The following is a 109150-nucleotide window of genomic DNA, read 5'->3' as shown; positions in this document are numbered from 1 at the left end:
GGCTCGAGATTGATTCGAACTTTTATCATCATATTTGAGCTCGACTTGTCTTGACATTACTGATCTTGCGAAAATTTTGAGCTCGACTTGATTATCATGCTAATTCAGTCGAGCTCAAGCTTGGTTCATTAATAGCTCGTTTATCGTGTACAACAAGTCTGGCTTGAGCTAGGCTCGTTTTTGAACTCGGAAAGAATACAATTGAGCTTGATTTTAATCTTGATTTGAGCTTGTTAAAAATTAAATAGAAATGATAGCTTGGATGTACCCACCTTGATATAAAACGGGACAGAGACGCAATCCGGCCTGTCAGCTTTGCACATCCTTGATGGTTCTAGGGGAAACCATCTCTAAGATAGCCCTTAGCTTATCTGGATTAACTTGATTCCCTCTCAGTCACTATGAAGCCCAAGAACTTGCCACTCCTGACCCAAAAGTGTATTTTAGTGGATTTAGCTTGACCCCATACTTTTTAAGGGTAGAGAAAGTTTCTTCTAGATCTGATATGAAGTTTGCTTTCTCCTTGAATTTGATCAAAATGTCATCCACATAGACCTCAACATTCCTCCCGACTTTCTTTTCAAAAATCGTATCCATTAATCGTTGGTAAGTGGTCCATGTATTCTGCATACCAAAAGAAATTATTGTATAACAAAATGTTCCACTAGAGGTTATGAAACTAACCTTGTCTTGATCTTCTTGGGCCAGAGATATCTGGTGGTACCCTTGGTAAGCATCCATGAAACACATCAACTCATACCCGGACATGGAATCAACCGGCTGATCAATCCGAGGCAAGGGACAACAGTCTTTGGGGCAAGCTTTGTTCAAGTCCCAAAAATCCACACATATCCTCCACTTCCCTGTAACTTTTTGGACTAGAATCACATTTGACAACCAAGTTGGGAATTGGACTTCCCTGACTTGGCCAGCTCTCAACAAATCTTCCACTTGTTCTGCTATTACCATGTCCTTCTTTTGTTCAAAGTATCTTTTCTTCTGTTTCACTGGCCGGGAGTTTGTTTAATTTATGTTCCACTACTCAGGCCAAGATTCTAGTCAACTCTGCGGGGGACCAAGCAAATATATCCACATTTTGCTGCAAACAAATTATTAATTGAGCTCGGGTGGATGACTCTATATCCCGGGAAATTTTGGTGCTTTTCCTGGGATTCCCGGGGAATAAGGTAATTTCTTCTTGCTCTTCTTCGATCACCACATGTACTTCTTCTACGGAATGCATTTCTCCTCCACTTCGCATCCTGTCTCCATACTCACCTCTTCTTGCCCTCTTTTTCTCCACTCTAACAGTTTCAGCGTAACATCTTCTTGAAGAGGGTTGATCTCCCTGGACTTCCTCTACTTTTTCTTTTACAGGAAACTTGATTTTTTGCTAGTAATTGGAGGCGACAGTCTTAAAGCATTCATGGCCAGTCTCCCCAATATTACGTTGTATGAGGAGGGCGCACTGACCACTGTGAACGTGGCCATCACTGATTTCCTCAAATTTTCGGACCCTTTGGTCAAGGGGAGAACAATCTCCCCTTTGGGATGCACTGTATGACCTGCAAACTCGAATGGAGCAGTCTCCACAAGCTCGAGTTGATAATATTTCAAATTCATTTGGTCCAGTGCTTCTTGGAATATGACATTGACGGAACTGGCCGAGTCTTATATCATAATTTGCAATTTTAGCTCTGATGACCAAGGCGTCATTATGAGGTAGGATGATTCCTTGTAAATCCTGGGGCCCGAATCTGATGGTTGGCTCTTCCTCTCAACCCGGGACATTCGCATTCAATACTTCTCACCGGATCCAAGCTTTCCAAGCCCGATTAGAATCTCCATCGTTTGATCCACCGGAGATCATTTTAATTACCACAGAGTTGGGGATTTTTCCCTGGTCTTCCTTTCCCGGGCGAGCCTTTTCTGATATATGGTGGGTCTAGAGTGATTCCCCTGCAAGAAATCAGAATTCAGGGCTCTGCGGATGGTAATGGCCTCGGATTCTTGGGGACTCACGAGAGTCTTTTTGCTCTCTTCTCCGTCGGGTTTGCTTCAATAGAATATGCCCGTAGATGATTTCTCATTAATTGCTTACATTAACTGGTATCATGATAGCATTCATGATAGAACACAAAACTTCAAAGCTGGTTTCGGGCCTTGGGGAGGCGGTGAGAGCTGGTTACATTATCTTCGCAAAGATCTATAGTTTGGTCCTTTGATCTTTTCAATGGAGCATAACTAGAGAAACGCTCCAGAGGATTCTCCCTTCTCGTTCCTCTACTTTCCCGGGTTGACTGCTTCTCTCTCTCCTGACAACCTTTCTCTTTTGTTTCCGAGCTTCCTCCATATTGATGTATTTCTCTGCCCGAGACAGTATTCTTCAAAATCTCTCGGTAGCTTTTTTACCAAGGACCGGAAAAAGTCCCCCTCCTGAAGCCCTTGGGTGAATGCTATGGTCTTAGTTTCTGGGGCACAAGAAGGTACCTCCAATGCTGCTTTATTAAAATTGCATATGTAAGCTCTCAATGATTCCTCCCTGCCCTGCTTGTTCTCAAACAGGCTAAAAACAGTCTTCTTGTACCGTTTGCTGCTACTAAAGTGATGTAAAAAAAACACTCTTGAAATCCTCGAAAGTTTGTATACTCCGAGGATTCAGCTTCTCGAACCACCGTTGGGTTGAATCCACCAACGAAGTTAAGAAAGTTTTACACTTGATCTCATCGTCATAACAATGCAACATGACCATATTTTCAAAACTAGTTAAGTGCTCTTCAGGGTTCGAGTTCCCATCGTTTTCTCTAATGTTTGAGCTCATTGAGTATATGAGTAGATAAAGGATACCCTCTTGGTTGAACTTGGAAAGTCCGATGGGACCTGGCCTGTCCTTCCAGTTTCTTCACCTTTTGTCTCAAGTCTTCTAATTCTTCAGCCACGGTAATAGCCTTGGAGCCTTCCTGGGAACTTTCCTCTTTTTCCTCCTTCGCTCCATCTCAATAAGGAGATTCTTCTCAGGGCCCTTCCTCACGGGGTGCCCGGCTACTGCTACGAGGTATCTTTTCTACAATGACCTTCTGAACATCTGTTGCTATTCATTGAGTTAATTGTTCCTGATTGACCACAAAAGTTTATTGGGGTGGATAGATATGTCAATGAGGTGTGTATGGAACAGGTATGGCTAAACTCAAGACTCGTCCCATGAATAAAACTTTGACCCATTACCCACCCCACTCTGATTAAATATTCTTCGGACCCGCCCCACCTCGAATACGAATGGGTTCGGATAAACCTGTGAGACCCGTGAAACCTGAATTTTTTAAAAATAAAAACAATAATATTTCTTCTCACATGACTGGATTATGAACAGACAAGCATCTAAATAAAACACAATAGAAAATTAATTCATGTATTCAACCACATTTAATAATAACAAACAAAGTATTTTCACGACATAAAAAATTACATGAAAAAAAAGAGTTACTAGCTCTCCAAAAAAAAATCTCGAGATCCCCAAAAATAAGTCATAGCATAACTTAAACAAATCAATATAAAATTAGCGAGTAGGCAATATTTCAGACACATTCTTCTGGATCATCTTTCTCTTCATCAAGAATGGTGGGACAAGTTGGTAAACTACTTGAAGAATTAATTACAAAATTAAAGAGAGAAAGTAAATTGAAAAAATAAAACTGTAAAAAAATGTAATTTAAAGAGAGAAAGTATAGTAACAAAATTAAAATAAAAGTAACAAAATAAAACTGTGATGATTTACCTTTCACCTCATCTCACCTCACAACCATCTTCGCGAGCACATTCATGCCTCCAAAGTCATTGGATTAATCATACTAAGATGAGGACCAACTATTCTTCCACTATTGTTAAAAGCATATTCAAATGCAACAATTGATATAAGAATAGCTAAAACCGTAATGGTTGAGGTGGCTACTAAAAAAATGAAAATTAATAAAACTAAAACCCTAGAGTATTTATATCCACATATATGGGGCGGGTATTAGAGGACCCATGACCCGCCCCATACCCGGACGGGTCTGAAAAATTGGACTCGAGACCCGCCCTATGACCCATTTAGTATGCTCAAACCCGCCCCATACTTGCGGGTCCATTACGGGTTTCGGTAAAACCCGGACCCATTGACATCCCTAGGGGTGGATTTCCTTGGGGAACCTCTGAGTCTGAGGATTCCTTTCTGGAAGTGTCTCTCCGAGCTATTTTCGAGTGTAAACCATATCTTCGTCTTAGATCTGAGTTCCCACAGACGGCGACAATGATGCGACTGGGTGGATTGAGTGTGAGAGATGTGGACAATTTCATCGTGTCGGGTTATATTTTTTCAGAAAAAGGCTCTCTCCTGGCTTTGGAAATATCTGCATGCTTAAAATAACAGAGATAGCTAGTGGGATGCCGGATGGTTTTTCGGCGTAGCCACTCCGACGCTCAAGTTAATATTTTATGAATATAGTGAATATTTCATTTGAGAGGGAATATTTCTGAACGAATCAATATCAGACAAACCTGATATTTATAGGAGAAAGTCATAAGAACTTTGTTTTCAGTGTCAAACTGCTACTCATGATGAATTTGTTATCTATGTCCTGTTTACTGACATTGTTAAGTCTGACAACCCATGTCTACTCTGATTAAGTCACATCATTCCTACGTGTGGCGAAAGATCTCTCAATGATGATAAATTCATGGTATCCCATACTTGCGACTTTGAACACATCACCTGTACCGGAATGCTCGGGTAAATACCGTGGGGGGCGAAATACTGTTCTGATTTGTATTACCCGAGCCCTATTACCCTGGATCTGGCTTCACAGGCCTTCACCTCCCGAGATCTAAGATAACAGGTAGCTCCACTCTCCTTACTATCATAAATTCATTCTGGAGATTAGTCGGATACAAAGTATTTCCCAAGGTATCATCAGTTAACATACCATGCAAGCACTTTTATTATAGTTGCGAATTAACTTTTTCAATTGTTTATTTTGTGTTGTTCTGTAGGGACCAACTCTTTGTCAAAACAATACGGGCTAATAGCGTGAAAAGTCTTAAAAATATAAATTGACATTATAATATATTTTCTTTTTTAAAAATCAAGCACATTTAACACGTGTTAAAAACAATTCAAACACATTTACCTGATTTTTAAGGTGTTTTATGCCTAATTTTTAAAAAATTTAATAAATTTTTTCGTTTTTTAAAATTTGAGTCCGATGCCAGTTTAACTTGCCGGGAACAATGAGTGAAACAAGTAAAAGAAAAACATTGTCCAATGTTACATCATGTATCATAATATTATAAATTTTTATCGGGACGTACGTGTAAGTTTCCAAAAACAATAAGTGAAACAAATAAAAAAAACATTGTCCAATGTTGCATCATGTACCATAATATCATAAATTTTTATCGAGATGTTCGTGATACTTGACAAAACAATAAGTGAAACAAGTAAAAAAAAAACAATTGTCTAATGTTCTGTCATGTACCATAATATCATAGAAAAATTTTCAGTGTGTTTCGTAACACTTGGTATGAGTTAACAAATCTTTATAAACAGAGAGCACAGGTTAAAGCTATTTCGTTCCTTATTACATATCCAACCAACAACAGAATCAATCTTCACTTTCTTCCCTGTCTCTAGGAACTGCACCAAACTTTTTGACCAACAAATCCACAATCAATGGAACCAAGTCATCACAAGGCACACCCTTCTTATAAACGTCTCCCAAATGCGAGTCACTCCCAATCCTCCCCCCAACAAAAACATCAGCCCCCTCGACCACTTTCCCCTCTCCGTTCCTCGTCATGCATCCCATGAACCCGATATCTGCCACCTGCACTTGGCCACACGTGTTAGGGCAACCAGTCCAATGCATCCTCACCGGTCTCGTGACAGAGACGAGTCTTTGAACCTCCTCGGTTACCTTTAGTGCACGTGCTTTCGTCTCGATTATGGCTTGTCCGCAAAATTGGTTCCCAGTGCAAGCCACCAAGCCTTTCATTAGAAGAGGTGGCTCTGGTAAGAACCGGTCCCTAAGAAGGGGCTCGTTGAGCAGTGCCCTGATTTTCGAGTTCTCTACATTTGGGATTATTATGTTCTGTTCAACCGTGAGGCGGATTTCTCCTGATCCATACAAGTCTGCTAGTCGTGCGAGTTCGTCCATGTCATCAGCTTGGACCCGGCCGACAGGTATGTGAATGCCGATGAAGCTATAGCCTTTTTGCTTTTGAGGGTGGACTCCAAAGTAGTCTCTTCTCTCCCAGTTGCTTTGGACAAGATCTTCCGATGATGCTCTCTCTAAATGCAACTGAGGCATCCTCTGCACAACTTCTTCTCTAAATCCTTCAATCCCCTGTCATCAGGAAAGTGCAAGTTCAATATTAAGAGACTCAATTATCCTAAAAACATGTACTCCGGAAATGACTAAAAATATACATCCCCGGCTGGAGGCCTGATTATGTTGTATCTTGGCTCATGACAAGCAGCTGAAAATTCAATAATTTTAACCAGCCAACTAGCGCAAGTTGCCTCCTTAACTAAAGCTCATTAACAAAATCGTTTCGTATTCAACGTAGGAGAAGCGGAGAAGGGAAATTACAAGAAGAGACAGAATTACTTACTAGTTCATCAATAAGCCACATCATTCTCGTTTTCTGCCTGTTTCCTCTCAAACCGAGATCTCTAAATGTTTCGAGTATAGCTTTGCAGATCGGGAGTATATCATCACCAGGAACCCAAGCATCAAGAGGGATCGCCTCTGCACATCTCTTTGGGCTGAAGAACCCCCCAACGAGAATATTAAATCCAAATCGACCATTTTTCGTGGCTGGCATGTATGCAAGGTCGTTAATGTGCGGATGCTCGTACAGATCGTGTGAGCCTATGACACACACATTCCACTTTCTCGGCCTGCAAAAGTTGCACCAACAGAAACTTTAGCCTAAAAAACCAAATCCCCTGTACATTTTCCATAAAATCTTTACAGATATATTGAATTATGCTTCAAAGTAGAACACACTAACAGGTTGGTAAAAGCTGGATTGCCCCGCGAATTAGCAGTAATGAATTGTGAGAGCAGATTGTTATAAGGCCTCGTATCGATGATTTCATGAGGATCAATACCAGCAAGGGGATTCCCGACTGGATTCCGCACATTGTCCATTCCGCTCTGCAGACTAGTCAATCCAACTGCTTCGAGCCCTTTAAAAATCTCCGGTACATCAGGCAAAACAACGCCACGAATCTGCCAGTTCTGCCTCGTGGTAACATCAGCACAACCATCCTTCCCATATTTCCTGATAACACTCGCCAAATATCGGGCTTGGGCACTTGTTGACACCCCATTTGGGAGCTTAAGTCTCATCATGAACCGGCCATCTGGCCATCGAGAACAGCAAATTTACAGTTCAATAATTAGGAAAATAGTTTCATTGATCAAGATATTTTCAGAAAATAGTAAATGTAGCAGATAACTATAGAGGCAAAAGAAACAAACTTTCGATCTCCTAAATATAAATTAATCAAACGGGATCAAGAAATAACCAAATATTGTCTCAACCATTCATAAGCTCTTATCAAGATCAACTTCATAGCCACATATATTATTGCCAAGAAATTCATGAAACTTCCTATAAAATGGTTTGCTCTTCATCTTATCCACAGATTTGAAAGATGTAGATTTCATCAAAGATTAAAAATTATTAGATGATTGCTGAGAGAAACAAAATTAATTTAAAATCTTAATTATCTAAGTTTTCCAAATAAATTTCTTAGTTGGTCCGGATGGAAACAGTACGGAATCAGAACTTACACTGATGCTTTCTCCTATGAAATAGACCGAGCCACTTGAGCCTGATATCAATATCATCCTTACTAATTTTCGATTTCTCGATTTCTTCAAGTGGGATTTTGGCAAGCTCTTCAATTCCATTCTCCATGAACAATTTCATCGGCTCCTTCTCAATCTTGGCTTTCTCCGGAGGAGATATCCCTTGCCTGAACTTATCCTTCAGCACAAAATACCCATCCATCTCTTCAACTCTAGCCTCCAACCTGTCGGAGCCGATATTCGCCGGCGATTTCGGTGGAACCACAGTCTGCGGGGGGACGGCATGAAGCCTACTGCTCTTGAACCTCGTAGTGCAATTTGGCAGTGAAGTTGCCAAGAATTTGACAGAAAGTGATTCCATATCGCGATGAATATCCAACAAAAGTGAGAATATGAATGCAGATTATAGAGGTGGCAGCTGCGGCGGTGGCGAGTGGTGGAGGGAGGAAGAGGGGAGGTGAGACCATTTTGTGGGATGGGGGGAAATGCACCTTAAGTAGCGGTGTGTGTTGGACTCTTGAACGTTGCTAAAGGCCATTTTTCTATTCATAGCTGACAGTTATTGTTATATGACCAAAATGACCTCTTGATCGTATTGTCTGAGACGATGTGCCACGTGTCAGTACCACAACCGTGGGGCTATTTTGGACCTTCCAAACCTATTATTTCAGGTAATAATTCATGTACGAGAAGATGATTATAGCTCATGTACGAGGTAAAATTTATGTTATAATTTTTTATATATATAAATATTATCATATAATATTATTAATTATATAATATAATAGATTTTAAAAGTTATGAGCATATAGTGGGCAATTTGTCGATTCAGTATTAATGTGAAATAAACCATGTAACAAAGTTGTCAATTCAAATGGTACGCCATTTGAAAGATATTGGCTTGTGGTGATTTACAAAATTAGTGCGTTTCTTTGGTGGTAAATTAGATAATATTTTTGATATAAAAAATAATATTTATTTATGAATCGAATTAAATATATGATCAATATCACAAAATTGATTCGTAAAACAATTACATAAATGTTTTTGTTCTACAAAATTTGTCCTGAAATTTATCTAAAAATAACCCCAGACGTAAGTTTTTCGTCAGACAAAAACTTGTGTGAGACGGTCTCACGGGTTGTATTTTCTGAAACGGATATCTTATTTGAGTCATCCATGAAAAAATATTACATTTTATGCTAAGAGTATTATTTTTTATTGTGAATATCAATAGGATTGATCTGTCTCACAGATAATATTTGTGAGACTATCATACAAAAAGCCTAATACTTTGGTGAAATTCGACATATGATTTGAGCATGACACGAAGAGACAAGAATAAAAATGTTCATTGGAGATTATTAATTTTAAATGACGCGTGGTGTACACTAAGCCATTGTTTGATGTACATGATAAGACATGATTGATTTTTAATCCTTCATTTATCATGTGTTTGGTATGCATGATTAAGATTATGATAGGTCCGTTCAGCCCGCACTGTAGGCATTATTATCCTCTCTTGTTTGTGGTTGTTTATCCTTACCTTTCATTTTATAATCACTCTTATTATATATCATTTACTTATCTTATCACACGAATCAAACGATGCCTAAATAGATCCATTTGGTTGGGGCGGGGTAGTCTCTCGATGGTACGGAAGTACGACAACGTTGTTTATTTTCTTTGAGAAAATATTTAATTTTCGAAATAAAAACAAAACAATATTCGTATTATTTTATAATGATGTCCCAAAAATATGTTAATCCACGATTTTGAGTATAATCAGCATATTGTATTTAATTTTTTATAATTTCAAATATATATTATTATAATATATCCTGACAAAATATATAATTATATTTTGAAATTTCAGAATATTCATATGATATCCAAAAAAGAAAAAAAACCAACATATTTTCATATGAAAAATTTATAAAATAAGAGTAGGTCTCTTGTTGTAATGCCCGAGAATTTGACTATGGTAATCTGAGATGATTTATTGATTATGAACTGAGGTGATTATAGCCGGGCCATTCCGAGACCGGATGGGGCAAAGCATATGATTTAGGTGATATTCGGACAGAATGTCTGGCGTCCGAGCGGTAGAAAATGACCGCCCGAGCGCCAGTGTTTAACCTGATGAGCATTTGGGCAGAAAGTATGGCGCCCGAGCAGTAATCTTTAACCGCCCGAGCGCCAATGTTCAACAATTAGACTTCTTGGACAGAACACGCCGCGTCCGAGCGGTATTATGTGACCGCCCGAGCGCCGCTTGATAAACATGAAGAGCGGCCCACTTGTCTTGACCTCGCAAATTGATATATAAAAGTGATTCCTTCATTTCCTCCGGCAAGAAATCGAGGAGAAGCTTCAGAGAATTCTTAAGAAAAATCCTTACGCCTTTATATTTTGATCCGTCCGTCTGAATTGTAATCCGACTTCAGTACTGTGTTCCTATCAACGCAGGCTACAACTGGACATTTGGGTATGGACAGAGTTGAATTTGGGACTTCGTCTTCGTCAGACCGAGAAGATAAAGGTATAAATTAATGTTGAGTTGGGATTGCACAACTCGAGTGAGGTTTGGCTCGAGTTTCCCTAAATCACATACTTTACCTTATTGTATTGATTGGATTGACGTACTTGTTCTCTTGATTTATAGACAGCAGGTATTAGACGAGTAATCTTGTGACAGAAGTGCCTGATAGTGGTGGGATCGCCACGGACACATTGTACGATGTCACAAGATCGTGTATTGGCGATAGTGCCAAAGTCTGTCACCGGATGTTTGGCTATCGATGTGGATAGAATTGTAGCTTCTTCTATTACTAGTGATCGGTACCGTATCGATGTGGATAGAATTATAACTTCTTCTATTACTGATGATCGATATTATATCGATGTGGATAGAATCAGGAGTTTCTTCTATTACTGGTGATCGATACTATATCGTTGTGGATAGAATAAGAGCTTCTTCTATTACTGGTGATCGATATCAAATCGACGTGGATAGAACTGGAGTCTTTTCTATTACTGTTGGTCGATATGGGAATACCCACATCTGGAAACCGGGATCTCTAGACTAGGATTGAGTCTAGTCTTAAATGTGGAGTCATGAGTCTAATTGACAGTTTATATTGAGTTATGTTGATTATGTTCCTGAATATGGTACATGATGAATTATGTTCCTGATGATGGTACATGTTTAGAATATGATTTATTCTTGATATGGATTTATATTCTAATTTGAATACATGTTAGACATATCTGTTATATGCTTTTATATTGTTTTTATGATTGCATGTATACATGATTTATACTGAGAATGTAATTCTCACCGGAGTTATCCGGCTGTTGTCTTGTTTGTATGTGTGCATGGCAACAGGTGGGATGGGATCAGGGTCAAGAAGAGAACGAGGCTGAATTAGATAGCGTGGAGATCCGGGCTTCGAAGCAACCTAGGATTCAGCACTGATATATAGTTGAACCTAGTTGAATTCTTGTAGATAATACAAGATTTATATGTTTATGTTTAGTATATAATTTGAATTGAATTACATTATGTTTCCGCTTTGTATTTTAAAAAAATTTAGACCCTGTTTATTATAATTGCTTGAATTATTCCTAAAGACGATTAAGGAATGAATTAGCGTCCGGGTCCCCACACTTGTGAAACGGTCTCACGAATTTTTATCTGTTAGACGGGTCAACCCTATCGATATTTACAATAAAAAGTAATACTTTTTTTATGGATGACCTAAATAAGATATATGTCTCACAAAATACGACACTTAAGACCGTCTCACAAATATTTTTGCCATAAAATAAAACATCTCCTCCTAAAGACACGGTAGAACTAGAACATCCTTCGTACTCCTAAATTCATTTTTTAGGAACATTTCTAAAAAATAGACTTGAGAAAATAAAATAAAACATATAATTGAACCAAAAAAAATGATAAATAATAAATCTTCTATGATTTTTTTTTAATTGACGTATTATTACACGCACAAACTTGTAAGCTAAAGTTTAAATTCTGAAAAGCAAACTGTTTAAATACTAAGCTGATTGATTAGTGACAAAACTAGCACCTTTAAATTAAAAGACTATTTTTTTCAAGTATATACGTACAAATTTTTTTTTTTGAAAATTAGGAAAAACAATTTGTTTTTATAATATTGAATAAATTTTTTAATGTTGATGTAACAATCGATGAAGAGTCAACGTGTGAAGCTTAGAGCCTATTTCCTAGGGTGGTATGTAATTAACAATATGAAATGTCAATAACTGGAAGATGAAAATCACACGAATGACCGGACAATTCCAGGATGTGTGATCTTGAAATGTTTTTTAACAGGCAAAAACTTGTATGAGACTGTCTCACGAGTCGTATTTTGTGGAACAGATATCTTATTTGGGTCATCCATGAAAAAATATTACTTTTTATCCTAAGAGTATTACTTTTTATTGTGAATATCGGTAGGGTTGATTTGTCTCACAGATAAAGATTCATGAGACCGTCTCACAAGAGACATACTCTTCTCAATATACGTGTTAGTGATGACATAAGCACGCCAAAAATATTTGTGTTGTCACATTGAAGAAAATCGTCAAATTTAGAACTCATCGATCGAAGAAGAAAGTGGTACAACAAATGTTTATTTTTTAAAAAATTGTATAGAATTTTTTTTTTTCAGTTGGGATATGATTATTATAATTATATGTCAAACCCAATCATTGTCTCGAGACCTTGGTGTCAATTGATGTATAAATCATTAACAAAAAAAATATAGATTTGTAATAAGAAATAATTCAAAGAAGAAATGTGCACGTTAACAATCGGAGAGGTTCGATGCCTTAAAACACAACCAAAGGGGTCCGACCCTCATTGACTTTAAAAATGAATGAAAATTAAAGAAGACGAAGGGGTGGCCTCACATAAAAGTGAAAGGGCAAGAGCAAACAACCCCCAAGCCGCCTCATTTTTGTTTAATTAAAATCAAATTCTAGCAACTCAACAACTTGATTACTCCAAAACATGCGGCGCCTGTGTTTATTTACATTTATCTCTGGTTCGAAATAATTTTATGGGTTTTTTTATTATTAATTTATAAATTAAAAAAAATTTCAAAAATAATCCAAAATAAAATAATTTTGCAAAATTAATTTAATCTGTGTTTCGTAAGCATGGATTAGAGTGAGGTGGAGAATTATCCATACTTTGTAAGCACGGATGCTCCACGTGGACAGGCATCCGTTCCACCTCACTCTATATTTTTATATTGTATTTTATTTTTTTGTATTTTTATGTTGTGATTCAAAATTCAATTAATAATAATAGATTAAATAGAAAATAAACAATTTAAATTTAGGAATAGAATGAAAATATTATAATTCAGCGTAAGTTTTATCGATATTATATGCTAAAGTTAAACCTCTTATTGGTGTATTGGTGAAAGACTATTATTTTTATTCTCCTTAATTTTCTACCTTCAATCCTCTCATATCTCTACTTTTTCAATCACCCAACCAAATAATACAAAATATTTAATAATTACCTTATATTATAAATATTTATATTTTTCATTCGAATTAAATTAATTATTAAAATTATAAATAATAAAAATAATAATAATAATAATAATACTTTCACGCCGTGTGAGTTGGATTGGGTCTTAGTGGAGTGAGGTGGAGCATCAGTGGCGTGTGACGTGGAGAATCCGTGCTTTGTAAGCACGGATGTTCGTACATGTGGAGATCCGTGCTTACAAAACACGGATAATGCTTCACTTCACTCTAATCTGTGCTTGCGAAACATAGATTAAAGTAATTTTGCAAAATTATTTTATTTTGAATTATTTTTGAAATATTTTTTATTTTTAAATTAATTATAAAAAACAAAATTATTTTATTTTTAATTATTTTTGAAATATTTATTTATTTTTAAATTAATTATAAAAAACCCCTAATTCTATGGGTATCATAGTTTGTAATTCATCTGATACAAAAGTCTTAAATTTGAGGTGAAATTCTATGTTCGAGATCTAATTATAACAAATTTCTACTATAATCAAAGAAACGGTTGAAATCATTTTCGAAAAAAATTTAATTTCAAAAAATAATCAAATACTTGTTCAATGTTAAATAAAAATGGTTTAATGTATATCCCTTTTAATGCCTTCTTGGTCACTACTCGGTAGTCGGTACAAAATTGACATTATTAGACAATAATCATGAATTGAAACTCGTTTAATCTATCTCTATTTGTATTCTACATTTTAGATAGTGCTACATTGATCCTCCATGTTTGTTGGAGCACTGTACATTAGGAGTACTAAATAAGATGATGACGTAAATTACAAAAACGACATCCTAGAAAATTGTAAAAGAATTTTTTGTATATTTTTTTATTTTTTGGCCCATTTCGTATTTTTTAATTAATTTTAGTGTTAACTTTTTTTTAAATCTCTTTTTAATTTATTTGAATTGTTTTATTTTTTCTTTAATTAATTGTAATTTTAATATTTATAATAAATATCAAATAAAAATAAGGAACAAGGGCATGACCAAAAAATATACAACTCAATTTATTACAAACATTTATTATTGAATTAATTTAATTTGATAAATATGTGATATTTTTTGACAAAGAAAAATAGGCAATATTAAATGACATATCACTAACAAATTGAAAAAAAAAACACACTCAAACAATAAAATAAACACAATTTTAGTTCATTGCAATCATGACAATACACTGGTACTCTGGAAGTTCGGACGGTGAATTTCCTCCCAAGAACTGTCCAAACGGCGTAAAAGTCCCGTTGGAGGCATCCCTCTTCGCTACTCTTTTCTGTCAATTTTTTTTTTTGCTCTTTGATCAAGTATGCACGGAATGACGCACATGATGTTCATTTTTAGTATTTTATTTTCTTCCTTAAGGCCGTTATCTCATTCATTTGTTTTTCAACATCAATCAGTTGTTGTCGATGGACTTTAACATTCTCATTACATTTGGTCATGGTGAAAAAGTCCTCCAAGTATTCTTCATTAGCTTTTCCTTTGGCTTTGGCCTTTGCCAATTGGACCTGCAATCAAAGTGAGCGATAATCACTAGACATGTAGGAGTGCTGCATGATATCACGACATCTATTATAATGCATAATATGATTATTGAAGATGAAAGGGACGATGATGTGTCAATGACAAATTATCGCGAAACACCCACCCCAGATGTTGAAATGGCACGTGACATGCATACCTGTTTCAAGAGTTTCTTGCATGCCATCATCAAATAAAAGATAATTCTGTGAGACGGGTCAACCCTACCCATATTCACAATAAAAAGTAATACTCTTAGCATAAAAAATAATACTTTTTCGTGGATGACCCAAATAAGAGATCCGTCTCACAAATACGACCTGTGAGACCATCTCACACAAGTTTTTGCCTATTTTAATCAACTAATTATTATGTGTTGGACATTTCAAATTGGATTTTAAAACAACGTAAATGGGGCAGTTTCGTTTACATTCAGGCCGTTATGATGACCAAAAAGATGACCCAAAAAAAAATGTATTCAAAACAATACCATTTGGTACCATGAATTAACAATGACAAAAATTTATGTGAGACAGTCTCACGGATCGTATTTTGTGAGACAGTCTCACGGATCGTATTTTGTGAGACAGATCTCTTATTTGAATCATTAATGAAAAAATTACTTTTTATGCATGAATATCGGTAAGGTTGACCCGTCTGACAGATAAAGATTCGTGAGAATGTCTCACAAGAGACCTACTCATTAACAATTTACTCATCATTGTTAGACATTTGACCCATTTCTACAGTAATTTGTCTTCCATATTCTTATAATTTCAATTTGTTATCTCCAATTTAATCGGTCATATTCAATTACTTGATACTAAAATAATTAAAAAGGAAACACTTAATCCCATTTGATGTTCCTTCAATCCTTCCACATGTTGTGTTTTTTTTTCCCCTATTTCGTATTCGAAATTAAAAAAAAGTACTTGTTTGATTGTAGGGCTTTAAACGAATCGAATCGAATCGAATTTTATGAAATTTTCAGTATTCGAGCTGGAGCTCGAATTCGAATAAACATATTCGAAGCTCGATTCGAAACTCGAACTTTTATTATTTTCGATTCGAACTGAGGCTCGAGTTCGAATTCGATTCGAACTCGAATAATATTATATATATATTATAATATTATATATATATATTTATTATATATATATATACTTAATAATATTTTATATATATATACTTAATAATATTTTATTTATTTTTTAAATATAATGCTAAAGTTCGCGAACAGTTCGCGAACAATCGAACAATATAATTTTAGCTCGAATTCGATTCGAAAAATATTCGAACATGTTCGAGTTCGGCTCGAATTCGATAATTTCGAATTCGAACCAAATATTATTCGAACCGGCTCGAAAAATTTGTGAACGTGTTCAGTTCGTTTACACCCCTATTTGATTGTTATATTCACAAAAACTCCTAATGTTGCACCACTTTTATCATTTTGTTTTAATTTTTTACTTAAAAATATTTAAAAATGAACATTAAAAATAATCCAAGTTAACCGAAGACCTATTTAATTCGGTCCGATTATTACATAGATGAGTATGTCTCTTGTGAGACGGTCTCACGAATCTTTATCTGTGAGACGGGCCAACCCTATTTATATTCACAATAAAAAGTAATAATCTTAGCATAAAAATTAATATTTTCATGGATGATCCAAATAAGATACCCGTCTCACAAAATACGATACGTGTGTATGTCACAAAATGACATGTTGATGTACTTTTCAACTTGTGTGTACCATACGAGTCCACTAGATTCAACGCAACAATCAACATGTAAAGCAACAGTCATATGTGGTTTATTCCTTAAACCCAACTGGAAAGATTCTTTTTTCTCTCTTTACTAAGAATGAGCTGGAAAGATTTTTTATTTATTTTTTCTCTTTACTAATATAATTTAATCAGTCAATCAATATATTTTAGGAGACTCGCAACTTTCATAAAAACTATGTTTTTGGGAATTTTTTGTTTCAACTTGCTTACTGTCCTATTTGCTCTTCCCCTTAATCCATTTGTCACCAGGTTTAGATACAAATATTTTTTTGTCATCATTTACTTTCTTTATAATAAGTTTTCTTTGCAATATTTATACTTTTCTGCATATTGGTGATGTTTCTCGGCTTTTTTTTTTTTTTTTTTTTCATTTTAGTTGTTGTTTGAACAAGTTCTCGGGTTTTTACGTGGTTTTTATGGTAATAATTATCGATTTGCCACTCGTTTTAGTGTGTCATTTTGAAATTTATTATCGATTTTCGACTGGTTTTTAGTGTGTGTAATTGTATAAATGTGAATTATTTTGTTTGAATTTATAATTGTCTCATTGCTGCCTTCTTTCAATTTCCTACATGTTGAAGTTTTAGTTTTTCTTTCAAAATACTTGTGTGACTTAATTAATTCTTGTGGCTAGAATTACGTAAGAGAAACTGTCGTCATCTTGATGCTAACTCATGTGTATTTTTAAAGAGTGAAAGGTAAGAAAATAACTGATTATTATTATTATTTTAATTGCCAAGACAATGTATTATCAACATTAATATTCGCTCGAAATATCATATTTATGTGACAATTTTATTTTACTTCAGTGTATTTCGTGTAAATTAAAGCACGCTACAAGAAAATTTGAGTATATATTTTGATGGAAACTACCAGTGTCTTGATTCTACTTTGTGTGTATTTTGGATGAGTGAAAGTTAATAAAACAACATATGACCATTATTTTTATCGAACAAGTACAAGACACTAGCAATTAAATTATCGGCACAAAATAACTTGCTTCGGGCTCAAAAGAACCATAGTCTGGTACAATGGGTATGCATTTTGGGTATATTTCATAGATTTAAGCATATACACTGAGGAAAACAGTGGTCTTCTATTAAACTCAAATTTCTAATTAATTAATAAGAGTTAAAAAAAACTTTTTACCGTGATTTTTATCTAATAAGCACGAGACACTCGCAACTAAATTACCGGTATAAAATAGCTTACTTCGATAATGAAAAACCCAAGTCCGGTACAATGGGTATTCAATTGGTTACATAACGTGAAAATTTAAGCACATATTCTGAGAGAACCATCGTGGTATTCATTTAAACTCATTGCCTACTTAATGAATAAGAGTTAAAGAAAAGGCCTTCTTACCATGATTTTTATCCAACAAATACAAGACACGAGCAACTAAATTAACGGCACAAAATAACTTATTTCGGGCACAAAAGAACCCATGTCCGATACAAATGATATGCAATTGGATACATAAGGTGGAAATTTAAGCATATATTTGGAGGGAACAATCATGATATTCTTTTACCATGAATTTTTGTCTAACAAGCACAATCAACTGAATTACCGGCACAAAATTGCTTACTTCGGGCACAAAAGAACCCAAGTCGGTAAAGTGCGTATGTAATTGGTTACATAACATGGCAATTAAGCATACATTCCGAGGAACCATCGTGGTATTATTTTAAACTCATATGTCTAATTAAATAATAAGAGTTAGGGAAAATAACTTTTTACCATGATTTTTATCTGATAAGCTCAATAAACTAGCAATTAAATTAACAGCACAAAATAACTTATTTCGGGCACAAAAGAATCCAAGTCTTGTACAATGGGTATACAATTGGGTACATTAACATGTAAAGTTAAGTATAATTCTGAGAGAACCATCACGATCTTCTTTTAACTCAAATATCTAATTAATGAATAAGGATTTGGAAAAAGAAATTCTTACGTTATTTTTTTCTAACAAGAACAAGACACTAGCAACTAAATTACCGATACAAAATAGCTTATTTCGAGCACAAAATCCGGTACAATTGGTATGAAATTGGGTGCATAACGTGGAAATTTATTCATATATTTTGAGGTAACCATCTTGATATTCTTTTAAACTCATATGTCTAACTAATGTATAAGAGTTAGGAAAAAATAACTTCTTATCATGATTTTTATTTAATAAACACAAGACACTATCAACTAAATTATCGACACAAAATAGCTTATTTCGGGTACTAAAGAATCCAAGTCAAATACAATGGGTATGCAATTGGGTAAAATAACATGAAAAATGTAATAATGGGAAGAATTTTTTTTCCTATTTCTTACTGATTAAATAAGCCGACAAGCCTAATCAAAACGAATTTAGCCACAATATGAAAATTATTTCTTGTGGTACTTACTTGAGTGACACAAAAGTTATTAAGAACTTGTTTAACTACCTTTTTTTAAGAATCGTTTGACTAATTTTACTTATTAAATATGTGTGAGATTTATTTAACACCATCTCGACGATTCCTTTTCTCTTTTTTTTTTTTTTTTTTTAACTTAAATTTCAATGATTTATACTCCATTCAAGACATCCTAATTTGATTTACTTAAATTTCGTTAATTTGTACTCCATTTAAGGCACACGGTACCTGAAATGACACGAGTCCACCATACGACTTTACCAGATTCAACGCAACAATCGACATGTAAAGCAATAGGCATATGTGGTTTATTCCATAAACCCAGCTGGAAAGATTCCTTTTTCTCTTTTTACCAAGAAGATAAAAACTTGTGTGAGACGATCTCACGGATCGTATTTTGTGAGACGGATCTCTTATTTGGATTATCCATGAAAAAATATTATTTTTTATGCTAAAAGTATTACTTTTTATTGTGAATATCGGTAGGATTGACCTGTCTCAAAGATAAAGATTCGTGAGACCATCTCAAAAAAGACTTACTCTACTAAAAAAGAGCCGGCACCCAGCCTCCTTCCCATTGATAGCTAATAGCTATTGCCCACATGCCATTATTTTTTTAATAAAAAAATATCAATGGATTTTTTATAAATAAATAAAATTATATAAATATGTTCAAGCTTAAAATTTTATGGGCTAATTTTATTGGTTGGTTGAATTATTATGTGGGATAAAACATGAGAACCCTACAAAATACGAATTATAATCAGCATTTGTTTTGTCTCCCACATTATTGAAAGTGACAGGTCAGATTTCGATTATATATGTTATTAGATATTTTGATATGTAGGAATGTGACGGATAGACAGAGAAAAATAGATTCGATATAAATTTGATATTTGAAAAGAAATATACATGAAATTTTATTTTATATTGAGAAAAAAAACATTCATCGTTTTATTCCGGTTTGGTCCTCCGCTCTTCTCAATGGAGTGAATTGGTTCACCAGCTTGTTTTTAATTTAGATTTAAATATCCAAATCCATGGATTTATTCTTAGGAATTTTAAATTTGTATCATTATATTTTAAAGAATGGATGATTATAGCTAATTACTAATAGTAAAATGGCAAAAATTTGTGTGATACGATTTCACGGGTCGTATTTTGTGAGAAAAATCTCTTATTTGGGTCATCCATGAAAAAAATATTACTTTTTATGCTAAAAGTATTATTTTTTTTATTGCGAATATTGGTAAGGTTGATCCGTCTCATAAATAAAGATTCGTGAGACCGTCTCAAAAGAGACCCACTTTAATAAAATTAGTAAGTTTCGTGTAAGACGATATATTCATTTTTACTTTATTTATTTTTACCATCAAAACAAAACTTTTGTCAGAAAACATAATATTTGTTCATGATTCGTTTCTCAAACTTATTACTAGAATCATTTTTGTAAGATTGGAATCATCATTCCACCATCTTTTGTATTACAATTAAATTAAGCAAAAGATAAGACAAAATCTGAATTTGAGAAATACACAAAAAAAGATTTTTTTAAACTGTAATTCAATAATTATTTTTTAAGTGATCGCAAACACCTCCTAAATAACTAACTTGGATTTCAAAACTGTTTATTTTTAAATTTCGAATCTGATCAATAAAATTCATACCAAAATACAAAGTTAGAACTTTAAATAGCATTTAAGTTCATCAAATAATACAAAAGGTCAAAATAATGGCATCACATTTCAAAATTGTAGCACTTTAATGCATAAGCACTAAATTATATCTCGTAATCCTTCCGAATTTGGGAGAGAAGTTCTAAACTTGAAATTTTAGGGTTCCAGAAAAAAAGGAAAAATTGTGATCACATCAGCAACCCTAATTTTGGCAAAACAATTCAACTGATGTTGAAATAAGCCCAAAATTCCAGCAGCTAGCTAGCTATATACAATCGAAGCAAGAATTATCCAACGAAAAAGCTAGGGGAAGAAGAAAATTGAGAAATTAATTTACAAAATTGGACGAACATTACGAAGTTTTTTCACAATATCCCGATTGATCAACGATTAGATTCGGTGAATATTGACGCACCGAACACGCCACCACCTGCGCCCACTGCCTCAATCTGTTCTTCACTGTCTCCGGGCTATCACCTATTTTTAGATAAGAATCTTCAGTTTTGCCAACAGAAATCGAATGATTAACTCAGTAAATACGGCCATTGATTGAATTTTACCTCGATCTATAAAACTAGAGGTGCCTCCGACGGACGACAGCATCGAATCAGAGTCGGAAAACGAGGCTGAAGAAGACCGAGACAGAGAATTGCTGTACTGCCTGTTCACGGCGTGGTAAAACCCAAGCGCCGGAAAGGTAGACGAGAGCTTCGGATCCAAATCCGGAGAATCGAAGTTAAATCCCAACTCGAAGCAGGCGCGGAGCTCGTCCAAGTCATCGTCCGTGACGCTGCGGCCGCGACGGTGTCGATGATTCCTGCGGCGATTGTTCCAAACCTCGTCGCGGATGATATCCGGGGACCACGAATTCTGCTTGTGCAACGGAGGAGGATCTCCGAGGCTGAGGCGTGGCGGCTCTGACTGCGACATTTGGTGGGGGGGGGGGGGGGGGGGGGGAGGGAGCGCCGCCGTGCGGAGCGGAGAAGGGGTCGGGGGAATTTAGATGGGAATTATTTGTTTTATTTGGGGCGGAGCGGGATTGGTGGGGATAGGGGATTTGTGGTTTATATAATGGGGAAAGGGTTATCAGTCTTGCTGAGTTGTACTCTTGTTAGATCCTACGACGATAGTGGGTCCCATATTATGAAACATTTTTATTATAAAATTAAAATAAAATAATAATATTTAATTTCTGATCATTAGTTTGCAAATTAATCTTTTGTTTTAAAGTTTTTAGAAGAATAATAATTTTTTCTTTTCTAAAAAGTTTCATCGAATACATGTTTTAATAAGCATAGTCTTTACGACTTAAATATGACAAAAATTATTATGAGATGGTCACATGGGTCGTACTTTTTATTGTAAATATCGGTAGGATTAACCCGTCTCACAGATAAATATTCATGAGACCGTTTCACAAAAGACCTACTCCTAGAACATACAACAACAACAAAATATGCTTCAAATAAAAAATTTCGAAATAAAACTAAATTTGATGTCATCGTAACTCGCTTATATATAATATATTCATGAGTTCATATATATTGTAAGCTCTACGCATTTTGAGATTAATTAACTTAAAAGATTTGGTAAAACCTCTTAAATTCGAGACAAATAAGTAAAATCTACATCAAATCTAAAATTAAAAATAATTAATATTGCTGACTACAAATTTTTCAAGGTTTTGAGGTTTGAAATCTTAATTCATCGGTTAACATATCCAAGAAATAATTCCAGACATTTTGATAACTGTTTAACTTTCAAATTCAAATTTGAAGTGTAATTTATTAATTTCAAACTTTGGTGCATTTACAATTCAGGAAAATTCCCAAGTGTAATTAAATTTTGTTGGCTCCCTCTCCAATAATATTAATTAATTAACGATGACGAATTAGAAATTATAATACTTAATAGAATATTTGCTAATCTGTCGCCTTCGATTGGGCTTTATTTTTAATACCTTGGATTATATATTTATTGGTTTCAATAAAATAAAATAACCTCCGTACCCATAAAACCAGTGCACTACTGCCTATTAATTGTACATTTTAATCAAATAAATTATGATTTTGAATCCGTGCCACATAAAATGGGATATCTATTGATTGTATGTATAATTTTTTATGTTAAAATTAGTTTTCCTTGTCACGCGATGCAATTTAGATCACACAAAGCTCGTTGTGTTAAAAATATTAGAATTTGGAGAAGTAAATTTTTTTCAAGGTTTTGAGCTTTGAATCTGAATTTAGAGTGTCGCAAGTCATAAATTCTTCATATATCTGTTTTATTAAAGCTGATGACATGAGAGTAACCACCTAGAAAAACACCAACTTTTTCTTTCAACTTTACTCTTATATGATACTAATATTACATTTTTGTTTTTTTTTTAAAAATAAATTTCAACACACATTTTTATTTTTATTTTTTTTATTTCAACAATTCAAATATTAATTTAGTCCCTTCATAATTTCTCAAATTTCACTTTAATTTATCGATAATGATAAAAAAATCGTATACAGACGCATCGCGTGTGCAGAGTAACTAGTTCAAGTTGATTTTGAGTGGAGTTTATTACCTAATATCCGCTCAACGTGCACACCTCTCGTTCATCGTTCGCCGTCGACCGTCGCTCCTAGCCTTGAGTTCTTAACTAGAGTAGTTCGACCTTTTTCCTTTTGGGCTGATTCGGCGCAAGAGCTTCTTTAAATTAATTTTGGACCGCTTAAATAACAACTTTTTGAGTAAAGCTTCTTACACGGCCCAACTTTTAACTTGACAAATCTAAATGGCAAATCTCAAAATCTTCAAGATAATGTAAAATAAATCACACACAATAAAAATATATATTTAGAGGTAAAAACTTGTGTGAGACGGTTTTACGGATCGTATTTTGTGAGACAGATCTCTTATTTGGGTCATCCATGAAAAAATATTATTTTTTATTCTAAGAGTATTACTTTTTATTGTGAATATCGGTAGGGTTGATCCGTCTCACAGATAAAGATTCGTGAGACCGTCTCACAAGAGAACTACTCATATTTAAATTACAACATAGAATCAACTTTTTGTTAAAAAAAAAGGGAAGAAAAATTAATAAAATAATATGCAAGAATGCACAAGGCTCAATGTTGAAAATTTAAAAGTCCGTGGATAACATGTGAAACCTGCAGCAAACTCAATTTAACACAGATAATTGCTTCCTTAATTGAGTCAAAATCATAGATTAACTTCATAGGATAGATAATAATTGGTGGGAACCAATTTATACATGATAAAGTGGACTTCGGATATTGATAAACTAGTAAATAATATCTTTTAATTTTTTATTATAAATTATAAAACCAATGAAAAAGATCACATAATGAAAATTCGGTGAAAGTAATAAGTAATAGGCAAAAATTTGTGTGTGACGGTTTTACGGGTCGTATTTTGTGAGACGAATATTTTATTTGGGTTATCCATGAAAAAATATTATTTTTTATGCTAAGAGCATTATTTTTTTATTGTGAATATCGGTAGAGTTGACCCGTCTCACAGATAAAGATTCGTGAGACCGTCTCATAAGAGACATACTCTAAGTAATAATATCTTGAATAACTAACTTTACATTATGACAAAAACTTGTGTGAGACTGTTTCACAGGTCGTATTTTGTGAGACGGATCTCTTATTTGGGTCCTCAATGAAAAAATATTAATTTTTATGATAAAAATATTAATTTTTATTGTAAATATCGGTAAGGTTGACCCGTCTCACATATAAAGATTCGTGAGACCATCTCACAATGATACTCTTACTTTATAAGACATTAAAAAATTATTATATATATTTATTTCATCCAGCAACATTTGATTCCTGTTATCGATATGGTTTATTTTATCATTTCTGTAAGAACCAAACAATGTCTAAATAGACTGAGGGAGTGTTTGGTTGGCAGGATTAGGGGGTATTATTTTTTTTATCCTGCCTAGTCAGCTGTTTGGTACGCGTGATTATTTAACCAAGTCAATCACTCCTATGAATAATTAGGTTATATTAGGTAGGTTAACCTCATCCCCTAGGATTATTTATCCAACTCTTAATACCTCATATTTTTCCAATTTTACCCCTCTATTATATTCAAACTCACCACCACTTCCCGCCACCGACCGTCGTCGCCGCCACGACCGCCGCCGGCCTACCACCGGCCGTCGGCCGATTTTTCCGGCTGGCCGTTTCCGGCCGCCGGCCCCCGCCGCCATTGTCGCAGTCGTCGCCGCCGCGAAGGGGAAAGGCAATTTTGTCTTTTCATCAAAAAATTCAAAATTATCCTACACTTAAAAATCTTACCAAATATAATATTATTTTACACCATATGTTACAATCATACCACAATCATTTTTTTCATCATTTACATACTAATGATTAGTTTATCATATCCTTCTAACCAAACGTAGCCTGAGAATATATATATATATATATTAGTACTCGTTTGTTTGAAAACTCCCTTAAAGTCTTTTAAATGCAATGGCCTAGGCTTCACGTGGACAGTGAACTCAATAATTTTGTCGAGTGGATCCTAATTAAATAGATATTTAGATTTCCATGCACAACCAAAAAGCTTTAGTCCCCCGATCTTTTAACAATTGGGATTCATTAAAATAATCAAAAGAATATCATTATTGTGACACAAAGGAAAGCAAAAGTTGGACAAGTTTTATATTTTTTTACCTTACACTATCCCTTATGTTGAAGCATGTGCTTGGGTTATATTGAATCCGATTCAATGGGAGTAAAAGTAGCTAATGCTCCCACTCTGTCTTAAATATAAGGGTTTTTTTTTTTAAAAAAAAATATCCATATTTTCTATAAAATCCCAAACTATTTATTATTATTATTGTTATTTTTTTTAACATTGATAACACGCCACCATTACTTATTGTGCATTCTAAGTAAACTTAAAATGTCAACACAGTAGTTTACAAATTACGCTGATCAATTAAACCACACTAGATTAGTCTTATATGACATACTCAAATTAAGATGATAGATTAAAAAATTGAACATGTGAATTTTTAGTAGGTGTCCAATAAACCTTTAACATCCCAACAACTCACTTCTGAATCATATTCCAACCTAATTATTGAACTAAAGCGGTTTAATTTCTTTTCACCTAAAACGTTTCCGAAAGAATGTTCAATTATTTGTGTGTTTGGAGACAAGACAGCATGAAATCTCTTGTCTGATTTCTTTGTTCGGAATTGGAATATATACACAAACAAATGCCTATGAATAAATGAGATGGTCCCTCCCACGTACCGCAACTAAGGCAATTTTATGCACGCCACAAATATTATAATGTATCAGACAAATATATTACTACTTAGCATAATCAATATCATTTCATTTTAATATAATCTCATCCAAATTTACATAAGAGACTATTTGAGGGAAAGATGGTTCCTCCTAGTTACAAATAAATAATAAAATTTCCTAAAATTGATGTTGCCTAGCTGGAGAGCACGTGCGAAGGAGAAGTGACTTCACGTGCGCCGTTGGGAACCAAAAGAAAGGCTAGTAAGCTGTGGTGGCAATATCTTGCCCGGTTGACCAAAGACAAAACAGTGTCCTTCCGCCTACCCTACAGCCACGGAAATTGAAAGGCTATAGTCCTTTTGCATTCAAACCAATTAATATCAGTCCTCTTTTTCTTTTTCTTTTTTTTTTTAAGATTAAAAGATTATCATCTATTCAAGTTGGTTAGGTTTTGTATTCAACTAATTAATGGCGTTGGTCATACCATATTACTGTAAATGTACAGTGGTTGAATAGTCGTACACCCAACTTACAGGTCAAAGAACAGTCCTAATTACATCAGAAGTTGGGTCATTTTAAGCCTCACGAGTCACAATCTTCAACATTATTGGGATATATTTTATCTTAGCACATTCAATAATTGTGTGGTGCCTGAGTTTAATGGTTGTCTGCATGCATGACATTAGGTTAGTTCAATGTTAGGTGGAGTGGGTACCCAAATCTAAGCAGATATCTTTTAATCACCAATTTAGATTATTTTTAGGGGGTCGTGTGTGTAAATATCGAGTTAGTGCATTTAGATTATTTTTTCAAAAGAACAAAATCACATTTTCATATGACATCATTTAAGGGTTCTTTCCTATATCATCTGAGGTGATCAATCCATATAGTGTGACAAAACTCCAACAATTGGATTGTCGAAAATACGTATGGATCTCTCGTATGATATAAGATTTTCACATGGTCTAATGATGTTAAAGTATGGAATAACCTCGTTTAAAATAGGATGGTTCATAGGTAAAATATGGGACAACAGATAAAAGACATTTCCAATTTTTAACATTTTGCATGATTTTGGAAAGTTATGTTTGGTATCCTAAAATTTAACTACTTCGCTTCCATTTCCGTGAATTGAAATGTGTAAACAAGAAGTTGGAACAAGAATAGAGCAGCAAAATGGACCAACCAAACTAGCCAAGAACAGAAGAGGTAACATAATCAAGCTCAAAACAAAAAAAAATCATTTATTTATTTATAATCATTTCCATTCCCGGTGATGTAAACAGGAGATAGGAGGTGGAGGCCACACACCCACACACATTCCCTTTGACCAGCCTACCCCACCCGACCTTAAACTAACCATGGCAGAGTAAATAACCACACGTGTGGTGGATGGATACATGTAGTACGAGTTGGTCAGAACAAAAAACTGAGAAAATGTCCCTTTGTTCCCAAATTCTTTATATATAATCAAAATCCCACGACCCAACAAAGAAGAAAGAGAATTCGGAGCCCCCACTGCATTTTTGGCATTAATTGTTCTCTCGCTGCCTCTACTTCTTGTCCCTCTTTATATTTTCTTGATTCTTGATTTTTTCCTCCGAAAAAAATTTGTTTGTTGTTTAGAAAACATGCCTGTTGGTTTGGAGCCGTTGGATGTAGGCGTGCAGATTCCGTCTTACTTCAGGTGCCCGATTTCTTTAGAGCTGATGAGTGACCCGGTTACCGTTTGTACAGGTCAGACGTACGACCGTTCAAGCATTGAATCATGGGTGGCAACCGGGAATACGACGTGTCCGGTTACCCGGGTTCTGCTAACGGATTTCACGCTTATTCCGAATCATACTCTCCGGCGGTTGATTCAGGATTGGTGTGTGGCGAACCGGTCCTTTGGAGTGGAGCGGATACCCACTCCGAAGCAGCCTGCGGACCCGGATTTGGTTCGGTCTTTGCTGAACCAGGCGTCGTCCGGATCGGCGGCGTTTGGAGTGAGGGTTTCTGCTTTGAGGAAGCTCGGAGGACTCGCTCGTGACTCGGAGAAGAATCGGGTGGTTATTGCTGCTAGTAATGCTCGGGAGGTTTTGCTTTATATGGTGTTTGCCAATGTTCGGTCGGATTTATCGGAATTGAGTCACGAATCGCTCGCGGTTCTGTCGATGTTCACATTATCGGAGGCGGAGTGTACGTACGTGGCAGCGGATTCGAGTCAGTTTGGATACCTGGTGAATCTACTGTTCCATTCATCGATTGAAGTTCGAGTAAACTCGGCGGCCATTGTAGAGAATGTCGTGGCAAGGATAAGATCGCCGGAGCTCCGATCTCAAATCAGCAGCTCAGGAGAGGTGTTTGAAGGCATTATCGCTATTTTAACTCATCCACGAGCGTATCCCAGGGCGCTTAAGATCGGAATCAAAGCATTGTTCGCTTTGTGCCTGGTGAAGCAGCACCGCCACAAGGCGGTGGCAGCTGGTGCAGTGGACGTTCTGGTAGACAAGCTGGCGGTGTTCGAGAAATGCGACGCGGAGAGAGCGCTGGCTACGGTCGAGCTCCTCTGCCGTGTCCCGTCCGGCTGTGCCGCGTTTGCGTCGCATGAGATGGCGGTGCAGTTTCTGGTGAAGATTATACTGAAGATCTCCGTCCGCGCCACAGAGTACGCCACCGGGGCCCTACTGTCGCTGTGCTCGGCGTCGGAGAGAGCTCAAAACGACGCCGTGGCTTCCGGCGTGTTGACCCAGCTGGTGATGTTGGTCCAGAGCGATTGCACGGCGAGGGCGAAGCGTAAAGCTCAGATGCTGCTCAAGTTACTGCGCGACTCATGGCCCGATGATTCCATCGCCAACTCGGATACTTTTCCCGGAAGCGACGTCGCACAGCTATGAGTCCACTATATCAATTTTTAAATATGATTATGCCTATTTTTTTTTATTGTAAATATTTTTCAACGGACAATTGATAATATATACTCTTTTATTGAAAAATTCAAAGAAAAACACTTTTACGTATATAAAAACTAAATTAGAGAAAATTCAATCTGTATAATTCTTTATATTCCAATTTTAAAATTATAACATAAGCTGAAAATCAACAAAAAAAAAAAACATAAACACAATCGTTAATATTATTATGTTTCGTCAATGTTCGCGAATTCGATCATCCGATTTATTTTAAAAAAAAACCTTATAACGTATTGATGAAAATAAATTATAGGCTGGTTGTGTGTTGTTTGGCCATTGTTGAGAAAGGAGACAATATGTGGTGTGAAGTAGATAAAGATAAGGGACATAATATAATGTTAGGCTGTGAAATTATTGTCACATCATTTTATAAATTATGTTACCTAAATATATATTAATGTTTGTATGTGTGGTGTAATAATTAGAAGATGTATGCATGTCAAATAAGATGATTGATTGGGCTAAAATTTTATGGTTGAGCTTGCTTTGACGGGAATGATATTGCATACAAACCGGTCTATTAGGTGTATAACTTGCTCTCGACCAAGTGTGGCCCTTGTGTCATATATTTAAATACAAACATATTATACGTATGCCATATATATTTATTAGAGTAAGTCTTTTGTGAGACGGTCTCACGAATATTTATCTGTGAGATGGGTCAACCTTACCGATATTCACAATAAAAAGTAATAATATTAGCATAAAAAGTAATATGTTTTCATGGATGACCCAAATAAGATATTCGTCTCCCAAAATACGACCCGTGAGACGGTCTCACACAAGTTTTTGCAATATTATTAAATGATGATATTTTGTGACGGGCTAACTTAGTGTATATATGACAATAAACAGAGACATTTTTTGACTTGTGATGAATGATATATGTTATAAATATAATATTGGATGAATAAAGATGTGGAATTAGTTAACGTCTCATGTATGTTACCAAAATTTAAAATATTATTAATCAAATTTTACAAAACTAGATTAGGAGTACAATTAATTATCCTAATTTCATTTAGGATATTCTTGTCAATTTGTTTGCGCGTATAAACTTGAAAAATTTAAAAATCTTTAAACAAAACAAGAGTCCTAGTGGGACAAATATACATTGCCTACTTATGCATATGTGTGTATAAACTTTCCAGGTTGTAAAATCTTGTCGGAGTACAAGGAATTTCGGAGTGGTGCAGACTTCCGGCAACCTCCATCCGCAGGTTTAAAGTCGTTTCCAAACAATGGCTTTATTTGATTTCAAGCCCTTGTTTTCTACGTATGTATGCTTCCTGGGCATAATCGTTGTCTATGCACACTACAAGAATTCCACATTCAATCACACTCAAAAGACAACGGTTTTATCAGAAACCATTGTCTTTTTCCTTTTAACAACGGTTTTAACGAAAACCGTTGTCTTTGTGAATTTTTTCCTTGTCAAAGTGAATTTTTTCCTTGCCAAAGAAAAACTGTTGTCTTTGATGATTCAACGACAACGGTTTTAGCAAACCGTTGTCTATGGGCGTGCTTTTTGGCTGCTAAGGTTGTCTTTGTGCTGGTTTTTTATTTAGCTAAGACAACGATTTTAGTTAAAACCGTTATCTTTTATGGGTTACGACAGCAGTTTTTATATCGTTGTCTATGAGCGGGTTTTTTTAGTAGCTACGACAACGGTTATTAATACCGTTGTCTATGAGCGCGTTTTTATGTAGCTAAAACAACAGTTTTAAAAACCGTTGTCTGTTAATAAAACCGTTTTATGTCTCTGTTCGTTCAACAACTCACCTACAACAACAGTTTTAATAAAGCCTTTGTTAAATTTAGTGACAATTTTGCTTAAACCGTCGCTAAATTTAACAAAACCGTCGGACTTTTTAAATTATAAAAGCAATTTTTTTATTCTAATGAAAATATTAGCAACGGATTAAGTTTGTTTTAGCGTCGGCTTAAAAAACTGTCGTCAATTTTAGCGACGGCATACAAACCTTTCCTAATTAGCAACGGTTTTCGAAAATCCGTCGCAAATAAAACCTACGACAACGGTGAAAAATCGTTGTCTTCGAGCGCACTCTTTAACCACATGACCTTTAACAACGGTTTTACAATACCTACGACAACGATTTTTCATCCGTCGTCTTTAGACGTCTACAACAACGATTTTTCACCATTGTCTTTGAGCTCACCCTTTAACCACAGGGCCTTTAACAACGGTTTTTCACCGTTGTCTTTAGCATTTTTTTGTAGTGTATGAAGTTTGCACACAAGTTTTTGGGATGACTTTTTGTTTGGAACTTATCCGGTGTATCCAAGAGGTAAATTCATATAGACTTCCTCCGACGGGTCACCATTGAGAAAAGCATTGTTCACGTCCAATTGAACAAGATTCCAATTTTGACTGGCCGTTAGTGCTAACAATACTTTGACAGTGGCTAATTTGGCCACGGGTGAAAATGTTTCAAAGAAATCAACACCCTCCTATTGAGTGAATCCTTTGGCTACAAGGCGAGCCTTGTTTCTTTCCACCAAACCATTTGAAGCATATTTAATCTTGTAAACCCATCGAAATCCGATGGAATGCTTTCCAAGGGGTAATGGAACAACTGATCACGTTTGGTTAGCTTTCATGGCGTCTAGCTCATCCCTCATTGCTTCTTGCCATTGAGGAAGATTGACGGCTTGATCAAAAAATTGTGGTTCAAACTGTGAAGATACATTGAGCACCACATGGCGATATGGATGAGATAATGAGTCATGAGAAATGTAAGAGCTTAAGGGATATGAGGATTCAGAGTGCAAAGACGTGTTCAGCGTCATCAAGTTGCAATGATAATCACGGAGATATGAGGGAGGTTGTGTATATCTGGATGATGTTTGATGAGGTATTGTCACCGATTGATCAGGAGCTCGAATTTGTGAAGGAGAGTTAGAGGCGGAATCAGTTAAGTGTGGAGCCTAAATTGATATTGGAATGGTGGTGTCGATGTTTGGTGTATCCAGTGGCAATGGCAGAACCACACTAGGAAATGGATCAGTGTTGACAGTTGAAGTAACTGACAGATATGAAAATGTGTTTTCATGAAATATAACATCCCGACACACAAAGACTTCTTGACTCTTGATATCAAGTAGTTTGTAACCTTTAATACCTGGAGGGTAACCTAAGAAAACACAAGCACGACCCGGGGTGACAGTTTGTCACGATGAGCAGCTAGAGCAGAGGCAAATGCGAGGCAACCAAAGTTGTGCAATGTTGAGCAGTCAAAAGGTTTCTGTATAAGAGTTCATAAGATGACTTATTTTGAGTTGTGGGGAATGCTATCTGATTGATCAAGTTGGTTGCTGTCAATATACATTCTCCCCAAAGTTTAGAATGTACATGGGATTGAAAGAACAGAGCTCGAGCAACATTAAGAAGATGCTAATGCTTCCTTTTGACTACTGAGTTTTGTTGTGGTGTTTGCACACACGAGAACTGATGTAAGTTGCCTTTTTCAAGGAATAAATCGGTGAACGCAAGCTCTTTTGCGTTATCAATGTGAAAGGTTTTGATCTTCTTAAGGAATTGAGTTTCAACCATAAAAGCCATAAACATATCATGCATATTGAGATTTCCACCCATATCCAGTTAAATCATCATATAGCCCAAAACATAAAAGATGCGATAATCATATCAAAAAGGGGTAGAAACAGAATAACGGTGCTCGATCGAAACTTTCAAAAACGAAATGATTCATACGCAATATATTTTAAAACAAGCCCACTTACGAAAGACAAGTGTGCAAATTATGATATAACAATAATCCACTTACCTTAGACCGGAGGAAAACGAGAAGAACTCGGAAACCATAGAATAATCATTCAACCGACACATCGAAAACGCATCAGCACATCTACCAAAAAGTCAGCCGCATTATAAAATTCCTTGCGCCTTATTGAACCGTTGAATCGGGCTTAAACGTTTACAATATGTTCACAAGTACGTCAAACAAATTATGAACACTAGATATCGGGTTTTGAAGTCGTTTTAACATGTTGATGCACGAAAAACCGTATGTATGATGTTTCCGTCTAGAATCTGAGCAGTGTTTTTATGAAGGCTATAAACAAAACACCAACCGTTGGATTTTGCTGCAATTTGGATATGTTATTCAAAACATATGAAAGCATATTTTGAATGGTGGAGATCGGAGTCCCAGTACCCGAGCGAGAGAAACGAAATTTTTAACTTGGAAAGAGTTTTGATCATTCGTGCAGAATTTTTTTGGGTTTGCACAAAAATTGTATTAAATGCAACAACACTAACAGTGCTCTGCAAAAAGCAAAACTAGCAGTGCCATAATTAACAATTTTTGGAGTAGCCCTGTCAAGGTGGTTTAACCATAAACATAATTTTGACTAAGACATTGAGATTCATCTAATTTCCATGGTTTACTGATATCAGTATTTAGTTTTTATTCCCTCTAAGGGGCTGATGCTATATAACGGTTACAATCCAACCACGTGAGGGCCATAAACATATCATGCATATTGGGATTCCCACTCATATCCAATTGAATCATCACAGAGCCCAAAACATAAAAGATACGATAATCATATCACGAAGGGGTATAAACAGAATAACGGTGCTCGACCGAAACTTTCAAAAATGAAATGATTCGTACGCATCATATTTTAAAACAAGCCCACTTACGAAAGACAAGTGTGCAAATTATGATATAACAAAAATCTACTTACCTTAGACTGGAAGAAAACGTGAAGAGCTTGGAAACCATAGAATAATCATTCAACCGACACTTTGAATTTCCAGAAGCCATAGATCATTCAGCTTAAAATTGCTGAAGAAAAAAAAATAGAGATCAACGCGAAAGTATCAGAAATCAATGCGCCAACTTCGATCGAAAAATTCTATGCGGAAGCTTCTACTCTGATACCATATTACGTGAAGATGTGAAGCGCATATGAATCCATTCTCATTGACCATAATTGAGAAGATTAATCCATACGGTTTACAAAAGTCCTTATTTATCTAATATGATAACTATCAGTTAACTGTCATCTAACTAGCTAACTAACTATTAACTTAATATATTTGATAGCTTCTGCCATATCTCATCTTCATAAGGATTTTTCTTGGAACCGCCATAGCTAGCAAATACTTTCACCCTCGCCTTTCTTGTGATGAGTCGTGGAAAGGTAGGGACTGTATATATAGTCCCTATCCTGTCGAAGGGACATTTGAGATTTTCCATTAACATTTGGGTCTTCTTTTCTTTGAGAGAAATATGAGAGTTGGTGAGGAAAATGACAGATATTCTCCTTGTTCAATAGAGCGTTCTGTTTTCGATAGAATGTTTTGTGAGGAGTGTGTGTGTTTAATTTGTACTTTACTATATTACAATAACAATAAATCCAAATTTAATATCAATATTTTTTATTACATTTAAGAGATCAATATTTGTGAACCACAAAAATGCATGTACCAAATGTTAAATTTTTTCTTCATAAATTAGTTAGCATTTGAATAAAATAATTTTTTTAAAAAGAAATATTACTGTATATCAAAATTTTAGATGGTTATAAAACTTTATTATCCTAAAATTATTATAATTTTCATTTCGAAACATTGGTCTTTATATAATTTATATATATATATATATATATATATATATAACATTTAAAAATAAAAAGATGCATAAAAATCATAATATAATTATTATCAAAATAAAAATGAAATATTATATAATCATTACTCATGTTAACATCCATGCTTTTGCAGGCACTCTTGATAGGTTTGTTTTTGCAGTAAGCTCCGGTAGGTTGTGCCTTTTCTGTTGCAGTAAGCACCGGTAGGTTGTGGTACAAATTATCCAACTGTGCATTTAATATGATTCTCCTATACTCTAATATAATCAATCCATGACATATGTCTAAGGGGTTGAGATTACTCTACTTTCCATGGTTTACTGATATCAGTATTTAATTTTGATTCCTCTAAGAGCCGATGGCATATAACGGTTATAATCCCACCACGTAAGGGCCATAAACATATCGTGTATATTGGGATTATCACCCATATCCAGTTGAATCATCATAGAGCCCAAAACATAAAAGATACGATAATCATATCAAGAAAGGGTAAAAATAGAACAACGGCGCTCGACCGAAACTTTCAAAAACGAAATGATTTATACGCAAAATATTTTAAAACAAGCCCACCTACGAAAGACAAGTGTGCAAATTATAATATAACAATAATCCACTTACGTTAGACTGGAAGAAAACGAGAAGAACTCGGAAACCATAGAATAATCATTCAACCGACACTTCGAAAACATACCAGCACATCTACCAAAAAGTCAGCCGCATTATAAAATTCCTTGCGCCTTATTGAACAGTTGAATCTGGCTTAAACTTTTACAGTACGTTCACAAGTACGTCAAACAAATTATGAACGGTGGAGATCGGGTTTAGAAGTCGTTTTAACCTGTTCATACACGAAAAACCGTATGTATGCTGTTTTCGTCTAGAAGCTGAGCAGTTTTTGTACGAAGGCTATAAAAGAAACATGAACCCTTGGATTTGGCTGCAATTTGGATAAGTTATTCAAGACATATGAAAGCATATTTTGAACGGTGGAGATCGGAGTCCCAGTACCCGAGCGAGAGAAACGAAATTTTTAACTTGGAAATAGTTTTGATCATTCACTGCAGAATTTTTTTGGGTTCGCACAAAAATTGTATTAAATACAACAACACTAACAGTGCTCTGCAAAAAGAAAAACTAGCAGTGTCATAATTAACAATTTTTGGAGTAGCCCTGTCAAAGGGGGGTTAACCATAAACATAATTTTGGCTAAGACACTAAGATTACTCTAATTTCCATGGTTTAATGATATCAGTATTTAATTTTTATTCCTCTAAGGGGCCGATGCTATATAACGGTTACAATCCCATCCCGTAAGGGCCATAAACATATCGTGCATATTGGGATTCCCACACATATCCAGTTGAATCATCACAGAGCCCAAAACATAGAAGATACGATAATCATATCAAGAAGGGGTAGAAACAGAATAACGGTGCTCAACCGAAACTTTCAAAAACGAAATGATTCATACGCAACATATTTTAAAACAAGTCCACTTACAAAAGACAAGTGTCCAAATTATGATATAACAAAAATCCACTTACCTTTGACTAGAAGAAAACGTGAAGAACTCGTAAACCATAGAATAATAATTCAACTGACACTTCGAAAACGCAGCAGCACATCTACCAAAAATTCAGCCGCACTATAAAATTCCTAGAGCCTTATTGAACCGTTGGATCGGGATTAAACATTTACAATATGTTCACAAGTACGTCAAACAAATTATGAACGGTGAAGATCGGGTTTAGAAGTCGTTTTAACATGTTCATGCATGGAAAAACAATATGTATGATGTTTTCGTCTAGAATATGAGCAGTGTTTTTACGAAGGCTATAAAAGAAACACCAACTGTTGGATTTGGCTGCAATTTGAATATGTTATTCAAATCATATGAAAACATATTTTGAACTGTGGAGATCGGAGTCCGAGTTCCCAAACGAGTGAAACAAAATTTTGAACTTGAAAAGAGTTTTGATGATCCGTGCAGAATTTTTTTGGGTTCTCACAAAAATTGTATTTAATGCAACAACACTAACAATGCTCTGCAAAAAGCAAAACTAGCAGTGCCATAATTAACAATTTTTGGAGTAGCCCTGTCAATGTGGTTTAGCCAATAATGCTAAATCTGAAAAATAAATTTCGAAATAATATATAAATTATATCTAATTAAACTCGTATATTGCTAATCCTTAAAAATTAGGATTAGAAGTTTTAAAAACGCGGTGGGTTAAGCTATATATACTTTTCCTGATGAGCATTGATATATTAGACCATCTAGCCTCGATCGAATATGTCGAATTGAGCTCAATACTAAGCTTTCAATCATTCAATTTTCCATGTTAATTTGATTATTACTTGTATATTGGATGGGAAATTTCGGAGAAAGCCTTGGGCAACTTAATATTTTTGTAAAAGGCATGTGCTCGACTTAATCTACATTTAATTTTGTGCCCTGTATATATTTTGGACATATCAAGAATATAACACATTCTTTATTGAATTTGATTATTATCGACCTAGAATACAAGAAACATTTTGTGTCTGTTTCATATATAATTTAACAAATAGAAATCATTAATGTATGGTTATATTAAATTTGATTTCAAATTTTGTTTTCTTAGAAAGCTCAATCCATGAAAGTTAAATTATTTATTGTAATTTACCAGTAAATTGTAATCTTCAAAAGAATTCGATCAAGGAATTTTTTATTGTACAATCGTAATTTGAATTTAAATTTAGTTTGCTTTCGAGTCGAGGTGACATACATGGAGAAACGGCATGGCCTGAGTTTAATTTATATTGGAAAGATCAAGAATAAGTTTTTTGATTCCAGGAAATTAAAGGAAAAAACATATTTTTCAATATCGATATAGCAAGGGGTACATTAATAATAATAGATAGATGATCTCAATTTAATATACATTCATGATCACAAATCGCTTGCGAGCCGAAAAGTACGCAAATCTGACTTTTAATCGGATGTTGTGAGTCTCAATTCGTCCGTCTCTTCAAAGGTTAAATAATCACGTATTAATTCAATCATCTCCACAACTTGATCGTATGTGCTTAAATAATTAAAACAAGAGTGAGTTTCATGCATATCTCTTCTAATGTTAAAAAAATGGTGTTATTTCTTGTATGACAATTTTTTATTTCCTAACTGTCATATAGTTTTTTTAATTTATAAGTTGAGCACCATTATATATTAATCAAAATTCAAAAGCTCTAGAAATTTAGGCAAATTTTAATATGTGTGATATCAGCTTTATTTTGTCAATTATATGTGCAAATAGTGAAGTACTTCAAATGAATTTATTCAAAGATTTAAAATTTTTAGGTTCAAATTCATCTATTGATCTATATAAATTCAAACTAAAGAATATTATGAAATGGTTGAGGAGTCTATTCAAGGATTGCTAGTATCACTAAATCACAGGTAAAATTTTAGGCAATATCTTGCATTTTATATAATCATCCAAACACAATATTTTTTTAGGGTTTGTGAACCGATGTTTATATTTTTCTTTATAGTATAAATTATTTTGGAAAAATTTAATTTTCTTCTGGCTCTATATTTACTTCTATATTTGATTGATCATTCGTGTATATTTGGATTTCTACAACACGTTACTACCACATCAAAAGAATATTATATATTGTGTATGAATAATTGAATAAAACTAAAATAGTAGGTCTCTTGTGAGACGATCTCACGAATCTTTATCTGTGAAAAGGATCAATCATACCAATATTCACAATCAAAAGTAATACTCTTAGCATAAAAAAGAATACTTTTTCATGGATGACTCAAATAAGAGATCTGCCTCACAAAATACGACCCGTGAGACCGTCTCACACAATTTTTTGTCAAATTAAAACTACTCAATTAACGCAAGCATTTGTAAACTAATGTATATATTGTATATGAATAATTGAATTGAAGTGTTTTTCTTTTGGTGTTATTGCATAAAATCGTTTCATAACTATCACGTGGATTCAACCATTTCCACAATTAAGATAAGATCCATGCCTCTTAGTAACAATTTGAAATTTTCATCAACCAATTCTATATAGCCAGATAGAAAGAGACGGAGCTTTTAACAACGGTTTTATAAGACCTATGACAACGGTTTTTCACAGTTGTCTTTAGCCTTTTTTCTGTGGTGGCACTTGCCTGCTTGGACTTTCCTTTCTCAGTCAGAATATGATGCTTCTAAAAGTCATCCTTTTTCCCGAGCAGCAGTTTTGCATTCTGGTGGTCTTAAATGCCCAATTTCTAATCAAATACAAGATCGGAAGATACGTATGATGATTATAAGGTATTCACCGTGAGTAGTGGACTAATTCTCTATAGGTGTATGGTGATGAAGAATTCGAGAGATAATCTAGTAATAATATATCCAAACGCAAATCACATCACAAAGCAATGTATTTTCCTCCCTCCGTGCATTAGTGGGCATTGCAATGTCAATAATTGGGGATTTCTAACAGAAATTGAAGGTGGGGTTCTTAAAAGTTACACAGTAGTGGTGTCCTTCCTGCAACAGTGTAGATTTGAAGTAGTGTTTTCTAAAACTGGCAAGTGGGAGGCCTACACAGTGTCGACATGCTCACAAATTGACCACATATTCTTGTGATATCCAAGGAAATACCCGGATCATCCTGAAGCTAGGACTATGGTCAGAAAGATAAGGGAAGCTAAGATAAGAACCAGCTCGGGTACATCCCAGATTTGCAGCGACCAAAGACGCTGATCAGACTAGCATATGCTTAAGTGAGACGGGCTCTCGGCTTAGCCCGAGTGGTGTAATAAGACTTGGAAGAGAGGGCCTCGCACCACAATTATCTGCCCGAACACCTCGGTACATGTGTCATTTCTGACTCCTCTGTCGAATCATGAGAATTTCAGGGTAAATGCTCTTAGTAGAGATTATCCAACATACTTCAAGATGAGAGTATCCGAGGTTAGAATTTCAATTAAAGTCCTCTTCGAGATTCTTAGTAGGGCAGGTTTGATTCGATGGATCTATGGATCCTATCATGGTAGCTACAAGCACCAACTCTTCTTAACAGTGCTTGTCCATAGATATGAGATACCATTCTCGAAATCATTAGCTTGACAATCAGTGTCTAAGACAAGACCATAGCAGTATGGGTCGTCATGCCTGCTAACAAGGGACATGCTATGGGCAGTAGTCAAAGGACAGGGCGTGAGCAGATGTCTAATCAAGAACAGTGTTTAGACACCACAATCAAGGTCATCTTCTCCCATATAAGTACCCAGTTTTGTTCATTCTTTTGAGAGAATGAGACATTGCATTCTACTGCATTCAATAAATTCTCTCTCTATTTAGTGAACTCTGTACTAACTTGAGCGTCGGAGTGACTACGTTGAAAACCTTCTAGCGCCCTGCTGAAATTTTCTTGTTTAGCATGTGCAGATAGTCTGACTCGAGCTCATCCTAACCAATCAAGGGTACTCGCAGGCCAGACCCATCCCACCAGGCCAGACCATCTAGGTTCATCTCACTAAGCCAAGCCACCTAAACTCATCCCATCAGACCAGGCCAGGCCGCCCGAGCTCGTTTCATCAGGCCAGGAGTGGCTCATCCCATCACGTCAAAAATCATTACAGGGAAATCACAGTTCTTGGCTTTGTAGATTTCCAACTCAGCTCACCCAATCTACTCGAGGATCTTCATCTTGCATTGGACATCTATTGATATCGATGAAATTCTGCATTAGGTATCTCCAATAGAACAGATAATTGCATATGATCATCACATAAACCCCAATTCGTTGCACGCCATTGGTTTGCCTATCGACATAGATAATCGGCAGTAGCAAAAAGACAAGATGAAAATGTGTAGCAATACTTACCAAAGATGTCTAAGATATTTGGAATCTACTGCACTGATTCTGAATGTTTGGATCCTTAAAGATTAGGGTTGTTGTGATAATATGTGTTTGCAGCATATGGTAGAGTACATATATGTTCTTAGCACTAAAAGAGTTGATTTAGAGCCAATTTCTTTCCATCCAATTGATTCTGACATTGTTTACCTTGGACGTGATACCACATGTATGTCCTACGACACGAGATCAAAGATGATGCAAGTTCTAAAGACTTTGAAGACTTCTAAAAAGAAACCCAATATTATCCATGGTGTATGTCATTTACCCTCATGATTCTGCCGCTGCCTGTCTCCATCCCCTTGTCTCTTCAGTTAAACTATTCTCATCCTCGTTCATCTTAATTCCAAGCTAGTTCATTTGGATTTAGCCCTTGCATACTATTATAAACACGTGTATGTGTGTATATATAGACACACACACACACACACTTTTTTGTTATCAAAAATTGAAACAGAGAATGTACCAAATTATTATTAATTTTTACAAAACTTTTTATGAGAACTTTTTGAAATGTGGACGCTGTGCTCGTGTGAGGTTCCAAAAATCCTTAAATGTTGGTAGTGCTTATGTATTTTACATCATAATCTTCGTTGAAATTGAGATATTACCATTGGCATGTTTTGGGTATTTTGCCATTAGTTTTATTTATGAGAAAGGATTCTATGAGAGTGTTTTCAGACAACCTCAGTTCGTAGTTTCTAATGAAGATAATATTGGGCAATTCAGCTTATCTTGTTTGCCTTATTTCCTTGTTTATGTTAAATGTGTATTTTGATGTTAGTTTTGTTAGAATATGTGCTCAGCAAGTCAACTTGTGGCTTGAGCTTTATTAAATTTTATGTAAAAAATCTTTATTTTAATAATATTTTACTATTTTATCCAATTGTGTCATTTAATTTATCTGTATACACATGCAATCTGCATAGATAAAGCACTTGAATATACAAAAGGTAACATGTGGTCTGTCTTGCAATGTAAGATCATGAAACTCATTAGGAAGTGTATCATATATTCTAAACAGGTTCTGATACGAATCTGACCGGGTGTTACGTGCTAATGGTTGAAAAAAGTTTAAAGATGCACTTCAAGGACTCATGATGAGCTATCAAGGAAGTCCTACAAGTTGGATGTCTAAAGTAGAGGAGGTTGAGAATCATGGGAATAATATTGGAGGTTTTTGGAATGTTATTCAAGTGCAATTGCCGAAGGTACAGCGCACTCGCGCCAGTTCAGGAACTGCACCCGCGATCCATAATAATCAAATTTAAGAGAATATTGCCGAAGCTATACCGCACCCGCGGTCAGAAGGCGAGCGCACCCGCGGAAGGCGAGCGCACCCGCGCTCCTAAAAGGACCACACCCGCGGTCCTTTGCATCCGAACTTCGCCGAAGCGGCATCGCACCCGCGGTCCAGTCTGCAGCGCACCCTGCGGTCTTTTGTCAACTTCTGTGTCAAATTTACTTGTTATCATATATAAGCCTTTTTACACTACTTTTTCATACTTTATTGAATATATATTCAGTGTATCAAACCATGAACGAATAATGATGAATGATAGATAAAAGTTCTTGAGATTTCTCTCAATTTGCAAAGCTTGTGCTTTGTGTTTATCAAAATCAAACTTATCAAAGATTGCATCTTTGTGGCGTTTGTCGATTGTTCTTCGCACGGATTGTCAAAACAAGTTCTTTGAAGGTTCGTTTGAAATTCAATTGTTTTATCGTTGATATTTGTTGCTAAGTTATAATCGCTTAGGAGGTAAATATCACAAAATCGTTACTTGTTTCAAAATATCGGGACAAAATAATCGTTCCTTGTTTGTTATTGAATTGAGGGTGCGATTTATATATTCGTGCTTGCCTTTCATTCGTACGAGGATTCGTATCATTTGGTATCAGAGCTTTGGCTCATTGAATTCGAGTAAGTATCGTTGTTGTTATTTTTCAGATCTGTCTCAAATTTCATTCTGTTTTCAGATCTGTGGTATCCTTTTGTTTCTATTGTCATATCTACCAAAAACAAAAACAAAAATTTGTTCTGTTTCAAGTTTTGTGTTATCCTTTGTTCTATTTTAAGATCTGCGTTTTTTCTATCATCTTTTGATAATCCAGAATTCCCGAAAAATTTGTTCTGTGTTATTCCTTCGTTTCTATTTTCAGATCTTTATAAAATTTCGTTGTGTTTTCAAATCAGTGTTACCCTTTCGTTTCTGTTTTCAGATCCGTGTTATCCTTTGTTCTGTTTTCAGATCTGTGTTATCCTTTCGTTTCTGTTTTCAGATCTGCGTTATTCTATCGTTCTTAGTTTTTGTGGATCTGTGAATTTTCGAAAATTCTGTGTTTGTTCCTTGGAATTTTCGAGTGCACCATATATTTTCGAGTACAATAAAAAAAAATATCAAATTTCTTGGCTTTGCACAGTCTAAGTGAGACAGTTGCGAGTGTCCACGAGTTGAGTCTGATTGGTTTGATATACAAGTACAAAGCTTGAGCACATCTTAGAAAGAACTATCAAATTTGAGTGAAAACACTTGAGTGCGAGCGTTATTTCTTTGGAGTGACCGGTGAGTATTTTGTAGTGAGAAAAAAGAGAAAAAAAAAAGAGAGTCGAGTGAATTTTCATTGGAGTGACCAGTGAGGATTCGTGGTGAGGAAACTTATCTTTTATTGTTTTATACTAACCTTTTCTTGCAGGTATAATGATTGACGATCGTCAATTTCAATCAGTGTTAGGAAGGTTGGATAAAATGTGGGAGAAGGAGTTTAAGCCTCTATGAAAAAAATATAGGAGGTGTGAAGAAGAGGAGATGTATGATAGGCATGTTGATGGGAATAGACGAGGTAGTAGATTTGGGGGGGGATAGAGCGTCGGCATTTGGATAGGGATGACGATATGCGATGTGAGGAAGATAGAGGATTTGGCATAAGAGGTGAACGTGGTTTGCATGGGGAGTCGTTGATATCCACCTGGAGGACAAGCTTGGAAGAAAAACTCATTGCTAGGCCAAAGAATGAGTCGAGAGTTGAAGCTAGCAAATATGAATATCAAGGTACAAGTAAAAACTCAAATTCTAGTACTTGTGATATTATATGTTGTTGGTGTTTAGAAATTGGTCATGATATCAATCAATGTCCACGTGATAAGGTGGCTATAGTAGAATCATCTGTTGAACCTGAATATGAAGTTGAGGTTGGGGAGATTGAGGATGATAATACTACGCTGGTTCTTGACACGAGTGTTGAGCAGTATGTGGTGGAAGGTGAATTGATAGATGATGGTACTTCACTGGTTGATGATACGAGTACTGTTAAACAAAACCTTGTGGACAGTGAATCATTGAGTGGTGAAGAAGTTTCTATTTTGTCTACCATGGGAGAGGAGAGTAGGCAAGAAAAAATTATTATACATAAATTCGTTGAGCAGCGAAATACTTCATTTGTTCAATTAAATCCAATTGTTGTTCTTGAGAATCAATTGAAATTCCTTGAATTGTGCGAAAAAGAAATTAAAATGACCGAAAGAAAGAGAGAACAAAAGAGTGAGATGACCATAGAAAAGAAAGAAGAGAGAAAAGAACAAGAAAAAGATGCCAAAGAAAATAAAAAGAAAAAGAACTTTATGGCCCAAAAGAGTGAGATGGAAAGATGCTTATTCTTGCATAAACCATTTCATGTACCTTTGTACAAATTGGTTTATTGTTATGGTGATGATATAGCCAGTTCAATTCCGAGCATTGCTATTTCTTATTTGCAGGTTCTTGGGGTTGTCATACCAAGGAGACAAGTGAGTTTTACTAAAGGGAGAACCCAAGGGTCTGAGTCTCGAGAATACAAGTACCATCGCGATGAGGTAAGTTTAGTTGCCAACTGAACAACTATGAGGTATGACTTTCTTCCTTACTTTAAAGTTGTATTGCTTTGTTTTCAAGAATTTGTAGAACAGGTTGCAAGTTTGGTGGTTAGAGGACCGGGTGTCAGTTTGTCTTTATTCCTTGGTTGTTATGGATGTGAGACTATTGATAAAATGCATGTACTTTTTATGAACTTTGATTTTCCCACGAGTTACTAAGTTAGTAGGATTTGTTTGCTACAAGGGTTTATATGCATTAGACTTAAATTTTTGTGATGAGATAAGATATTGCATTGATAGTACACGTGACGTGTCTTATTTCCATGATTTATACTTGATTAGTGATGATTGTGAAGATTACATGGATAGTATATTTAGGGTGTTCTATTTGCATGATTTATGCTTGTTTGATGATGGTTTTGAGGGGGCAAGGATGAACATGACTGTTTCTTTGTTCATGATGAAAACATGTTTAACAAGAATAAGAATATATAGGCACATGATATTTGTTTGAGTGGTAGCTATGAAGTAATTAGAGCCATAGATAGGATGCATGAATTTTTACTATGGTTGCATATGAAGAAGTATGTTAAGTGGTGTAGTCAAGGGTGCATTGGATATAGGGAAAGGGCATCTAAGCTAGATTCTTATATGTTGCATCAATTATATCTTATTTCTAGTGAGCTATGGTCGTACACGTGTATGGATTTCACTTGTGTGTTAACTAGGTCTAAGAAGGGGAGAAATCTGATCTTTGTGATAGTTAATGATATCTTATCATTTGGTGTCACTCGTCAATTGGTGTATGTCGAGGTTGTTATATTGACAGTGAAGGCAACCATGGAGTTAGGGCTCAAAGCATTGAAGGAGCACGTGGGCAATAGCACCTACAATCTTGAGCTTAATGGTAAGCATGTTGATAATATACTTCTTGTTATTACTAACTTGCTTCGTTTTTGTGTAGGTAGACAAGATTTGAGGACAAATCTTTTTGAAGAAGGGGAGTATGATACAAATCTGACCGGGTGTTACGTGCTAATGGTTGAAAGAAGTTTAAAGATGCACTTCAAGGACTCATGATGAGCTATCAAGGAAGTCCTACAAGTTGGATGTCTAAAGTAGAGGAGGTTGAGAATCATGGGAATAATATTGGAGGTTTTTGGAATGTTATTCAAGTGCAATTGCTGAAGGTACAGCGCACCCGCGCCAGTTCAGGGACTGCACCCGCGGTCCTAATAATCAAATTTAAGAGAATATTGCCGAAGCTATACCGCACCTGCGGTCAGAAGGCGAGCGCACCCGCGGAAGGCGAGTGCACCCGCTCTCCTAAAAGGACCGCACCCGCGGTCCTTTGCATCCGAACTTCGCCGAAGCGGCACCGCACCCGTGGTCCAGTCTGCAGCGCACCCACGGTCTTTTGTCAACTTCCGTGTCAAATTTGCTTGTTATCATAATTAAGCCTTTTTACATTACTTTTTCATACTTTATTGAATATATATTCAGTGTATCAGACCATGAACGAATAATGATGAATGATAGATAAAAGTTCTTGAGATTTCTCTCAATTTGCAAAGCTTGTGCTTTGTGTTTATCAAAATCAAACTTATCAAAGATTGCATCTTTGTGGCGTTTGTCGATTGTTCTTCGCACGAATTGTCAAAACAAGTTCTTTGAAGGTTCGTTTGAAATTCAGTTGTTTTATCGTTGATATTTGTTGCTAAGTTATAATCGCTTAGAGGTGAATATCACAAAATCGTTACTTGTTTCAAAAGATCGGGACAAAATAATCGTTCCTTGTTTGCTATTGAATTGAGGATGCGATTTATATATTCGTGCTTGCCTTTCATTCGTACGAGGATTCGTATCAGGTTCCTAGTCGAATCAATCCCCTAAACTAAGGATAAAGATCGCTTGAGCTTAAGACTAGCATATGTGATGTGATCATCATGTTTCATTGGTAAGAGCATGGAGATGTTCATTCATACATATGAATGATCATTTAATGATCACCTGAATAACCTTCCATCGGACTTTCTAACTGGTTATCATTTATCAAGTGGAAAAGTCCGCGTTTATGGTTAACATCATTAGTCCTTTGACCCGAGACAACATGGAGGCTCCGCGTACTAGCAATGCACTTCAACTCATTTGCCGACTCCATTGAGGGTCATTAGGTTGTGAGGTTTGGTGTAATTTCAAAATATGTAGGAGTCAATGCATTGTAGTCAGTGATTAATTGTTTGCCTATGGATGAAAATATCATATGTGATCTGATGAGTTAATAGAGCAAGAAGTATCGGTCCAGAACAAGACATATGTTTTAGGAAAATGTGTTTTCCGAGTTGCAGAGCATCAGATTGTTATCGAATTCGTTTGCAACTCTCGATATACCAATGATTGCAGATTCTATCGGGATATATGAGTTACAGTACTGTACGCTAATCATAACTTAAAATTCTTGCAGGCACTATCAGTGATACCTAAAAGATAATGGGGCGATGCTACTAAACGCTCTTACCATGATCCGATATGTGTTATGATATTCTTGATCAAGGAGTTGATGAAAAGAATGTGACTAATTAAGGTTAGTCCAGATAAGAATAAATGTTATTCTGAATCATAATGTAACTGTGCACTCACAACTAGTTGTATGCCTGGATTATTGAGAGTCACACACAAGTATTGAGTTCTATGTTCTAGTTGAGATAGTCAAATTCAAGGAGTTGAATTTGGCGGCTGTAGTTTTATGAAGATCAAACGAATTGCCTATAAATGAGTTTATAAGTAGCTACCATGTAATAGAGGTTATGAAAATTAGCTTAATTGCAAATTTAATGATAATAATGGAACTACTAGTTTTAGTAAAGTAGTTTACAAAACTAGCAACTGCTAAAAATGTATTAAGTGAAAATTTTAATTTTTATTATATGAACGAGATTTGTACCTTCGATAAATCGACACAGTCTGATCGTCGATCGAAATTATAACGAGTTCACAATTATTTATTTAATAATAATTTAGAATTTATTAATTAAATAATAATGTTATTTGTGGTTACTACTAAATATACGTGTTCTCATGAAATATTGTAGAGGGGTCTAGAATTTATTAATAAATTGAAAATTAATTAAGAAAGTAAATGATGTTATTTAATTTTACATATATCTATACATATATCTTTATAGATGTATAGATGTATATATGTATAGATGTATTAATATCAAGAGTTGACTTGAGATGATATATACTACATGAGAATTTTAATTAACAAAAATAAATTAATCATATTGGGATTATGATTATGAATCCTAGTTTGGTTGATGTATTTTTATTAATATGTTATTAAATGTTGATAACATGAAACATAATCGAAAAATACACAAAATCTCCTCCTCTCCTAGAAGCAAAATTTCGGCGACCTCTTTAATTTCACAAGGAAATTTTGGCCAAGGTGGCAGACTTCAATGCCCCGCCTCGACGTCGCTTCAACACTGCCGAATTTGTAAAATTCCGGCGATCACGCAAAATTATTTAGATCTCTGGTGCGATCTATATGAATAATCCAATATCTAATTGTGAACCTTATTTGACGATCGAATAAGGAGAAAGATCCATTTGTAGGGATTTACAAGAAGTACCAACTCCGCTAATTCCGGACAGGTCTGATGTTCAACGTTAAATACGCAAAGGTAAACAGATGTAAACGTCTTATGAATATTTTAAAACATATGATGTCAAAGAACGTTTTGGACGTCAAAATGAGAAATTTTAAACTCGACCACGGTGTTTCTGTATGTTTTGGGATTTGATGCTGCAATATCGAAATCATTGGACAATGTGGAACTGGTATTGATTACCTTGATGCTAAAGGATTCGATGAAGCCAAAGATATGCAAACGTTGGGTGGTGTTGTAGTATATTGTTCTGCCTAATATTCTCTGTCATAGTATCGAATCCAATTATCTGCATTTATGCGTTTTGTGGTCACTTAACATTGTAACTATACTCGGTTGGTTTGAATTACAATCTTATTACTTGAGATGTAAAGCAATGATTAGAACTTCATTTCATTTGTGATAATATTTTATAAGGTTTTAAACTCCTAGGGGGTTTCTCATATCTTTAGAACCATTGAGAAAATGAAATGCTTTACTTCTCATATGCCTAAAACATTTTCAAATTTCAAACTTGAATTTGATTAGCTCATCCCCTCTTAATCCCTGGTTCCTTTAATCTGTCATAGTCTTTCACAGTATGGAGAATGTGCTGCCCACTTTCTTGATTCAGTTTTTTTTTAAATTATTATTATTATTATCTTTTGTACCTTTCTGTATACTGGCTTACCAAATTTTTGTACATAATTGAGAGTTTATCAAAGATGGTTTCTATTGTTCAATGTGTTTGTTCATGAGCTAAATTTGGTCATAATATATATAAGGGATAACTGAAATAACGTCCATGAACAGAGCATCATGAGACAGTTTTCTTTTGGGTCGAATTCTTGATTTGTTGGTTGTATATACATGTTTGTATACAGAACCGCCCATGTCTATATGATCTCTTCTTCTTTGACAGTGAGAAATTCGAGAGAGGGAATAAATATGGCATTCCTGGAACAAATACAATTAAAGTGTTCACAAAAACTTTTGTTTATTTGCATACCCATGAAAAGTAATATTTTATATATCAAAAATATTGCTTATTATTGTAAATATAGGCAGAGTTGACCCACTTATTCGTGAGACTGTCTCAAAAGTCACATACTGTAAAATGTCACAGAGAGGATTACGTGTTGGTTTCGTAAATCGTATTTAAAAAAAAAAGATAATATAGAATATAACTTTGTTGAATGAGATTGAAATGCTTTGAGTTATATGACACCAGTAATCCTTCCACACCTACTCTCTTGAACCAACAAACTGACGTGTGGACGTCGTCGAACTTTTCTCAGTATTTTTCTGATATGTTTATATTAGAACTTTTTGTGTTCCCACCCGTGCACGCTAATATATCTCCCTTTATGTCATTCTCAAATGTGATCTTCCATAAATATTATATATAACTTTTGTTTCAAATTTGACCGCCACCTCCTCTTTATTGAGGGAAGTGATTGACGCGTAGATTGATGTGGAGGAGGCATGATCTACTCCACGACTCAATGTTTTATTATATATAGTTTTGTTACGTTAAACATCATTTATAATAATCAATGAGGTGACTGTCAACTATGGATGTGATGAATTATATCAGATTTGTATATTTAATAGGTGGGTGTTATCTTATCAGTGGACACCAAAATGAACACATAATTAAAATTTTCTCGAGCTTGCCATATTCTATTTCTTATTTTTCTTGAGATATAACAACAACAACAACAACAATAATAAAAATGCATGCCACCAAATTTTAAAATATTAATTTTAAACTTAATCATCTCAAGGTAGATTAATCAAAGCTTACTTCAATTGTGCTTAGTTTGAGGGTAATCGAGTGGTTGAAGAATAAGAAAGAGATTGGTTATGATACAAAAACTACATATGCAATGCAATCTTTTGAAGACTATAGCATATATTCTTAAGCTATGCAATTAATTTTTTTCATGAAAAAATTGTATATTAAATTTGAGGTAGCAATGTCAAAAATTAATAAACAACGATTTAATGTTGTCATTTTATTTGAGTTTTAATTATAATGATCTGCACATAATACACAGGAAAATAGTTAGATATTAATTAAATAAGCCAAGATAATATTTCTGCCGCAGCTTGCTTGCATATTTCTTCCCCTGGAAATTGGTCATACCCCACAATATTGTTTATCTATAAAACACACAACATTAATCAATTATATTATTCAAAAGAATGTGAAAATTTTCTATATTTAGTTATATCATGAATGGCAAAAAAAAAAATCTAAATTAAAATTCTCATTTGATTTTTTAATAAAATTCTTGATTGATTTCTTAACATTCACATTATATATGTTTGCTTCATTTAACAGGTTGAATATCTAACAAATTAATATAGGGAAATTGCAATTTTGATCTTATGTTGGTCTTGTTGCCAGTTTGGTAATTTAAATAGTGAAATTTCAATTTTAATTATCCATTGTTTTTGTTTTTGTCTTTTTTGTTGTTGCAATTTTAGTTAGTTTTCCCGGAAGTTCTGACAAGACAATGGTCATTGTTAACATGTTCGACACCATGTGAGTGGTTGTGCGGGAAAAAATAGACTGAAACTACAAATAAATGACTAAAATAACAAAAAATTAAGGTATTAAAAGAAGAGCCAAAATCATAAAAAGAGAACAAGTTAGAAAACTTACTTGGGCATGAAACATGTACATGCATCTATTGGCATCAGACGAAATCAGAGCAGCAACCACTTCCATTCCATACTTCTCCATCACAAAACAAATGGCAGTCAGCAGGCCGGGCTTCCTCGGCCCGCACAGGCTGATATGTGCATCCTCACCACACACACTTAGTGCCACATTTGGCGAGGTCCATGTCTTGAAAAAGGCTGGGAACTGAGAGCCTGAAAGCAACATGGGGCTTCGAATATTAGGGTTTGATAGAGTGATGGCCGAGTTTCTTGTTGCTGAGCCCTGCCCCTGATCTGCTAGAAATGCCTCTCTTGATTGGATGAATCCTAGATTTTGTCGATTGATTTTGAAGGGATCGTAGGTTGTGGGATTAGTTATCCCATGTTGAAGCTTTTGAACCTTCTGCTTCTCAAGATTTTGTAGGGTTCTCTGCATTTTTCTGATGTAGTTGATTCCTTCATCAACAATGGTGGATTTATCCGCCTGGATTAATCACCCTCTTTGCCACATTAATTAGTCCACCAATTTTATGCATGCAAATCATGAGACCAGCAATACTTATAAAACTATTTACTTGATTTCTTATCTAATTTAGTTCAAAATAAAGCATTTTTTTTCTCCTGTAAAAAATATATGTGTAACATATATATCTTTGATTAGCAAACATCTATCGGCTTTTTAATTATAATTTATAACTGAGTAATTATTTGAAAAAACAAAATTTGATACCTTGGCAGAAAGTTGAGGAAGCAAGGCATGAAGATTAGCAAACATGTTCCTCATCTTCTTTCTTCTCTCTCTTTCCGTCCATATATGCAACTCATGCTCAGATTCTCGGCAGCCATTTTCATGATCAACCTCCTCATCACCACCACCGGTGCCACCCTTACTCGAGGTGGAACTTCTCTTCCTCCCCTTTGCAGTTGGTGGTGCTTCCTCACTATGTGTCGCCGGCTTCTGCCCATCTGAGTTGTTGCTAGTTTCAACGGACTTCTTCTCACAATTCTGTGCATCGTTTGTGCCTAAATTCGGAAATGACCACTTCCTGTTCATCGTCCCACGAGAGGCTATCGTCATGGCTGCCATGTACTTTAGCCATTGCTAACATGGCAATGAAAGCTGTATTATGCATGTATTTATACATGTATGATTCAAAATTGTTTTCTATACGTTGAAAGGATTAGACTGCATGCGCATGGCAATTATATTAGTTTTCTCCCACCCTAGGGTCTGTGGGGGGCTTTTTCGATATGTTTTTTGCAAATAAAATTCATGTTGGGTTTATTATTAAAAAAAAGATATATTATTTTAGCTATACTTATCTTTATCTGTGAGACGGGTCAATCCTATCGATATTCACAATAAAAAATAATACTCTTAGCATAAAAAGTAATACTTTTTCATGGATGACTCAAATAAGAGATCTGTCTCACAAAATACGACTTGTGAGACCGCCTCACCCAAGTTTTTGTCATAGAATATATATTATATAATTACGGAAAAATAAAATAAATGAATAAAAATAAACATGATCATATCGAGTATGTCAAAAAAATTTGTAAAAAGATAAAAATAATTTATTTACCAAATTTGTTGATTAAATATTAGTTTATATGTGTGTGTGTGTGTGTGTGTGTGTGTGTGTATATAACCATCATTAATTTTAAATACGACCAATTTAAAACAAAGTGTGCGCCTAAGCTGTGGTCCAACTTGAGAACAAAAGCATTGCTAAAGAGTTATTTATTTTATTAGCTAATTTGGTAACAAGTGAATAGGCACACTATGTTTTTTTTTACTTAGCCAACCATATATATTGATTATTGTGCTCCAACTGATAATGAATAAAATATAATACTTACATTTTAAAATCCAAGGACATAAATTACTTATATACAAAAAAAAAACTATAGATTAGAAAAACATTACAATAAAAAGTTTAGATAAATAAAAGTAAACAAGTCGGATCTCGTTCTATCAATGATGAAGTGTGTGAATGTATGAATACCACACCCCATTTATCCCGTGAGAGTGGTAAAAAAAGCACGTAGTTAGGGTGTGGGAGATCCATTTTTTTTATATATTAGTTAGGTTTTTTGTGAGACGATCTCACATATTTTTATTCGTGAGACATGTTAAACATGTTCATATTTACAATAATAAGTAATATTTTTTTTATGGGTGACAAAAATTGAGAACTGTCTCACAATTTTTTTTTATATGTATTTTTAACAATGATGAATTGTTACAACCGCCTTTATCGTGTGTATGTTTACATGTGATGATTGTTTAACTTTGTATAAAACGTGAATACTTACTGTTTTACATGAATTAAATGCACTTTTCACTTTTAACCGAAACCTTTAAGTAGGACGAAAGGAGCGTGAGTTCCAATAATTACATTGTAATATTCGACAAAAGTTACCCAACAAATTGTTCTTGTCATTTATTTCAAATGGAACCTCCAACATCTTATGATACTCCTATATATTAGATTAGATTCAGACAATAAAATGTCTTATTATCTCTGTTTATTACTTAACCAAAGATTTCAAATAAATGAATTTCAAATGTATTTTTGTTATTTAGAGACGTAAGATAATAAATTTTCAAATCTACCTCTTGTATGTTTATATATTATTTCATGTTAGTTAAGATATAAATAATGGAGTAGGTCTCTTGTGAGACGGTCTCATGAATCTTTATCTGTGAGACGGGTCAACCCTACCGATATTCAAAATAAAAAGTAATAATCATAGCATAAAAAGTAATACTTTTTCATGGATGACCCAAATAAGATATATGTCTCACAAAATACGACATGTGAGATCGTCTCACACAATTTTTTGTCCTAAATAATTATGTCATTTGAAATTCATTCTACATTGTATAAATAATATATAAATTAATTAAGATATAAATAATAGAGTAGGTCTCTTGTGAGACGGTCTCACGAATATTTATCTGTGAGACGGGTCAACCTACCGATATTCAAAATAAAAAGTAATAATCATAGCATAAAAAATAATACTTTTTCATGGATGACCCAAATAAGATATATGTCTCACAAAATACGACATGTGAGACCGTCTCACACAAGTTTTTGCCTAAATAATTATGTCATTTGAAATTCATTCTACATTGTATAACTATTATGTAAATTAGTAAGATATGAATTTAAGATTTGATCAATTGTAAATTTTAATCGAAATTTATGAATTTGAAATTCATACATAAGTGCAACCTAAATTATTGTACTTCTTTCTTTTATTAAATTTCTTAGTTTAATTCTAATATATGTAGCATACTTTGTACCATAATTTGAATTAGAGGATTTCAAATGTAAACATCCTATAAAGACCAAACTAGAGGTTTGTTAATGAGGACTGTGCTGAGAATGGGGGCCCAATTTAATATTATCAATGGGCCTTGATATTTGATCCTCGATCTAAGGCCCAAGAGTAAGTATTTCATCCAATGCAATAAACCCTACTGGAGTCCTTCGATCTCTCACCACCTATTAAGGTTACCCTCCGCCGCAGCTAGAGGCCTCGACCATGGCGGCGCCAACCGAATCCGTCCAGTGCTTCGGGCGTAAGAAAACAGCCGTAGCAGTCACACACTGCAAGCGCGGCCGCGGATTGATCAAGATCAACGGTGTTCCGATCGAGCTTGTCCAGCCAGAAATACTCCGCTACAAGGCGTTCGAACCGATCCTGCTACTCGGACGCCAGCGCTTTGCCGGTGTTGACATGCGCATTCGTGTTAAAGGAGGCGGTCACACGTCTCAGATTTACGCAATACGTCAGTCCATCGCGAAAGCGCTTGTGGCCTTCTACCAGAAGTACGTGGACGAGCAGTCAAAGAAGGAGATCAAGGATATTCTCGTGAGGTACGACAGGACTTTGCTCGTGGCTGATCCCAGGCGCTGTGAGCCGAAGAAGTTTGGTGGACGCGGTGCGCGTGCGAGGTTCCAGAAATCCTACCGTTGAAATGTTGGTAGTGCTTATGCATTTTACTTCTTAATCTTATGTTCCTACGTTACTCCTGCGATGAAATTTCTTTTGTCATGTTTTGGATATTTTACCGTTTGTTTTATTTTATGAGAAAGGATTGTATCGTAGTTTTTTCGTAATGTGTAATGAAGAAGATATTGGGTAATTCACCTTATGTTTGTCTCATTTCCTTGTTTATGTTAAATGTGCGTTTTGATGTTTCGTCGATGGCCGCCTTATTTTTGTATGTTTTGGGATTTGGTGCTGCAATAACGAATTATTCGACAGTGTTTTTGTATGTTTTGTGATTTGATGCTGCGATAACAAAATTATTCGACAATGACGAATTGTGGAACTGGTGTGATTGCCTTGAGATTAAAGGATTCGGCCTAATGTGAATAGGCCACTGTGTTCCTGTATGTTTTGGGATTCGATGCTGCAATAACTGAATTATTCAACAATGACGAATTGTGGAACTGGTATTGATTACCTTGAGATTAAAGGATTCGACGTAGCCAAAGATGTGCAAACGTTGGTGTAGTGTTGTAGTATTGTTTTGCATAATATTCCCTCATAGACCATAGTATCGAATCCAATTGCCATCTCAACCTGTTTTGCTCTTTAATCATCTGCGTTTATGCTTCTGGTGGATATTTAACATTGTCACTAGACTCCCCCAATCTATGGGGGGTTGGTTTGAAGTACAATCTTATTACTTGAGATGTGAAGCAATGCTCAGAACTTCTTTTCAGTTGTGAAATAGCCCTTTCTAATATTTGCAAACTTTTAGAAGATAGTATATGGATAGGGTAATTTTAAACTCCTAGGCGATTTCTCCTATCTCGAGAACACGTGAGAAAATGAAATGCTTTTCTTCTCATGTGCCTAAAATATTTTCAAATTTTAAACTTGAAATTTTATTAGCTCACCCATCTTAATCCCTGGTTCTCTTACCCCTTTGGATCTGATTCCGTAAATCTGGCATAGTCTTTCACAGTATGGAGAATGTTTTTCCCACTTTCTTGATTCAATTTTTTCCTTGTGTACCTTTATACTGGCTTACCAAATTTTTGTACATTCTTTTAATTTATTAATCATTGAGAGTTTATCAAAGATGGTTTCTATTGTTCAATTTGTTCATGAGCAAGATCTCCCATGTTTGCTTTCTCCTTTATTTGAGATGATGATCAGAATGATAGATGCCATTGACTAGTTGATTAGAAATACCTCGGATCTTATTCTATGCATGTGTCACGGTGCTGGGACATATTTTCATATGACATGAAGATTTTGGGCTGTTACTTGAGTACTTATTTTTGGATTGGGGTAGGCTTGTGTTTTTCACCATCACTACCGCATCTTTGATGCTTGGAAGTAGGGGATGTAAACGTGTTATAACTCCTGTTTTACTTTTGAATTTCGAGATAAATAACGAACACCTAAATTTTGTAAAATTCTCCTGGAAACAAATAAACTAGCTTAAACTCCATTCGTTATATAGCTGAAATGTTAGGTAAAAAATTGATAGAGTTAAAATCTCATGAGATTTTGTAATAGACAGGAGAAGTTATTAATTTTTATGGGGAATTTCAGCAAATTTCAAAATGTATTGAGATTTTTGTCCCAGTGTCTTTCATTAGCTTGAGATTGATTGAAATAATCTGAGGTGGAATCTTGGCTTCAGCTGGGGATCCACTCGAATATGGTTTTGTGGCTTCGGATGGTTCAAGTTGGATACCCCATATGTCCGGGTAGGTAAGTTTTCTACATGTTATGATGTGTTTTGGGTACACCCAACTATCAAATATCTGGTAAACTTTGGGTGCGATGAGTTGGACTCTCTTTTCTGCGATGAATGGGGCACTGGTTTCTTCTCTTCTACCTGTCATGATGTTTTTTGGTACCTGACTAGCGACTATCAGATACCTGATGAATTTTGGGTGCAATGAGTCGGGCACTCATTTCTTCTCTTCTACCTGTCATGTTGTTTTTGGGTGCGATGAGTTGGGCACTGCTTTCTTCTTTTCTACCTGTCGTAATGTTTTTTGGTACCTGACTAGTGACCATCAGTTACCCAATAAATTTTGTGTGCAATGTGTTGGGCACTCGCTCCTCCTCTTCTCCCTGTCCCGAGACCCTTGTGTTTTTTGGTACTCGCCTATCATATAACCTAATAAATTTTGGTTGCAATGAGCTGGGCACTCGTTTCCCAACATATTTCCTCTTCTACTCTAAATCTCGCGTCAAGCTCTTCAACAACTCAATATCCATGTCTGTAGATCACCGAGGACGACCTTACTGACGTCGTAGGATATTTCCATCCTAAACTTGGGGCTTTTGCCCTAGTGTTGGTAGATCAACGCACAAATGAAAGTTTAAAATTTAGCAGAGCCGAAAAGCATGGGGGAGTTCTTTGATTATATTTTAATACAAATGAATCGTAATTCGATCTTGAAACTTATTTGTAAATTCATGGTAAGGGCATAGAGATGTCCGATAGTTCAGATGAGTAATCATACGATGTGAGGTTTAATTATCAAACAATAATTATTTGATTTAAAGCAGCAGTGAAAAAAGTGTTTAAAATACTTTAAAATAGATCTCAGGGTCTAAAAAAATTTCGGCATGACCTCCCCTGTGAGTATGACATCCCGAAAACTCAAGCAGCAGTTTATATCAAAATATACTCTAACTAGACTCATTAAAACAAAAACCAAAGTCAAACAACTTTATAGTCGCACTGGTCAGGACTAATCAGAAATTAAAACTTACCAAGTACTTATCAGATCATAAAAATCACAGAGTCGACTCAGAACATAACAAAAACAACCAAATATCATTACAAATACACGAGGCATTTCCCCGGCAAATAAACTACAACACAAAGCTGAAATAAACTTCAAGACATACATATAGACTAACTGGGAGACTCACACTGAACAGAACCAAGCAATCCAACCTCAATCCCGAGCTCCACTGGCAGAACCTCGGCCTGATGCTGCAAAACGACTCGGGAGATCTACCATGATGTCCAAAAGCAACCACAACAACCCCCAGTAAACAACTGAGGTTAGGATTCTGATATGAAACAGTTCAACAATAACAATAATAAACATAAATCATGCATATTCATATGATAAAATGTAATATGCAATGCATGAAAGGCTCAACGAATAATTGGATAACATGAGCCAATAAACAGTACGATAACAACTGGAATAATGCTCGAGCAACAACACAGGGGAGCTACATCGGCATGCAGCTAAACCGCCATGCCAAGTATGCGAGGTATGCCAAGCTTTGCTGAATAGCACCCCTGACTTGGACTTCATACAGCTGATATGATATAAAGGATGGCACAATATAACGAACTAGATGACTCAACCCCAACGCTCACCTCAAAAGCTACACTAACCCACGGGGTTGTTCAATCACATCTACGGTCTCATGTGTATAGGCCTATCAGCCACACTCTGATCTCGAGATAAACAACAGTGCCAGATAACAACGGATATCAACAATGGCTAACAAGAACGATAGGGCTCAACATGAATGTCATAACAGTATGTCTTATGCTAAATGCCAATAATATGTCACAATAATAAACATATATCACAACGAAAACATTTAACAATTTACAACAGTCAACAAATCATAGACATGATCAGTGCACACAGAATGACAATTAAAACATAATTTATGTTTTACCCCCGTATGTTACCGAGCTGTAACATATCTATAACAACTTAGCAATCCAATATCGACTTTACTTCAAGACTCTCGGCCTAAAAAAACAACGATAAGCCGATCATGAAAACTGCATTTCATACCAATGTCCGATTTGGCACACAAAAGCATAAAATCCGTATCTCGCTCAATATTAACTCAAATCAATATCCGCCGATTGGAAATGAAAGAAAACTCAATTATCTAAATTTTTCCAGTTGAAACAATATTCAAATTCCCAATCATTTGAACCCAACATTACATTGAACCCGAGATATCAAATATGCTATCGGGTAAAATTCCAGCCAATGAGCAGTTCCAGAAAAACAAGCATAACTTATACAATTCTTACTGGAATTTAGCGATTCAAGTCTCATTTCGAAGACAAGACATAGCTCTACAACTTTCATTTTAACGAAAAATCCAGAATCCAACTGCACAAAGGTCATAATCCCGAATTACAGTAGGTATTGTACACAGCTCAATTCCAGAATTCGGTTTTGACACATTTTGGTAGAAAAATCATATCAAATCCGTTTCTTATTGAAATTCGATGATTACAGCGGCTCTAGAAAGCTAACAAACATCAACGTCGAGATTCTTAACGCACAATACACAAAAACTCGAAATTCCGAAGCACAAAAACTGAAAACTCACCAAAAACTACCGCACTGAAACATGGCATATGAAATGGAGCTTCGATCTGCTCGCTTCCTGGCTCAAAATTTGTGATTATGGCTTGAATCGAAGCTAAGGATGTTAGAAAAATAACCTTTCAAGAAGTTTTGAGTTTCAACTTGGGACGGAGGAGATATGGCGATTCCATCGCAGCCGCTACACAAGTGACGAGAATTCTGTTGGCTTCCTTATTTCTTCTTTCCCCATTTTCCTTCATCTTTCTATAAATGGGTGTGTGTGTGTTGTATGTATAAATATAATAATTGGCCACCAAAAATAATAACTGAAGCCCATTTATCATTGTTTGTATTTATTTTGCTCTCGTATTTTATTTAAAATCTATACATATTTTATATCGTTAAATTCTCTAATATTCTAAAATACATATTTTTAACACACTTTCTAAAATTATTTGACATAAATAATTATTTTAATTTACAACTCAATAATTATTCTAATTACCAAATTATCGGATAATTAATTACATGGTCTTACATACGATGATTGTACCGAAGCAACCCTCCATCGGACTTTCCAAGTGGTTATCATTCATCGAGAGGAAAAGTCTGTGGTTGTGATTGTACATGATTAGTCTTTACAACCCGAGACAACACTGATGTTCTATATACTAGGATTGTGATTTGACTCGTTTACTGAATCCGCGAGGGTCACAAGATGGTGAGGTTGTGTGCAATTGCAACATATGTAGGAGCCAGTGCATTGTAGTCGGGAATTCACCGCTCATCTATGGGTGTGGATATCCTATGTGATCTAACGAAATATAGTGCATAAATTATTTGGCCAGAGTGTGGGATGTACATTAAGGAAAGAGTTCTCTAGTTGTGCATGCAATAACACTATGAATATTTCATGATTGTATCACATAGCTATCGAATCTAATATGCAACATTCGATGAACCAATGGTTACAGATTCGATCGGGATATATGAGATGAAGGGACCGTACTGTACGCTAATCATAACCGATTGGTTCTTGCAGACACTATCAATGATACCTAGGGAATCACGGGACGATGCTACTAGACGCTCTTACCATGATTCGATGAGTTTAATCAGAAAAAAGTTTATGACATTCTCATGATCAAATGTTGGTAGATGGAATGTGGGTAAATTAGGGTAAGCCCGAATAAAGAAAATTGTTTGAATCACAAAGAGTTGTGAACCCAAGGCTAGCTGTATTCCTGAACCATTGAGAGTCACACAAACATTGTATCATTTGTTCCCGTTGAGAGAATAAATTCAATTAGTTGAATTTATATAAAATAATGATATAGTAAATTCAAGAAGTTAAATTTATGATAATTAAATTTTGAGAAAATAAATTCAAGGAGTTGAACTTATGATATAATAAATTCAAGAAGTTGAATTCATGATATTTAAAATTTGAAAATAATAAATTCAAGGAGTTGAATTTATACAATTTGAGAATTTAATTTATTAAACTCAAAAGTTGAGTTCTTAAATATTAAATTAAATATATAATGAGATGTATGTTTGATGGACTTGTAGCAGTACAAGTCCATCATATTAAATAATTAAAGTTTTTAATGGACTTTGATTAATTAATTAAACTATTTGAACTAGTCCAATCAATTAATCAAGCACATTAATGTTAATAATGAAACATAAATCTAATTTTATGAAAATTAGGTCAAACATACACAATTAAGTAAATGAGGTGATTAACTCTATCCTCCATTTCCATCTCAAATTTTCGAAAAATCCTCTTACAATTTTTTCTCAAAATTTCGGCCACCTTGAAAGAAAATTAAGGGTTGAGCCGTCTCTCGAATTTTGATCTCCAACAAAAACTCTTCTAAATTTTCTAATGCAATTTAGAAGAGTAACAATCATTCCAATCGTGGACTTGATAGGATGATTAAAAAAAGGTTCTTGAAGAAAGTTCGTAGAGAAATTCAACAAGAGCTATATCCGTCAATATCGGAATAGTTGGAGCCGAGTGAATTAATTCACTATATATATAACTTCTAACATCCTATGAATGTTTTTTTATTTAAATCATTCAAAAAAAAATTTGAATATCAAAATAAAAATTTTAAATTTTTCCTGCTATTTGGACACAAGAAAACCGATAACGCAACAACATCAGTACTAGGTCGGATTTGGAAAAAAATCTATCATGTTTTGCGCTTAGAAGAATTCGGTTCAATGTGAAAATGAAGTATTCGTAGATATACATTCGATCTTGATATGACCCTCGTGCGATGTCATCTGAAAAAATTAATTCAATGGTACAAAAAAATATAATAGCATTTTAACTAAATTTAATTTTCTAAATGACTTTTATGACATGGTACCATGAAAATCTATTTATAATTGTTTAATTACGATGCTTCAAACAAGATTTCAGGTTCACTACCAAAGTGCTGCAACGACCAAGGAACCAAGTTATTTTCCGATACCGAAAATTCGGGGGTTGTAGTTTTCGGTTCAGGTTTGGGAGATCTCAATCAAACATATTAGAGGTGCATATTGGTGCATTTGTTCTGATTTTGTTCTCATTTAGAGAGTTCAAAATTAAAGCAACCTAAAATTCGTTATTCTTGTGATTTGAAATGTCATTATCATAAGAAGCAGGACCGGTCTTAAACTTTGAAGGGTCCGGTGCAAAAAGAAAAAGAAAAACTATTTGAAATGTAAAGGTTTTTTAAATGTAAGGGTCAACATGGAAATTTGAAGTGTTACATTGATAAGCCCACTATCCATTATTAAATTTTAGAAAATTTGAAAAAAAAAATCCAAAGCCCAAATATCCAACCTCATGTATCCCTAACCCTATTTTAATTGGGGCCCTATCCAGGGCCCTATCCAGCTGGGGCCCTGTGCGGTGGCTCCATATTGACCACCCCAGGGCCGCATCTGATAAGAAGAAAAAATCATTTTATCTTGGGAGACGTTTGTCACATATCATAAACACAGTGTGTGAGACAAATTCGTCGTAAATTCGTCGTAAAAGATGTATAATTTAACAATAGCATAGATTTCAACTGAAATTGTTTATAGATTCTATTGAAATAGAAGTTGAGATGCAGTTCTGTCAAACATAAATACCACACCGAACAATGGTTTGATACATGTTAAACTTATTCATCTGTCAAACAATCATTTAGTTGGTGACTATTATTGTAAACTTAAAGTAATATTCACCAAATGTTAATTGTAATTTGAACGCTAATGTAATGTGAAATCTGATCGATCTACTTACTACTTGTCTTTTTCGTTTTTTATTTGCATGATATCAAAAGTTTGTTGCCTGAATAGTTGTGCTGCTCGTGGCTGAATAGCTGTTGGGATGATAATATATATAAATATTTCTTTAAAAAAATTGGGTCACTTGAATTCATGAATTGAGAAATTGAGAAATTGTGACTGTAAATTTAAGTAGTATAACAGTGATAAATTTTCAAATATTCACTAAATATTAATTGTACGCTAATATTCACAAATATAGGATGTCAACTAAGGATGAAAATGGGGTGGGCGGAGACGGGTTTGTCATCTTCATTTCTGTCGTCGAATTCCAATCACTATCCTCATATCCATCCTGATCCCCGTTAAAACTGCGGGGATCAAATCCACATCCCCATTTAAAAATTATTAATGAGACAAGACGGAGCAAAGTACGAGGATATTGTTAATATTTTGAAAGATTATATTATTATTATTATTATTATTATTATTATTATTATTTTTGGGGCGGATTAGGGGATGAGGATAATAACCACATATCCGATCTGAAATATTTTGGGGATTTTTTGAAATCCACAAGCTCTAATCCAAAACCGAAAAAATCGAATATCTCTGTCTCCGTTTCGGAATTTCCTTCGGATCCCCAAACTCGCGAAGAAGATTGTAATCTCTAATGTCAACGTGACGGGTCTGGAACTGATTTGTCCAATCCCCAAGCCCCGTTTCGCCCAATCAGAGTTGGAGCAGTTGTACCTACAAAATTTTTTAATGTTTTTTTTTAAATTATAATTTTTTAAAGATAGTCCCTACACAATAATAAAACATTGAAAAATTAATAAATCATCAAAGTTATTTCATATTTATATTAATAATATACAGTAACCAAAAAATATTATCACAATTAAAATTTATTAATTCATATTCAACTAATAACAAAAATTTTTTAATAATTATATATTTTCATATTAATCATATCACAATAGCATATAATTATTTCAATAATATATATTAATTATACGCTAGTATTCCACAAAGCATCGGATACTTGAAATACTTGAATGAAGAAATTGAGAATTATGGTTGTAAACTTAAAGTAATATTAACCAAACGCTAAAGTAATGTTAAACTAAATCGATTTACAATCTTCTTCGCTCTTTTTGTGCATGTTATCAAGAATTTGTTATTCTCGATGATATCCAAAATTTGATGTCTGAATAGCTCGTGCTGTTGTCTGATTATGCCACATCTTCTTTTTTCATTTTGACCAGATCATTTACCATTTTTTTGGAAAAAACATTGGTCACTTGAAATACTTAGAATGCGGAAATTGAGAAACTGTGAATCGTGATTGTAAAAACTTGATTAGCACAATAACGATAAACCTTTCACATTTTCATCAAATATTAATTGCGCACTAACTTTTTCCAAAAATCGGTCACTTTGTACAAATTTTGCTTCCTGAATAGCTGGTGGGGACGCCGTATTTTCTTTTGGGAAATGGGCTGTTTAACAATTTCCACAATCAATTTTAATGACGATATACTTACAATATTAACATCTAAATTAAATATGACAAAGACTTTTGTGAAACGATCTTACGAATCATATTTTGTGAGACAGATCTCTTATTTGGGTCATCCATAAAAACATATTATTTTTTATGTTAAGAGTATTACTTTTTATTGTGAATATCAGTAGGATTGGAGGTTCGTGAGACCGTCTCACAAGAGACCTACTCAATAAATATATATATAAATAATTTCATGCAAAACTCAATGTATTTCTTATTAAACAAAACAAATTGGTAATAGAATGTATGCACATTTATTTGTACTAAATAACGTTTATTTTATTTTTTGACACTGTTAACAATATACATAAATTTTCCCTAGACTAGATATTTTTTAATTTATTATTGTATTTAATATGGAACAAAATTCTAACCTTTAAATAGGTCCAAACCAATTTTACCTTAGAAATAGAATAAAACCTATTTTCCCCGTCTCTTCTCCGTAAACCAACCCCCCCAAAGCCTCTGCGACCTCCCTGTAAGGTTAGTCTTTCTCCCATGTTTTTGGTGAATTTATTTGAGTTTTCTTTTCTCCCATGTTTTTGGTGAATTTATTTGAGTTTTTCCTCAATGGAATTTTATGATGTTTGAAATTGATTTTGTTATGGGATACGAGCAAAACTTGGGTTTTGAATAAAAGGTTTCAATTTTGGCTTTTTTTAGCCTATGAAGCTTGATTTTGGTTGTTTAAGATAACGTTAAGGAGTAAATTTTATTTCAACTTTTCGATTTTTCGACCTTCATCACAGAATGGTATTCGGGGAGGACACTGGCGGCTTGTATGATGATGAGCTTAAACCAAAGCTTCTTCTTTCTCTGTTGAGAAAGTATGTCCCCGATGATAAGCACCTTTTTCTCCACCCCTCAGACCTGTTGTACGTTGTGACGACTATCAAGACTCACAAATTGTTGCTTGAGCGGGGTCTAGGCAAACAAGAGGTGATGGATAGCTGGAAAAAGGCAGTGGATTCGTGGGACCATCGAGTGCGTTCTCTTTTGGCTGGCCACATGGTAAGACAAATCGCGTTTTTTCATCATATCCAGTAGAGTATTTGTACGAAAAATATTCAAGGATGGAGCATATGTTAGTTTCATTGTTCCATTTTTATGATTTCTTTTATTAGCGTGTATATTGCTCTTACTTCAAATAGTGCCGATATTACTTCTTTTTTCATTTCTTTCTTTTGGCTAGCCATACGGTAAGATGAATCATGTTTTGTAATCATAGTCCGGTAGAATATTTTTATGAAAAATATTTATTGACAGAAGCATCTATTAGCTTCATTGTTCAATTTTTATGATTTCTTTAATTAGCGTGTACATTGCTCTTAATACAAATAGTAACCATTGGGCGTCTTTTTTCCATTTCGTAACATAGATTTAACTTTTCCTTTCTGTTTTTCATTAGTACGTAAGAAAAGGGAATGGTCAAGGGATGTGTGTGCGCTGGAGGTTGAACTACTAAGAAAGAATTCATTTTCCCACTGTGTAGAAATTTGATGCTAGGTTCATTGCTTTTTTAACTGATGGCTATACTTGGTTCTTAAACTTTTAGAATAGTGGACCTTTTCTTGTTCTACTGAATGTAGAGTAAAAAAAGAAACAAATTTGGCGCGCCAAAATGTTCTAATTTTGTTAATGTGCTTTAGCCAGCAGATAAGCGTTGGGCTGGGATAAGTTTGCTTGCAGTGACATGTCAAGAATGCAGTTCACAACGTTTCTTAGCTTCATATTTTTCATGGTTAAATGAGCTACTCAATCACATCCAGGTATGATTACTGTTGAGCACTGTAAGTTTTGGTAGTATTCCTTATTGGGTTGGGTGGGGACGTGGGGTGGCATTGATCTTTGTATTGCTCTGACAAATTTATCTTGTCATTTCCAAGGTTCAAATAGTTGAAAGGGCTTTTAAGATCTTGTACTCAGTTTCATTTGCTAAAACCCTTTAAAATGAGGGAAATGTACCAATATCCTTAAAAAGGATTGTTGAAGAGTTTTAAATATACCTTATGATCTTCTAATCGGAGTGATGCAGAAGTTCCCTGACAGCTTTTTATGGTGTTTGATTACATGTCATATGCAAAGTTTCATTTTCAACTCAATTAGTTCCTGGGGTTTGTAGAGATTCTTTTGTTATACATTTCCACAGTGGAGGGATCACATATATACACCATTTAATAAGTGTCATTTATTATGCATTTTTTTTCTGTAAATGGTTCAGTTTATAGGCACTCTGTATTGTTTGTTTTAAATCTTACACCTTTTCTTTGGTCATTGTTAGCATCTTTCTGCAGCTTCTCCTTCTGTGAAGGTGGCTGCTTTTGCGGCTCTGTCAGATTTGTTTACCAGGTTCGTCAATAATAATTTTTTAGCGAAATGCTAGATTTTTCTTATTTGTTTCTTCTGCTTAGCTGTGAAAAAGATGTATAGGTGAATTTTTGGTAAAAAGTAAGATGTATAGGTGAATTTGTTTGTCATCATCATTCATGTTTGTTTGTGATAATTTGAGCATTTGAGCGACCAATCTGAATAGTGAAGTTACTTATTTGTCAATATGAGTCACGAGGACTATTTTTGAGAAAAAGTGCACGGCTTCATGCTTTTGTCCTTGTATCATTAAATTTTCATATTTACTGCTCTAAATTGATCTTCACTTTTTGTGGGATCAGAGATGAGAAATAAAAAACTGATCTTTGGCAAAAGGGGTCTTAGTCTTACATCAAGCATGGTGAGGTGACTAGCATTTTTATTTGTGTTTTGGTTAGAGTTCACAAGTCAGCTATATATTTGGCCATAAGATCGAGTGAAAATTATCCTTCTCATTAGCTTGCTCTATACAAATATAGGCTACGTTTGGCTAGGAGGATGATATTATCGAATGATTTGGCTAGGAGGATGAGATTATTGAATGATTAGTACGTAGATGATAAAAAAAATGATTGATGTAGAAATGTAACATATGGTGATAAAATGGTATTGTGTGAGGTATGATTTTTGATTATATGATAAATTAAGAATCTTTTGACTTTTGTAAAAAATTACCCTTGTGCTATATTAAAATTACTTTTTTTGGTGTAGGGAAATGCTAGAATTGGAAACAATGGTGTGATTAAAAAAGTGATAGTACAAGAGTGTGATTTAAAAGTAATAGTTAGTACAAGGGAGTGAGATATGTTTGTTTTCTTTCATTTAATATGACTTAGTCCTTTGCAGAATGGATTGAGTAGAATTATTAAAATTCCAACCAAACACTGGATAAACCGGTTAAACTAACCACAGTCCAAACCAATCCCTTGTACCAAACGGCCCTTAGTATAGCTGTTTGCTTCTATTTAGTGACATGGTAAATATTTTGAATAAAGTTTATGTTAATCCTTTTCTTCTTCAGTTCATTGGTCTTTCTTTTAATTTTACATTTTTACTATTATACTAAGATATGGAGGTGAGTGGTTAATTATTTTGATCTTTTCTCATGACATGAGTTAGATTGAGTAGATTCCCAGAAGCAAAGAAGGATGGTACTTCACTGGCTTTGAAAGTTATTGAGCCAACTTTGAAGATGTTAAATGCGGGTAGCTCTGGTGCTGTATGTACTTATATATATCTCTGCTTTACATTGTTTTATGAATTAAATCAGTTATGTTATTCTGTTGCACATGTGGGTTTCATATGTCTGTAAATTTCTATTTCATTATTTCCGATATTTTTATTTATTTTTGTTAGTCTTCATCTATATAGTGGGAAAAAGGTTCCTTGCTACTTTGTTCATTCACACTCCTCCTCCTCTGGCATATTCACTTTGCAGGAAGAACTACTTAGTCTTTTATGCACCTTGATGAATTTCTTCCCAGTATCTATCCACCAACATTATGATGATGTAAGTTCTCCATTTTTTACTTTATTTGTCAGATATTGAACTTTATTTGGTGGTGGACTTCAATCATTGTTGATTTTTTATTCCATGATGTTAGAAAGTAAACTTTGTTTTCTCTTGGGTGCAGGTTGAAGCTGCTATCGTCTCAAAAATCATGTCTGGAGAATGTAGTGCTAGTGTTCTAAAGGTGAGAAAATTTTCCCATGTTTTGATACAGCATTTTATTAGCCAAACCAGTTGGCTTCATTTGAGGTTTTTCATTTGCAGAAACTTATTCATGGCTTGTCATTGCTTCCGAAATCAAGAGGAGACAAGGATAGCTGGTGGTTCATGATGGTGAAAATTTTGCTGTCAATAGACAGTCATCTGGGTGAAGCCTTTCAAGGTCTAGAAGAAGGTATTAACCAGAGGAGTTATCCCATAGGTTGTTAATTTTGGTTCAAACTTTGTAACTTACAAATTTTCTTTCAGATTCCAGCAGCAGTGAGGCCATGAAGGTATTATTTCTTTCAGGTAAAGAATCCCCACCACCACTAGGAGGATTAGTGGTGCCTGAACAGACCTCTAATTTTTCAACCAGGAGGCCTGAGCGACTGCTGGGGTCTAAAATTTGTGCTCTAATGAGTTGCTGTAGCATGATGCTCACAAGATTTTACCCTGTTCAGGTAGCATATGATTTCTATGCTGATGCTTTTACGTTAGAGAAGCAGATGAGGATTTCAAAACTGATGCATGTTAAATACCATTCGTGTGGAATGGCAGGTTACTGTGCCAATTCATGCTCTAGTAGCTCTTGCCTGGAGAGTTCTGCTGGTTGATGGCTCATTGTCTCAAAGATCATTACCTTTCGGGACTACCCTGAAACAAGAATTGATATGTTTAGAATTTCCACTCTTGCAGTTGCATACTCTTGAGATTATCGCAGCAGTTATTAAGGGTTTAAGAAGGTGAATGCTGTTAGTGTCTTTCATTATTTACAGATGCCAAACTTGTGTTGTAATTCTCTACCAGTATTAAGTTTGTGCAATCTTGCTTGAAGTTTTCCTCTCCACTAAATACTAATATGTTGTTAATAAAGCCATCAAGCCATCTAAATCATGGAGGACTGAAAAGAAGGTTCAAGATTACCAAAGCCCAAAAAAATGAAACCAAAGTTTATGAAAATATAAACATCATTGACGATTTCGAGTCTTCTTGTTAAGGCCTAAGATTCTCGGCAAGAAGTATTATAATTATTCTGTGGGTAAAAGAAAATGCAAAAGCTGGTATTAAATCCATTTGAAAGAGTGAACCTAAGCGTTGGTCCGTGCAGAGTGATGCTGCAGATTTAGTATAAACGTTCAGGATAGCAGTTCGGCATTGCAGTGTGATTTCAGTTCACCTTCTGTATTTGCAACTAGTGCAACAATTCTTTTCCCCTTCTTGGAGTTGAATTGTTAATGATCAATGAAATATTCGTAGGTCGATGGACTGATTTTGTTGCTGCAGTTAAAATCTTAGAAATGGCATAGTCCCTTTTTTTTATTCCTGAAAAAGGTTTTTGAAGTCCTAACTACCTCATTTTGATGTCAATTTTGTCGAGTACCTAAAGGTGTTTAAACCAGGAAATTTTTATTCTTTGTGCAGCAATGTATTACCACATGCTCCAGATATTTTACGACTGCTGACAGAATACATGAGGAGATGCATGTTTCCAGAGCTGAGAGTGAGAGCATACTCGATATTGAAAGTCCTGATATCAATGGAGGGTTGCGGTATGCATCCAAATTATTAGATAGTTCTTTTTATTTTTTGTCTGGTACGCAAAAGCAGTTTCTTTTTATGTTTGAACTGCACTTAACCGTGATCTCTCACGCTCAAGTATAGTGTATCACTGGTGCATGCTCATGTACGTTTCTATGAAAAATATAATAAAATGTTTTGAAAACAAATTGGATCTTAAGTTTCCAATTCGCAAAATTCTTGGAAAAATCTGTCTTGCTATGTTGTTACTTTCATGGTGTCTTTGATATTCTCGTTTTTTTGTCATCAATGTTGTTAAATCGTCACTAAAGATGAATCTATTAGAAGTATTAAAGGATGAAAGAAGGCTAAGAGGTAGTTTGTGTATGAGATAGTTTCGTGCAAACTATATCAAGTGTATTCATATAACATGCACGTCTATCAGCAAATTCTAAATATCCTAGCTACAGGTGCTTTACTTTTAATTGCGAATTGGATCCATCTGATGGGAACTTTGATTGTTCTTGTCAGTTGTTGCAGCTTGATAGAACACTTAATGTCAAAAAGTGATAATTCATTTGTGAAATCTTGTCTTGAAACTATGGCCATCATGTTGTTTTAGCTTTTGATTGGGCGTCATTTTGGTTGTTCGCTGTAGAAACTAGAAAAGGGTAAGATCTTATATTTTGAGACTCATAGATCATATAGCCTCTGTATTTTATAGACTGAAATTTGTATGAGAGGATGGAAGTTGCTGTGATTGGAGGCTTTATATGCTCATTGGCAGGGTTGTGGTGGCTGGAAGGAACAAGGCATTACGCAATCAAAGAGGATGTTGAAAACAATATCTTGCTATAGAGCCAAGGACCTGTGTACATGATTTTCTTGGTTAAATGCCATTGTTAAATGCAAACATGTTCTATCACAGGCTGTTAACTTGGCCAAACTCTTCTTTCCGTCTGCTTTTTATTCTTGATAGTGGTGCCGAAACTGTAATCATTTATCCATCTTTCTTTCCAAGTCCCTTGGGGTAGGCGAAATTTGTAATGAGCCTGTAACTTATATCAGACACTGAGTTATATCTTGACTAATTTAAGCATTTTTTTTTACAGGAACTGCAATTCATGTGATCCCAGATGTTATCAACATTGTATTTGTTGATTTAGATCCCCTTGCTTATAAGAAGGATGGCACAAGTGCCAAAGCTGCTTCGGAGGTAGTGACAAAATCTCGTCGGAAGAGAAAGAAGCATTTTAGTACGACAGGATCATTTCAAGAACAGCCTGTTAAAGATGTAGAAGTTGAAATGCCACAGAATTCGTTTCCGTCATCTGTGAAGATAGCTGCATTGGAGGTGTTAGAAGCTCTTCTTGCTGTGGTATGTGTCCGATCTGATGAGGATGAGCATATCACTAGTTATTATTTCTCTTCCTTTTTTTCCTCAATTTTTCTCGTGTGAGTATGATATCCTGTTTATGATCATTTGGTTTAGTGAATCTGTCGACTGACTTGACTGAGAACGGTGGATTAGCTAACTAGTGCAAAGCTTCTACGAAAATGTAGTCGAACATTAACTTGTATACTGAGGGAACCTAGTTTCTGATGAAAGGAACAAGAAACATTGACCCTTCTCTTCTTCATGATAATTCTGTTTGACAAAAACTGGTTAATTAAGGTGGTCTAATTTTTGCAAAAGTGGCTCGTTTATTTTACTAGGGTCTCGATAATCTAGATCGATGTCATTCAAAGCTTAGAACGACCCCGACTTTATATGATTCCTGCAAGTACTTCTTGATAAATTTGAAATCTCCTCGATGTATTTGTTATTTGTGAGGACCTAACCAGATTTTGGCATAGCCACTTTCCAAAATTTTCCAATAACCTCCAAGTTGAAGATACTTTGTTGTGCAATGCCATCTCCCTGTATAACCATATTACGGAACACTGTAAATTAATAGCTTACCCCAATATACCAACATTGAAAAATAAATATAGAATAATAGAACACCTGTCATGGGTAAAATCACAGCAGGAAACATAATCCAGGTAGTCTTTTCTAAATGCATTTCTCAATTTTGTTTTTTTAATCAGGATCTATTTCTATTTATCCGAGTTCTTGTTGCCTCTCTATGACAATTTCATTATCTCGCTTGGATGGTTCTCAAGGTTTGATAATATTATTACTTTTTATCATTTTCAAATGGGCAATTTGCTGTAGTTTGAGCTCACCATTCATAATGATGTAGCCACTCAAAATATATTGAATTTATTACAAATAATGCAATTGAGTTGGAATTTTATTATTTTAAATAAACTGACATCAGTTACAGCTTTCTGACCTTCTCTTTGTTTATCTTTAATATATAACTACTGAAATTGTCACTACCAGGGTGGTTATTTGAAATCTGATAGCTGGAGACCAAAAGTTGATCATCTTCTTATTTCTATAGCTGCGAATGCTTGTGAAGGAGGATGGTCCAAGGAAGAAAGAAATGTCTTCATTGCTAGTGAACCAAGCCTTGTCTGGACCGACTTTCAACTAGCTTCGTTACGGGCGCTTTATGCATCTCTTATTTCTCCAGGACGTACTTGCCCATCACATTTTGCATCGGGTCTGGAACTTTTCCGTTCAGGTGATCCATTCTGTATATTTTCTAAGCCATAAAAGTGAAAAGGCATACTCATCAGACTTATTGCAGTTCATGCTGAAATTGTCCTAATAAGGAACATCATCTAAAGTAGTTATTTCTGTTATATTTTTTGATAAATTGACTTAGCAGAAAATTTTCTCACGGCTATTCTGGCAGAACTTTTGACTTTTCTATGTCCACATAAGCTTAACAAAATCATCACCCCAGTACCGGTTACGTGGTTCTGCTATGCTATACTATGATTCGATTCCCCTCGTTTTACTTGCTTCCAGATTCTGAAAGTTGAATGTACTGTAGGAATCCAAGAAAGAGGAACGAAGCTCGCAGACTACTGTGGACATGCATTGGACGGGCTTATACACCCGAGGACCTATCCTATGTTAGACACCAGTTTGAGAATTAATGACTATAAAGGTCAAGGCCACAAGTTTCCCGATAGAAGCCATCTGTCCACATTTCAAGTCGGGATACAAGAGATAGACCCATCTGAGCCTGAATCAGAAAATGATGACTTGTATGAAAACTGGGTTGGCAAGGATGAAATGGAAATCCAAGTCACTGAAACACACAAGAATGCTAATGATGCCGCAAAACCTCTTGCGACCACAGTAGGTACAATTGTTCCCGTTCTTTCCAAGGAAAACGATTTAGTTGTGTCAACTAGCAGTCCATCTGAGAAAATGGGGGTTAGTGGGAATGATTTTACAGTCGAATCACCACCGATCTCAGAAACCATCAAGAAACTAAGACGAGATAGTGTGTCAATGACGTCATCAAATCTGCTTACCAGTGCTCAATCTGAAGCGGTTGTTTCAGAACGTGCTGCATTCAAACCATTTGGCCAAGAAACAGTAAAAAGTAATCTTGATAATGGGATATCTGCCAAAGATGAGATGAACGCTTCTACGTCGGAACAACTTGTGTCGGAGACCAAGAATGATAATGTTTCTCCAATAGTCGAAAGATTATCTGCTTTTTTATCACGTTCAGAAAAAAGTAGAGGCACAACTTTAGAATCAGACAATGAATCTACAGATTCCATTCCAGAGATTGTTGATGGTGATCCGGATTCAGATTAAAATGTTCGAGGTTGGATCACGGTATACCTCACAGAAGAAAAGATTACGCCCCAAACTGATTGTTTGTGGTGATTTTTTTTTCCTTCAAGTTTTAGCGCCATCAAGCTGATTCTCACGCAGGAGGGAACCAGATGGGACATAAGATCTTCAATCGGGTAACTGTTTTTGCTTATTTTATTTTACCCTTATATTACAATGCACTAAAAATATGTTATTGCCGCATATCAAAATTTTGGTTGCATTCATGAGTTGAGAGCAGTGTTGATGTATTCTTAGAAATTGTTGAATGTTCAAACTATCTGAATCTCGATAATCATAAATGATTGCGTCGCTTTCCAATGATTTTTTTAGATTCAGGAGTTTGTTACAATGAAGTTTCGAACTAAAATTAGTTGATGTAGAAAGATTGTCATATCTATTTTATTCATGTTTTGCCATTTCAGCTTGTTCGTCAAGGTGATGATAATCCATGTAACAATCCAAATCATGGAACCAGTTTTCTCCAGCTGAGTCCCATGTGAATATAATCATGTGTTAGATTAATATTATAGTTGATGGTAAAATTAAAGAATGATTTACAAAATTATTTATTGCCTAAGCGTCATAAATTAATATCCTTTAAAAATTACATTTATGTGTGATCACACCAACTTGAAATTGCATCGACAACCTGATTAAATAAAAATACACATCCTATAATCATTGGGCTTTTTGGTTAATTTCCCCCTTTTCCCCCTTTTCATCCCTTCACCTCTCCTCATGTTTGATATATCTATCAATAAGATAACCAGATATGTGAGGTTCATTTTTTAAAAATGACTCTCTCCAAATGTATTCGAACTTATGTTGGTCTCACGTGCGACAACGTGAGATAATATCATAAAAATAAAGTACAAAACTGGACACCTGAGATTTACGAGAAAAACTCCTAAAAATTATTAGGGTAAAATCAATGGCAAAATAAAAAGAATTTCACTATAATATTTTATAGTTTATAATCACTCACTGTGTTTTCAAAAATAACACACTTTCTTAATATATGAGAACAAACATGATAAGCCCAAATCTTATAGAGATTTTAGGGATTCTATTTTATAATATTTGTGCTTATCTAGAATTATTATCCCTAATTTTGTGATTATCTTAATTAAGTTTATAATGATTGTAGATTTAAATAGAAGAGAAAAAAATGTATAATTTGGGAGATAATATGATTTTGCAAGACTTCAAAGGCAACAAAATATCAAGAGGAAGGAAATAAAATATTCTTATATTTTATTCCTTGATAATGTTGAAATTTTGGAAGAAAATCTGTGCAGATATTGAGATAGGAAGCCTCAAAATTGAAAAATAAAATATTATCTACAATTTTAAACATGAGAAGAGCTTCAAAGATTTAAAGGATGAGGCCCATGAAGAATTATAAAAGGTAGCATACGTGATAAGAAAAAGGGAGGCGCAAAACAAAAGAAAAAACCAGCGGAAGGGAGAGAACAGAGAAGAGAGGAGAGAAGAGAGAAGCGTACAGAGGGAAGGAAGAGAGCAGAACAGAGGAGGAGGGCCGTAACAGAGAAAAGAGAAAAAAAAGATAGAGCGTGGAAGAGAGGCGGAAGTGCAGAACAAAGGAAAGAAGCGTAGAACAGAAAGCTACTGTGAAGTAGCACCAGCGCGGAAGGAGGAAAAGAAGAGAGGAAGATAGAAGAAAAAAGCTGGATGAATTCCTCACATACGCCTAAATCACAAAGAATTCCACTTATTTCCTTCTTTCTTTTGTTTTCTTCTATGAAATTAAATCTGAGACCACAATAGGGTCAAACAATATTTTATTTGATATTTGTTTTATTTTCATTATATTATTTTTCTAGATTTTAATTATTGAATGACGTTGGTTTAATATTTTTTGTTAATAGCCTGATCAACTATTTACATGTATGTTGATTAATCACGAATCCGAAGATGATTGGTTAAATATAGCAACAAAGATGTCATAAACACATGGTTAAACTTACTAGAAATAGTATTCAGTTTCAGTGTGCGGTTTTAGGTGAAAACTGAAATTCCACGAAGATTTAATGCATTTAGATCTAATTAAATTCAATTAGAAATAATTGGACTGTTAGATTTAAATAGGTTTATTAACTCGAGGAATCGTTTAATAAATAAATTTGGGGATTTCACCGTGATTGTCAAGAATTAAATAATTAATTGAATTTTAACACGTGTCAACGTAGTAGAGTTTGGTACCGTTGTGTGTCTTAGTTATTTATTTGAATTTGAATCCCTCCTTGATATTTGAATCTCTCGTTTTTAATTGCAATTATTTTATTTAAAGTTTAGATTAATAATCCACATATCATCTTTTTATTTATTTTTTCTAGCTTAAGTTAAGCGATATAAATTCTAATAATTAAATATTAGTCTCTGTGGGATCGATACTTGGACTCATCATCCATTTACTATAATTTGACCTAGTCCGCTTGCTAGATTTATTCCCAACCGAAATTTTCGGTCAAGTTTTTGGCGCCGTTGCCGGGACTAATTTATTTAATATTAGAATAAATTGCTTTATTTCCCCAAAAAAAAGATAAAAAAATCATCTGTTTTTTTTTCTAATTTATTTGTTTTATTGTGAGGTACTTCAAGATGGATCATCGTGGAGTGTTCACGAATTTTGCCCAAAAATACTCGGAACCATTCTATGCTGCTTGGGGGAGATTCAATGATCTGGCAAACAACTTTCGGTTTCATGATTTGTCAAACTACACTCTTATTCAAATTTTTTATTTTGATTTGGACTGAGGCAACAAGAAGTTGGGTAAATTATGGAGCTTTGGCAACTGGTAGTCACTCATTTAATAGAGAATACAACAGTGCGATGCACTTATTAAATGATATGGCAGATTTCGACTACCACTGGCATTGTGATCCTTCACTGCAGGGTTGGAGTCACCAATATCCTCCACAATTTTGCCCCAATTTTGTAAACCAACCATTTGAGGAACAAGAAGAGCGTAGTGCACATTTAGATGAAATCATGGCCCAGTGGGAGAAGATGGTCAACTCTTTGTGTTTCATCGATGAACAGATTGAGCTTCTAATGCAACCAGTTTCTGAAATCCGCCAAGAGAATGAAGCGATTTTTGATTATCAATTGATGACCAATCAGGCATGGGTGAATGATGACAACTCAAACAACCAAAGTTTGGAGAGTGATTCAAATCATATAGAAACTTCACCTGAATCTGATCTTCCGCAAGTGTTTGAGTTGGAGGAAGAAGAATTCTTCGAGGGATTCCTATGCGAAGATGAGGCAGAAGTGAAGTTGGAGGAATTCCTATGCGAAAATGAGGCAGAAATGAAGTTGGAGGAAGAAGAATTCTTCGAGGAATCCCTATGCGAAGATGAGGCAGAAGAGAAGTTGAAGGATGTAGAAGAACACAAGTCGAATGATTTGAACTCATATATGGTCTTAACATATATTCCACCAGCAGATTATTTATTTCCATCAACGCAAACTCAAGAATATTACATCCTCTACGAGCTTTATCATAGATTAGATTGTTTTTCCCCTAATAATCAGTCTTTGTCGAGTGTTGTTGGAGCGACGAGCGTGCAATGCCAATATCATGCCAAGCTTGAGGGCACATATAATCAAGACCCATATGTAATATTGTATGATATTTACTATGGGCGGAAGCCGCTATTTGATGGATGCTTCTCCATAGTCAAGCTATAGACAATGAATTTAGCGCTTGCTGGGAGGCAACCCAGTGATTTATTTTATTTCCTGTCGTTTCATTTTTTATTTTTATTTTTTTCATTTTGTTAGTTTAAGCCTCTGTGATTTTGGTGTGTGTAGGCTATATTGGAATGAAGGAATATGATTTAGATTCTAGAAAAGCTAAACTGTTGAAATAAAATATTTCCAGCACTGAGGAATTCTACCATCCCCATGTAGCACTCCATGGAATTTAAAGCAACACTGTCAGGGAAGTGTTATCTTACTATTCTGCATCCAACTTTTATATTCTTTTTGAATGGCATGATACTGAGGACAGTGTAAATAAAAAGTGTGGGGTAATTTGTGTTTAGTTTCACGTCACAACACTTAGCATGTGCTTAAATGTTTAATCTTCGAGCATGAATTTTTTTTTTATTCTTTGAGAAACCGCACTAGTGATTACATGATACACTAATTGACTTTCTAGATTTTTGAACACTCAAGAAATTACATCACACCTAGAATTGATTGAGATGATCTGTAGTTGTACCCGAAGGATTTGAGCACAAACTAGTTTTGTATCATATTTTGAGACATAATCTATGCACTTTAGGTCATACTTATATGAATTAATCGTGAATTGGTAAAAGGTTAGCTCATGAAAAAAAAATCGAAAAAAAAGAGAAAGAAAAGAAACAGTCTAGAGCTTGTTTGATTATCTTTCAAGGCGAAAATACGGAGGAGAATGACTTAGGGATGATTTAGGCGATCTTTGGACCGTTTGAGCCTTTCGAGCCTACCCAATGCATCATTTATATCCCTAGTACCCCATTTTGAGCCTATAAAAAATCGAATGGAGTGTGTCAAAGACATACAGTTAGCCCTCATTCGTATGCCTTCAAAATCCCACATCAACTACCCAATTTTAGCTCATACACTGTTCCTCTACCTTAATTTTGAGAGAAATAAACTCTTTAGCGCTTTAAAATTTTTCAATAACTCTCATGTGCTGATTGATAAGAAAAATTGGAGGAGTTTGAAAAAAAAAATCATGAAGAATGAGAAAGGAGTTGATGAAAAGATATATCTAATTATAAAAGAAAAGAAGGAGGATTGAACGTTGTATGATGTGGTGATTGAAAAACCTAAAAGGGAATGTTGTTGAAGATCGAAAAAAAACTGGAGGAAGAGAAAGAAAATAGGGGGGAATATGAATGAAAGTACAAGGAAGATGAAAAAGTTAGGTGGATGAATGATGAAATTCCATAAGGGAAGAAAGATAAGAGATGAAAGAGTACGCTATATGATTAAATTGTTTATTTTCTCTCATTTTGAATTCCCTATCTTTATTGTCGTGAGCCGTTGCCTAACATTATAAGCTTGAAAAGACCTATTGACCGGTCATATTCCTCCAACATTTAGTGGAGAAAGGTATGAAAGACAAGCTTATGGAGAGTTTCTTAAAAAAAAATTTCAGAAAATATGAGCACTCCTTGTACTAAAACACCTTTGAGGAATATGAGTTTTGACTTTCACACTACACACGTCTCATTATCTTAATCTTTTCTAGTGAATGCTTGAGTTTTGAATTTGCAACGAAAGTTAATTTTATGATCTTCGAAGTGTGATCTTTTGATTGAGTGTGACGGAATTTGGTAGGTTGAAAAGTGTTGATTGTGTCATTTTTGTGGTGAATCATTGAATATTCCTCGGTTATATTTTTATTCTTTGATTTGTTCGAGGACGAACAAAGGTTAAGTGTGGGGGGATTGATAAGCCCAAATCTTATAGAGATTTTAGGGATTCTATTTTATAATATTTGTGCTTATCTAGAATTATTATCCCTAATTTTTTGATTATCTTAATTAAGTTTATAATGATTGTAGATTTAAATAGAAGAGGAAAAAATGCATAATTTGGGAGATAATATGATTTTGCAAGATTTCAAAGGCAACAAAATATCGAGAGGAAGAAAATAAAATATTCTTATATTTTATTTCTTGATAATGTTGAAATTTTTGAAAGAAAATCTGTGCAGATATTGAGATAGGAAGCCTCAAAATTGAAAAATAAAATATTATCTACAATTTTAAACATGAGAAGAGCTTCAAAGATTTAAAGGATGAGGCCCATGAAGAATTATAAAAGGTAGCATACGTGATAAGAAAAAGGGAGGCGCAAAACAAAATAAAAAACCAGCGCGGAAGGGACAAAACATAGAAGAGAGGAGAGAAGAGAGAAGCGTACAGAGGGAAGGAAGAGAGTAGAACAGAGGAGGAGGGCCGTAACAGAGAATAGAGAAAAAAAAGATAGAGCGTGGAAGAGAGAGGCGGAAGTGCAGAACAAAGGAAAGAAGCGTTGAACAGAAAGCTACTGTGAAGTAGCACCAGCGCGGAAGAAGGAAAAGAAGGGAGGAAGATAGAAGACAAAAGTTGGATGAATTCCTCACATACGCCTAAATCACAGAGAATTCCACTTATTTTCTTCTTTCTTTTGTTTTCTTCTATGAAATTAAATCTGAGTTTGCACTTTTGTTCTGAATTCATGGATTAATCTTATTAAAGCTAAGACCACAATAGGGTCAAACAATATTTTATTTGATATTTGTTTTATTTTCATTATATTATTTTTCTAGATTTTAATTATTGAATGACGTTGGTTTAATATTTTTTGTTAATAACCTGATCAACTATTTACATGTATGTTGATTAATCACGAATCCGAAGATGATTGGTTAAATATAGCAACAAAGACATCATCAACACATGGTTAAACTGACTAGAAATAGTATTCGGTTTCAGTGTGCGGTTTTAGGTGAAAACTGAAATTCCACGAAGATTTAATGCATCTAGATCTAATTAAATTCAATTAGAAATAATTGGACGGTTAGATTTAAATAGGTTTATTAACTCGAAGAATCGTTTAATAAATAAATTTGGGGATTTCACCGTGATTGTCAAGAATTAAATAATTAATTGAATTTAAACACGTGTCAACATAGTAGAGTTTGGTACCGTTGTGTGTCTTAGTTATTTATTTGAATTTGAATCCCTCTTTGATATCTAAATCCGTCGTTTTAATTGATATTATTTTATTTAATATTTTAGATTAATAATTCACGTATCATCTTATTATTTATTTTTCTAGCTTAACTTAAGTGATAAAATTCTAGTAATTAAATATTAGTCTATGTGGGATCGATACTTGGACTCATCATCCATTTACTATAATTTGACCTAGTCCGCTTGCTAGATTTATTCTCAACCGAAATCTTCGGTCAAAACATATCACAAATATTATAATTATAAAATTAAGCACTCAAATGCTATAAGATAAGAGAAAGAACTCGATGAAGGGATGATACAAAATGAGATCATTATTGTGAAACACATTTCATATTAATTGAAACCCGTATCCATCTTTCCCCAACCAACAATAAATGATTTGGCTCCAACCACTGTATTAATTTTGTCGACATTTCTCTCATTTGGAGATTTGATTGAGAATCAAACACATCACCACACATCATTTCAATTTTGTCATTCTCTGCTGCTTACGTTTCCGTTAGGCCACTTGAGGATCTACACCAGTCAAACTTATAAGTGTTCACTGGCTTTGGTCAGAAAATTATATACATTGTCCTTTGTATAAATTTTCTGCATATTCACACTTCCTTCTTCTACTACTTCTTGCAAAAAATTGATATTGAACTCCAATATGTTTAGTTTGGAATGAAAGGCTGGATTCTTAGCGATGTGCAAGGCACTCTGACTGTCACAAAACAAATGAACTTTTTCTTGTTTGTACCCGATTTTCTCCAATAACCTTTTAATATATATTTCTTACGTGCGAGTTTGAGTAGCTGTCATATATTCTGTTTACGTCGTAGATAACGTCACAACTATTCACATTTTTGAAGCCCGGCTTATTGCTCCCCCTACAAGTGTAAACACATAACCAGTAGTAAATTTTCTCTTATCAGGATCACCTGCATAATCTAAATCGACATAACCCCTGAGTATAAAATCTTATCTTCCATAACATAATGCAGCATTTAAGTTACCCTTAATGTGTCTAAGGATCCTCTTAACATTAATCCAATGCTCTATTTCAGGATTCGTCATATACCGACTAACTACTCCCACTGCTTGAGCAATGTCTGGTTTTGTACAGATCATGACAAATATCAAACTTCCCACTGTTGATGCATATGGTACTCTAGACATCTTCGTCCTCTCTGATTCACTACCAGGACACATTTCAGATGATAACTTGAAATTAACAAGAAGAAGGGTCGAGATTGACTTACTATCTTGCATGTTGAAGCGTTGCTAGACTTATTTTAAATAATTTTTCAAAGAAAACTAAATCTTTTTGTTACTTCTGTCTCATTGAACTTACATCCCTAGAATTTTTTTTGCTGGTCCCAAGGCCTTCATATAAAATTTCCTAGTCAACTGTGCCTTCAATTCTTAGACCTGATCTTTGTTGGGGCCTGATACCAACATGTCTTCTACATACAATGGCAAAATGATATAATCATCACTTGAACTCTTGAAATACGTACAAAGGTCTACACTCATTCTGTTGTATCATAATTCATAGGCTTATGATGTAAGATTCAAATATCTTGTACCAAAATTTCGGCGCTTATTTGAGACCGTACATGGATTTGTTCAACTTGCAAACCAGTTTTCTTTGTCTTTTTCTGCAAAACCTTCTGGATGGAGTATATAGATTTCTTCTTCAAGATCTCCATGAAGAAATGTAGTTTTCACATCTAACTGTTCTAGATATAGGTCAAACACCGCATACAATGTCAACACTAATCTAACTGTTGTAAGACGAACCACATGAGAAAATATCTCATTTAAGTCAATGGCTTTTTTCGAGCATATTCTTTTATCACCAATCTAGCACGATACCGCTCCACTTGGTTATTGTCATCACACTTGATTTTATAGACCTATCTGTTATCAATGACTTTTCTCCCTCGTGGTAGTGTAACAAGATTCTAAGTTTTATTCATGTATAATGCCTCCAATTCTTCCTGCATTGCTATCATACACAAGAATAAATCCGAGCTTTGACTAGCCTCATGGAAACTCGAAGGCTCACCATCCTATGATAATAAACAATATGCAATATTGCTTTCAGTAACATAATTTGAAACCAACCTGGTGATCATCTGTCGTTGACAGCCTCATATTGGAAACTTTAGACTGGACGTGTTATTGTTTCTCGTGCTCTGTTACTGCTTCACAATAAATTTGATCTTCGTCTGTCTTATTTTCAACCTGAAATATAGTAGTTTTAGAATTTAGTGTGCATTTGTCTCTCTTTACTTTATCTTCATCGAAGATAACATCTCTGCTGATGACAAGCTTTTGGACAGTAGGATCCCACAAGTCAAACCCCTTTACTCCATCAGCATAACCAAAGAAGATATACTTTCTGGATTTTGAATCCAACTTTGATATTTCTTAATCATTATACAGAACGTACACATTACTTCCAAATGTATGCAAATGAGAATAATCAATTGGCTTCCAAGTCCACATATCCATAAGAGTTTTCAGATCAATCGCTATTGAAAGAGAACAATTGATAATATAACAAACAATTTTTACTGCTTTCGGCCCAAAATGGATTGTTTAGACCCACAGTCTTCAACATAGCTCTTTTTCTGTCCAACAAGGTTATGTTCATCCGCTCTGCCATTCCATTATATTGATGTATGTAAGTTGTCGTGAATTATCTTTTGATGCCCTCATGTTGACAAAATGCATTAAATTCATCACTTTTATATTTTTCTCCATTGTCAGTTGATAAGCCCAAATCTTATAGAGATTTTAGGGATTCTATTTTATAATATTTGTGCTTATCTAGAATTATTATCCATAATTTTGTGATTATCTTAATTAAGTTTATAATGATTGTAGATTTGAATAGAAGAGGAAAAAATGCATAATTTGAGAGATAATATGATTTTGTAAGACTTCAAAGGCAACAAAATACCAAGAGGAAGGAAATAAAATATTCTTATATTTTATTCCTTGATAATGTTGAAATTTTGGAAGAAAATCTGTGCAGATATTGAGAGAGGAAGCCTCAAAATTGAAAAATAAAATATTATCTACAATTTTAAACATGAGAAGAGCTTCAAAGATTTAAAGGATGAGGCCCATGAAGAATTATAAAAGGTAGCATACGTGAGCAGAAAAAGGAGGCGCAAAACAAAAGAAAAACCAGCGCGGAAGGGACAGAACAGAGAAGAGAGGAGAGAAGAGAGAAGCGTATAGAGGGAAGAGACAGAAGGAGGCATCGCAGAAGGAAGAGAGCAGAACGGAAGACGAGGGCCGTAACAGGAGAGAAGAGGAAGGAAGCACGGAAGAAAAAAGCTACAGTAAAGTAGAGACAACGCGGAAGAAAATATATGGGGAGGAAGATCGGAGGACAGAAGCTGAAGGAATTCCTCACACATACGCCTAAATCACAGAGAATTTCTCTTATTTCCTTCTTTCTTTTGTTTTCTTTATGAACTTAAATATGTGTTTTCACCTTTGTTTTGAATTCATGGAATAAATTTCTTTAGGCTAAGACCACGATAGGGCCAAACAATACTTTATTTGATATTTGTTTTATTTTCAATATATTATTTTTCTAGATTTTAATTATTGATTGATGTTAGTTTAATATTTCTTGTTAATAGCCTGATCAACTATTTACATGTCTGTTGATTAATCACGAATCGGAAGATGATTGATTAAATATAGTAACAAAGACGTCATCAACACATGGTTAAACTGACTAGAAATAGTATTCGGTTTCAGTGTGCGGTTTTAGGTGAAAACTGAAATTCCACGAAGATTTAATGCATTTAGATCTAATTAAATTCAATTAGAAATAATTGGACTGTTAGATTTAAATAGGTTTATTAACTCGAAGAATCGTTTAATAAATAAATTTGGGGATTTCACCGTGATTGTCAAGAATTAAATAATTAATTGAATTTAAACACGTGTCAACATAGTAGAGTTTGGTACCGTTGTGTGTCTTAGTTATTTATTTGAATTTGAATCCCTCTTTGATATCTAAATCCGTCGTTTTAATTGATATTATTTTATTTAATATTTTAGATTAATAATTCACGTATCATCTTATTATTTATTTTTTCTAGCTTAACTTAAGTGATAAAATTCTAGTAATTAAATATTAGTCTCTGTGGGATCGATACTTGGACTCATCATCTATTTACTATAACTTGAACTAGTCCGCTTGCTAGATTTATTCTCAACCGAAATCGTCGGTCATCAGTCCTCAAATACTTAATTTTCTTTTTAGAATCAAGTTCAACTCGCGCTTTGAAATCTTTGAAGATTTGAAAAACATCCGATTTTTTCTTGATTAGATATACCCAACATCTCTTAGAGAAATCATCAATGAACGAAACAAAATATTTCGCTCATCTTAGGGATACAACCGGTTCTTGCCAAACATCTCAATGAATCAGTTCTAGTATGTTTTTGCTTCTGACAGTAAAAGTGCCAAAATTTAATCTGTGTTGCTTATTGGTAACACAATTCTCACAAAAAGGTAATGAGACTTTTGTAAGTCCTGACAGCAGCTTCCGTTCTGAGAGAATTTCCAACCCTCGTTCTGACATTTGCCCGAGCTTTCTATGACATAACGCTGTTAATTTTTCTCCTGAACCAATTGATGCAACAACTAGTTCCGCCTCTTTGTGTGTTTCTCCCAAAAGTATATATAGATCTGTAGCAACTCTTTCCACATTCATAATCACAAACGGACCCTTAACAATTTTCATGATCTAGTTCTCGATACGGATTTTTCATCTGATATCATCCAATTGCCCCAAGGACACAATATTTTTCGTCAGTCCCTTCACATGTCATACCTCCTCTATGGTGTGAATGATGCCATCAAATATTTTTATTTTGATAGTACCCACTCCAGCGATTTCTAAGACACGATCATTTCCCATGAATATAGATCCTCCTCAGAATATTTCATAATGATCAAATCATTCTCTCCGAGACGTCACGTGTCATGTCGCTCCTAAATCAATAATCCATGTATCACAAAATTTGTACCTATCTTATGCAATTGTTACCGCTTCGCTGAATAATATTTCACCACCGCCTAAAGTACTGATAACTCTTCTCGATACTCGTACACTCTTTCTTGAAGTGCCTTTTACCGCCACATTTAAAGTAATAAATATTTTTCTTCTTTCTTCTTGACTTTGAGCTATCTCGTCTTTGGATCTCACTGGAGTCGCGGCCCATAATCTTCCTTTTATCATCGGTAAAGTCTTAGGCTTCTTTGAAGTTACCAACCTATCTTCTTTATTCTTGCGCCGACTTTCTTCTCCGAGAACTGTAGTTAAGACATCGTAGAATTTTAGATAGCCCATAAGAATATTGTTGGTTAAGTAGATGAAAAGTTGATCATATGAATCCGATAGAATTTGAAGTAGAATCTCTACACATTCATTTTCTTCTATTTTATGTCCCATAAAAGTGAGTTGGGCAAATAGAGTATTTAGAGTGTTGATATGGCCAGTCATCGATGATGATTCCGCCATTTGAAGAATATAAAGTCTTCTCTTTAGAAAAATATTATTGTGTAGTGACTTGACCTTGTACATCTTTGTCACATTATCCCAGATAATTTTTGTCGTATTTATCTCAGAGATACTTGACAATAATTTATCTGCTACAACCAAGTGTAAATTGGCAACAAAATTGTCATCCATCTCATTCCAATTTCCATCATCCTTCATTTCCACCGGTCTATCTCCAATATCCGTCAAACGATTTTTCTTTCTTAAAACTGCTTGTATTTTTATTTTTCACAACATAAAATTGCTTCATTGAACTTTGTTATCTTATATCTGTCTGTCATTATGTCTATAACAATTTAGTAGACACGACAAAATAATCACGTCTTAATAAAAAAATTCAAAAAAAAAATCTTTTCTGATGTGGAAGATCAGTATAGGCTGCAACCATATAGCATAGTCGTAATTTTAAGAAACTTTAAACCAATGTTCTAATACCACTTGTTGGTCTCACGTGCGACAACTTCATATAATAATATGACAATAAAGTATAAAATCAGACACCGAGATTTACGTGAAAAATATCTAAAAATTATTAAGGTAAAACCATGGGCAAAATGAAAAGAATTTCACTATAATATTTTATGGTGTCAACCAATGAATTTAACTATAATATTTTATGGTGTCAAACACTCACAATGTGTTTCCAAATAGAACACACAATATCTTAATACAAGAACAAACACATCATAAATATTATATAATTAATCAGTCAAATCTTATAAGATAAGATAAAGAACTCGATGAATGTATAATATAAAATGAGATGAAGGAACTTCTCGTCATTACTGTGAAACACATTTCATATTAATTGATAGATGTTTTCTTTTTTTCACAACCAACAATAAATGATTTCTCTCCACCACTGCATTAATTTTGCCGGAAAAATACACATATTAAGATTATTTTTTTAAAAAATATTTGATCAATGTTATTTTGTCAACTACCCATAATAACTTCTCCCCCGATTTTGCTTTTTCGTTTTGGAATGGATGGCACAAGCTTCGCTCTACTCGTGTTACATGCAATCGTTTCGGTCTCATTCAGCGTGAATTCCGAGGAGTCCATAATTGGCGTGCTTACTTTTGTGGCTATAACATGTTTGGTAAAAGGTCTTGCTTTCGATCGTGTATGCCACCAGGCTAGTATCAAATAATCACTTTTACATTTTAACTAATTACTTTCCTAAACACTATTTGATGATAAAGAAGATTATGCATGAATTTTCATATAACATTTGAATCAAAAAGTAGGTATCTTGTGAGACGATCTCACGAATCTTTATCTGTGAGACGAGTAACTTTACCGATATTCACAATAAAAAGTAATAACTTTAGCATAAAAAGTAATACTTTTTCATGGATGACCCAAATAAGAGATCCATCTCACAAAATACGACCCGTGAGACCGTCTCACACAAGTTTTGTCTTGAATCAAGTTTGCCAGAAGATTATAGTTAAAAATCTTTATGTTATTTATATATATGGACTATGGATATCCATATATTGTATATCATTCGTCTATTTTTCGAAACAAACGATGTTCAATTGATGTTTGAGCTACTAAACAACTGCTTATATTCTTCTTTGCCACCTGCCTGTCAAGAATTGGTTTCTCTAGATCAAAGATAAATTTGATTGTTGATCGTTAGTAGCTTTCAATTGAAAGCCAGGATATTGCCTATGTGTCCATTGTATGATCCGTGATTGAATAATGTAACTCTTTATTTAAATATTATACTCTCTTTTTTTATATTTTTCTTAAATAAAAATTGTTACAAACCAATGAAATTGTGAATTCCTAATAAAGTTTAAAGATTATATTTTAAATAATATTTGAATTACTCATCAATCCCACATGTGAATGCCGGTCGTAGGAGCCACAGCAATTGGCCTCATCCGGGGAAAAAGGAGAAGTTGTTCACGGCGGGTTGCCAATTGTCAACTATCCAACTTCCAATTACTTCTTGCAAACACTTGTTCCCTTCATTTCATTGTCAACATTTCTTTTTTCAATAAGAACAATGCATACGTGTTCAAAATGTCCAAGCGTATTCGAATTGGCAGAGAAGTTGTGCGTTTGATCAATGATAAAAAGTTCGATTCTCTATATTAAACATTTTTTCTCGACAAACATGTCACACATTGTTTATTCAGTACTATTTACTTGGTTAACACCTAAAAATAATGACTAACGGATTCTCATGTCATTAAAAAAAAATCAAAACAAAATTTCACTTCCGTGCTTTACCATATTTCACGTGAAACAAAAAAGACTTTATCTTACTTTGATTGATTTATAAATATTTATTTATGTATATTATATTATAAAACCCATTTTAAACGCTTTTAACTCCTTAATCTTAGGTACACTCAATTTCTCAAATAATAATTCCACGCTGATCTCAAAAAATGAGCATGAAAATTTTATCCCACGTAACAAATCATGTATGGTGTTATTTTATGCAATAATTGATTAAAATCAGTAAGGATTAACATTTAGATATTTATTTAAAATTATTTATATAATATAATTAATACATTTAAAATTTAAATATTATTATAAAAAATGATTATATAAAAAATATTTATATTATTTGAGATAACAAAATTTGCTTCTTTATCTCGTCGAGTGAAATGATTACTTATTAAAATTATATTTAAAAGAACCATAAATTATTTTGTCTATTAAAATTTTAAACAAAAAATGATTTTTTTAAAAAAAATTAATTTTTTTGTTTTTGAATAAATTTATTTAAAATTTTTGAATATTGTTTAGATGAGTAGGTCTTTTGTGAGACGGTCTCACAAATCTTTATCTGTGAGACGGATCAACCTTACCGATATTCACAATTAAAAATAATACTCTTAGCATAAAAAGTAATATTTTTCATAGATGACTCAAATAAAATACCGTCTCACAAAATACGACCTGTGAGATCGTCTCACATAAATTTTTGTCTTTTTAGATATCTTACAAAATATTTATATTAAAATTGTAATTAATATATATATATATTAACAATAATTACAAACAATCAATATATCAAAATTCACGATAATATTTTTTAAAAAATTGAAAAACATAATATTATATAAAATAGTTTTTTATTTAAACGATAGAAAATTAAATAAAAATAAATATATAAAAATAATACAACCTAAATTCATGACCAAAATTAAATGAAACATCAGAGTTACGTCGGAGCAAAGTCACGTGTCGTAAAGTGAACAGAAAACGACCCTTTCAAGAAAGCGAGCTATACTTTGGCACACCAAACACGCCCTTGGCCGACTCAACGAGGATATTATTCTCATTTCTCCCCCTATTTTTTCTTATCAATCGACGTTTCCTAATAATGGAGTCCATTACTGCTCTTCTTCCGGGAGCAATCTCCACCGTCCATTGCCACTCTTCGCCCTGCACCCTCATGTATTGTACCAATTCCGGCCTCCACAAGCCCGCCGTTGCTGTTGATTCATCTATCTGCGTCCGATGGCGCCAGTGGCGTCGTGATTCTCGATTTCGACGGTCCCAGAATCTTCAGAACGCCGCGGGTACCGCAAATTCCGTCCCCGTAAGTTGTTTGGGAAAGACTCTGTTTTGTTTCTGGTTAAACACTTTTAGGTTGGTTTGAAATTCCGGTGTGCTGTTTTTGGCATGTTGCTTTCAATTTATAACTATGGTCAGTTGAATGGAAGCCTATAAACGTGGATCGGTCATCGGACAAAGTTGTGTGCTTTTGGATCTCTTAATCAGAGAAGGGGTACTTGGTTTCAAGATTTCCCCCGATGTGAGGTGTTGCGAAGGGAAATTAGTGGGATCAGGTTTTGAAATCTAGGCAGAGAAAGTGAATTATGTTCTTGTTTGGAGTGGGTGAAACTCATTAGAACGATTGTTATGCTTGAGAATATGGCCATCTGAGCAAGAAATGTTGTCTCAATGTAGAGAGCATAATTTTCTAAATATAGCACGCAGTCTCTACTCTCTAGACACGTCTTATATGGTATCACTTATTTGGGTTTCACTAATCCATATTCCCTAGCTAGCTGATTTGGTAATTCATGTAGCGACAACCATCTGATATGCTAACAAACGGACCTGTAATTTGTAATCATCTGCTTCCATATGCTGCCAAATGGTGCAACTTTTTCGCAAGTTTTGAACCCAATTGCAATTGCCTAAATTTAGTTCATAGTAAAGGGGACCAATTGATGAAACCCTGTAGTTATACCCTTGAAAAGTTGTTTGGTGAAGCGTTATCGGCATGTAAATGATTTCTTTTTTAGTTTAAATCCTGCCTAGTGCTCAGCTTTGTCATCTGACAGACACGAGAAGGAATTTACACTGTTGGTGATTTTATGACAACTAAAGAGCATTTGTATGTTGTAAGACCTTCAACTACTGTCTCTGAAGGTATTGCTGACCCTCTATTTGGTTTAAGAATGTTATTTTTTTCTTCTTTGATTATAGTGTTTTTTCTTGGATGTACAGCACTAGAGACTCTTGTTGAGAAGAGAATTACTGGATTTCCTGTGATTGATGACAACTGGAAGTTGGTAATACCATGTTTTTCATCTATGTGCATAAATTTTTGCATGCAACATTTCCATCATCCATGTGCATTAGATATTGTGAGCTACAAGGAACGGACATCTTTTGCTTTGTAAATGCTTGGTTGGGTGGCGTTTACATTAGATGTCATGGTTTAAGGTTTTCGTCGAAGTTTCAATTTGCGAGTTTTAATAGTGAAAGATTTCTTCCTGGAGTTCGTCAATTCTTTTGCACTTCTTTAAGGGTTTGTTTCATTTAGTTTTAAATATGGATTTTCTTATAACTCAAGTTAACCAATTCTAAGTTGTTTGATGCAGGTCGGTGTGGTTTCTGACTATGACTTGTTGGCACTTGACTCCATTTCAGGTACCATTGAATACGAGTTTTAGCTAATTTTCCTAGAATTCTAAGCTGTGTGCTTGATTAGATGGAGAGGTCATCTCGATGACCAAGTTATATATTAGAAAACAGGGGTGATGTGGTAGCATGAAGGAATTACTCTATAGTGCAACAGGTTCACGTCTCCCTGCCCCTAAATTTGTTCCAAATTACATAAAAGAAAGAACTACATATGACCAAATTCTGGCTCAACACCGTTTTTTAAAATCTTTAGGTTTTGAGTTGTTTCCCAAGGGATAATATACATTCTGCATCGTGCAATTGCTTTTTATTATGCTATAGATCTTATAAAGATTACCTCTATACTCTTTTCTTCTATTGAGTAGAAAAGTGAATTTGCCTTTCACAAGTTCGGTACCTTACATAAGTTATGATATCTAATCATGTCACATTCTCTTCTGCAAGTAGGTGGCGGTCAACAGGAGACAAATATGTTTCCAGATGTCGACAGTACCTGGAAAGTAAGGGAAACTCATATTTCTTTGTTTGAGATCTCTACTTTACATAATATTCAAGCACCACATTGTGGTCTTGTAGATACCCACGTAATATGAGCTTTATACTCAAGATGCTACAAGTATTTAGCACAATCTCTGCCTAATTTTCATTTTTATGATATTTTTTTGAGGAATCATTTTTATGAATTTTGTAATATGTGAAAAGTGGTTTTTACTTGGTAGTATACATGTTATGCCAATAAAAAATTACTTTTAGACTCTACAGGACTAAAGAATTAGCAGAATATTCAAGTTAATAATATTTAATTGGTCAAATGTTATTCACGGCCGATTAGATGAGAACTCTCCTGTCATTAGAGCGCAAGACTGCAGTCAATGAACTTGTCGGTTCTTCATGTGTTTTAATTTCAACAATTTGAAATGTCATGTGATGATGCATGCCACATGCTTTACAACTCTCGGACCATTTGATGTTCTTTGAATTGTTTCTTATGTATTTTCACTGTATTGAAATAGATATGCTGTGAGAATGAACTTAAGCTGCTCCAATTAATACTGTTTCGTGAGCATCTTTAGTTTGATTGATTGGGATATTCTCATCAGTTTCTAATACTTTATATCATGGCAGACATTCAATGAAATTCAGAGGCTACTAGGTAAAACTAGTGGGAAGGTTGTTGGGGACGTTATGACTCCCACCCCCCTTGCTGTGCGTGAAAACACCAATCTTGAGGATGCTGCGAGGTATTTGCACTTGTTCTTGCATCTCTTTTTTAATACTTCAATAATTATTACTGAGCATCGTTCTGGGTTATTCATGTCGGACAAAAACTGTATTACGAATCACTATTTGCGAGTGTCTGTCATCCATTTTAAGAATGACAGTACAATACTTCCATTGATATAGATATGAAATTTGGAGATAAAGCCTTTTTTTTTCTGTAATGTCCATTCAAAGTTGTCTCACAAGATCCATCGAATTTAAAGGTGAACCTTGTGACTTCTGAGGTACTGAACTTTGGCATGGATTAATAGAGAAAATCATAAAACTGGAGGGATCACATATTTGCTACACCTAAAGGTGCAATAATGGCACTTCGGAGAAATAATATTTCCAGCGGACAAATAAATTCCAGTCTGATTGGACCTCTAATTAACGTTTTTTTGTATGACTTGAAGGTTGTGTTGTCCATGCGGTTGTCCTATTTAAACTGTGGGTAATTTGTTTTAGGGTCTGTAGTAGTTTCTATGTATTTGTGGGAACGAGGCATTTTTTGGGCATACTGTCTGATGCCTAGCAGTTATGATGAAAAAGTACTTGGTATATTAGAAGACCTTCAGATTTTGACTTGGATCGGTACATAATATGCTGAAAGGGAAAGATTATCGTCATTTATTATTTTTTACTTAAAAACGATGGTTGGAGACAAAATAAGAAAAAAGAAAAGAGTAGTCGAATTAGGGTGAATAAAAAAGATCTTGAATTGGTAATATACCCCACAATTCCTTTCTGATACTTCACAGAATGGAGTCTTGCGTTAAAATAAGTAACTAATATTTCCCGTTACGATCTTGTGTCTGATGTGACTTGAATCCAGCACGTTTGTCTGTAGAAAAACTACCTTTATTATTAATATCCAATCATTGGTCAGCTTCTCTTATTTTTCCTTTTCATTGTATTTTTAAGCGTAGAGAGGCTTGGAGAAAGTGTGGGACATTACATGTTTTGTATATTTATTTGCTCGTACATTAAATCGTAATTCGAGGAATTTCTTGCACTTGCTAGGTTATTGCTCAGAACGAAGTACCGCCGACTACCAGTTGTTGATGGTGAAGGGAAGTTGGTAATGTCCATGCATCTATTCTACCTCTCATTTTACATATATCAGCAAAACAGAGCTCTTACAATTTTTAATTTTTTTTGAGAACATAACATTCAATTTTCTATATGATAGATTGGAATTATTACTCGGGGCAATGTTGTTCAAGCTGCCCTTCAAATTAAGCAGGCTAACGAGAAAATGTGACGACCCCCCTCCATATTTGTATCATCGATATGTGAAATATAAGCGCGATTTTCCATTATTGGATTGGGTTTGCTATATCCCCATGTTGTGGGAGGGTTTGAGGGATTACTAGCTATATTTACGGTCCTTGGCTATCGCGATATGCGAAGAGACGAGCAAGGTTTTGAAGATGCTTCAAGATTCTTGTGTGGCGTCTGTAAAAAAATTCCTTAGTTAGAATCTAGTATCCTGTTTGAGACTGGAGATTGGTAGTAGACTTTGTTTACATTATGAAGTGGTTCTCGAGGAATTCGATTATGTTAAAATGAACACATTTATTGGACTTTGTGGAATTATGATCATTATAATTTAGATTTTATTGATGACTAGCAATTGTGACACACACGAGATATAGGTATTATGCGTTTGTTCAAATGTATAATTTTTTTATTTTTCAAATAATTGATTTGGTTATATTTTTTCATAAAATGGAGATTCCCAAGTGATTATTATTATTATTATTATTATTACATTAAAAAATATGAATAAATAAATTAATTAAAAGTGATTAATGGAATATGTAGGAGTTATCTGAGGAAAAAATGAAAATAAAATATAAAATATCCGCAAATGGGGCCCACTGATTAGCCAATAATTTGACATGCAGCAGCGTCAACAATAAATAATACGAGGTAAATTGAACCCTTGTGTTGGCTCGATCACTCATCTTTCATGGCTTCCCAATCCATTCGTCGGCAGCGGGTCCACATCTTCTTTTTTCCATTCGTCGGCGGCGGCCATTTTATCCCGATGATCGATCTCTCCAGGCTTTTCGCCTCCCACGGCGCTACCTCCGTTATCCTCACCATCCCAAACGACGATGCTGCCGTGTTCCAGAATTCCATCCAAAGAGACCAAGAATCCGGCCTCCAAATCCACCTCCACACCCTCCAACTGCCGCCTGATTCCGCCGTCCTCAAGACCATAGATATGTCAGCGCCGCCGTTAACTGATACCTCATGCCTTCAAGAACCACTCCACAACCTCCTCCTCAGCCGCCGCCCTGACTGCATTATCATCGACACCTTCCACCGCTGGGCTGCTGATGTCATCGACGCTACTGGAGTTCCAAAAATTATATTCAATGGAAACTGCTGCTTTTACAGATGCTGTGAGCACGTTCTTGAAACCCATTTGCCGCATAACAAAGTGGAATCTGATTCGGAGCCTTTTTTGTTGCCGGGACTTCCGGATAAGTTAAAACTGTGTAGATCCCAGCTGCCGATTTCCCTCAGAAATGGAATCGAATTCCCTGGAAAGTCCAAGAAATCTGAGCAGAACAGTTTCGGACAGGTGATCAATAGCTTCTACGCCCTGGAGCCAGCATATGTGGATTATTACAGAAATGTAACCGGGAAAAAAACTTGGATGGTGGGGCCTGTTTCTTTATACAACAGGAATCAAGAGGAAAAGGCGGAAAGAGGGCAGTCATCCGCCATTGATAAGCATAGCTGCTTGAATTGGCTTGATTCACATAAACCCAATTCGGTTCTCTACGTAAGTTTCGGCAGTTTAGCTCGAATGAGCAGTGTGCAGATATACGAACTTGCTTCTGGACTTGAAGCATCGGGGAAAAGTTTTATATGGGTAGTCGGAAAAATTCTTGGAATCGAAGAGAATGGAGAGGCTAAAAAACGCTTTCCAGATGGATTTGAAGAGAGAATCTCGAGTTCTAAACGGGGATTGATCATCAAGGGATGGGCCCCACAGTTGTTGATCTTGGAATATGAATCAGTTGGAGGATTCATGACGCATTGCGGATGGAATTCGACGCTCGAGGGCGTTTGCGCTGGCGTGCCGATGATCACGTGGCCTCTTTCGGCGGAGCAGTTTTATAATGAGAAGCTGGTGACTGAGGTGTTGAAGATTGGGTTGAGGGTGGGGAGCGAGGAGTGGGCTTCGTGGAATATGGAGAGGAAGGTGGTGGTGGGGAGGGAGAAGGTGGAGGTGGCGGTGCGTAGGTTGATGGGCAATGACGGCGGTGAGGTGGTAGAAATGAGGCGGCGGGCGAAGGGTCTGGCGGTGGAGGGAAGGAGGGCGGTGGAAGAAGGGGGCTCTTCCTTTAGTGATATCGATGCTTTGATAAAAGAGATCAAGTCCTTTTCCCGGTAAAAACCATATTACAAAATTAATAAAATTAGTATTATCTTTATTATTCTCCCTCAAAAATAATTTTAATAGTGACTCACGTGTATTGTATAATGTAATAATATAATTTTTTTATAAAATTTATATTGGAAAATTTATTATTCTCTCAAAATTATTTCAATATTTTATGAGCTCTCATTTGTGAAAATAAAATAATTTATAATTAATAAACATATGGTGGAGATTGATTTAGAGGGGTTGAATAAATAATCTCAATAAATTTTTGAAATATTTCGGTTGGGTTAACAACATTGAAATATATTTCTCGTCGGTAAAGTATCAATAAGCCAATAGTTGGTTATTGCGCGGAAAAATGTATATTGATAAGGGTTGAGCACGATAAAATGGTTTATGGTAAAAACAGTCTGGCTATCAAATATTGAACAAAAACATGCTAATTGAAATGTAAATAACACAAGTTTGTTTCTAGATATTTGGAGACTTGAATTACTCACATGTCACCCCCTTCTTCCATGCAAAATGATTTCATTAAAAAAACTTTGACAATTACAACACTTTGTAACTGTCTACTTCAATAGAATTTACCATACATCATGACTAAAACTCTTAGTATTTTAGAAACTTAAACAATATGACCAGTAGGACTTTTTACTTTCAATTACAATTGATTTTCATGAAATTCTAAGCATAAATTGATCCTTAATGATCAAATCACCAAGTATAAGCTTGTGCTTGATATGATCAGTTGGATTCTAAAAAATTTCTTTTAGCTCGTAGAAATTTGCTTAGACAGATAGAAAAGTTGAAGTTCGGAGGAGGGAGAGAGAGTTCTCAAGTAAGCCTAACTGATGTATATATAGGCATCGCCTGTAACGTTCGCCTTTTTTGAATCTAGAAATTAATTGCCGATGCTCAACCTGTACTCGCTCATTCTCAGTCTTGAGTTTTCAATATCTACCTTAAGACAGAACACTTCACTTGACTGTTCCTAGTTATGCTCTGTATCCCTATCAGTTAGTTTTGTTTGTTTTGCTTTAACTTCTTTGAATGATTGAGAAAGTCTCTTGTACTTATTTACTATATCATGAAGTACAGTAATAAAACCATTTCATGTAAAAACAATTAAGCTAAAATCAAATACATATTAACTAATGGAATCCAGCTCAAAATTTGCCACGAGACACTGCACCTAATCTTTTTCGCTTCCACTAGTGGAGGACGAGTCAGAATCGGAATCTACCCACTTGGCCTTGTTGTTATCAGCCACCAGTACCTTCTGCTTTCTTTTCTTCTTGAATGACTTGTCATCCTTGGACTTTTTCTTCTTCTTTTTCTTGTCATGAGATTGGTCTTCTTTTTCAGTCGTCCTTCTCTCTCCTTCTTCGATTTAGGACAGTCGGCTATGAAATGACCAACTTTCTCACAGTTGAAACATGCATTGTCTTCATCAGTGGACTATTTTTGGTAATTATTGTGCCTGCTTGGGATTTGAAAATTACCTTGGTTCTTCCTTAAAAACTTTCCAAATTATTTTACAAATAATGACATTGCATCATTGCTTAACTGCTCGACTGTCTTCTTTTTCGAGACAAACTGATAATTGATGTAGCATCCAGAGCCTTCATCAGTTTGGATGTTATTCACAATCGGTTATTGAATCAAGTTGAAATTTATATGCCTTAAGGTCTTCAAACAAATCGTGAGTTCAATCTTATTAAGGTCTTTTGATTCACCCATGTCCATTGTTTTGACATCTCATTCTACTGGGAATGCCTTCATCACCTTCAGAGCTATCTCACGATTTCCATAATTTTTTCCCAAAGCAGCCAACTCTATTATAATGCTGCTCACTCGTTCATCAAAGTCTGACATAGACTCCCCTCCCCGAATTCATATTGATGCCATCAAACTTCTATAAAGCAAGATACAATTTGTTGTCTTTCGTTTGGTCATTGCCCTAGCACAACTGGGTCAGTTTCTCCCAGATGTTTTTAGCAGTATAACACATCTTGATTTTACTGAAGATATTTTTGTCTAATGTCTTGTATAAAATTTCCTTAGCCACATTGTCTAAGTTGGTCTTGCTTCTTGTCTTCACCAGCCTTCTCCATTCGTGTCTTTTCAAGCATTTGAGGCGCACCATCTGAAATTGCAATAGCTGTATTGGCCTTCATTAATTTTCATTGGTCAATATGTGATGACATACTATATATCATTTGAAACGTCCACTACTCGTTTTTCTTTAAAATGTACTAAAATATTTTTCTACAACTCTCGGCCGAAATACTATGCATATATTTATAAATTTTTTTGCTATTAAAATACCAACCAACTTATTATTTAAAATTCAAAAGAACGCAATTCAAAATATAAATTTGTAAATGTCACCAAACCTAAAACTAGCTTTTTCAAAATAAAATATAAACTCTTTAAATCCTCTCAAAATCACTCAAAAGCATATAAGTCATAAAATCTATAAAGAAATCCTAAATCATAAACATAATTTTGATGAAAACTAGCGACGGTCCTCAGGTCGTGTGCACCTTCAGTCCAGCTAGTTCAACCATCAGGTCCTCAATCAATAGCATGCTCACCTACATCGATCACACTAGTGAGTCTATCGACTCAGCAAACCTTAATCATGATAGCAAATAATACATAAACTTTCACAAGCAACAATGAAAATATTTTTAATAAAATAGTCTTTCATGAACATGCATAAACTTAAACATTTTCCTTTCATCATATACTTTTTCCTTTCATCATAAACATATACGTTTTACTTTTTATTGATTTCAGATCCTCAATTATGACTTTCGTATTAGCTGTAGGTCGATGGATCCATCTACGTATTACCACGGTACCGGGCGACGGAGACATCAGCGATACTCTCACCCATCAACTGAGCATTGGTCTTATATATCATTATATCATCGTATTAGTCAAAATCAATTCACCTTCTTCAACTATTCATATTTCCTTCACTTATAAAAACTTATGCATATATAAATCAATTTTCTTTTAAACCAAACATGCAACATGCCTTTTAGCATCAATGTTTCATCATAAAATTCCATAAAAATTTGAAATAAACATTTCAACATTTATTACAGTATTCAGGGCAATGTCATGACGTCTAACATTTTTCAAGTGTAAAATGATAGTTTTGCCCGTGAAACCCTAACTTTCCTAATTTATCCTTAGACCTTAAAACGACAACCCAAATCCATCCAAACTTAACATAACACCTTAAAATACACCCATAAATATTTTTTAGACGTAAACTTAAGCTCCTCGACTAATTTATCAATTCGCATTTAAAGCCTAACCCTACGTCTCGGTTTTAACCCGTATTGACCCAACACTTAACCAAAACTTACCAAATTCGAACCATAAATTATTAACATCTAACCATAGTATATACACCCCAAAACCATTTATAACAATAGAACAAGCCTAGAACTTTGCTGGACATTTATGTCCATAATCGACCAAACCCTAACCTTACAATTCATGCGCCCCCCTTCGTTCCTAGCCCTTAGCCGACACAATAAGACCCTGACTAACCCTCCTAGGACCTTGAAAGAGCCCCTTATACCCTTCCTATACCACCTCTACAGCCCATGCAAGCTTAGCCCTAAACCCGTGCCCCTTCATGCCTTAAGCTACCCAAACGCACGTGCACCCTATGTCCTCCCATTCCATCCCTTGCACAGCCCCTCTAGGACCATGACTAGACTCCCTTAGAACCCTTTAACACGTCCCAAACAACAGCTAGCAGTATCCCTCGCCTAGGATGAAAAACGCAAACCCTAGCACATAGAAACCCAATTTTCGTTCATCAAGGTACCCTATCTTGTCCAACCTTTAAACATGCACCTAAGGACCCTTAAACATGTGGAAAAAAAATCCCTTCTAATAACCCTACCATGGAAGCCCCTTTGTGCATCATAAGCAAGAGTTTTAAAAGATGAAAATTCTAGTTTTATCATGTTTATGCCATAAAAACGAAAATAAAAAAGTGCATCTTGTTTTTCATGCAATCATGTATCAAAATGCATAATATTGTGTGAAAGATGAGTGAAGAAAGATTAAGGCGTGCCTTTGCGTTTTTCACGCACGAAAAACAACTTGCGATGCGAGGAACGTTGGCGGAGATATAGGGAAGAAGCTTGCTGAATTTTCTTCAAACCTTGTGTGAATTTCTCTTGAAAACGTGTGGTGTGTGTGTGTGTTTATGTACTGATGGAAGAGTCATTGTGCTTTTAGGGTGAGGGGCGTGAGTTTGTGTGTGTAAAGGTTAGGGTTTGTTAGCTTTATTTTGATATAAAAATACATGGTGCAAGCTTAGGCCCATTAACCTAGTATAATAGGTCCATTAGATAATATTGAAAATATTTTGTTTATATTGCTTTTCGAAAATAATAAATGAGCCTCCAAAAAGTCCATATTTTCGTCAAAAATTGATTGCTGGTTTAAAATACAACTTGGCACGTGAAAACACCTTCAAAATACCTCATTTTCAAAAATAATCCTTAAAATATACCATATATTAAACAATTAAAAATAGTTATTAATAAAAATATTTCCCTTTTTATGGTCACCAGTCTCCGTTTCTCGATCGCGTCTCGAATCACCTTTAAAACACAATTTAATGCATTCTAGTAGAAACTAATACTTTAAACATGTAAACGTGTCTACCACATTTAATTAATGCAATTAAACAAATTGATTAAAATACATAAGAAATTTGATAACTTGCAGGTTCGTGCGGACCTTCAAATTTTCGAGACGTTACATCATCATTATGTGCAGCTAACATCATCATGTGCAGCTAAATGAGCCTACATCCTGATTTTTCAATCGTCAAAATCCTCTTTGGAGAACATGAAAATCTTACTGAAGGAGGTCATCTTGAATTTAGTGTTCAAAAACAAAAATTAACTCGCTATGATACCACTTGTTAGGATCGAAGATTGATTTAGATGGAGGGAGTGAATAAATAATCTCAATAAATTCTGTCAGTTGGGTTAACAATGCTGAAATGTAATTCTTATCGATAAGATATTAATAAGCTAATAGTTGGTTACTGCATAGAAAAATGCTCATCGATAATGATTGAACACAACAAAATGGATTATGGTAAGAACAGTTTGGCTATCAAATATTGAGCAAAAACAAGATAACTGAAATGCAAATAACACAAGTTTGCTTTCGGATGTTTAGAGACATTAAATTACTCTCACCTCACCCAATCTTTCTTGCGAAAAAATTTCATTAAAAGACTTTTAAAATTTATAAATTTACAACTTCCCTGTTGCAACAGGACTTCACGCACAACCTAACTGAAACACTTAAGTCTTTCAAAAACTTAAACACTATGATTAGTGAGACTTTCTCTCAAGTACGATGATTTCTCAATGAAATTCTACCCACGAATTGATCTTAATGATCAAATTACAAAGTATAAGCGTATACTTGATATGATCAGTCGGACTCTCAAAAATTTCTTTTAACTAAAAGAACTTTGCTTAGACAAATAGGAAAGTTGAAATTCGGAAGAGAGAGAGTTCCTAAGTAATCCTGACTGGTATATATATATCTATATAGGCATCGCCTACAACAATAGTCTTTTTGAATCTAGAAATCCGTTACAAATACAGACATCGTTGTGCCATGTTATATGATTTGTTTTATTATGATTTTTATCTCCAAGATATTTTATCCATGTTTAAAAGAGTGTTATCTCTAATGAAAATATTATTTCTATATTTTCTAGGACTATTTAAGGAATGAATTTTAGGTCAAGCAAAGGATATATATATATGAAGAAATTCACAGCCGCATGAGAGTTTTGACAGGAGAGAGTTGGACTAGGAAGCTTTTCACATAGAAGAAATTATAAGAGTCCAACATATATTTGCTCTACAGTTTTTATGTGATCGAATGGTCACTTTATTGTGCAGGTGCTGAAGTTTTGTGTGATCGTGTGATCACTTTGTTGTGGAAAGGATCAACTGGAGGTTTTCAAGAGTGCACGTAAAGGTCGGCTAAGGAGTTCTTGCATAGAAGAAATATACGAGAGCCGAGCCTATTTTGATGAGACGTTTTTGTGTGATCGGTTGATCACTTTACACCGTATGAGAGCTGCTGGATTTTTCTGAACACACAGAGAGTTCAGATATTGAAGATTTTCGTGTTGAAGATTTTGTGTGATTGATTCACATACCGTGTTGCTGATTGGTGTTGACAACACTCAAGAACAACACTGACGCAGAGTGTTGATCGAAGAGTGGTTGTGTTTGTTTTAAGCAATACGTTTTTATTTTATGCATCTAGTTTTTATGTGGTTTATTTTGATGCATTTTTAATTCCTTGGAGTGTCAAGGAATTTGGTTTTGTTTTCTCACTAGTATTGTTTTTTGGTGTAAATGATTTATATAAATTTTCTAGTGAATTTTTTGCCATGAGGCATCGCACAAGTATTCATACTTGTGCATAATTTAAATCTGATATTAATTTATTAAAGTTATATTTGTGTGTTAATACTTAATTTCTGCTGCATGTTGTGTGCTCGTGTTAACAACACCAGAGCACAACACTAACTTCTGATACACACATTATAATGTTTTAATTTATTTCCTGTACGTTTATGAACAACATCCCTTTCAAGTGGTATCAGAGCCAACGCTTGATACACTAAGTGATTGATTCTGGTTTATTATTGTTGTTTTTTTTACAGGAAATTTTACAGAATCTCAATGGACGTACTGTCTACAAACACTGCTGTTTTGAAGGAAAACTTCTGGCTGCAAGTCAACCCGCACGGTGTTGCCTCTGGTGTTGCAACACCGGGCCGCAACACCACTTCAAAATCCTTGTGTTTCAATGCTAAATCTCACAATGACTCAGGTAATCGTGAAATCCAGGATACTGATTCTGATGAACTCACCCTTGAAGGTGTGCAGGCTATGTATGAAGAGCTATACGAAGATTGGACCAAAAGAAATAAAATAAATTCGATCCTCTCTAAGGAGAATACAGATCTGAAAGAATGTGTGTCTCGACTTGAAGTTGTGCTTAGAGAGAAAGATCTTGAGCTTCGTAGTGTCAAGGATGATCTTGAGAAAGCCTAAAAAACTCTTGGAAAATTGAACTCCAGTTCAACAAAACTTGACTCGATGCTAATGATGGGAAATGACAGTAGAGCTGGTCTTGGATACGTGAAAAACACATATGAACATGGAGAAACTTCCAAATCCGGATCACAATCAACTGCTTTCAATAGGGAAAGGAAAGTCGATCTGATCCCTTCAAAGATTTATCCTGTGGTGAAAACTCTCCCAACCAAGATGCAAAAGCCGAAACAAAGGAAGCGCCGCTTTATTTGCCACTACTGTCATAAGTCAGATCACATCAAACCTTTTTGTTTTAAGATGAGAAATGACTATATGAACTGGCATGCAAATCGGGTGTTGCCCACCGTGTTTCTCAACACCAGGCGCAACACAACAGTTAAGAAACCTCCCGTGAAGAAAGTTTGGGTACCAAAAGCTGTTATTCATTGCAATGTCATTTATACGTCTTTTAAAACTAACGTTGCAGGTATATGGTACTTTGATAGTGGGTGCTCACGCCACATGACCGGATCAAAAAAACCCCTCACGGATTATGTTGAAGTAAAAAGTGGGCGTGTAACCTATGATGGTGGTGACAAAGGAAGAATTGTAGGCAAAGGAACCCTGAATGTTGACGGGCTTCCTGAACTTCATAATGTTCTACACGTTGAAGGACTTAACTCAAACTTAATAAGCATAATTCAACTTTGTGACGGTGATTTACATGTTAAGTTCAATAAAAATAATTGTGAAGTTTTTAATGATGCCAATGTTTGTGTGATGTCAGGTACTTGTTCTGCTGACAATTGCTATCAATTGGGAGAAGGTGATGGTTGCCTAAGTGCCAAGATGAGTGATTTAGACCTATGGCATCAAAAATTGGGACATATGAGCTTCAAGACCTTGAAGAATCTGTGTAAGTTTGATGTTGTGAGATGTATGCCAAATTTAAGTTCAGGTAACTCATATGTCTGTGGACCATGTCAGAAAGGTAAACAAACCCGTGTTGCGCACCCGGTGTTGCAACACTTTGGGACAACATGGTGCCTTGAACTCTTGCATATGGATCTAATGGGCCCGATAGAAGTTGAGAGCTTGGGTGGTAAGAAATATTCGTTTGTTTGTGTTGATGATTTTTCGCATTTTACTTGGGTAAGTTTTCTTAGAGAAAAGTCTGATACATTTGATGCTTTTAAGAAGTTGCATGCTATGATAACAAATCTGTAATGATATGAGGGTGGTTAAAATAAGAACCGATCATGGTGAGGAGTTCGAAAATTCTCATTTTATTTCTTTGTGCCATAAAAAAGGTATCACTCATGAATATTCATCTCCGAAGACCCCTCAAAAAATCGGCATAGCTGAAAGGAAAAATCGAACCTTTCGAGAAATGGCTCGGGTCATGATTAGTTCTAAGAATGTGTCAAAATGTTTTTGGGCTGAAGCTTTAAATACAGCATGTCACATTTCCAACCGTGTTTATTTAAGGAGTGGTTCTACAATGACCTCATATGAGATTATCACGGGAAGAAAACCAAACCTTAAATATTTTCATATTTTTGGATGTGTAGGATATGTGTTGAATGATAGAGATCATCTAGCTAAATTTGATTCCAAAAGTGATAAATGTCTTTTTCTTGGATATTCTACTAATGTTCGTGCTTATCGTGTATTTAATCTGAGAACTAGGACTACAATGGAATCAATTAACGTTGTGTTTGATGATCTTGTAGATCTGACAGTTAAAACACCGGAGGATAATGTAGAAGAATTGCTGGATATAAGTGACGCACTGACCAGAAACAGTGTTGATTCTGGTGTTGAGACCAGTGAAGCAACACCAAGCACAACACCGGCCTCTGAACCGAACAGAAACTGTGGATAATGATAACGATGATGATGTGGTAATCAATGATGGAAAAGAAATTCCCAGCAAAATTCAGAAGAATCATCCATCATCACAAATCATTGGTGAACTACATGAAGGTGTGCAAACTAGGAAAAAAGAGAAGGTTGACTACCGAAAGATGATTGGACTAATCTGCATGAGCTCCACATTTTCCCAGGTAAGTCACTCGTGTTTTGTGTCTCAAATTGAACCCAAGAATATTAATGATGCACTAAAAGATGAATTCTGGGTCAATGCCATGCATGAAAAACTTGAACAATTTGTGCGCAATGATGTATGAGATTAGTGCCTAGACCTTTAAATACCAATGTTATTGGAACAAAATGAATTTTCAAGAATAAAACAGATGAATCTGGTAACACTGTTTGGAACAAAGCTCGGTTAGTAGCTCAAGGGTATACACAGGTTGAGGGGGAGGATTTTGATGAAACCCTTGCTCCTGTAGCCCGAATTGAGTCAGTCCGACTGATGCTTGGCATAGCATGTCATATGCACATCAAATTGTATCAAATGGATATAAAAAGTGCTTTCTTGAATGGAATTCTGAATGAGGAGACCTATGTTAGTCAACCTAAAGGATTTGAAGATCCCCACCACTTGGACCATGTCTACAAATTGAAGAAGGTTTTGTATGGACTGAAACAGGCTCCAAGGGCATGGTATGGTAGGTTGGCCGAATACTTGATAAACCTGGGCTTCAAACGAGGTGAGGTTGACAAAATCCTTTTCATTCAAAAACTGAAATATGATATTTTGATCTGTCAAGTATATGTAGATGATATTATGTTTGGTTCTTCATCTGAAATACTTGTGAATAACTTTGTAGATTGCATGTCATCACAGTTCGAAATGAGCATGGTAGGAGAACTAAATTTCTTTCTTGGATTATAAGTTAATTAGTTTCATGATGGTGTGAGAACCTGAAATTCCAGTAGTAGCATCAGCTAGCAAATTTCAGCAGAAGCTAACAATTCCAGCAGCAACTTAGAATTTCAGAAGATGGTATTTTTCCAGCAGACAAAAATCCAGCAGACAGAATCCAGTAGCAGAAGAGTTCAGTAGCGAGATTCTAGCAGATAGCTACTGGTTCTGCTGAGGAACTTGTAACTGAAGCATTTAACATGGACTAAAGGCTGTTAATGGCAGATTATGATCATTAATTGGAAGACTAACAGTCAGATTTTGGCCTATAAAAAGCACCCTCAATCTCTGAATTGAAGTTACCAAAATCTTGAGTTATCACTTGAAATTAGAGCTAAGAGAGTGCATTTTTTCGAAGCTGTAAAATCCAGTGGCGAGGCAAGCAGATTTCCAGACTTCAACCGAAAAACTCTAGCAAATTACTGTAAGTGGGCTTATATACAAATATCTTGAAACCCGTTTGATGATTTCTGTTTTAAAGCAAAGTATATTCTTGATTTCTGATATCTGATTTTGAAGCACTGAAATTAGTGAACTAATGGTAGGAATATATATTCTGAACATTACTGATTACTGATTATTGGCCTCACCCCTTAGAGGAGAGAACATATAGGGGACTGATATCAGTTTAGCCATGAAATTCACTAACGTGGTCAGTGCTTACTTGTCAAATTTCTGATTACTGAATACTGATTATTGATTACTGAATACTGAATACTGAATACCGATTTCTGTTCTGAAAATAATAATTTCTGGATATTATTGGTATTACTGTTTCTGTTAACAATGGTTTTGAAAACTGGGAGTTATTCCCTGCCCCCGCTTACTGAGTGACCACCATATCACTCACCCACCATAACATCTCAGATAAGGACGATGAAGAAAGATTAGAAGAAAAGGAGCAGAATCAGTTTTGGGGATGGTGAAGAAGAAGACTGTTATTCTCAGTTTGAAATTATGTTTTTCCGCTGCATCTGTAGAAGAAATGTTTTGTCTGTTTTACATTTCCGCTAGTAAAATATTAGTGATTCGAGTTTGTGTCAGACGATGAATTATTTCGTATTATGAATAAAAATACTGATTTATGAATTTTGTACTTCTGAGGCTTGTTGTTTTCGAAAGTAAATTTGAGAGCAACGTCGGTGTCAACCAACCCCCGTCCCGGGGCGTGACAGATGGTATATTGTGACAACTCAACATTTTTAAGAATTATGTTCAACACTCTCGAACAAAACACATAGACATAAGACGTTACTTTATTCGAGATTTGGTTGAAAATGGCATAATTCGACTGGAATTTGTTAGGACTGAGAATCAACTGGCTGATATATTCACGAAACCTTTGGACTTTGAGAGATTTTTCGAATCTTCGGAAGTCTCTCAGCATGTGCGTACAATAATCACACACACATGTTGTCATTGGTGTTGCCAACATCGGTGACAACACCATTTTTGCATGTATATTTTTAGGATACTAGACATACTGCATAATCATAATCATCTATTTATTTGTGTTATGTCTGAACAGTGAAGGCAATTTCTGAAAGGTACTCTCTGAGTGTTCATAATTCCAATCAAATGTTGAGGAATAAATTATGCTCAATCCAAGGCACCGAGTAGTTGAGGATATTCATGGAAATCGTGATCTTGTCTAATGTGAAAAAGTGACTTGGAAAATGCGAGCATAAGGAGAAAAACAGAAAAGAGGTGAATAATAAAAAAATTGTTTAGAAGAAAATGGAAAAAAGCTACCTAGAGGAGTCCATTGAAGACCGTTCTTCTAGTGTGGGAGCTACCAGTTCTAAGTAAAAATAGTAATGAAAAAAGCTACCTAGGGGAGTCCATTGAAGACCGTTCTTCTAGTGTGAGAGCTACCATTTCTGAATCAAAATAAAATTTATGGAAGTTTGAATAAAACTCAGTGATGTTGCCAGGAGGTGTTGCCAACACCAAGTTCTGACACAGCACAGTTTATACACTGCCTAACATTTTGATAATTCATCATATTGGAGGCATATTTAGGACATGCATATTGATTTTTGTTTCGTGAATTCATCATGTGCAGTGACATATCAGTGTTGACCTATGACAGTTGATAAAAATCTTGATTACCTAGATTTTTAATTTATGTGTATACTTGTGTCAGTAAGTTATAATCGACGTGGATTTTACTGGATATTCTTTTGAAGTCGTCGTAACACGAGTTTGAATAAATTTTACTGTTTGATTTTGGTAATTACTCTTGCTTATTCTCATTTACCCTTGCAATCTTTTTTTTTACTCTCGTGATTTCTCTTGTGCGTCTTTGTGTATAACTCCTGATATACCTTTGTAACTTTCTCTCACGTTTTACATGTGGCTGAAGATACTGCTGATGTTGAGTCCGATGTTGTCAACACCGTGGACAACATTGACTCTTTTCGATTATGATGTTCTTCAAAGATCAAGGACTATTTGCTATGTTTGTCAAGTTCACCCCGACTGTCATTAACGAATTCTACAATACCCCCGCGGATGAAGAAAATGAAATCACAGAAGACATCAATGCTTTCACTGCTGAACTCCTTTCTTCTTCTTGATATTTGGGATACTTGAGTTATAGGGGTTTCTCAAAGAAGATGATGAGACCTTTTTGATGTGAGAAAAACCCTCAAGATCGCTTCGCCTTATTTCAAGGGTAACAGGAAACTGGACCTACCTTGGTCAGCTACTGGTGTTGCCACTGGTGTTGGCAACACGACGTCCTCGTCCACTTTCACTCCCAATGGATTTGTCATGTTCTATCTTCTCACTTACAGGTACAAATTGAGTTTGATCTACAACAGATTCAGAAGGCCAAAGAACTCATTGCATACTAAGAAGAACAAGTGGCTGAGTAGAGGGCACTTTTGGAAGTTGACTTACATTCTGGCCAAAAAGGGGGAGTAGGAGAACCAAAAATGACACAGACTATGGATGGTGCTGAAGCATCTGGAGTTGCTGAGATTGAATGAATGAATGATGCAGAAGCATATGGAGTTGCTGAGATTGAATGAATACTTATACTCTGTCTTTAATGTTGTTTTTGTGTTGCTCTTATATATATTTTCGTGATTAATGAATTTCTCATTCGTATGTCTTCTTATGTTTTCAGGTGTTCTAATGATGGTGTGCTCTAACATGTTTAATTCAGAGGGAGATGAACTTTGACTCAGGGGGAGCCACACTCTAATGCAGGGGGAGATTAACTGACTGCGATACTTACCAAGATTATCATTTTTGAATGTTTTGTCCAGAAAGGCAAAAAGGGAGAGATTGAAAAGAATATTTTATTCATTTATTATTTTGCTAAATTGATATTATCAATTTAAGATTTTGCCTTTCTAGATTATCAAATCTTGCTTGATTTAATTCTAAAGGATAATATCTTGGTTTACTTATTTATAGATTATGATATATTACTTGATTTATTTCTAGATAATAAGAACTTGATTGATTTATATCTAGATATTATATGATTTGTTTTTAATATGATTTTTATCTCTAAGATATTTTATTCATGTTTAAAAGAGTGTTATCTCTAATGAAAATATTATTTCTATATTTTCTAGGACTATTTTAAGGAATAAATTTTAGGTCAAGCAAATGATATATATATGAAGAACTTCACAGCCTGTAGGAGAGTTTGGAGAGGAGAGAGTTGGACTAGGAAGCTTTTCACATAGAAGAAATTATAAGAGTCCAACATATATTTGCTCTACAGTTTTTATGTGATCGGGTGGTCACTTTATTGTGCAGGTGTTGAAGTTTTGTGTGATCGTGTGATCACTTTGTTGTGGAAAGGATCAGCTGGAGGCTTTCGGGAGTGCACGTAAAGGTCGGCTAAGGAGTTCTTGCATAGAAGAAATATACGAGAGCCG

The 109150-nt window shown here is 34.9% G+C and overlaps 7 protein-coding genes across 7 annotated transcripts; 5 read left to right on the top strand and 2 right to left on the bottom strand.

Annotated features, from left to right (window-relative positions):
* Positions 1-5490: 5490 nt before the first annotated feature.
* On the bottom strand, positions 5491-8340 carry LOC142526646 (ferredoxin--nitrite reductase, chloroplastic-like). Its single transcript, XM_075631166.1, has 4 exons — positions 7839-8340; positions 7051-7405; positions 6649-6937; positions 5491-6380 (listed from the first exon to the last, which is right to left on the bottom strand). The coding sequence occupies exons 1-4, from the start codon at positions 8215-8217 to the stop codon at positions 5640-5642; spliced, it is 1764 nt and encodes a 587-aa protein (XP_075487281.1). The 5' UTR covers positions 8218-8340; the 3' UTR covers positions 5491-5639.
* A 19080-nt stretch (positions 8341-27420) lies between these two features.
* On the top strand, positions 27421-29078 carry LOC142527922 (U-box domain-containing protein 26-like). Its single transcript, XM_075632916.1, has one exon. The coding sequence runs from the start codon at positions 27769-27771 to the stop codon at positions 29014-29016; it is 1248 nt and encodes a 415-aa protein (XP_075489031.1). The 5' UTR covers positions 27421-27768; the 3' UTR covers positions 29017-29078.
* Positions 29079-50750: 21672 nt separating this feature from the next.
* LOC142528062 (transcription factor bHLH95-like) lies at positions 50751-51975 on the bottom strand. Its single transcript, XM_075633111.1, has 2 exons — positions 51557-51975; positions 50751-51310 (listed from the first exon to the last, which is right to left on the bottom strand). Exons 1-2 carry the CDS (start codon positions 51911-51913, stop codon positions 50771-50773), a joined length of 897 nt encoding a protein of 298 aa, XP_075489226.1. The 5' UTR covers positions 51914-51975; the 3' UTR covers positions 50751-50770.
* A 2339-nt stretch (positions 51976-54314) lies between these two features.
* LOC142527644 (small ribosomal subunit protein uS9-like) lies at positions 54315-55044 on the top strand. The gene has a single exon (XM_075632498.1). The coding sequence runs from the start codon at positions 54385-54387 to the stop codon at positions 54817-54819; it is 435 nt and encodes a 144-aa protein (XP_075488613.1). The 5' UTR covers positions 54315-54384; the 3' UTR covers positions 54820-55044.
* A 9341-nt stretch (positions 55045-64385) lies between these two features.
* On the top strand, positions 64386-73702 carry LOC142526309 (uncharacterized). The gene is made up of 14 exons (XM_075630605.1): positions 64386-64509; positions 64776-65037; positions 65676-65795; positions 66308-66375; positions 67513-67612; positions 67832-67903; positions 68028-68087; positions 68168-68297; positions 68372-68565; positions 68663-68847; positions 69527-69654; positions 70735-71000; positions 72012-72255; positions 72571-73702. Exons 2-14 carry the CDS (start codon positions 64777-64779, stop codon positions 73350-73352), a joined length of 2610 nt encoding a protein of 869 aa, XP_075486720.1. The 5' UTR covers positions 64386-64509; position 64776; the 3' UTR covers positions 73353-73702.
* A 15310-nt stretch (positions 73703-89012) lies between these two features.
* On the top strand, positions 89013-93513 carry LOC142527238 (CBS domain-containing protein CBSX2, chloroplastic-like). The gene is made up of 8 exons (XM_075631980.1): positions 89013-89294; positions 90046-90133; positions 90212-90276; positions 90589-90637; positions 91079-91131; positions 91757-91872; positions 92915-92972; positions 93084-93513. The coding sequence occupies exons 1-8, from the start codon at positions 89076-89078 to the stop codon at positions 93153-93155; spliced, it is 720 nt and encodes a 239-aa protein (XP_075488095.1). The 5' UTR covers positions 89013-89075; the 3' UTR covers positions 93156-93513.
* A 256-nt stretch (positions 93514-93769) lies between these two features.
* Positions 93770-95438, top strand: LOC142527236 (abscisate beta-glucosyltransferase-like). Its single transcript, XM_075631979.1, has one exon. The coding sequence runs from the start codon at positions 93867-93869 to the stop codon at positions 95304-95306; it is 1440 nt and encodes a 479-aa protein (XP_075488094.1). The 5' UTR covers positions 93770-93866; the 3' UTR covers positions 95307-95438.
* The last annotated feature ends 13712 nt before the right edge of the window (positions 95439-109150 follow it).

The sequence above is a fragment of the Primulina tabacum genome, chromosome 15 (genome assembly GCF_025594145.1).
Source record: "Primulina tabacum isolate GXHZ01 chromosome 15, ASM2559414v2, whole genome shotgun sequence".
NCBI classification, from domain to species: Eukaryota; Viridiplantae; Streptophyta; class Magnoliopsida; order Lamiales; family Gesneriaceae; genus Primulina; species Primulina tabacum.
Note: the sequence above shows the minus strand (reverse complement) of the source record. Positions and strands in the feature narration are given on the sequence as shown.

Coding starts and splice junctions, on each gene's coding strand:
- LOC142526646 (XM_075631166.1), bottom strand. CDS start 8,217: ATGGAATCACTTTCTGTCAAATTCTTGGCAACTTCACTGCCAAATTGC. Junction 7,406..7,838: donor TCATAGGAGAAAGCATCAGT/GTAAGTTCTGAT, acceptor CTCGATGGCCAG/ATGGCCGGTTCATGATGAGA. Junction 6,381..6,648: donor TGTGGCTTATTGATGAACTA/GTAAGTAATTCT, acceptor TCCTGATGACAG/GGGATTGAAGGATTTAGAGA.
- LOC142527644 (XM_075632498.1), top strand. CDS start 54,385: ATGGCGGCGCCAACCGAATCCGTCCAGTGCTTCGGGCGTAAGAAAACA.
- LOC142528062 (XM_075633111.1), bottom strand. CDS start 51,913: ATGGCAGCCATGACGATAGCCTCTCGTGGGACGATGAACAGGAAGTGG. Junction 51,311..51,556: donor TTCCTCAACTTTCTGCCAAG/GTATCAAATTTT, acceptor TGATTAATCCAG/GCGGATAAATCCACCATTGT.
- LOC142527236 (XM_075631979.1), top strand. CDS start 93,867: ATGGCTTCCCAATCCATTCGTCGGCAGCGGGTCCACATCTTCTTTTTT.
- LOC142526309 (XM_075630605.1), top strand. CDS start 64,777: ATGGTATTCGGGGAGGACACTGGCGGCTTGTATGATGATGAGCTTAAA. Junction 68,298..68,371: donor CTTTCAAGGTCTAGAAGAAG/GTATTAACCAGA, acceptor ATTTTCTTTCAG/ATTCCAGCAGCAGTGAGGCC. Junction 69,655..70,734: donor GATATCAATGGAGGGTTGCG/GTATGCATCCAA, acceptor TTTTTTTTACAG/GAACTGCAATTCATGTGATC.
- LOC142527922 (XM_075632916.1), top strand. CDS start 27,769: ATGCCTGTTGGTTTGGAGCCGTTGGATGTAGGCGTGCAGATTCCGTCT.
- LOC142527238 (XM_075631980.1), top strand. CDS start 89,076: ATGGAGTCCATTACTGCTCTTCTTCCGGGAGCAATCTCCACCGTCCAT. Junction 90,277..90,588: donor TTGATGACAACTGGAAGTTG/GTAATACCATGT, acceptor TGTTTGATGCAG/GTCGGTGTGGTTTCTGACTA. Junction 91,132..91,756: donor ATGTCGACAGTACCTGGAAA/GTAAGGGAAACT, acceptor ATATCATGGCAG/ACATTCAATGAAATTCAGAG.